Source organism: Pieris brassicae, chromosome 7 (genome assembly GCF_905147105.1).
Source record: "Pieris brassicae chromosome 7, ilPieBrab1.1, whole genome shotgun sequence".
NCBI lineage: Eukaryota > Metazoa > Arthropoda > Insecta > Lepidoptera > Pieridae > Pieris > Pieris brassicae.
The window spans coordinates 19,341,724-19,485,902 of NC_059671.1; the positions used below are offsets into that span (position 1 = coordinate 19,341,724).

The 144,179-nt window shown below is 35.2% G+C and overlaps 8 protein-coding genes and 1 long non-coding RNA gene across 11 annotated transcripts; 4 read left to right on the top strand and 5 right to left on the bottom strand.

Moving 5' to 3' along the window:
• The first annotated feature begins 12,201 nt into the window (after positions 1–12,201).
• LOC123711564 (MAP kinase-interacting serine/threonine-protein kinase 1-like) lies at positions 12,202–29,801 on the top strand. 2 transcript variants are annotated; one of them, XM_045664154.1, is made up of 7 exons: positions 12,202–12,568; positions 23,046–23,231; positions 23,367–23,608; positions 25,145–25,414; positions 26,706–26,927; positions 27,144–27,334; positions 27,829–29,801. In XM_045664154.1, exons 1-7 carry the CDS (start codon positions 12,532–12,534, stop codon positions 28,112–28,114), a joined length of 1,434 nt encoding a protein of 477 aa, XP_045520110.1. In that variant the 5' UTR covers positions 12,202–12,531; the 3' UTR covers positions 28,115–29,801. The 2 variants fall into 2 exon arrangements, with proteins under 2 accessions (XP_045520110.1, XP_045520109.1); XM_045664153.1 differs by lacking the exon at positions 12,202–12,568 and adding an exon at positions 21,254–21,463.
• A 1,877-nt stretch (positions 29,802–31,678) lies between these two features.
• On the top strand, positions 31,679–58,902 carry LOC123711593 (protein transport protein Sec24A). 2 transcript variants are annotated; one of them, XM_045664203.1, is made up of 17 exons: positions 31,679–31,861; positions 32,022–33,039; positions 33,070–33,285; positions 35,601–35,703; positions 38,337–38,463; positions 39,332–39,519; positions 40,196–40,349; positions 41,484–41,641; positions 44,635–44,708; positions 47,027–47,178; positions 49,247–49,400; positions 49,802–49,977; positions 50,872–50,982; positions 52,261–52,445; positions 53,809–54,017; positions 54,740–54,976; positions 55,907–58,902. In XM_045664203.1, exons 2-17 carry the CDS (start codon positions 32,033–32,035, stop codon positions 56,016–56,018), a joined length of 3,363 nt encoding a protein of 1,120 aa, XP_045520159.1. In that variant the 5' UTR covers positions 31,679–31,861; positions 32,022–32,032; the 3' UTR covers positions 56,019–58,902. The 2 variants fall into 2 exon arrangements, with proteins under 2 accessions (XP_045520159.1, XP_045520158.1); XM_045664202.1 differs by having other exon boundaries at positions 32,022–33,285.
• A 1,598-nt stretch (positions 58,903–60,500) lies between these two features.
• LOC123712015 lies at positions 60,501–62,179 on the bottom strand. Its single transcript, XR_006754031.1, has 3 exons — positions 62,092–62,179; positions 61,148–61,305; positions 60,501–60,637 (listed from the first exon to the last, which is right to left on the bottom strand). It is a non-coding gene; the product is annotated as an uncharacterized LOC123712015 (long non-coding RNA).
• Positions 62,180–63,404: 1,225 nt separating this feature from the next.
• On the bottom strand, positions 63,405–65,399 carry LOC123711782 (cytochrome P450 6a2-like). Its single transcript, XM_045664573.1, has 2 exons — positions 63,994–65,399; positions 63,405–63,874 (listed from the first exon to the last, which is right to left on the bottom strand). Exons 1-2 carry the CDS (start codon positions 65,348–65,350, stop codon positions 63,702–63,704), a joined length of 1,530 nt encoding a protein of 509 aa, XP_045520529.1. The 5' UTR covers positions 65,351–65,399; the 3' UTR covers positions 63,405–63,701.
• A 682-nt stretch (positions 65,400–66,081) lies between these two features.
• On the bottom strand, positions 66,082–72,283 carry LOC123712128 (cytochrome P450 6a2-like). Its single transcript, XM_045665097.1, has 2 exons — positions 70,879–72,283; positions 66,082–66,497 (listed from the first exon to the last, which is right to left on the bottom strand). Exons 1-2 carry the CDS (start codon positions 72,230–72,232, stop codon positions 66,328–66,330), a joined length of 1,524 nt encoding a protein of 507 aa, XP_045521053.1. The 5' UTR covers positions 72,233–72,283; the 3' UTR covers positions 66,082–66,327.
• Positions 72,284–81,075: 8,792 nt separating this feature from the next.
• LOC123712276 lies at positions 81,076–81,681 on the top strand. Its single transcript, XM_045665286.1, has one exon. It carries the CDS (start codon positions 81,076–81,078, stop codon positions 81,679–81,681), a length of 606 nt encoding a protein of 201 aa, XP_045521242.1.
• Positions 81,682–85,334: 3,653 nt separating this feature from the next.
• LOC123712161 (cytochrome P450 6a2-like) lies at positions 85,335–88,359 on the bottom strand. The gene is made up of 3 exons (XM_045665138.1): positions 86,965–88,359; positions 85,564–85,736; positions 85,335–85,510 (listed from the first exon to the last, which is right to left on the bottom strand). Exons 1-2 carry the CDS (start codon positions 88,316–88,318, stop codon positions 85,567–85,569), a joined length of 1,524 nt encoding a protein of 507 aa, XP_045521094.1. The 5' UTR covers positions 88,319–88,359; the 3' UTR covers positions 85,335–85,510; positions 85,564–85,566.
• Positions 88,360–100,654: 12,295 nt separating this feature from the next.
• Positions 100,655–102,818, bottom strand: LOC123711823 (cytochrome P450 6B2-like). The gene is made up of 2 exons (XM_045664645.1): positions 101,448–102,818; positions 100,655–100,837 (listed from the first exon to the last, which is right to left on the bottom strand). The coding sequence occupies exons 1-2, from the start codon at positions 102,802–102,804 to the stop codon at positions 100,668–100,670; spliced, it is 1,527 nt and encodes a 508-aa protein (XP_045520601.1). The 5' UTR covers positions 102,805–102,818; the 3' UTR covers positions 100,655–100,667.
• A 663-nt stretch (positions 102,819–103,481) lies between these two features.
• Positions 103,482–107,893, top strand: LOC123712453 (dual specificity protein phosphatase 14). Its single transcript, XM_045665550.1, has 4 exons — positions 103,482–103,693; positions 105,380–105,608; positions 106,149–106,285; positions 107,122–107,893. The coding sequence occupies exons 1-4, from the start codon at positions 103,593–103,595 to the stop codon at positions 107,309–107,311; spliced, it is 657 nt and encodes a 218-aa protein (XP_045521506.1). The 5' UTR covers positions 103,482–103,592; the 3' UTR covers positions 107,312–107,893.
• Positions 107,894–144,179: the final 36,286 nt, after the last annotated feature.

Sequence of the window (144,179 nt, forward strand, 5' to 3'; positions counted from 1 at the left end):
GTCGCTTTTACTTTTTCACACCCCTTCATCATACAATACAAGGCAAACCCAACTATTCCAGATTCCTCTGTCTAATAAAAACTATTTACGTAACTCAGCCATGTATCGTATACCTTCAGATTAAAACACAAATTACCAGCAAATAGACATTAAATATGTGACTAAAGAATGCTTAAAAAATATTTTAAAAAAACTCTGGTATCTTTTATTAATAATGGCTTCGTTATTTTTCCTTTATATTAAATATTAATTATAATGATCAATGAATCTTAGAACTTATAATCTAGAATTTAGTATGCATTTGTACTTTGCTATATTTTTTGTATAAATAGGTAAAACTGTGCTTTATGTTTATGTTTGAATGTGTATTCCGTTTTTGGCTTTTGTATATAATGTAATTGTTTGAATTTTGTTTAATGAGTAGCTGAAGGAATACTTTAATAAAATATAAAATAAAATACTGTGCGATGATATCAATACTATCACTATATACATAGTGATTTGTACCCCTTCCTCTTTCGGTAATAATAAGTAAGCATAGTCATAGATAGTACTATATATGAGTATACATTTATAAATAAACCTTAACTCAGGAATTAACGATTCTAGAGTCACGGGGGCCAATCAGAGGTTCGTCTAATGTTCATGAGGTGAATGTCCTACCCGTTTGCTCCCTGTTTTTAAAAATAAAGGTAAATTGTAATACCCTGAAAGGTAGGTATTGATTTTCCTACTGTTATTTTCCAAGGTTTTATCCAAGGCAAATGAAGTCAAGACATTATTTTTCGCATTTACATCTAATGGTGGCATTTCAGTGTTCTTGATAGATGGTCAGAATTAAGGAATGCTGTTCAGTGGGTTTGTGCTGTTCATTTGTGAATACTAAATTGACGTACGTCGTTCTACAACTGAGCGTTATTTAAGCAGTTTTTGCCGCGCACCACTATGTGAAAGCAGCTGCCCACTGAAAAATTTCCGTAATTATCCGAATTCAAGAAAAGAGCGTACAAATTCGTAATAGGCTGGCCAGCTTTCTGGCTTCTAAGTGTCCATGGGCGGTGGTATAATAATTTTATATGAGATCAGCCTCCTGTCCGTTTGGACCCTGTTATATAAAAAAAGTACGCGAAGTCTTTGATTCAGATCGTAAGAAACGGGTATTGTAAAAATTTGCGGGAATATGGCAAATTTTTAGGCGACGAAAACCTCAGGTCAATAAATTTTTTTTTTATCGAAAATTTTATTCAATAGCTAATAGCTCTTCTATAACTAGTCTGGCCATAAATACTGTTACATAAAACCTTTTCTTTTTTCAACTTTTTAATTATTTTAAATTTGGAAAAAGTATATTTTTTTAAAAAACTTCTTTAGATTTTCCGCCATTTCTTTCGTGTTTAAAATATGGCATGCAAAAGCTTGGTATCAGCCGCATGTTCGTCTATCATAGTATCAACAGATACAACAACACTTCGTCTGTTGAAGACCAGAGTAGATTGGGGCAGCTGCGTGCTGTTAGAACAACGGCTGTTGTAATACTGTTACAGAATTTGTCGGAACCCCATTAGGAAGCAAAAATTTTATCGCGAGAAATGAAGATTCACGCTAGGACTCTGTCGCTTATTATAAAACAAGGCTTGAATCTCGGTGCTCATCGTCGTTCAGGACTAAATAATACTTACAATTAAACGTCTTCTATCACGACACGCAGGTGAAAAGCACAGAAAGAGGATATTTACCGATGAAAAACTTTTTACGATTGAAGAACAACACAATAAATAAAATGATAAATTGTGAAACCTCTCAGCAATGCACTTTTTAAATATTTACCGTGGACTTTACAGCAAGATTGGCTTGCTTGCCAACGTTCCCAGCTTTGTAAGAGATGAAGACAGGCCATGATCTAGCCCAGACCTCAAGCCTTTAGTTTTAGAGGGCCCTGCCCTAAACGACACGGCGAAATTTCCCTTGGAATCAGTGCGTAAATCCATAGATTCAAAATTCATTCTGTGGCCAAACAGATAAAAGGCCTGTATAAAAACAAAAGGTGGCGATTTCGATTTAATATTATATGTATTGTATAAACGTTAATAATATTACATAAATTCATTTTAAAAAAAAAACATTTTCATCTGAAACAGAACTTACGGCTGGACTAAGTATTTATAAATAAATTGTCGTTCGTTTATCTCGCTAAAACTTGAGTATGGCTAATTATGTAAATATGTTGAAATATTTGTGGAAGATCAGGGAAGATTTAAATGGTGGGAGATATAATTAATAAGTAAAGAAAAATACTTTATAGACAGTGTCTTTTCTCTTTTTAATAATAAAAACTTATCATTTGGTTGTCATATATCTATAGCTTTTTTTTTTTAAATGGAATCTCGCTGTTGGCCTTAAGGGCCTTTACACCTCAGCTCGGGCTGTTTTGGCGAGCGTAGCTCGGCCAGAATGGCGTTTTATCCCGTGGCTAGCGCAAGGGCGTCTCCTGTGAGACTCGAACCTCGGCTTGGGTCGTCGCGGGGTGGTCAATCGCCTGAAGGGCAGGACGGAAGCTCACTGGAGTGAGCGAAGTGCGAAGTAAAGGTCCTCGCCTTCCCCGGTGAAGGCGGTTTTTTACCCTAATCTGTGATTATATCTATAGCCTTCCGAAATTTGTGTTAAATAGCTGTAGTATGATGTCCGATCTCTTTGGTCATTGTCAAAAACGAATTAAACCTTTTCTTTTAAACAGACGTTTGTCAAGTTTTGACACAACCATATGTAGGTGATTCGACGTTCATCCCGAGTTATATAAATTCATACGGCAAAATTTATTATTGTTTTGAATGCTCTTGTTATGGGTTTGTTTTCAATGAAATAAAAAGCTTTATTTAGATTAAAGAAATTTTTGCTTTTACAGTCATTACTGCCATGGAAATGGCATGCCTTTTAAAATGTAAGAGGACTTCGTGTTGCGTGTCTATGGTTGGACTAGAGATGGGCACCAATAACTGTCAAACGTAACGCGCCGTCGTAACGTCAACGTAAAATTTAATACAAACAATATGTGTATTAGTTAATGTAAAGTTAATTTTTTAAAATAAAATCGTGAGCAGCGTGCCTTGGGCGTGTTTGGCATTGTACGAAATTCGAACGTTCGAACTGTCAAACTGACATCGAAACTTCAAACTACCAAAAAGTTTGTGCTAGGTACAAACTTTTTTATGAAGCTACACACTTAATTAGAAAAAAACATGTTTGACGAAAACTGAATCTTCGTTTAACTATTTGTGGTGAGACGGCTTTACCTTAAAGACATTTAGATGTTTGCATGTGAGGTTGTCGGCACGAACGGATCCATTTTATGTATAAAACATTATGTTGGATCGGGCAAAAAGTTCAAATCAGCATTGCAAATAAACGTTTAACCTTGAATCGTGAATGTGACCGAACGGCCAACAATAGGTACCTTTCACAAGTTTTACACAGAAGAAACTAGATATCTAACGGGAAATATATTCGGAAATTTAATCTTTGATAAGTTTTTTCCAAAATTTATAATACAAATAGGCAGATACACGAGGCTGTTCTTAGGGTTCTTAGAGTTTGTTAGAACCTTTCATAGGTCTTGAAGACATAGACTTTATATATATTTTATATCTAGTACTCAATTAATACTAATTAATCATTATGTACCTTGATACATAGTGAAAAGGTTAATAACGTGATTTGATAACTTACATCAATTTAATTAAAGGTTTAAGGTATATGATTATGTAATCACAGGCTATATAGAAAATAATCATAAGAAAATCCTGGAACTAATTAAAAATTCTGAAAAGATTTGCTATGCAATTTTAATCTGTACTTATGTTACTGTTACGTCAAAATTGTTTTTTGATGACAAAAAAGTCTGGTCACTCTTTCTACATCTGTGTCAATAATTTGTCAATCTAATGGGCAAGTAGGTGTCTGACACACGCCGTCGTGTTTTTGGGTCACAGGCAAGCCGGTTTCATCAGGATGTTTTTCTTCACCATTCGAGCGAATGTTAAGAGCGCAAAAAATGTCTATTGGTGCACAGCTGGGGATCGAACCTACGACCTCAGTGATGAGAGTCGCACGCTTAAGCCACTAGGCCAACACTGCTCTTCTGACGACAACACTAGTTCTTATTTATAGTGACATATTTGATGAGTGTCAACTGTCAATTATGTACACAGAACATCTACGGAACTATTTTGATACAATATTAATTTTTAGTATAAATTTTATTAAGGAAAATGATTTGGCTGAATTGTAATGAATAAACTCAAAAGGAAGACCAATTTCAGCCTCCCTGGATTCTGAGTAAAATAGGGTATAATTATTGTAAAAAAACTTTACCTAGCTCTCTCGACATAAGGGTTTTTAAATAATAATGAATCACAAATTATGTCGCTAATGAAAACTCGAAAACACCTGGACCAATTCGAGTCATTTTTATTTATTCCTTGAAGTATGAGGACAGTTTTTATGGAGAGAAAATAATAACTTTTATTTAGTACTATATTCAGTAATTTATTCCGGAAAAGCAAACAGTCTATTGGGTAGTATAGAAAAATATTCCATACATTGGCACTTATCTTAAAAGGTAGGCTATGTAAGGGGAAATATAATTTGGGGAAATAAAGTTAACAATGACCACACCCATTTAAAATTAAACGTTAAACAGTACATAAATTCAGTATATTAATTAGTAAGTCAATGTTTAAAGGTGTGTCCAATTGTTGGAATTATGCGTAACAAAATGCTAATGTAAATTCCACAATTGGTTTTGCGTTCCTCAACTCATGTTTGATAAAAATATATTGCTTTAATGCATTATTTAAATAGTAATGACTCACTACGTGGCTTAGTCACGCGCTCTATTTGATCTTTATTCCGAAAAGGTTCCAATCGAGCCTGCAGGACGCTCAAAAAGTATAGTCATCACCAGCCCATGGTCATCCATTTTAATGGGTGCGTTGCCTGCCTTTGGGCCGGTGCCAAGTTTTTTTATTATTATAGTATAGGGGTACCAAACAAACCTACGGGACGTCCATGAAGGACAGTTGCCTGTGGACTTAGTGGTCTCGGCCTTTGGGGGAGAAGTATACTCTTTAAACAATTGGAAGTATCTCCCAGGGCACACCCCCACCGGGAGTCAATTCCACAGTTAGCTAGATCGCAGTGTCTTGTGAAGCGGTCCGTGGAAGTATTCTAGCCGTCAAGGTGATGCTGATATTTTTTTAATAAATAGAGCTCATACGGTGTTGAAATCACGTAGGGCAGATCTGAACAACTGTTCAGAAAACTCTCCATAGTACACTTTGTAGAATTCGCATAAAGAAGCAATGTCTTACGTTGAGTGAATGAATCGAGTCAGTATAACGTTGGAGATTGATAATTCAACAAGCACTCGCTGAATTTGGTCAAAAGGTAAAGAATTAATTACAAAAAGTAAAAAATAGGAGTCTAGACTCTAGAGGTCTATTAGGAGAGTATGATTTTGTCCCATTCGGTGTCGAAAAATGGTCGTGGGGTCCTAGCGCAATAAGGCTTTTTAAGTAAATAGCAAAAATGTTAGTCGACATCACAGGATACCGAAGAGCTGGCTACCTCAGACAAAGAATTAGTCTAGCTATTGAAACGCTACCAGTATATTCGGAACCTTGCCTATACCTTTTAATAATATATTTTAAGGTTTGTTATATTAATTTATGTTAGCAGTATTATGTTATTTTTATCTCAAAGATTAATGTGATTATCAGTCAATTTTCATATAATCAAAAGTGACAAAATAGTTCTTAACCTACATAATAATAATAATGAATAAAAAAGACAAAACTATATTTATCGTGTGAAGTCTTGTAACGATAATGCGTTTCAATGTGCGTTTGTTTAATGATAATTTAAGGCGTGTAGGTCCTAAAACGAAATATTGCCTTTTATCATACGCTATGTGAGACTAGAAAGAATCATATGTAACAATACAATAGAAAACAGTAGTGCATGTGAATTAAGAACATATTCATTACATAATGAAACCTTCACATAAAACTTAAAATAAAAATAAATATATACGTTCCACAACGTTTTTTAACGGCATTAATGCCGCGCACCTGATCTATGTGGAACCAGTTACACATTGAAGTATTTCCGAAGGGTCCGTATAGAAAAAAGCGTTCCGATTATTAAAAGGCTGACAACGCATTTGCAACTCTGGCAATGTGCAACATCAGGTGAGGTTGGCCTACAGTTCAATAAAAAAAGTAATTACTTTCGGCGCATGAGTTAAAGGCGTTGTTTCGAAATATTGTTATTAAGATTCTAAAAATAAAGTGAAGTTAAAGTTAGTTTAATTTAATCTTTATATAAATCTTCTGGATGTTTGTAAGTAAAATCCTCTTAAACGTATGGACCGATATTGATTGTATTATATAAGTGGATTCGAGGATGGTTTAAATGATTTTTGTGGTGGGTGGGTTTGGAAAAAATAAAAGTTGATGATAGTATTGTCTTTTATTAAAATAACTTTTACACATTTAAAGAAAACACTTTTTAACCCTTCATCTTTTAGTCGATTTCAACTCCGGGGAAATAAATACAGATAATATAACTTTCTCTACAGCTGTGATACTTTTTGACATTCAACACCTTTTGTCTTCAGTCACCGTGACCACGCACGCTGTAAAGCATTAACTAAATTACTTAAAATACTATTGAAACGTTACAAATATTTAGTGAAAGTCATATATAATAAAGTTGAAACAAAAAACTTAAACAAACATAAATGTTATCAAAAAATTATTTATTTTAATACAAAAAATCCCGCAAACTATCGAATGTCGGGATAACTTTCCTTGAAGCAAGTTTTGCGTGAATCATGCCCTCCCTTGTTTTTATATCATTGCAGCTTCTGTATCTGTATACAGTATAAAAAATAACCACTTCTGCGCATCTAATGACGCCGAATTGTCTTGCTCTTTAGTCTATACATTGAACTATGTACAAAATCTTAGACAATAGATAGTTCTCAGCCAACCAATTACTTCCGAATTATGTAAAAAGTGAACTAGTATATGACACCTACAATAGCGTCGTCCTTTTTCACAATTTTGAGTTCTAATTACAATGCAAATAGGACTAAAGTTGTATAGAACATGCTTTGACCGCATTGTAAACAATACCTGGAAAGGATTCGGTTTTTAGGTAAATCTTTTATGTACAGTCAAACGGCAAACCTTAGTAAGAGACGACTGCGTAAGCGAGACAACTCTATTAATGACAGTATTTACCAGGTCCTGTTATTTTGCCCCCTTAAACCTCTATAAGTTAGTTAAGCGACAGGTTAAACACATTTAACGTTTCCTATTTATGACTCATTCTTAAATTTCGATTTTCGTCTGTTTTTGGTTTGTTAATATAGTTCCTTCGTCAAGGTTGTAGAGCATACGCTTACCTGCTAGGAAGAAAATATTAGCCATGAGATGAATGTACTCCATGCCGTGGCCATGAAATTTGCAACGAATGTATGCTATGCAATGATTGAAGTAACTGTCAGAAACTGCTTCAAGAAAGCTGGGTTCAGTATCTGTACAGCTATATTTGGTGTATTTTTATAGACCTCTATTAGGGAGACAGACTCCTTCTGTGTGTAACTCTGTAAGCAAGAAACTCGCGGTTCCTTGATCCAGATTTGACTGTATATTGTTATGTATACGCCCTTTTATGCCTACAATCCCTAAGTCATATATGAAATGCCTATAAAAGTATTAAAACAGACCGAAACACATTTACCATGGAGGGTGTTCAGATGAACCTATAATACAGAAACCGGGTTTCATCATCGGACTTCAAGGCGAACCAACCGTATCACCTCGACGTCCGTCGTTCCACCACTATGTGGAACCAGCTGCCCACTGTAGTATTTCCGATTGGTCCCTCAAGAAACGCTCTTTTCTTAAGCCAGCAGCGCACTTGCGAGCCTTCTGGCAATGTCGATGGGCGGTAACACATCAGGTAAACCTCCAGCCCGTTTGCCTGCTGTGGCATCAAGTTTATCGACTCATTAACATAGTATAGCGAATTCATATTATTTGGTAAAACATGACACTATACACAAAAATATTTTTCGACAGTTGTATATTATCGTGCCAAATACTCTGAAAAAAATATGTGTTTAATAGAAAATTGCATAAGACTAAGCACGCACACGTAGACATGCGTAGACGTTGAATAAATTAATCACTCCAATACACAGCTTGCATAATAATTTCACTTTTCCCATCGTAAATACTAGGTAAAGTGGAAAAATTTAAAAACGACTTTGTTCCATATGATATTGAGTTTAAATTTGTTTGTAATAAGTAATATTGCATCAGGATAATCCCGGGATACTTTTTGTCCACGGCCCTCTTTAATGGGTCACGTACGCCACACACCTGTGAGTTGTGACAAATATTTTTGCTCGACGATTATTTGCTATAATTATTACTTAAAACAGTGATTTCCGACCTTTTTTGTGCTCACCTTACATAATTTTTCATATAAAGAAATTGAATTGTTAACTTACGAAACTGAAATGATAGATTTGAGGAAGAATTGTTACAATAACAAAGTAAATAGATTTTCAAAATATCATGAAAAAACTGAAATTGTAATTATAACTATGTTTTTAAATAGCTGCCTGTAACGTAAAGGCCCTTATGGACGTCAAAAGAGAAATAAATATATATGCAACGCTTCTAATTTTACATTTACTGCCAGTTCTCAAATCAAGGGCGTAGAACGGAAGAGAAGAACTGGCAATAAACTCTCCGCCACTCTTTTTAATAGCACATTTTTTTGTTTTACACAATGTTTGTAAGGAGCTGCAACCACACTAAATAATATAAAACAAATATTTGTACTCTATCAGCAGGAGGCATGGTAAAAAAGATATATATACAGGGATATCATTAAGAAATTTCTATAAAATGTTAAATATTTATTAGTTTTCTGGAATAGAAGAAAGTTTTTATTATATTTCAGTACCTGATTTTTCTTTGTATAGGTTTTAAAACACAGTAAGTAATCAACATAATTGTATATCAAATTTCAAATATATTTATACTTACATAAAAAAGTCAGAAGAAAGCTATTCACGATAAAATTTTGCGACCTCGTAAATTGTTCGTAGGAAGTGCTTTTGTTTAGTGCTTGGAAACAAAGCGCCATATCTACAATTTTTGTATATGTAAAATGAATGTTCTGCTCAAGGGATACCTATACAAAACAAATTAGTATTAACATTATTGAAGCAACTTCGAAAATAAAAGAGAGTGAAAATCACTCAAAAAGATTTAAGTAGGAAGGGGCCGGTTACAACGCCCGCGTTAGTGATGAGTAAAAAACGTCTATGGAAAGGCCCAAAGAGAAGAAAAAGTAGAGGACGCCCACTAGAAACCTGGGAAGATGAAATCTAAGAGATAGCGGGGATATATTGGAAGATAGAAGATGAGACACATGGAAGAATTTAGGGAGGACCTTAACGAGGTCGTGTATAAGTAGTAAATATAAGGCAAATTGTAATACTCGTATAAAGACAACAGTTTTTTCCTTTCTTGGCCTGTCTTCGTGCAGGTTTACGTTGTTATTTTTTATATATTGACTTTAATATTTACTCTAATGAAGAGAATAATCGATTTTAGTTAACTAAATAAATAATATAATAAATAAATAACAATTATTTTCAATAGGTACCTGCAACTCGCAGTTTATTTGCGCCAATTTGTTAATTCCATATATATCTGCATAGGCTATTGTAAATTAGGCCAGGCTAAAAAGTATCTGTAGAATGTATTGAAGGGAACTTCTCTAATCTTTGTCTCTAAATCCTGTATGTTACTGAGACCTTACACTATATGTCTACCAAAAGCAATAATAGAGAATTTAAGGTACATATTATATTTGACATTATTAATGTAACATTAATAAAAGAGAGATAAAAAAACCATGGATTTGATAAAGAAAAGTGTCTCTTTCGCAGAAATATCTCTTGTGACTTGTCAACGATGCTTCATTCTTTTGATCGCGGATACAAGTCCTTTAGTCAAAATATAAGACTAACGTAAAAATAGATTGAACGGACCTATCTTAAACTTGACATCATAGAGAATGACTCTACTTATTAGTCTATGGAGTTTATAGATTTTTTGAAATTGAGCAGTGTTGGGCTAATGGCTTCAGCTTGCAACTCTCATCCCTGAGATCTTATCTTATTGGGCATCAATGGATTCTCTTTCTGTGTAGGCATATATTATTTGCTCGAACGGTGAAGAAAAACATCGTGAGGAAACCGGCTTCCCTTAGACCCAAAAAGTAGAGAGCGTGTGTCAGGCACAGCTGATCACCTACTTGCTTATTAGACTGACAAATGATCCTGAAACATACAGAAATCTAAGGCCCAGACCTAAAATGGTTGTAGTGCCACTGATTGTTTTTTTTATTATTCTATGGATAACAACATATTAGTTCACAAAAAATTACCCAAAATGAGCTTTCATCATCAATTATTTTTATAGTTAAGAATACTGGCACATAATATTGCATCCGATTGCATACTTATATCGTACAGAAAATGTATGTTCCTACTAGATATTACCTATGTGATTTCAACCAAACAGTATCTAGAATAAAGACATCTTATCACTCCTAATTTCTTATCATAGATTACGCTATAAGCCGTCTTAGGAGCAACGTTTGTGTACATTTAAATATTAAATTCAATTTAAAAATCAGTAATTTATACGATACTAAATCTTATTGGACATAGACTAAGGTTCAGTCTTTCAAACTCATAAACTATGTATATCTGTTTATGTACATATTTATAACGGTTTATTATTTATTTACCTAATACATTATTTTATTGTCTATCACACAAATCATTCTATCTCTATGTATGTATGTATATATATACATACATACATAACATATCCGTAACATGTAACTTATAACTATATCGACTCGAAGGTTGTTCATCAAGATTAGTTTGACAGCTTCGTTACTCATAATAACATCACCTGATTTTTGTGTATTTGGCCAGATTAGACCAAAGCAAAGGCCAATATATGACCGATAAATTAATAATAACATTAAGTTATTGTTCGTTATTGAAATACATACTTAATAATAGAAAAAGGGATAGTCCTTTGTTTAGTTAAAATTATATAATAGGAATTTCATTACGACGGGTTAACATGGTCACGTAGGCCCAAGAGCGAGATGCACAGCTGAGATTACTAAGGAGTAAATAGATTATGTTAGAAGAGTGTATGCTAGAAAGGGACAGAAGGGTGGCGTGACAACAAAAATGGCGCCGCCGGTTGCCGAATGCCGGCCCAACCGGCTTGATCGTATTCGGACCACGTGCGTGCTACGTCGTAATAATCTTCCGAACGTTGTTGACAAACAAATGCTCCAATATGAAGGTCATGCTATGCTATTTTTTATGGTTCTAGGAAGACAAAAGATTTTCTTTTGAAAGCCTATTAGGTGATTAAAAATATATGGGTAGATTTAATATAAATTTATTTACCAATCCAACAAACTTTTTTGACAATGTATTTTGTTCATGTTCATGTTTGTACTTACTTGTGTACAGTATAAAATATATACCTATATGATTACAAAAAAAGTTTTAACAATGAAGCTAAATAATAATTTAGAATATTTAATCTACATACTGTAATTTTTTTTTTGAGAAATGACACGATGCTTATGACAATAATAATACCTACATATCTTGATTTTAAGGTGTCTACGTGTCTCGAGAAGTCAAATTGGCGCTTACGTGTACCTCGTTAGTCGTCCATCAACAAAGATGATGCAATGCTTACCTATACATATCTATGCAGATATATATGTCATTAATTTTGTATAATAATATATAATGTGTATACAGGATCATCAATATGTGAAACATTTGTTATGATCCCAGTGCTGGATATATTATAACTTATCCACTGGTAACAGAATAAAAAACTTAACAATAAAAAATGTAAACACGTCAGCGCTCGAAGTGAGCGAGTAGGCATGCGCAAAGGGGCTAGTCAGAGGGGCAAGGGGAGGCCACAACAACGCACTCGTTGCGGGGAAGGGCCGCGGGGGCGAGAGGGTAATGCGATGCGATGTACGCCGCAACCAGTCGAACCCGACCGGTAATTTCTTCAGTTGGATTTTAGAACATCGAACGGGCGGGCGTGTGTAGGATGGATCGTTAAGACTCAAAAATAATTTTTTCATTCCGCCTTCTAGCAGTGTTTGTTTTTACCTTTGACACGTTTTCCGTAAATCCTTCTCGACCGTGGTGCTTTATTTCTTTTAAATTTGGCGTTTATTTTCTATTATACCCTTTATCAAAGCGCCGTTCCGATTTCTCGTCGAGAAGGCGGCCGCACAAGTTCGAAAGCGGCTTTTTAAGAGTAGTCCCACCTACTCGATAATTTTATTATCATTGCATCAACGATTCAAGCAAATATCAAGATGGTGAAGAAGATCTCAGAAGAAAGTGTAGATAGCGGTAAGCACTATTATTAATTGTTATTTTTTTTTACTTCCGATAGGATTCCAATAGGCTGCAAGTTAGTTTATGGCAACATCGTTCAAATTATATATAAATCTCTTTTTTTAAATGAGTGTTTTTTTAGGATATACAGTCAAAACCGTTTACGACGACATCCTTTAAAACAACATACCGGTTATATTGACAAAACATCAAAGGTCCCGGTTGAATTCTATTGTACGAGTATTTCTTAATAACAACGTCCATTGGCTGTTACGATTATCGGTTTTTACGACCAAATATGAGTAGTCCCTTCTATGTCGATGTAACAGATTTTGACTGTACTTTATTTGTTATTGTCTTAAAATATTGAACGCTGCAAATATTCTTGAGTTGAATATTTATTTTTTATAATATATTTTATGTACTGAACTTGTCAGTACAAGTTCCACTTCGGTTTTGGTCGGAAATCAGTTACATCAATTATGTATAACTTTAAATATTTTGCTGCAAATATACAATAAGTACTACATTAAACGGTATAAATTCTGTATAGGTATATGACCTGAATAATGAGAAAAGATAACAGTTTTTTAATATCATTATTATTAATTACTGTAATGTACATTGCAGGACTAAAAGTTGCTTTTAATTCTAGGTGAAGCAGATTGAGTACCTTAATTCGTTAATATCATTATATAAACATGTTATCTAATTATTATTAGACCACCTTGTAATGTTAGTTGCTTGTCTCTGATTAATGCAGCTTTTATTTGTTAATCTCAACTCTCAAGGTTCTTCTAACTATTAAGGTGGCGTACACGAAACTATCTAAAGGTATAAAGAAAGCGCGAAATCCAATAGATTATAGATGTACATTTCTGAATCTTACCCCTATAAAATTAAAACCCGTTGCTACCATAAATAATAAAAACGACGCTACTTTCCAAGTGCTAAATAAAACTTATGTGGCTGGACTCAAATTTTAGTTTTTTCTGATATCGCACAATGTATTGTAGAATCCAGTTAAAACTTAATCATATTACACGAATATTAACAAGTAAAGTTAAGAACAATATTCTTGTAACTTGTAAGCCAAGTGGCATTTTAGTAACAGATTACGTTATAAATGGTTAAATTTAACACTTACTTAACATTAAAATGAAGCTGAAATCTTGATATAAAGAGCAAAAATAGAACGGAAACTAAATTGTCTATAAAAACATACCTAGTTTAACTTTGATACCTCAACAGAAACTGAAAGTGTTTTGCAGCAAATCGTGTTTCACCTAAATTTGCTAAATCATTTGTAACAGAAAATATATTTCAATACCTCGGCCATTTTTTGGTTTGTCTAAAAATATGACCAAAATAATCTATTATTCTATATTATAGTCTATAAGCTAGGAATTTAAACATTGTCTGTGTCTAAATTAGTACCTTGTGTGAGAAAAGAAGTTTTTTATCACATCCTTATTGTTTCCTGTTTAAATAGTAAATAGCTTTTTTGTTTTTATTTTAAAGCGACAGAGTGCATTTCATTATTTTCATCGACATCAACATGGCCGCTGGAGCGCGTCGCCCCTCGTTCATTGCCAAGGTCACCTCATAACACCAAACTGCGCACTAAGCTTTGATAAACACTATACTAAGTATCTGTTGCTATTTGCTAGGAGCTATAAAAACCAATGACGATTCAAAACAAACTTAATACTATCTCTTAATACTATGAACTGTCCGCTTAATATAGCATACTAGTTGTTTCTGGTACTTATATTGTCCGTTGAATTATTAGGAAAGAAATTCTCTATTGTTTTTTAAATAATATTTCTGGATATCTATAGGATTACGATACGTTTTAAACTGAATAAAAAATTAAAATTGAGCTTTAGAAATATAATTTATTTACGCTTGTATCGGTCGTGTTACATGTTTATATTTTATTGAAAATACAGTAGCAATGAGCACTCAGGTTGAACGTTCGCGTTATCAGTGCCAATTTAATATTTATTACTATCAGCTCGCAAGAGCACATGTTCCAGTAACATCTAAATCTCAAGAGTACAATCTACAGAAATAGGTTCCATAATGACCTTGACAGTTACAAACCTGGCTAAAGCAATGTCTACCCCTTTGAAATCGATTTTTTGAACGCACACATTGATGTGCACCATAGACAAGTACCATGAGTTATAGACAACGCAATTCTAGAATGTTAATCAAAGAGTTTTGAAGATTACTGATAATAGACTACAATCATTTTATGTCGTCTTTTAAAATTAGAAAGTTTTCAACTATGATGATTTTATCAGTCGTAGTCAATGAGAATATTAGATAAATGTGTTTTCTGTCAATCATTTTGGTTTAAGGACGACCTACTTGGCAATTTGTTTGACAACGGTCATTACGGATTGGTGACAAACGTCATGCTGGTTATGCAAGCTCATGCAAGTCATTAGCATGATTTAGATCTTTCATCAGCATTTCATATTAGAATGTAATATATATGTGTAGAAGTTTGTTAGTTCAGGGTTTTCCTAACGTCTAAATAATTCATTTTGCTCCACCACTATGTGGAACTAGTTACAATTTTTTTAAAGGCTGGCAAAGTGTGTACCCTCTGGCAATGCGAGTGTCAATGGACGTTGGTAACGGTTCACATCAGATGAACCTCCGGTCCGTTTGTCCCCTGTTCTATAACTTCTAAATTTAATGTTAAATATCTATATTCAAATCGACGCAGGCAAAATACTAAAATACCAGTATTTTGTCTGTCATTTGGACGGATCAGGCATGCGTCGCACAACTCAAATATATTTAAGAGACATAAAATTAAATAAAGCCGGTATGAAGTCTAATCAGGTCGAGAGCACTTTTATATAATATTGTTATATATGTATTTCGTTATGGAAGTTTACCAACGCAGAACGATATAGCATTAGAAAGTAGAAATGACTTAGCCTAGGGCGACATCTACTGGACAGTTTGTTTACTTTAACAAAGTGTTATTGTGACTTTTAAATTTGTGAATAAATACAGCGGTGCTACGACCCTTAATAGAGTATCTAATTAATCAACCGTAAGACAAAGTCAAATTATTTATTTAAACTAGGCCTATTATAAAGGCAGTTTTGCCCCTTCCGAAAGTTAGTTTCATACGGAGAACAATGGGCAAGAAACTCCATACTTACTATATATACATTGATATGGGATTGAAGGCTTTAAGCCAAGAAAGAACTAGGGCCTGGCTATGAAAACACTGAGTCATATTCACGTACATTTATAGGTCTACTCTAAATCTTACCCCCATAGTTTTTTTTTATAAAATAGGGTGCAAACGGGCAGGAGGCTCACCTGATGTTAAGTGATACCGCCGCCCATGGACACTCAATGCCAAAGGGCTCGCGAGTTCGTTGCCGGCCTTTTAAGAATTTGTACGCTCTTTTCTTGAAGGACCCTAAGTCGAATTGGTTCGGAAATACTTTTTTTTTATAAAACGGGGCAAACGGGCAGGTGGCTACCTGATGTTAAGTGATACCGCCGCCCATGGACACTCAACCAACCAACCCATGGAAATACTTCAGTGGGCAGCTGGTTCCACATAGCAGTGGTGCGCGGCAAAAATTGCCTTGAAAAACGCTCAGTCGTGGAACGGCGGACAAGGTGATACGGGTGGAATTTTGTATTCTGCCTCGACGTCCGATGATGAAACTCAGCTGCAGGTATTTATCCGAACAACCTGAACACTCTCCATGGTAAATGCGGTAGAAGATGCAGAGTGACCCCACATCTCTACGCAACGCCAAAGGATCGAGCCGCTCGGAGAGGGATTGGTCATCGACGATTCGAATTCTTACTACTTTAAAATAGCATTTTACTTCGTTAAAATAGCACAGTAAAATACTAGGTTAATAATCACTAAAATTATACTTATATTACTATATGAACAAATGTAAGGTATGCGTTACTGATCAAAGGCCTGTCTAGGTTTTATTCAACGTTTTAGACATAGTTTTCTATTTTACGTAACACCACGTGGTGCCACATACGAACTATCACGCATGGAACATGTGACATTTAAAAGGCTTTAATGACATAACGATTCAGATTTTAACGATACGAAATTAATGATATAATGATAATCTCGCAAATCACTATCGGTGATTTTTACGAATGATTTCGTTGTGTTCAAGGTGAAGCGTTAGCGGAATTCTTAATGACAAAGAAGTAGGTTTCTGTATCACGTTGTTGTTTTTAGATTTTGTATTCATTCGTTTCCTAGTCTGTAAACTTGTCTTCGCTGGCAAAGATTGTTCAATTTGGATTCTACTAATATTTATTTACGCTTACGGAATTATGCATTGTGACACTTAACATCATTTACAATACAACAGCGACAACACTTCCTATGGTCCAGTCTTAGCAACATAATATACGGTAGTAGTTTTGCAATTATTACTTTTAATTAGTTAAATATTATCACGGTTAATAATAAATGGAATCGATTCATGTATTGGTATTAGGGGTTAGTAAAGTGTTTCCCAACCTTTCTTGTGCCATGCTCTCAGCCTATCCCTATTATATTTTAATATACAATTGCCTTTATAAGCTTTGCAGTATAAGCCTACTGTTTAGGTGAGGAAACCCCGAATGTTCAAAAGACGATTTATCGTACGTTATTAACTCTCAGTACATGTAGGAAAACATAGTGTGGAAACTGACATGTGGTAGACACAAAAAGCTTTGACGCTGGTCAGGCATAGATGGCTGATCATACAGTTGTATTATTTGTTTTGCTCAAAGCTACGTTCTAATGAGACTACTCTCGCATTAATATTTGCGTATTTGTTATATTAACATAATTCATTTGAATGGATATTGGACCCTATTAACACAGAACATGTTATACAATAATTATGAACCATAAAATTATGACAATTCGCGTTCACAGGATATGTCAAAGTTAATGCGCAATAAATTCGCGATTGTTACAATCAGGAACATGGCGCGCCCACTTCGTTTCCTGTTTACAAAGCTTCACTTATAAACCTTAGAACTAAACTGGCATTTTATCTAGAATATTGTCTTTTAATGACTTAATCTGTAGCTTTTATTGTCTTTAAATTACTACAGATTGTCACCCTTATTCATAAGAACTAAACTTATCGGATTACACTCTTTAATTCTCTCGTACAGAAGATAATAATGTTAAAAAAGTACTGTTAAACTTAGTATAGCTGTCTTATGTAATAAGCTACATACATATAAGCTTGATTAATATATATACGAAGGTTTTAATAGAAAATAACTAATATATTAAGTACTAGAACTGAATTAAATGAAGTCACGCGACGACCTTAACAGGCAATAAAACGATTTTATTAAAGACTAGTATTATAGTAAAAACGTAACCTAGTTACAATCATCCATACCTTCTGGAAATACACGATGTGATCCAAGGGCGTTGCCAGTTGATTATCAAGATTGCCAATTGAAGTAGAAACAGACTAGCTTTGTAATACTTGTAAACTAGTATGTGATAATAATTAATAAAAAGTTTTTTCTCAGCCTACTTTTTTAGAAGTTACATACCATATGGCACTTTTGTTATAGTGGCCGATCGAAAATGTTCTCTTTTCTGGAATAATTAAATGAATACCTAAATACTTAATAAAATATATTTTTATAGATATCTGATTTAAAAAAACAAATAAAAAAAAAAACTAGTCCAGCCGTCTTCCAGTTTTGCGCAACATTTTTATTGTAATTTAAAGGCAACTTTTACATAACAATAGATAAACATTCATATAACGAACACTATGATATCTACTAAGGATATAAATATGTTGAGATATCTAGAGGCCTATGTGTCTCAGGAAATAGTAGAACAAATATTTTGTATTATTGTCATAAAACGCGGATATAACACGTTTTAAATGAAATATGTTTCTAAATACGAAACGTTTCTGCTATCGACTTGTATTAGTCTCTGTGTACCCTTAGTTTTAGACAACTAATCGTTAATGTTATCAATAGACAGTAATTGAAGAGGTTTATACAATATCGTTCAATCTATTTAAATACGCAATCTGTTAGGTACTCGTGTGGGAATAAGCTTTTATATAAACCCACCATGATTTAGATTTTTGATATATTCTAATCGTATGAATAAGTTCTCATTAAAATCAGTAATAGAAACTTTTTGATTAAAACTATTTCTATAAAATAAAATAAAAATAATGACGTAAGCTTTGTGAACACTGAACAGCTTTGTTTGAGGCGAACAAATAATTAATTGGTATTCAAGTCTGTTGTAACAAAGGACTAGGAAGATAACGCTGCTGTTACTAGGCTCACTTCCGAAGGCAATAATTATTTATTATATATGTAAAAATCGGATAAGTCTTACCGAAAAAATTAATCAATGGCGCTACAACCTTTTTATCTGTATTCTGTATTTCGTGATCATTTGTTAATGTAATAGGCAAGCCAGTCAGCTTCCTGTACCTGACACACGCCGTCGACTTTTTGTGTTAAAGCAAGCCGATTTCCTCACGATGGCTCCCTTCCCCGTTCCAGCGAATATTAAAAAAAAACTTTGTTGCAACAGCCGGGAATCGAACCTACGATCTCAGGGATGGGAGTCGCACGCTGAATAAGGCACGGCCAATACAAGTATTAACAAAGCGCTGTTAAAATCCATTTTAAGCTTCCCCAGCATTCAAAATACAAGTATAAATGAGTGATCCAGAATAAAACATAACCAGTTTAATAGTTTGGGTAATTCTCTTATTCTCTATGAATGCGCCTATTCCAAATCAGAACCTTATTCCCTTCAGTTAAATACAACGTGATATAGCTGCGCATACGCAGTGGGCGCGCCACGGGTCGTTGAACTTGCTTTGTTTGCCAACTCAGCTGCAGTCACGTATCAAAATAATAATATTCTATCAGCTGATACCACTGGCTTGACTAATACATCCTTTGGTTGTCTGTGGAAACTCTTGTAATAAAGCTCACATCTGCTGAAACATATGGTACATGTCAACATGTTGAAATCTTTCGTAAAATATTACGTTCATCACCAAATAGGTACATAACACAATTAAATTCAAACAAACATGTGTTCGATGTTTGCTAGTTTATTGTAGCCTGAAAACCAAATTTGGTAAATCGAAACGGTTGAAAATATTTACTTATTTCACTCCGAAGCATAAATTATTACGTAAGTAACACATTAATTATAGTTACATAAGTTCACTGAAATATAGAACCTATTCCACTTAAAGAAGTAAGTACTAATTCTTAAAAAACTGGCGAGCCCTCTGCCGTGTGATGCTCTTTTTCCATGGCGTTTTAACTTAACACCAGGCTGAGGAGCTCATGCCTGTTTGCCCTCTGTTCTATAAAAAAAAGCGATAATTACATTAGTGTACTCTACTCTAGGTTCCACAGAGTACAAATGATACTATAGAGAAGATTTAGTGCAAACACATTGTCCCACGTAATACTAAAAGATTTAAGTTATATGAGTAATATATAAATTATCATCTTAACATATATATTTATTTATAATCTTGAAATATACATGCTATATAAATAAAACACTTAGACAATATACAAAGCCAAAACAGAAATATTATTAAAAAAAATATACGATATAGAAAGTGAATTAAGTAGATTGATCTATAAAAAATAATACTTAATATTATAAAGAAAAAAGAAACTGTTACTACTGCTAAATATGTCTTTCCACTTCCTAAAATATTTCCTCAAAGAGGGTTTGGTAACGTGGAAATATATAAATTCGTACTACAACATAACAATGGTCTCTGAAAGCGGAGAGAGCTATTGACACGACATTGTTTTTGATGCACGTAACTCGTAAATCGGAAGACAATATGGGTACATATATCATTATGCTTTCACACTGTTGCTACTGCCAAAGGAATTGGATGCGTCATGATGAGAAACGTTTTTGTTATAAGGCATTAATCGTCTTCGTTTTTATAATACAGGTTACCTTTTTTAGGTGAAATTTTTATTAGAAGATAAACTTTTTGTAGTGATGTTTTCAGATATAATTTGTTTGCACCGACTTAGCAGAACAAAAATAATGATAAAATTACAAAGAATAACAATGAACTATATTATATAAATTATACTCATTTTATCAGGTATAGTGTTATCACAAAAACATTTTTTATCTACAACGGACGCAAATATTGTTCCTAGTGTTGAATTAATTACTAAAATTTTAGTTAGCTTTTTTTATAAACTTTTACCCCATAAAATTAATTATATTTTTACACATTATATATATTCAGTTTTTTTTCGGTTCCTAGGACGACATTCAGAAACGAAACTGTCATATGTCAAAATACAATAATTGTTGTTGGGACTTGGCGCTAAGTCTGACCCTATATCTAATGTATGACAGGGATTGTTCTATAGAAACATATTTTGAATATAGAAACTGGTGTACAACCAACAAAAAAAAAAAAAAAACAATTAAATCGAATCGCCTTCATAATTGACTCACTCGCTGTCATTGACAACTAACTGAGAACTGTCAAAGTGATTTCTATTCACATCTCGGAAGAAGTCCACGATGAAACAAAATTACAAAATGTATAAAACTGTTTTAAAATTAAATAAACTGGTTCTTTCAAGCTTATTTCTAAAAGTAAATTGTGCAACACGTGAGAAGAAATACGTCTTCGCTACCAATTGGATTAAGATTGTGGCGTGATTGCATAGAAATGCACATTTGTCTACGAAGAAAAGTAGATACCATAAAAGTCTATTTGCAGACAGCTTTATTTGCTTAATTGAGTTTGTACTGAGTATTTATTAATGTTTACATGGCTTGCACACAAGTTTGGATCCCCATGGGACGGAAGAGATTGGCCAGTACGTATGTTTTGAGTAGTTAACCATGTTTATTTAAACCTTCGCTGTTGAGGCCAAAACAACGCTTTCAACGGGCAAACATTTTCATTCAACATAATAATCCTTTATTTGCCAAGATAGTGGTACAGTGGTTAGATCGATCAATTAGAAATATCAGCACAATCAGCCATATATAATTAGGCATGCAAATGTCTTATTAGAATATAAAATAATGGCAAGGTTAAATTATTTACAATCGTCAAATCTATGGTACAAATATTCGCCAACGCTATAAAGGCACTTTGCTTTTAAAAAAATTTAAAATTTTTACACTTTCCCCTTGAAAGAATTACATGGCAGTGGACTGCATATGGATAACTTCTAGGAAGGTGATTAAACAGTTTTATAGCCATTGCGTAAAAATTCTTCTGTATTCATCGTGGTGGAGTATGCAAGGCCCTGTTGGATCCCTCGGTATATAAAGGCAATGAAGTATATTCGAACCAATTCGACTTTAAGAAAAGAGCTTACCAATTCTTAACGCACTCGCGAGTCCTCTGGCATTCTGGTGAGCCTCTTGCCCGTTTGCCCTCTTTTCCATAAAAATTGGCTTCAAGATGGAAGTTTATCGGTAATTTTCGTGTGACTTCTAAAAGGGTAGACAGTAGTTTCAGTTTTCATTTATGGCCAAGTAGGTGATCAGCATTCTGACATTGATTTTCGATTCGTTTCGAATAGCGTTGACCTGAACCGTACAAACGAGAAACATCTGTTGTAGAGCCGAAGTTAGAACTCACATACTGTCGGTATGTTCACACGCTTAAGCTTCCTTTGGAGCCTCTTAGAGGTATCATCATCATCCATGGCTATACAGCCCCTTGTGGGCCTTAGCCTCCTCAAGTACACTTCGCCGTCGCAACCTATTCAGAGCTTCCCGTTGCCAATTGCGTACCCCTATTGTTTCGAGGTCCTTCACAACTCCATCCCATCAACGTAGCCTCGGTCTGCCGGGTTTTCTCTTGCCACCGGGTTGTGAGTTCAGTAAGGACCTTGGGGTTCTGTCGTTCGCCATTCGGTGCACATGTCCCAGCCACTTGAGCCTGTTGTATTTTATGATATCCAATTTGTAGAGGTATCTAAATATTCTAATACAGACTTTAAAAAAATACATCACCATTATGTCAGATTTACATACGAATCCCAATAGAAACTTAACAACAACTTCGAAAGTTATTCTTAGTCCAACCATTTTAGAATCATGAAACAATTTTAGCGGTTATTCTGATACGAGCCCACTTGATCACGTTTCCGCCTGTTTTTAAAATACCTAAATATTTATCAGCTGTAAATTTTCTTCGACCTCGTAACAATTTTTAATGTGATTATTAAAAGGTACTCTATCTACTGTGCCGTGGTTTCCTTTATGAACGAAAATAATTGGCTTCGTTTACATCTGCAGCTCCTACTGAGCAGGAGTTCGATTTATTTTTCTTATCTTCTCTTTGTGAAAGTCTTACATGAATGCACGACAGTGTTATTACTTAATCTTGTTACACATTTCATATTTCATGCAGGCATATTAATAATATTTCTCTATTTCCAGGCGTCGGTCGCGGCAGCAGTCAGTCAGGGAGCGAACGGGAGATAGAAGTACCCCGTGGTTCGGAAGCGTCAGCACCTGTGGCGATCCCTGACAGCGAGGACCTCCAGCGCCGCAAGGAAGAGGCCCGCAGGAAACGCCGCAGGAAGAAGCGTTCTGGCAGCTCCGTGGTTACATCATGTTTCCAAGGTATGGATGAAGATTTCTAATATCTAATCCAATTCATATAGTTTCCGATATAATCTTGAAAAATGTAGAGCAGTGTGGAATAAAACTAAATCTATAAACGCTTTTGGAGTGAGCCTTACTGATGTATGTTTTCAGACCTGTACAAGTTGACGGGCGAGGTTCTCGGTGAGGGAGCATACGCTTCGGTACAAACATGTGTGAACATATACACGGGGCAAGAGTTCGCTGTGAAGATCATCGACAAAGTGCCGGGGCACGCCCGCGCCCGGGTCTTCAGGGAAGTGGAGACCTTCCACTATTGTCAGGGCCATCCCAACATAATCCAGCTCATTGAATTCTTTGAGGACACCGACAAGTTTTACCTTGTCTTCGAAAAGGTTTGTTCTCTATAATTGTTTATTAAAAATATCATTTGCGCAATTGTCACAATCGTGTCTGGGTCACGTGGGTCAAGTTTTTAATAGGCTTCAGGTTAAAGTACTTTGTGAAGGATAAATATTTTTTTCCTCATTCTACGTAAGTTTTTGCAATTATTGGACTGTTACCAACTCTTAAAAGGCCAGCAACGCACTTGCGAGTCCTCTCGGAGTGTGAGTGTGGGCGGCACTTACCACCAGGTGAGCCTCCTGCCCGTTTGCCCCGTTACATAAAAAAGATACCATTTACAGTACACATAATCCCACTGCATAGAAGAATTTCATCATACTAATGTACTACTGAACATGTATACATGATATGTAGACAATACAAAACTGCTTTACGACACCACAAACAAAGATTGTTTAGCATTCTTGACATCGACAATTTCCAATCCAATTTTCAAAATATCCATATTTAAAAGTGATATTTCATGAATATTTCGAATTATTTAGAGTATTTGTCATGCAACGTGAGGTTTAATTCCAGCTTAGTATAGAAATACATAAAAAACTGCATCGTCAGTCCGCAGTTGTAACTAATATGGCCTCTTATGAGCTTTGTTTTAATGCTGACTCATATTATTACTTTGTATACAATTTTATTTGCTTACAAAAATATAACGAAACAGCTACGAAGATATTCTCGTGACAAATTTTGCAAAACCAATAATATGACTGTCAGCTGTATTAAAATTAAAATATAGTTTTTAATACAGTCAATACTACAATGACTTCTAGATTTTTTTGTTTGTTTATTAAAGTACATTACATCATATATAATGAATTACCTACATATGTCAATCTATTATAAAATACGTCATGTAGTTTATGGTGAACATAAATTTTACAAATAATAATATAACACTTCCAATTTTAGTTTTTATTAGAATTTTTTTAACAAAACAATAAGGATACCAGATAAGCTTTTTTTTAAATTGATCGGCTTATTACCGTATATATGATAAGTAGTACTTATTTTCAATTCAAAAAAGAGGTGCCTGAACTCCTAGGTTGGTTTAAAAAAAAGGAAAATATTAAAAATAAGCAGCGCTGGTGAAAAAAATATCTCACCTTATCAATGTTTATACATGAAAGGTTATTTGCGTAGTTACGGGGTTAAGTGATTGATTTTGTTCCAAATGTAAATACTATAGAAGATTCTCGTTTTGTATTTATACACTCCTAACGTCTGATTGAGACTAGATTGTATGTTTTTGTTTCTACACATAATTTGTTCTGAAATTCACACATCTTTGTTAACGATCGTCAAATAAATCATCATTTTTACTTGCGACCGGGCAAGGCAAGGTCGGCAACGCACTTGCGAGCCTTCTGGCATCGTGAGTGTCCATGGGCGACGGTATCACTTAACATCAAGTGAGCCGGTTGTTATATTTTATATATGATTTTTTAAGACAATTTGACAGAAACAGGAGAAATATGCCTTGGTTAAAATAATATAATTCAGTAGTAAATATATATTTATCCTTTCAGATCAACGGCGGTCAGTTGCTCGGGCGCATACAAGAGCACCATTACTTCTCTGAACCGCAAGCTGCAGAAATTGTACGCGAAATTGCCAATGCGCTGCATTTCCTTCACGGCAAGGGCGTGGCCCACCGCGACCTGAAGCCGGAGAACATTCTATGCGTCTACCGAGATAGGCTCTGCCCAGTGAAGATATGCGACTTTGATCTCGGTAGCGGCATCAGCTTCACCTCAAGCCTGGCCAGTCCACTGGCAACGCCGCAACTAATGACGCCGGTGAGTGTTAATTGTCAAACTCAATAACAACTGTCAAACGTAGATCATAGATAGAATTTTTTTATTTTTTTTTTAATTACTAGATGACACTGAACTACGTATCACCTACATATATTCATGTCAAACGTTAATACAAACTTTTTAAAACAGACCAAAGAGATTGTACCTCATACTACAGCTATGAAACACAAATTTCTGAAGGCTATAAATATATGATAGTGAATATCCAGTTTGGAATAGAAATGCAATTGTCGTTTTCAGTATTTTCGTTTACATATTAGGTTTCCCACCGTTTCAACCTTCCCTGAACCTCCGCAAATATTTCAAGATCATAATTAGCCAAATATATATTTAAATATGTAAAATGTATTGGGTAAATAAATAAATTCGCAAAAAATGCTGGAAAAAATAATTAGGTACCGTTAAAGTGTGTAATATGTGCGTGTTGTGGTTGTAACTGACCCTGGCTCAGCATTATGCTGTGAAGCAGACGTGTTCTACAGCGCAGGCCATTCTGCTAGAGACCACAACAGTTAGTTTGTGCTTCATATGCAAAAAAAGTAAAAATAATGTAATGTAATAATAATAGCAGAAAAAAAATAGTGAAAAATCACAGTAACAGTTAATAATAATTTTATTTTTAAATGGGCTGATAGTTAACTCCTTAAGTGTTACAATCGGTCACCAAGGTCGTTTTAAAAGGTCAAATTGATCCAGTCATTTAACAATAGATCTATGAATTATTTAACATAACCCAGAATGTGTGTTAATTATTTATTAATTAATTTGAGGATGACTATCGGAACACAAGGTTAATTAACGAATGCTTCTATTGACATTTTTTACAGCGTAAGGTCAAAGATGTGTCAAAATTTATATACTTAACATGTTCATGACTATTTTTTAAACAAATATTATCAATAGATAATAAATTGTAAAATTCAATCTATTATTTTGATAAGCAGCTGAGAATATTGTGTCATGAATACAGAGGCGTCCACTAAAACTAAATAACACACTATCTATACCAATTGTTTTTTTTTATTGAGTTGAATATGTTGTTAAATCTTTGAAAGTATAAGCTTGTGGCTATTAATAGGTTGGCTATATGTAATTGTAACATCTCAATAGGACACAATACTTACTGCTTAAAACAACTTACTCCTCCGTCTAAGGCCGACAACGCACCCACTTAAATGGGTGCCACTGGCTAAGGTGACCTTGACTTTTATAACTGTCCCATAGGCTCGTTCGTCTCGTCGTATAAAAACTAATTAATTGACATTTTCAGGTTGGCAGTGCCGAATTTATGGCGCCTGAGGTGGTATCTCTATTCGCTGGGTCGGCTGCAACGCATTACGACAAGCGATGTGATCTGTGGTCTTTGGGGGTGATCGCATATATTTTGCTCTGCGGTTACCCTCCGTTTCGGGCAAATTGCGGTGCTGATTGTGGGTGGGAAAGGGGGGAGAATTGCCGTGCGTGCCAGGATTTGCTCTTCACTTCTATACAGGTAAATTTTCCTATATAATATGAGATTTCTTAAGACTGAGTGAGACGATGAGTGCATGTAAGAGCAGTCTTCAAACGGGCCACTTTGGGCCAATTTGTGAATATTAGTATAAAAAGCTCAATTGTTTGGTGTCTTTTACTATCCAATTAAACATTACTAGAACCTACTTAAAAATATCATGGTATCTAAGTCTGAAAGTACTATTTTGTTTTATAGGAGGGCAGATATACATTCCCCGAAGAGGAATGGTCGGAGATATCGCATGATGCCAAGGACCTCATCCGGCAACTGTTGGTCCGAGAGGCATCTCATCGGCTCAGTGCTGAGAGAGTTTTGAAGCATCCGTGGCTTCGTCGAGCTGATTCCGCTCACTACCCACCGCTGCAGACACCTATTAATATCAAGCGGTTAGTGTTTTATTTTCTTGTATATTACACAAATTGTTAGGAATATACTGTAATCATATATTTCAATTAAATTATAAAAAAAATATAAATTAGTGGTGCTACAACCTTTTTAGGTCTGGGCCTCAGCCCTATTTCTATATCCGTGTCAATCATTTGCCAATCTAATAGGCAAGTAGGCTCAACACCTCGTGTGCCTGACACATGCCGTCGACTTTGTGTGTAAGGCAAGCGCCAAAATGCTCTAAATAGATAAAGGCATTATCAACAATACTTACACAATTATTATATTTAAATCACCAATATGAAGTATTAGTAAAAATAGTTTTCTTTAGATTATTTATTTTCATATATTGTCCATACATTACGTCATAATAGTTTGAAGTAATCATCTTGATACTTGATTTAAAAAAAAATTGTGAATAAATATAATGACGCCTCATTAATAGAACTAGGCAATCTGGCAGATGTTATAACAAATTTCTTACCCCTTACAGCAACCTATCAGCGCGCAATCTGTCAAACTTCGCGGAGTCAGCAATGGCGGTGAACCGTGTGATTCAACAGCACTTCTCTATGAACTACTCTTACATGGAGCGCCCTACACTTCGCGGTACCAAGTCTTGCCACCCTGCCGCCAACCAGATAATCGAGGAGCTGCAGAACATGACGGTGGCCGATAGATGCGGGGACTACTGTGCCCCCTTCGGCCTGTCTCCTCCCACCGAGTCGCAGTTGCTGCGCCGTCGGCTTCAGGCCGATAAACCTCTTCCTGTGCATTAGCCGCACTTTATGGGCGTATACTCCGGTGAAATCACCATTCAATTTTGGTAAATTCATGTCTCAATATCTCTCAACTAATTCCGAAATAAAGTCATGAATCAAACGGGCAGAAGTTGGGTTTATAAGGGGTATACGCCCATGCCGGTATCATCACCTCATCGCTACGTTGTTTGAGAAAATCTTAACTGTAGGACATCTACCGTCTCAAGATTACTCGGGGTCGGCCATTCGAAGTGATGTCACCGGTGACTACCGCCGATTTGCCAGACAATATTGTGCGGCAGTTCTGGATGAGACACGAAATTTGCTTCAAATTTAAAACAATGAATTTTGAAGAATAAATTTATGACGATATCGGAGAATTGAAGCAAATTCCGGGTTGTATTGGAATTGTTAGTCCACCTTTTTCAAAATTAAAGCCGAGTGTGCGCAGATGTTCGGCATAATCGGGGCTCGACGCGGCTGTGCCCGTCACATTCCTAGCACAGGTCCAACTCCCTGTGATAGCCCAAAGCCGAGTCGCGACCGGTCGGCCTACTGATCGTGCGACCGGTCGGGCGACAAATCGTGCGACCGGTCGGGCGACTAATCGTGCGACCGGTCGGGCGACTAGTCGTGCGACCGTTGCACGTTGCGGTTTCGACGTGAGACTGTGCCAATGGATATTCCACCAGTGATAGATCCGATCGCAATTACTGTGAACGGTACTTAGGACTGTAACAGTTTTATTTGAGCCTTTTAAAGATATATTTTTATGAATAAATAAAAACGACTGAATAGTTTTTATCGATGTAGAGTATTTTGTGAGTTTATGTTGAGGCGGCCCCCGCCGAGACCGTCCCCGGTCGATAAAATCGTATTATATGGAGATAGTTGTGCTGATACATACTTTATTACTGCTACAGATAAAAATAATTTTTTTTTTGTTGGATTTATAAAATCCTCTATAATAATTTGAGCTTGTGTGATTGCCTTTGTTCGTGGCTTATCCTTGCAATAAATTTTTTGTTATGTAATATTTTCAATACTAGTCTGTATATTATGTGATGCATTTTTACCAACAACGGAAAACGTTTCTCACTATGTAAGATTCAATCGAGTTAGGTTTTTATACGAGTGTTAAGGGCAATAAATGACATTCCAGCATTTGGCGGATAAATTATGACGGTTCTTATTAATTACAGACTTATCAGACAAGTCTATGGGAAAGTAGTGTATGAGGATCTGCCTCATAGTGTGTCCGACGAAGGCCTAGTGTGGAGTTCAGTGTAATTGTGCAAAGATCTATAAAAGTACACGAACATCATAATTTATTAATAATTGTATGAAATGTCATGAATTATTGACTTAAACTGTTGGTTGAGAGTCGCATGGGATTCCATGGGCTGCCATAATATTTTGATCAGTTTGAATACTTTTATATTGCTGAAAGATTGTACCTAATGTTGAGGTAATGTTAAGTGTAGACTTGCTAGATATACCTGCGTACACTGATTGGAGAAAGTAACACGTAGCGATACATTCGATGATATTGATTTAAATGAATTAAATGTGTTAAATTTATTTATCCTGCCCGGTGGCTTTATCCAATCAATTCTAATACTTACGCAGATCTTGTTAATTTTTTTTGTTTACGACTAAATTTTTGATTTTAAACTTTATTGAAATACAAAATGTTTGAATTTCATCTGGATTTTTATTTATGCCCGCTACATAGAGATTGCACTTGCGTGATGTAGACTTTTAGGGCCATACCTCACTGAGATGCCTTGGAGACGTAGCCAGCAGCATTACCTGCGTCGCATTCATTGCATGCATGCCTGCATTCAGTTCTGTCTCGACACAAAAGTAAAAAAAAACAATAACATTATTATTTTATTAAATCATTTGAAATTTTTATGTAATATAATAATTTATTTCAGGATAATTAAGTAAAAAAACATAATTAAGAGACTATGGAAAAGCAAAAAAATGCTAAGGTGTGCTTATTCGGCAACTGGCGAATGTGAGTGAGTGATGAAGCATACAAACACGTGCAAAGACCTGGCAACGTCGCCAGTCTGTTGCCAAGTGAGTTAGCCGGCATACATAAGAACTTGTCTGCGACTTCGCTGGCCACGTCGCCATGGCATCTTGGTGAAGTGTGGCCCTTAAGCTTTTGCTTAAAATCTGATGTCACGCGAATAGATATAATTGTGTCAACGAAATATACTATACGGTCTGCTCAGTAACGCAATTATTCTATAACAGCGCAATACTCGATCCACTTATACGTTACCTTAACCTAAATAAAGCTGCGTGTGACTCTCATCCTTGAGGTCATAGGTTCGATCCCAAGCTGTGCGCCAATGGACTTTATGTGTGCATCTAACATTCGCTCGAATGGTGAACGAAAACATGACCGGCTTGCCTTCGACCCAAAAAGTCGACGTGTATGTCAGGCTAATCACCTACTTTCCTATAAGATTGACAAATCATGAAACATATAGAAGTCGGAAGCCGATACCTTAATGGCTTGAAAGGTTGTTGGTTGAGCTACTGATGTTTTTGTTTTTAAATAAGAAAATAAAGACTAGCTGGATTTCACGAGCCTGTCACGAAAGTCTCTCGTTCTATAGTGAAATTGAGTAATTTATCGTTTTATGGTAAAGGACACTGGACAGTTATCGAGTTATCCTAGTAGTTGGTGTCATAATGTATATAAGGATTTAAAACATTTGTAGAGGGTTAGAACTAGAACATGACTTCAGAGGCTTATAAGAAAGTATTTTTTGAAGTGAAACTTCTCTATCGGCGTTGGAAAAAAAATACCGTCACATTTTTTCATCACGCATCTTTTTCTTGTGCGAAACAGATGATGATGATTTTGATTCGAAGCCATTAATAACAAAAATATATAATAACGATAACAATTATAGTGATAATTCTATTAAAATTAATGAAATTCTGTAATAATTGTGGTACTAAGGTAAGATGAAATAATTGTATTATTTGTATTTATGTCTTGTAAAAGCCTTTTGTTAAACTTTATTTTACCAATTTCTGTAAAGTTGCATATTATAGTAGATTATTTTTCCAAAAATATGGTCATAAAGAAGTTTCACTTCTTACGTGTATACACTAGTACACGCACACATTTTTTATATACAATACAGTTAGTTTTTTTTACTTCTGCATTAATATCTATAGAAACATTAACATTGTACGTATACTTATTTTTTTTAATATACTATAAATGTGCCATCTATACAAATATTTAAGAAATATTGTGATTGTGTATCTTTATTTTAATTGTATTCTTTGTAGTGCCATCTACAAAAACAGAATAAAAAAACTGTGAGGTTGTTTTACTTACGATTATCGTTTCTCTAATGATTTAATTAATAAACACACATTAAATGTACAAACTCGCCACACCATATATGTTTAAAAAATAGGTATATTTGTTTGATTATAATATTACAGATTGTTGCGTTGGACGCTCAGTTAGCGAAACATCGGAGGGGTTCGATTTCAACTATGCCGACAAGGAATGACAGCTGACATTTTAAGAACAATCAGTTAATCAATTTCAACCTCCGCTAGAGGGCGTGTTCTCTGGCACGGCCACGTAAGTCAGGGTCGAAATTTTCTTCGTTTTACAATTTAATCGCTTTTATTTTACGTGTTGTGCTAATATGTGAGAATGGTATAAGTGCAGAAATAGTGAACCAAGTTTTTGTGTTTCTTCACGTCACCCAAGCAACGGTAAGTAAAAAACTAACTTACACTTCTGTCAATTCTAATGAATAAGCGTTAATTAAACATCCTTTTTAATATCACGTTCATTATCTAAATACAAATAAAATTATTGTTATAAGGGATTAATATATCTTTCAGGTTTGACTAAATTTTTTTACACTTTCAGATTATCAAGTTATGGCTAACATACCACCTTACAATAGCAGCTCTGGGCAATCTAATACGGCTTTAGGGCCATATCAGTTCAATCAAGTGCCACCGAACCACTTTACGGGATCTGTTAAACATGATGCTAACTCGAATATGCCTCCACCTGCATTTAATAATCAGGCCAACCATTACAGCCAAAGTGCAAGTAGCTCACCAGCTTTTAACAATCCAATGATGATGCCACCTCAGAACATGCAATCATCACCTATAAGGCCCTCCATCAAACCATCAACAAATCAAAGTCCAATACCAAACCTCCAGAACATTCCATCTAGTTCAGCCAGTCCTCATCCAATGTATAACACTAATAATCCTTCTCCATACCCTCCTAATCACCATTCACAGCAAATCAATGATAATGCTCCACCCCTTATACCTTCTAGTCAATATAATCAACCAACAAATGGCCCAAATCCTACAAGGCTGCCGGTTAGTCAATATCCACCATCTTCAGCATCATTCCCACCTCCGATAAATCAAAGACCACCATTTCCTCCATTAAGCCAGCCAGTTCCTTTCGGTAATCAAATGGTGGGGCCTCCAAGGAGCAATCTTATGATGCCAGGTAGTTCCACATTGGGTCCCAACATGATGGCACCACCATTAGGGCCTTCAAGAAATAATGCAATGAATGGCCCAGCAACAGGTCCACCTCTTACATCATTACCTGGCCCAAATGATCTGCCCAGAAATCAAACAAGTGGACCCCCGTCGCTGCCATCGGGTCCAATGCCTCCCATTAGGCCACCAACAAACCAGTCTATGGCTATGGGACCACCAACTCAAGCTATGGGACCACCAACTCAAGCTATGGGCTATTCCAATAATTTAAGTGGGCCTCAAAGCTTACCACTATTGTCATCACAACAACCAATTCCAGGACAACCTCCTATGCCTGGAGCTATGCCAGGTCTACCAAAGCCAAATATACAAAGCAGATATCCTCAGATGCCTCCAAGTAACTACCAGCAAGGACCCCCAAGCCAGGGAATGCCGCCCCAAATACCCCAACAAGCCATGTACCAACAAATGAATAAAATGCCAGGGTTGACTCAGCAAATGGGGCAATTAAATGTTACTCAGCAGGGCTTTGACCAACTATGGGGTCATCAAATGGTGGATCTAATGCAGTGTAAGCATATTCTTTCTGAATATCCTGAAGATCCACCAGAAATCAGACTAGGTCCTAACTTTGCCGAAGCTCCTAATTGTAGTCCTGAGTAAGTATTATCTGTTTCTATATTGCATGATAATAAATCAATAGCTATAAATAAATTTTATTCATATGACAGTTATAAACTTTCCACTATGTAGAAATTATAAGTAGACCATAGCACATAACAATACACATTTATTAATTTTATGTCCTGGTAAATGAGACCTTTAAGTCTTGACTTAAGACTTGTCTTATATGGTTATTCTATTATTCCACTTGTTTTCTTAAATCTTCCTCACTGTATTTTTTATGTATAATGCAACATGCATCAATTAATTTTAAATATATAATTGAGTTTAATTATTTTAGATAATATGCAGCACTGACAGATAAATTTTAATTAATATTTTGTAAATAATTATCTTTTGCATACATGTGTTGAAAGATAAGTGGAATGTCTTGTTTGCTTTCCATAATAGAACTCTTATGTGAATAGTTGTAAATTTAAAAAAAAAACAGAGTAAAATAAAACTACAATAGCTTTGGGTACATCTATAGATTACTAGGATGTGCCATTAGCAGTGAATTCATTTTTTGTATGGAAGACTGAATTTAACATGATAATAATAATGCGATAACTTCCTAAAACATAAATTATGCTTACTTAAAACATTTAAAAAGAAAATATGAAAAGAATTATAAATTGGTGTACATATTTTTCTTCATTTGTTGCTTTTGTAATCCATTTTCAAGATCACACATAGCTTATGGTGATCACATTAACTTAATGCATATTTTGCATTTAATGAAGATTGTCCATACATATGTATACATAATAACCAAATTACAATATTTTAACAATAGTGTTCAATTAAAATATTTTCTAGATAACGGGACCAGAGTGTAAAACTAAAATATGCTAGTCATATTCCATTACACAATAGAACTGTTATCTTAACTCTGTGATAAAAATCACCTACTTTAGTAAGCAAAGGCTATCTCTGAATCGATACAAAATTATAGTGTTTTATCACACAATATTCTTTTCATTTGAGGACATATTGAATATATTGTAAGATTACATGGTATTATTATTAAAGATATCATTAGAAGGGATAGATAAAGTTTGTGAAACCATCTCTAAGCGTTACTTGCTAGGATTTTTTTTAGGTTTTAGGTTCAATTACCTTGTGTTCAATCGTTGAAGATTTGTTGTTGATAATACACTGACCATATAAAAATTATGAAACAAGCTTCAAACATTTATGTTCCTTGCTTAAAGTCACATTTATAAATTTAATATTTACTATGCATGCCTCGGTATACACTTATGTTTTTGAATAGAAGTCATCCCAACCACTTTTTTGAATTTTGTACAAGATATAATATTTCTTGATTTGCGAACTGGTAGTAAATGTAAATTTTGAATTATTTTAACTTATTTTCTGACATTCATAAGTGTACTTGTCTACCTATATGAATAAAGTTATTTTGAGTTTGTCAGCAGGCGATTTCAAAATAAAATTCCTTTGACATTGAGCATTCAAGGCATTTATATTACTTTCCTTTATGTTTTATCCTTAACACACATACAATACTATAAATAGTAATTGAAACCTAATACACGGATTCACTCTTATAAGGCCACAAACATGATTAGATTACATGGGAAATAAATAAATATAAGCACCATAATATGGCTGTATTTTTCTAAAATTTTTTTAACCATAATTATTATTTAACAAAGAACAGAGTGTCTCCCATTTATTAGAGACTGTAAGTTGTGTTTTTGGACAATCTTTAGTGTAAGGATATCCTTATTACTAAATTAGATTAGTAATAAATTACTTATTAGCCTTAAGTTAGTCTACATCGTAATTTTCCAGGATGTCTTGATAAAGACACATGTATTAAAAAAATATATTTTACAACCAGTTATAAATAAATACTTTTTACTTTCCAAGGATTTTGTATCTGTGACTTATGTGCTTTTTTTATTTTCTTTTTTTTCAGTTTTTGTATAATATACACTTCAATATGTTAAATATATTATAAATTTAAAACAATCATCAGCATAAAGTTTCAATTAGCTTCATTAGTTAATTTTACAATTAATCGGCAAGGAATTTCTAAATTAAAAACTTATTACAGAGCCTACCATAGACTATACATATTTTTTAATTTAACAACATTCCTTAATTGTATTCTGAGTTTCATAGATTCATTTGTCTGTTGTACGTAAACAAAAGACTGTTGTTCCTTTATTAAAAAAAAGATAAATAAAGCATGAGTCATATACTCGTATAATGTATATATATAAATGTTATCTCTTTCTAATATTAGTATAGAAAGATAAACAGTTATTTATTAATGTTACAGAATATTCCGGTGTACAATTAACAAGATACCTGACACGAATTCTTTACTACAGAAGTCTAGATTGCCTTTGGGTATTTTAATACACCCTTTCAAGGATTTGAATGTAAGTAAATATTTTGATTAAAAGGCTGGTAACGTACTCGCAGCGTCACTTGTCATTGTGGGTATGTTATTTAATAGACGAATGTTGTTGTCCTTTGTTTTCAAATGACAGAATTAGAAGCTCAAAGTGATGAATTAGTTTCTAAATTTATTTAGCTAAAGTCCGATTTCCGGAATTAAATGTGGGAGGGCACGGACTTAAAAATGTGTCAGTGGAAGTTGCAATATTTCTGCATATATTTGGGGAATAAATATTAAAATTTATAGATTTTTTTTGTCTTGTTTATTTATTTATTGTGCCACAATTGCGATAAAGACAAATCATTTTTCACATCCGTTTTTTATTGATTTTTGAATTTTGCATAAAAGTTCTTTTCCTGCAATAATTTAGATTTAGTAAGCGGTTTAAAATGCATCATCAAACATCGCATTTAATTATTTCATTAAAAATAATTCGGTTTTAACTAGGTCCTTTAGTTCTAGTGTTCGTTCACAGGCAAAAAACTATTTAAAAATCTATTGTGTTTCTTTCTGTGAAATAAAGAGACTTTTGTAAATAAAAATGTCTAACTTCATCGTATAGAATTAGAATTTGTACTACGAATAATATCTTGTCCGAGTACAACAACAATACTTCGCTATTAACAAATATCGTGTTCCGGTTGTTAAACATTTCTTATCATGACGTGCATTGACGCAAAAAGATTATTACTGACTCTAAAGTAATTTACTCTTTCGGCTGGCAAATTTACAAAAAGCGTCTACACGTGGCCCTCAGTCATATAGGGACAGTCCTGGTGGGGATGAAGTCGCTTGTAGTTCGCAGAAGCATGCGAAATTAGGGTCCCCACCACATCCACAATATTACCTCTGATTTTAGAGCGGACATATCGCTTTCTGTATCTGTACGTTCGGCAAATAATGACTAGTAGAAAGTGAGCACGTTAGTTTACGCATACAGTAATATTTCTCTAAGGTCATAAAACTTCTCTCTAAGTACCAAATGTATCAAATGAACACTGGACTGGCCCTTCCAATCGTCCTTTTGGGTCTGGGCCTCTGATGTTTGCATCTGTTTCATGATTGTTTTTTTCTGATAAGCAAGTAGGTGATCAGTTCTGAGTTGTCACGCCGTCGGCTTTGTGTCCATCACCGAGAGTCCATTGCTTACATAGAAAGTCCATTAGAATTTCCGTCCTTAGGGATGAGTGTCGCACGCTGAAGTCAAAAGCCAACGCTGTTAGTTGAGGCATGTTGTCCTTGAAGGGAATTACGTATCGAGGCTTGTAATGTGTTTATTTAATTGCTAAGACGGAAGCTTTCTCGTTTTTTCTCACACATTAGAAAGAGACAAAGTATATCACTATCGTATGTATTATTTTATTAAAAAATAATAGCCATGGGTATTTATAAATTCTGATTAAATATTATAAAGCATTTTATATAGTGAGGGTTCGACAAGAATTGTGTTCTGTAAATGAAAATGAAACAGTTTTAAATGACAAATCAAATTACTTTATTGAAGAAAAAACCGTTGGGCGGTTGTAAATAAAAATTGTATCTGATAAGTCCACCACAATTGCAGTTACAGGTGCGTTTTCGCGGATCATACAGCCATCTTTATCTCACACCTGGAGCTACCTTTATTTTAAAGTAAAGCTATTTCTGCTTGCGTCCAATTTGCTGACAATACACACAATTAAAAAAAACATGACTCCAAACAACAAAAAATATGTTTACTCCTGGCAACCCAAACGTTAGGGCTGACAGAGAGCTGGCAACTATTGTTTATAAATAGTTTTTTTTATTAAAAAAAAATACCATGCATAATCGAGTAGTGTGCTTCTGCACTATAAGTTGTCTAAATATAATCTGTGTTTTTGTGTCGTATGTCTATGGTTTTAATGGCTGGTAACGTTTATTACATTATCAAGTATATTTAACAAAAATATTGGAATGCGGTTTTTCTATAAATCAATAAAACTGTACCTATATGAAGTTCGGTTTGCCAATATTAATAATAAATCTTTTATTTGCAAAACGTGATTGAAAAATTACAGTGATTAATTATAAAAATAGGCATGCAAATGTTATATAAATATCACGGTACGGTTAAATTATATGTAATTGTAGTAAATGGTTGCTTATGGTCTACCCACCCCTTGAATAATGAATTCAAGGGGTGGGTAACACAGTGGTGACACGGCAGTGATCTGGAAAATTATCCTGATTTATGTGTCTTTTTACTTTTTACTTTCTATTTATAATGTAGCATCTTTTTAGTTTAGCTTGTTTTTTTTTTTCCTGTTTAGTTTTGTCTTAATAACTGTGTATAACATGTATTTTTGCACTACTTGCCTATATTATGTAATTTAATAAAAAAAAAATTTCTTTACTCACAGCGGTTGCCTGAAAGAGATCGCTCGAAAGCGATAAGGCCGCCAATTGCCCTCCTTTTGATTTAATTATGTTCATTTTTTTATATTTTTTTTATATTGTAGTGTAAATAAATAAAAGTGATTACATAGTTTGAGCCCTGCCGAAACAGCTTAATAAATACATTGTCATGTATTAGGCACCTACAGCCGTAGATAACCTATAAATGTTTATGTTCAGTAATAATTTTTTTTACAGTATTTACCAGTCATACAATGTACTACGATAGTGCGTTGCCGGGCGTGTCGCACGTATATCAATCCGTTTGTATATTTCGTCGATGGAAAGCGGTGGAAATGCAATCTCTGTTATCGGGTCAATGATTGTGAGTATGCTATACGGGATAAATATATAGCAATATGAAGTTTCTTAAGCTTAACGAAAAATATCTGAAAGTGAGAACATTTGGCATAAAGTTATAACTATTGCCACAATATTAAAAAAAAAACATTGGGCATTTTTGATGCAGATTTTTTAACGCTTTTTAATGTGACATAGGATATAGAAGGCAGTCCATGTACATTGATTTACAACATTTAATGTTTTTTTTTTATAAGTAGCTGTCAATCAGGTTGCCTTAGTGTTGCCGAGTTTTGTCTTTGGATTTCGTAGGATTTTTTTAAATAGGTTCCCGTGTCTAAAATGGTTCTTTTTTAAAGAGCATTGTTAGCGTTTTGGCTTCAGTGTGCGACTCTCATCCCTGAGGTCATAGGTTCGATCCCCGGCTGTGCACCAATGGACTTTCTTTCTATCGATTTAAAATTCGCTCGAACGGCGAAGGAAGACATCGTGAGGAAATCGTCTTGCCTTAGATCCAAAATGGCGTGTATCACCGGAGGCTGATCACCTACTTGCCTATTAGATTGACAAATGATCATAAAACAAATACAGACATAGTATTGTCTTTTGTTAACATAGCTTTTACACATTAAGAAAACACTTTTTAAACGGATTGAAGCTATGTATTATTATTATAACTTTATAATTGTTTACATAATTTTAATTTTTTTCCGACGTTTCGCGTGCTTTCACGGTGACTAGGCGGTGGTATACGGTGGTAATTATAAGTTTATAATAATAATGCATAGCTTCAATCCGTTTGAAAAGTGTTTTCTTAATGAGATACAAAAATCTGAGGCCCAGACCTAAAAAGGTTGTGGCGGCAGTGATTTATTTTATTTTTATTTTAACAGTGCCGGAGGAGTTTCAGTACGACCCAGTGAGCAAGTCGTATGGAGATCCAACTCGTCGGCCCGAAATCAAATCTGCAACGATTGAGTTCATTGCGCCCAGCGAATACATGCTGCGTCCCCCGCAGCCAGCAGTTTATTTGTTCCTGCTTGACGTCTCCCAGATCGCCAGGGAGTCTGGATATTTAGATGTGAGTTTTTTTTTGTTTTTCGATTTCAGGTAATATTCGGATATGTTAGCGCGTATCCTGTATGTCAAATTTAATACATTTTTGACGTACGCGAATCAGGATTAGTGACATGTCTCGTTATTAATCACCCTTAACGAAGTGTAAATAAATATAGACACCCTCCTGGGCGTCTTGGTTCTCCCGATATTTGGGGAAAACTCCCAAGTCGCCATCGCTACCTTAACACGCTTGTATGGTGAAGGTAAACATCTTGAGATATGACATGGTTGGACCCAAAAAGAAGATGTGTGTCAGGCACAAAGGGCTGATCGCCTATAAAAAAATGAAACAAATAACTGAACATACACTTTTGTTAAAGATTTATAAATATCATTCTCGTATATAATTCCTCAAACTAAAGTTATAGTTTTGTCTTTTGTTAACATAGCTTTTACACATTAAGAAAAACGCTTTTTGAACGGATTGAAGCTATGTATTATTATTAGAAACTTATAATTATTTACATGATTTAAAAAATTTTCCGACGTTACGCGTGCTTTTCAGCGTGCGTGGTCACTGTGACCGAAGTTTTTAATAATAATACATGGCTTCAATCCGTTCAAAAAGTGTTTTTCTTTAAGTTATAGTTTCTTTTAATTGGACTTATTTGATTTAATATAATATTTTACGTTTGCAGCTGGTCTGTGGAATAATTAAAGAGCATCTGGAACAGTTGCCCGGCGATGCGCGTACGCAGATCGGCTTCATATGCTACGACGCGCACATCCACTATTACGTGATCAGCGACGGACTCACTAGACCCCAAGAGTTGACCGTTTTGGATATTGATGGTGAACTATATCAATTATATAATTAGGACCCAATCCACTCTTTATTGTATTTTCACCAAACGTAAAATTACTTTGAAAAGTCATAAATATTTTTTTTAATGATTTATTATCAGGACGAGATCTTGATTCATTAAAAGGTCAATAGAAAATGCGTCTTACAAACCTCTGAACGGATTTATAGTGTTGGGCAGCATCTCCAAGCCATGAGAATCACGGAATGTGATGCTTGCTCGACCAGGCCGAGGCCTAATCATGATACCCCCCTCCATTTAGGGAGCGTTGAAGTTATACGTGACGCAATTTAAGGGGATTTTTGGGAACAGTACCCAATCTACCCCCCCCCCCCCCAGTTAAACGATACGTGACCTAAGTCACATTAATATCGTAAAGCATCTTTTATTATTATTTAAATTAACGTGATTTATGTATTCTTTTTATTTTTAATGTATCATCTTTTTAGTTTTGTTTGATTTTTTTTTGTTCCTGTTTAGCTTCGTCTTAATAACTGTGTATATATGTGTGTTATAACATGTATTTTTGCACTTCTTGACAATCTTATGTAATTTAATGCATTTTTTTCTTAACTCACAGTGGTTGCCTGGAGATCGCTCGAAAGCGATAAGGCCGCCATTTGCCCTCCTTTTGATTTAATTATGTTCCATTTTTATATTGTAATGTAACGAAGTGTTAATAAAATAAAATTAATTGAGTTAATATTTTTACAACGAATGCGAGTTCTAACAACCACCCCCCCTTCCCCTCGCCTTTAATGCATCATAGCATTTTATAACACCCCTGTCTCCCCCAAATTCGTTACGTAATACATAAACGCTCCCTACGCAATTGGTTTCAGTTAGAATTATTCTTTTTTTTGCTCATTTTTCTTCTGCCTCGTAATTAGCTACTTATATATATTAATTGTGAGTCAATTAACCTTTGGCAGAGTTATTACATGCCTGTTTACACATATTATTTATTCTCCCATATTAGGGTTGCCTGGAAGAAATCGCTTGTTAGCGATACGGCCGCCTGTTGCCTAATAACTTATGTAACCTACTTACTTTTTGTTTTTTTTATTTGTATATTTATGTATATTATGGTAGCAAAGTTTAAATAAATAAATTAATGTTACAGAGGTGTTCCTCCCATCACCCGAGTCGTTGTTGGTGAACGTGGGCGAACAGCGGGATATGGTGCGGGAGCTGCTCACCCAGATACCCAGGAGACACTCCGGACCCGGGTCACCTGCTTCGGCACTCGGTGCTGCATTGCAGGCTGCTTATAAACTTATGGTGAGTGATTTCCATAGCCTAACTGTTTTTTTACAATATTATTTTACAATCTCGTACGTAATATTTTAAATTAAAAAACAAAACATGTACTCTATAATACTGCAAATGTCTTTATGTAAAAAAGTTATGTTTAATAATAAAAAAAATATAATAAAGCATCTCGTAATTAGTAGACGTTGGCCCATTATCAGAGATTCAGAAGATTTTCATCATCAGACGTCGAGTAATACAAAATTCCATATCACCTCGACGTCTGTAGTTCCAGAACTGACGGGTATTGTATTGTATTTTGCCACCGCCATGTGGAACCAGCTGTCCACTGAAGTATTTCTGAACCAATTCGACTTTTGGTCCTTCCAACAGCGTACTGATTCATAAAAGGCTGGCATTTGTGAATCCACAATCCAAATCCTCTGATTTGAGTGTCCATGGGCGATGGTATCGCTTATCATCAGGTGAGCCTCCTGCCCGTTTGCCCCAGCTAAATTAAAAAAAATATCTTGGGGAATTCTTCTCCAATATACATGAATTTTAAAAGCATTTTAGACGTATATTTTCTAGTACTGACTTGATAAGATAGAGATTTTTTTTATTTTTTTTATTAAAGTATTTCCACAGCTACTCATTAGACAATATTCAAACATTGTCTTTGGTTATCACAGCTTTTACACATTGAAAGAAAACATTTTTTTTAACCGGATTAAAGCTATTTGTATTATTATAAGCGTATATATAGTCACCGTGAACACGCACGCTGTAATACACGCGAAACGTCGGAAAAAATTAAATTTAAAATTATGCAAATAATTATAAGTTTATAATAATACAAATAGCTTTAATCCGGTTAAAAAAAATATTTTCTTTCAATATTCAAATAATTGCATAATACACAAAAACAAAAAAACGGAATACACATTCAAACATAAACATAAAGCACAGTTTTACCTATTTATACAAAAAAAAATATAACAAAGTATAAATTCATACCAAATTATAAATTATAAATTCTAAGATACAATGATCAGTGTAATAAATATCTAATATTAAGGAAGAATAACGAAGCGAACGAACATTGTTAATAAAAGCTACTAGAGTTTTTTTTTAATATTTTTTTAAAGCATTTTTAGTCTCATTTTTGAATTCATCAATTCAACAATCAATGCTTCTTTAGGGCAGACTTAGAGGTTTTTTTACGTAATACAAAAAATAATTCTTAAAAAAACAAACACACATTTCGATCAAAATCAGAGGTCTTCGTATGTCCAATACACGAATTAATTAAATTATTCGCCAATGTTTCGGGTTTTATCTAACTATGACACCAATTGTGGCGATATTGATAATTTCCACCTCACCAAAGAGGATGTGAGGTAGTATTTGAAGAGGAGGGATGACTGATTTGTCTAGCAGTAACGATTTAGTTTGTTTAAATAAAAAAAAAGGTCAAACTGCTTAAGCTAGGCGACGCAAATTGTCTTTCCACCGACTTTGAACCCAAGATAATCGGCAAAACAAGGAAAGATCGAGGCGAAGTTTTAGTTCCAAAACATCAACAGCAACTACGTCAAAGCCTAAACTCGTGAATTGTCGTGGGGCGCGGTGTTGGCAACAGATACTTAATAAAGATTCATCAACTTTGAAATTGTGAAAATTCAAAAAAAATATATATAATTTTCTTTAACGAAATTAGTAATTTATATTTTATTAATGTATATTTATTATTATTAAAAACTTATAATTATTTACATAATTTTTTTTTCCGACGTTTCGCGTGCTTTTCAGCGGTTAATTATAATTCAATCCGTCAAATTTTGTTTTTAACTATTATAATCGTACATAAATTATTATTCAAAAAAATATAAAATACATAAAAATACTCTCTAGAGTGAGGGCCTGGGTGTGAAGAACAACTGTATCCATTTTTCAGTTGCTATGTTTTCTTGTCACTTTGTATAAACAGAAGGACCAATCTGATCAAGTCTAGCCACGATCGTGACTCTGCTGCCACGAGCGCTGATGACTCACATGGCTTAGGACTTATAATATTGTTACGAGCTAGGGGATCGGATAGAAAATGCCGTAAATTTATTCAAGGGTTTATTTCTTGAAAAATCAATGAGGAATTTATGGGCACAAATTAATTGCAGAGATGCACTTATAACACGCACAAAAACAGTCACTAATTACTTCACTTATGCACTTTTCACACAGTACTTTATCACTTGTATTCACTTTATTCGCACTTTATCGCTTCGGTGTTTCCCTCTTGTTATCGCATTCAAAACTAAAGGTGACTAGTCGCGTTTCGGCTCGCTTATATTTCCCTGGGAATAATTCTAAACAATATTCGAGAACTTTCTAGGCGGGCTTGCTACTGAGTAGCGATTGCACAATTCTAGAACGTCCGCACTCTTTGTCTCTTTCGCACGTTGCTCCGTCCTGTCGTACGGGGTTCTAGAGTGCTCAGTCTAGTTTCGTGAAAGTTCTGATTTTCTCTCTCTCTCTCTCGTATCATTTCGTCCTTGTCTCACACCTAGAAAGTTTGGTCTAGAATATTCCTTCATCAAAGGGGTATACCTAGGCCTGAAAACGCCTGAAAACGGGTCTCCTGAAATCTGCACCACTCTACTACACATGTTCTGAAACCGACTGAAAAGAGGTTTCAGCTTCCTGAAAACTATTATGGAAATTACAATTTTCTAATATGTGATTGACCCTCTCCTGAAACGGTCAGAAATCATATTACAGCCTGCTGAAAAGTTCTCTAACTAGTGGAAAAATCTAGAAACATTGAAGTCGACCTGTCTTCGTAACAATATACAAAAAAAAAATCTATTCATTTTTTTAAATTCAATTTGAATCAACGGAGATTTATGAATTAAATGTTTTAATAATTTTGCTAACACAGTTATAAGTATTACTCTACCAACAATATATGGACTTATAATGGTCTGAATTAAATGATTTTTATTTTATTTAAAAATATATTCCAGTCACCGACCGGAGGCAGAATCACAGTGTTCCAGACATGTTTACCAAATATCGGACCTGGAGCCTTACAATCCCGGTAAGATTTGCATTTTTTTTTTAAAACGTAGTAGCAGAGTCCTTTTCAGCCTAATTTTTCAGAAGACCAATGGCCAAGAGGCCTTATGTGAAGTGATACCGCCGCCCATGCACACTCACATCGCCAGGTGACAGACTTTTAAGAATCACTACGTTCTTTGAAGGGCCCTAAGTCAAATTGGTTCGGAAATACTTTTTTTTATAAAACGGGGCAAACGAGCAGGTGGCTATCTGATGTTAAGTGATACCGCCGCCCATGGACACTCAATGCCAGAGGGCTCGCGAGTGCGTTGCCGGCCTTTTATGAATTGGTACGCCCTTTTCTTGAAGGGGGCCCTAAGTCAAATTGGTTCGGAAATACTTTTTTTATAAAACGGGGCAAACGAGCAGGTGGCTATCTGATGTTAAGTGATACCGCCGCCCATGGACACTAAATGCCAGAGGGCTCGCGAGTGCGTTGCCGGCCTTTTATGAATTGGTACGCCCTTTTCTTGAAGGGGGCCCTAAGTCAAATTGGTTCGGAAATACTTTTTTTATAAAACGGGGCAAACGAGCAGGTGGCTATCTGATGTTAAGTGATACCGCCGCCCATGGACACTCAATGCCAGAGGGCTCGCGAGTGCGTTGCCGGCCTTTTATGAATTCGTACGCCCTTTTCTTGAAGGGGGCCCTAAGTCAAATTGGTTCGGAAATACTTTTTTTATAAAACGGGGCAAACGAGCAGGTGGCTATCTGATGTTAAGTGATACCGAGATCAAAGTCGCATATCTTCACTGGGCAGAGCCTATCTCGGTAGACGCATAGAATGTTCTCCGGCTTCAGGTCGCGGTGGGCCACGCCCTTGCCGTGAAGGAAATGCAGCGCATTGGCAATTTCGCGTACAATTTCTGCAGCTTGCGGTTCAGAGAAGTAATGGTGCTCTTGTATGCGCCCGAGCAACTGACCGCCGTTGATCTGAAAGGATAAATATATATTTACTACTGAATTATATTATTTTAACCAAGGCATATTTCTCCTGTTTCTGTCAAATTGTCTTATTTCTCTTAAAAAATAAAATATAACAAACGGCTCACTTGATGTTAAGTGATACCGCCGCCCATGGACACTAAATGCCAGAGGGCTCGCGAGTGCGTTGCCGGCTTTTAAGAATTGGAACGCTCTTTTCTTGAAGGACCCTAAGTCGAAGTGGTTCGGAAGTACCTCACTTGGCAGCCTCACTTTTCGACGTCTGATGATGAAACTCAAATGCAGTCAATGTTATGTAAATTATAATTTTCCGTCATATTTGATATGATGTCAAAAGTTGAGCTACAGGCGTCAGTTTTAGAGATTTAGATAGTACTTATAAACAATGCTTAATACTAACTACTTAATAATGATATACTATGAAGAATTTTGACGTTTAGGAAATTTGACTTGTTCCTTCGGAGTGTTTATTTCCAAAACTTAATTAAGAACATTGAAGCGTCATTTATAGTTATATAAGTTTTAGGCAACAATGTATCATTTATGAACCATCATATGCTTACATTGTCGGGTTTTGGTTTGTCCATTGTTGGACATAGGCCTCCACCATGAGGTTCCAATCGTCTCTAGCTATCGGCCGCGCCCGTCCCACAGCAGCTTTAGTCTCCACATGGTCCCATAAGAATCAAATTACCCCCTGTAGGGCGTGTGGCATTGGGAAACACTGCTCTAGACTGTAGAGTCAGCGAATAGTGAATGTCCCATGTCAGGAGTATCTGTATTGTATATGTAATGTATGTCTGAGCAAGGTGCACTAGATAACTTAATATATGAGAGGGTGAGACGTAAGAACCGAACAACCCTAAACACATAAATAGTGAATATATAAATAAGTACGGGATGTCTGCACCAAGAGGCCTAAGGTAACAGACGGAGCCCTACGGGTAGGATCAAAGGTTCGAGGTGGTGGGATTCTCTCAAACCTATCGGGCAGGCTTAGGACGATAATTAAGGGCTTGAAGTAGTCTTCGCCACTATGAGAGGAAGCGAGAAATGAATACGACAGAGCAATATTCAAATCTGATTTATTGTTCAAAGACAATATCTTAAATATTACTTACATCTATGCACACATACATAATGTTATTTATGTGAGCTGTCGGTGTATTGCGCACCTTCAGCTATTAACATTTTGGAACACAGCAAAGTGTCAGCAGTTGGCCAATGTTCAATTGAAATCGGAACACTTTGAAGTGCTAAATTACCTTTTTTATGTTGACGTCATTATAGTACGACAATAATCTTGATACTTTATGTGAAAATATTTAATAATGATTATTTATTAATCATCAGAGAGGACCCCAACGCCCGGTCATCAAAGGAAGTTGCACATTTGAATCCGGCCACAGACTTCTACAAGCGGCTCGCGTTGGATTGCAGCGGGGCGCAGATTGCAGTGGATCTGTTCCTTCTGAGTTCGCAGTATTGTGATTTGGCAACACTCAGTAAGTATTTATATACACGGGGAGAAGACGCGATGCATTTTAATAGAGTACAGTGGATCATTCCTTGAAATAGTCTTGAAACATAACAAAAAAAATGTGTGCGTGTGTGTGTGTGTACACTATTACACACGTAAGAAGTGAAACTTCTTTATGACCTTATTTTTGGAAAAATGATCTACTATAATATGCAACTTTACAGAAATTGGTTAGTTAAGATTAACAAAAGGCTTTTATTATCATAGACATGAATACAAATAATACAATTATTTAATTTTACCTTATTACTACTAAGATTATTAAAGAATTTAATTAATTGTAATAGAATTATTACTATCATTGTTATCGTTATTATATATTTTTGTATAATGGCTTCGAATCTCTTCGAATCAACCGTGATAGGGACAAGATAAAGGTGACGCGTAACGGTAAAATGTGACACGTAACCGAAAAATGTGACGTGGTACAAAAAAAGGTGACGCGTAACGGTAAAATGTGACGCGTAACCGAAAAATGTGACACGTAACCGAAAAATGTGATGTGGTACCAAAAAAGGTGACGCGTAACGGTAAAATGTGACGCGTAACGGTAAAATGTGACACGTAACCGAAAAATGTGATGTGGTACCAAAAAAGGTGACGCGTAACGGTAAAATGTGACACGTAACCGAAAAATGTGACGGTACATTTTTTCCAACGCCGATAAAGAAGTTTCACTTCAATAAACTTAATTTTGACGTTTCCTGAGTTCGGTAGCGATTCTTGGAGGGCTGTTCATGAAACTCTTTGTTTGAAGCCAAGTGTCAACTGTCTTCGGTTAAAACATGAGCGTTTAACTAATAAAGTTTGGGGTTGCTGGATTAAGAAAAAACAGTAACTTGACTTATTTTTGGGTTTTCAAAAAATGGACCCATCAGACGTTGTCCTGTCTTTAGTATGAATATTGATTTCGAATTGCTATAATTAACTAAAAATGCTCTATGATATACATCATTCTTTGTTTGTTTTTCTGGCGCGTATATAAATAGCTTTGTTGGTATTGCGACACGGGAATAGGCAACATAACTGGCAATGTGAAAACATGGTTTTCAAGATTAATGCCACCAACAATTAGCGACTGTAATTATTTTATATGTATTTTATCAATATAATAACTCAAATCGAAGCATAATGTTTTAAATGATATTCATTTTTTCTTACTTCCCTATTGACGACGTTTGCAGCACACATTCTGTCAATGTCATGTCAAACGCCATAAGGTTACATCAAAAAAGTTTGAATTGTAAAGGCGCTATTAACTGGAAAAAAAATAACAAAAGTGTTACGATAGCAATTTTTAAATTTTTGATTTTTCTGCGCAATTTTCTTATTTTTTTAAGATCTTTCAGATCTCCTTCTCCTGATAATAACAAATACAACGAAAAAAGAATTAGCGAAATCGGTCCAGCCGTTCACGCGTGATGCTGTGACCAAAGGAAATAGAGATTCATTTATATATATACTAGTTGACAAACGTTTTGCTATGTATATTATTTATAGGAAACATTTTTTTTGTTAAATAAAAATAACTATCTACTATAATAAAAAATAGGGGTTGACCGTAGAGGAGTGACTATTAAGGGTTGTATGTATTTTTGTATTTTGTATAAAAACATGTCAATTTTTTTTTTAACACCCTTATGACTTAGGGGTTTGAAATATAGATAGTAGCCGATTCTCAGACTTACTGTATATGCATAAAATATTTCATAAAAATCGGTGGAACCGTTTCGGAGAGGTATGGGAACGAACATTGTGACAGGAGAATTTTATATATATATAAATAGAGTGATAGATTGTTTAACATACATACTGATTATATAGCTTAACGTATATTTTTTCATCGGCCTAAATTGTGAATTTTCAGATAACAAGATGGTGTTTCGTTTTCGATCAGAAACCTTTCAGATCTGGATCTGTATCTGCTTTGTGATCGTTTTTTTCTTATAGGCAAGTAGGTGATCAGCCTTCCGTCTCCGTCATAGGTTCTGAGCTGCCCCGTACGTATACGTGAACACGAAATAAATTTCCAGGTGGTATGAGCAAATTCAGTGGAGGCTCAGTGTACCACATCCCGGTGTTCAACGCGGCCAGGCCAAGACAGGCTACGCATCTTAGGAATATGTTCACGAGATATCTGACGAGGAAGATTGGCTTCGAAGCTGTTATGAGAGTACGGTGTTCCAGGTGAGTGAATCAGAAGTGGCCATGGGGCATGTCGAGATTTTTTTGTTTCTCCATAAATGTTGTAGGGCAGTTCCGCTGATAAGTTATCTTTAACTATAAAAAACTTAACAACTAATAGTGGCCGATCCTTGAAGCAAGGAACGTTAAAATAAAAACTACATTTTTATTTGAGGGGCTGTCCATCAATCATGTGATGCTTCCTCCCCCCCCCCCCCCATGGTGATACGTGGTGAGGTTTTTAGTACGTGAAATTTGCCAAACCCTCCCCCCCCCCCTTTCGAACCTCACGTAATTGATGGACAGCCGCTAGATTTTTTTTTAATTTCTTAAATATTTGTTTATTTCCAAAACTTATAATGCTAGAAAAAACCGTTTATAATAATAAACAATAATCGCTTCAGGGGTATAACAATACACACATTCCACGGAAACTTCTTCGTGCGTTCGACGGATCTGCTCTCGTTGCCCAACGTGTCCCCGGATGCCGGTTTCGGGATGCAGCTGACCATCGAGGAGTCCTTGTCCGACCTACAGCAGGTCTGCTTCCAGGCTGCCTTGCTATATACCAGCAGTAAAGGTGTGATATTTTAAATTATAACTAACTTTTATTTTTTTGTGACAAGTGTATTTAAATGAATGTATAAACCACCTGATTAAAACATGTTTTATAATATGCATGTAGGAGAAATATTGAAAATAACGATGGCATCGTTATTCGTTGTCGAAGTCAAGATTTCGCCTCGAGGCATTTGCTCGGCTCTGATTAGTCGTAACAATAATTCTAAATTATGAAACAGTTAAATAATAACAAGACAAATCGTATCAAATTCAATTATGATCTTTAAAAGAAAAAAAAGGCATCTCAACTATTAACCAAAGAAACCATAAAAATCCTGACATATAAAAAAACCTTAAAATTTCTAGGCACATTTCAAGACAAGGTGTTTTTAAGTGCATAAGCACAAAGGCGGCTCTTTTGAATGTAATTTTGCGGTTCTTAGTCGTCAATCTGGCTCGAAGGACCAAAATAGTTTTTGGGTCAGGAGTGCATTCAAATATAGAGAATATATAGTCTTATACGTGTTAGTAGTTAGATCGATTGTATGTAAATACCACGATTTATATTCACGCCATGCGGCGTTTTTTATCCGATTTTCGATCAAATTTATTCTTGATAAATTTCTTTTACTTGTAACAGACATTTAAGTGGGCAAGTGGGTCATGAAAATACTGACCATCGCTCAGCACAGTTCTGACGAGACCTGCTTTTATCCAATGTCAATAGATAAATATTTGTATATGTCTTTTTAGTGTATGATTTAGATTCTGAGTTTTGACAACAATTGTAAATCTGTTCTTATTATTATGATACAATAAATATGACATTGTCATGCCTATTTTTATGACTGATTGTGCGTTTTTTTACAATATCTTTGCAAATATACGAAATATTATAATTATGAATTTCCAGGTGAAAGGAGGATACGGGTTCACACGATGGCTCTACCAATAGCGACCACACTCACTGACGTACTCCATGCTGCCGACCAGACCTGTATTGTTGGGCTTCTGAGCAAAATGGGTGAGACATGCAAAAATTAATTTCTGTAGGAAATGGAGATAATATATAGAAGCTATGTTAATTAGGTTTTTTGATATTCTTGCGTTTGATCATTTTTTACTTATTAAAAAAAAAACACTTTTTGAACGGATTGATATTTATAGTTGATATTGACAATTACGGGGAAATAAATACAGATAACACAACATTCTCTGCAGCTGTGATACTTTTGACATTTAACACCTTTTGTCTTCGGTCACCGTGACCACGCACACTGAAAAGCACGCGAAACGTCGGTAAAACATTTAAAATTTAGAATTATGTAAATAATTTATAAGTTTTTAATAATAATACATAGCTTCAATCCGTTTAAAAAGTGTTTTCTTAATGTGTAAAAGCTATGTTAACAAAAGACAATACCAATTTTTACTTGATATCAATAAATAATAAACATAACTTTATTTGACTAAAAAAAACCATTACATATTGTACTTACATTCAAAAGGTTGTAAACATACAATAGCCAACGAAACGTTGAGATACAATATTCTTCAATTTTAGTTAACCTTATACATAATATACTTCTATGAGCGTTAAAACTAGGCCTAGCCTGTATCTTAAACCTAGGTCCTTCCAGTGTCAATAAGAAATTGGTTAAGTTGTTTGTCATTAGATGTTTATTAATTTTATTGTTTATTAAACTAAATGAGGGTAGAATCTATTTAAGTTGTTGCAATGGGTTAGACCGTAGTGTGAACTTCGATTAAGATTTTTAAGTCTTGTGGATGAGAAATTTGAATACGAGATTTGAATTTAGTGTTTATATAGGTAAGTATGGAAACTAATATTTATTGTTAAGATTTTCTATTTAAATTAAATTTTAAACAATATAACAGACTGAAGTTAGAAATTTGAAATAGCCAAGTTTATAAGACAATAAACATGTATTTTTTGTAGTAATTTGTTCAGTTTAACGCTTTATTACTGTTTACATTATATTAAGTGCCATAGAGCATAGACCTTCTAGCAAAAATATTGAAAATTATTCAGACATAAATCAAAATACGTTTATACAGTTCAGAGAAAGTTCGTTAAAGAGCTACGCCATGTCATGTGTCACATGAAATGTCAGACTGACATATATCTGGTTTAAAGTGCTGTCAAACATTTTTCGATATGAACACTTAGAGATACAAATTAGAATATGGACCTCTGAAAATATTTTTATTTATTCATTCTCTATTAATTCACAGAGATTACAAAGAATATCGAAAATTATTTTTATATTAAATATTTCAGCCGTGGATCGTTGCGTGACAGCCTCGATGTCTGAAGCGAAGGAGGCGCTCATAAACGTGGCGATCGATGTGTTGTCGGCTCATAAGCTTTCTCAGAACCTTCCGGCGGGACCCGCTTCCAGCGCACTGATGGCGCCTATAGCGTTGCGGTTGCTGCCCATGTTTTTATTGGCCTTGATGAAAACGGTAAAGGGTTTTTTTACGGAAACTAATCCTCTCAGGCGTAATGTTTTGTTGACATCGCAGGGACATATTTGGTCGTAAAAACCGATAATCGTAACAGCCAATGGACGTTGTTATTAAGAAATATTTTTGTCAATATAACCTGTATGTTGTCAAATGGGTGTTAGTTGTTCGGCGTTCAAGTACTACGTAACGAACTTTTGTCCTCTTGTAAAACGTTACTATGCGGGGCGGAGATTGAATTACGCCTTATTGTTAATATTATTTTCCACTTTCCAGTAATGGTCACGAAACGTTGAAACGCTATATAAGACGGTAGACGCGAACGTTACGGCGCGTTTCATGTGGGGGGGGGGGGGGGGGAATTCAAGAATTTCCAAAAATTGCGTGATGTAATACTTGAACGCTCCCTTTCCGTCTGTTGTTAGCTTTTATAATGGTTTCATTCGTTTATTTAACTTTTGACAAGTCACGCACATGAAGTTTCACAATAATATTCTGTAGAATGTACTACAGAGAATACCGTACTTCATGGACGGTCACCGCCCACTTAGTGAAGTGCCATTCGTAAGGAATGACCATAGACTATAAAAATCGTTCGAAATAATTCGATTTCATAAATTATTTTGTTTATGCAATGAAATAATTACGTTGTAATAAGTTTTTTGTGAGAAAAAAATAATTAAATAAGTTATCAATCAATATCCAAAATCAATATTTTTGCGAAACGTCAAAGACTGACGATGAGTAGGTATTATGTTTTCTATGATTCACTGAATGTTTACCAAAGATGGCGACAGCGGTTTGTTTGTGTTTGTCTTGTCAGTGCCACAGGTCAGGGAATTTAACGAAATTCTCCATAATTCGAATTTTGCGGATATATGTTGTCGACTCAAAATCAATATTTTTTGTTATTCATATAAGGTTTCAATCGAGTCTACCGTACCCCTGGACGAAATTGTTAATATAGAATCCACATCATACATAATAAATAAAAGCGCCCAAAAATAAATCGATAAAATCGATTTCAAAAATAATCGAATCAGTAAAACTATAGGGTATAACTATTTTCACTAGTACTCGAACTGTCAAAAGTTAAATAATCGAATGGAATCATGATAGTTAGTATTTCTAGTGTTACATGTATTTTATTATTATTAATTATGCATTTCTTGTAGTTTACCCTCAGTTGGTGTTTCTATATTTGTTATTTCCCGTTTTCTGATAATTTATGTAAGCTGATTTTATATGTGGAAAGCGACGAAAGTGCAAATAAAAAGAGTGCCTCGTACTATTAATGGCCTTTACTATAAGAGACATAATTATTTTTAACCCTTTTATTAATTTTGTATATTTCACATTCCAGAAAGCATTACGTACGGGCACGTCTACGCGGTTAGACGAGCGCGTTGCAGCCATGTGCGATCTAAAATGTCAGCCACTCCCCCAGTTGTTACGTACGGTTTACCCGGATTTATATCCGATACATACATTGGAACAGCACACGCATAAAGATGAGTCGGAGGAAGAGGAAGTCAATCCGGACCCTCCAAGATTGCAGCTTACTTCGGAGAGGTTAGTACAAAAATATTATTTTATATATTATACTATTTACCCAAATAGTAATGTCGAGGAATGATGATGTACTGCTTCTCCGACCTAAAGGGAGGATTCTCGGACATTATAAGCACTGACTGGCTCGAAGGTCCCAGTAGCTGAGATGTATAGGGTATGACGTCTTCGCAGTGTTTTGTTTTATTGTAGGTTCAAAGTAAAATTTAATGCCATATGATAAGAAAATAGGAGATCATATCACAAGAAATAGTTCGTAAACACACCAAATATAGTTAATCTATCTATATATAAATTTTCATAAACATTTGTCAGGTCGTTTCGGAGGAGTTTGGTTATATACATTGATACAATATAATTATAGTGCGTAATAAATATAGTATTATAGTGCGGGCCTACTAGTTTCAGCGTGCGACTCTCATCCCTGAGGTCGTGGGTTCAAACCTGGACTGCATCAATGGACTCTTTCTATATCATGTAACATTTGCTGGAAAAGAAAACATTGTGAGCAAACCGACTCTCCTTAGACCCAAAAAGTCGACTGCCTTTGTCAGTCACAGGTGGCTGATCACCTACTCGCCAATTAGATTGACAAATGATCACGTTAATACAATTCTGAGGCCCAGACCTCAAACGGTAGTGCCACTAATTTATTTTAGATAATAATATGGACAACAATATATATTTAATAAAATAGACCGATAACATACACTTTTACCTTCCAGAATCAACTTAAACGGCGCATATCTCCTAGACGACGGAGAGACGATGGTGATCTATGTCTGCAACGCGGTCAGCCCCGCCTTCCTCTCTGAGATCTTCGGAGTGGCGGCATTCTCTCAACTTCCGGATGAAGCCACCGCTTTGCCTCACTTAGACAATAAAAGTAGTTCTATCTTACACGCCTTCATAGACAAACTCAACGATGACAGACCTTACCCATCCAATTTAATTGTACTGAGGTGAGTCATTCAAAGGAATTGCTGAAGAATTGTAATTCATTTAGAGATTTATAACAATAAAAGTTATGTACACCAATGGCGATGCAACCTATTTAGGTCTGGGCCTCAGTTTTCTGAATGTGTTTTAAGATCATTCGTTAATCTAATCGGCAAGTAGGTCGACATGATGGGTTCATGGTAAGGCGGTTTCTTCACGTTGTCTCCCTTCACCGTTCGAGTGGAAAGGCCATTGGTACACAGACAGGAGTCGAACTTACGACATCCGGGATGGGAGTCACACGCTGATGCCACTAGGCTAACACCGCTGTTATTATTTATGTGTTTGTTAGGTAACGAAGTGTAAATAAATAAATATAGATACATGAACAACAGGTGACAACAAACGTCTGGCATGATCGGTATAAGATTATTTTTTTTAAAGTTGGTGAAATACTCGATTTTAATGAATGGATGGAATTTTACACAAAGAATACTGTATCTTTTATATATTAAACAAAAGTTTAAACAATTTTTGTGAAATCCGATCAATTATAATTTTTATTGAAAATCAAAATATAAAAATCTGATATACATTGAATGTTTCATCATGGACTCTGGTCCTTAAAAAGTATTTAGTTAATCTTAAACTATATTTATGATTTATCCAAAAAGCAGTTTTGACCTAGTGGCTTCAAGGATTTTCATCCCTGAAGGTCGTAGGTTGGAACCTGACTGCATCAATGGACTTTCTGTCTAATGTACGATGAGGGGAAACGTTGGGAAACCGGCATGTCCATGTCATCGGCATCCATTAAAATAACATATGTCGGACGCAAAGCTGATTTGTCTATGAAATAAAAATGATCTAAGAAACGGTTACTATCTGTGGCCAAGAACCATATAAGGATACGCAAATTGGTTCAATTTAAGTGATAAACCATTTTTTTACAGAGATAACTCGCCATCTCGGACGAAATTCACCGAGCGTCTGATAGAAGACAGAGTGGAGTCAGCCTTCTCATACTACGAGTTCTTGCAACATGTCAAAAGCCAAGTGAAGTGAAGAAACTAAAGTGTATAGTGTAGTGTAAAGTGACAAAGTGTGAAAGTGTGAACGGTGTAAGGGCAGAACGAAAAGCAATGGTAATTACATTAAGTATTCATTTTAATCCTTTCTATGAACAAGTTTCACTTCGCGGATTTTGTTAGTAACAAAAACTCATTATTAATACTCAAAATTAATTCATTTTAATTAATGGAATAAAGCACTCTGTGTCTGTGTCACGCAGTGTAAACACAAAATGTAATTTAGTATAACACTTAAATCAGTAATTAAATTTATTAAAATCACTTAAACGAGAAACCTTTTGAAATTAGGCCTGTCAATGTCATTAAATTCTATTAAATTGGTATTTATATATCAAATGCATATTCAAAGACAAAACAAAATTTTACAACACGTTGTTAGTACTTTAAATGGGTTTAATGCTCACAAATCACAGTTTTACAAATAAAAAAATTGAAAAATAGAAAATTTTATCTTCTAAATTCTTTAAGACACACTACAATCAAAATCATGTAATATTTCACAATTAAATGTTATTAATGTTATATGCAATAATTATGAATTAATAATCTGATAAATTCTTTTAATTGCTGGGCAACTTGCTCTTGCTAAAGAATTTGATTACATAAGAACAATGCAGCTTAGAAACTCGGACAACTTGAATCTCCCGTTCCTGTAAAACACTTGAGATCCATAAGGAATGTAGTAAAGTTTATAAATAAAATCCCTTGAAATTTAAGAGTTTTTGTTACTACACAGGCTTTTCGAAATCATTTTCCTATACATTTTTAAATGAGTCTTAGCAATCAAATTGTGTAAAGCAATCTACCTAAAAATCTAGGCGAGCTTTGTGACACTGCCCTCTGTTGGTCTTGATAAGACTTAGTACCTTTGGTGGATTTATGTATTTTGGAACTTTTTTATAAAAGTTGTCCCATCTTTATGTAACAAGATTTGTATAAATTTTTTGAATTAATCATTAATTTATTTCAATATTTCAAAATAATTTTCGCAAGGCCAGAGACATTCTCTACCAAAAATTGATTTATGAAACATTTTTCTTTATTAGACCGGAGGCTGACCCTTATTTTAGTTTCCATTTTGTATAATGAATCTTGATCAAGTATTTAAAAAAATCATAAAAACTCAATTTAAGATGATTTAAAAAAAATGTGTTACAACAAGGAGGCATTTTAAGACCATTTTTCTAGCGAGACCCAAACATGTATGCGGTATACCTAATACCAGTCTTCTAAGCCTGGGACAACCTTAAAATCCTGTTTAATATTTATTTATTTTAAATTAGTTAATAAACATTGGCTAGGAACATGTTAAAGAGGGTAGATATGAAATTGTATGTGCGTTTTCTTTGTATATAATATCTAATGTGAATTATGTGGGCGCCTAATGTATGTGAATTCTACTAACCCATAAAAGATGTATGGCAAAAAATTGAATGGGAAATTAGGTGATTTTGTTCTGTTTAAACTTGTCAATTATTTGTGATCCTGCTTAAAAAATTAAAGCGTTGCTGTGGTAACTGATAAATAGGAGTAGACTTGAGATTTTTCCTAACTGATGTTAGTGAATTGACAATAAAGTAGGATATACCAAGAAATCTTATTATTCAGCTTCTAAACTATCTAAGAAGAAAACAACTCCTATTTATTTGTATTCAAAAATTCTCAATTGATTAATTGAACAATATTACTATAGTAGTCGCATTATAAACTGAGGCTTCGGGTTAATCATATTAATCTGTCCGTCTCACACTTACAGGAGAGATGTAGAGGTGCATACTGATAGTATATGTTCGATTGATATGATAAATTATGTTAAGTATTAATAGGAATAATTTTTCGCTATCCGAAAATAAAAGTTTTTAATTTATAACATTAACAACATCTTCGAAACAACTTTAGAAAATAGATTCTTAATTGTGCGTATTGCGTAATGGAGCCTTATTAATGTAATGAGTCATAACAAAAAATCTTATATATAAATATTTTAAGGTTGTCAATTCTTTATTGTGATAACCTGTAACAACCTTTACTCGTAACGACCAATCAGGAGTCAGTGTGCGTGCGCAGGTAGTTAAGTATTGATAACGGGCTTGCATCGCGTGCGCATTTTTACTGTCAGTATCATTTTTTTTGACCGACGACTCAGTTTAAATGCGTCTTTAGCTTTTTGCAGTTCTCTTTTTTGTAATACAAGTAGTTTACACTTCTAGAATAAAATAAGAATTTGCATTTTAATATCAACCCTTTTAGTGCTTTCGCTATATGTGAAAAACGTTAGCGTTGCTATAGCGCTCGTTTTGACAGTAAATATATAGAATTAAATTTGTGTTTTTTTTTATTACCACAGTATAAATCTCTTGAAGAGAATGTTGTATTTTTTTAAATATGTGTAACGGGTATGGTGAATATTTGTCTTGTTCATATAAATTGTCTATAAAATGCATTGACATTTTTAACATTATATTAGTAAAACTTGTATGGCACTAAAAGGGTCAAATTTGGCTTCAGCACTAGTACTGTGTAAAACTGATATAAATTTCCAATGACTCAACAATTATAACATTGAATCTAATGGCAAAATTTAATGAGAAAAATATTGAATTTCAAATTGTTGTCATTACAGTGTTAGCCTAGTGATGCATATTCCAATACAAATTTTGAACTAGTCTCGTGTAGTGTAAAAAAATTGTGAGTGAGGCTTTTAGCTTTTGAATTGATTTACGTTTATAAAACGCTAAATTTCTCTATGATTGGGCGCCTATGACTGTACGAATATTATAAATGTGACTTTTGTTGTAATATCTAGAGGCAATATATTGTACAGACTAAATGATCGAATAAATGGTCTATTTATATTATTTTGACTTTTACTCCCTATTTACGCGGATAGACGGTAGTCAGAAAAATTGTTTTTGGAGGGTAGGTGAAACCTGTCTACGGGGGCATATACCCAAAATCCCAAAAATCCGAATCCATTTTTTCATATAGCTACTTATTATACACTTATGAATGTCAGTAAAAATTAATATTAATCTACATTTATACTTACTGTCAGCTCAAGGGCATACGTAGAATAGACGAGAAAAACTCCGTCACTCGTTTAAATCCCCAAGTTTTTTTTGGTTATTACAAAATATCACTAACACTGTGGTACCGTCCACAGTGTTTGGTTAGTTAAAATAATTGGTGTCTATTGTAAATTATTTAATTATTCCAACTTATACACCGACCCACCAACAAACACAAACACACAAATAGTCCAGCTTTTCAAACAAAAAACAAACCTATTTTAGCGTAAAATAGAACAGCTATCAATGTACAAATAGTGTTTGTTGTTGATAATGTTATTATTAATGAGCTCAGGCGCAACTTGTACTTTTAACTACTGTTTCACTATCACTATTTGACAGACGTTGACAAACGAAGAATTATTTATTTTATTACTCGTGTAAGTTAATAAGTATATCCAAGACGTCATAATTAAAGACATAGGAAACCAGGCCGTTGTCTTCCGAGTGGAATAAACCAAGCGTTAACATATATTAAAAGAAAAACCACGTTTTGCAATCTGTTACGAATTTACTTAGTAACTATTGGATACAGATTATATTTAAAGTGGTATATCGTACTACCAAAGGCACATATGCATGTCGACTACTCCAGGGATTTTATTGTCTATTCCGACTAAAGCAAACAGGGCTCCGAATCTCCCTAAGTCGCAGTGGCAGGAGGTTCATTACTACTGTTAAATAAAAGATATCGCTTGTTCCGAGGAACAAAGTCGTAAAGCACTACTTATAACGTTTTGTCATTTATATTATAAAAAACACGAGGTTGTATTTATTATACGAATTTTAGCAATTATTTTATTTTATTTTCCTGAAATAGATAGCAACAACCATAAATATTAAGTTTAAAGTGCAATTATATCAAATAATGATAAAAGTTAATTCGACAGTTGAAAAACAGTGGTAATATGTAACAAACAGTGTAGGTAACAAAATGTAGCGTAATTATTATATTTAAACAGTGAAACATTATGTGAAACGCTATTGCTCTTCAATTTGATTAGAAAAATTACTATGAAATTAGGAAATTAGCTTTCATATTATATACTAATATAATCTGATATAAACATATTTGTATATATACTTATACGTAGTATCCTTGTACTAATAGCTTTCAATTATTTTTCTTAAAACAAAAACAAAAAAGATTTTGTTTTTACGACTTTGTTCTCCGGGGCAAACAAAATACCTTAGTAATCCTTGAACACTGGCTAGTATGAAAAACTAAAACGAAATGGGTTTTGGAAAAACAGAGAATTCTCAAGGTCAGCCAGGTTATATATTATTTAGACAACTGTTTGGTTACATTCAAGTTGTCGTCAAGTCCAAAAGGCCAGTGGTCTTTGGGCGCGAAGTCGCTTCTTCGGAATATTTGGTCTTCTATTAGCGTCCAGAACCATCGCTGGCTTCGTGCTCTGAGAAACTTTTCAGAGGATTCCACAACTGCGTTAATCGCTCTACGGCAGACTGGGTCTCGCTCATAGTTTGTATTTATAGCAAGATTCTTTATGTTACAGCGGAACACCTGGAATTTTTTATTTATAAAATATTATTAAGATCTCACGTTGACATTTGGAAATCAGACTTAATTATTCCATGGTTATTACATGGCTGAATAGGAAGCAATCTACTTGACAATATCTACTGTTTGCATTCATAAAAGGTTCAGGTTAGATATGTTTAAGGTAATTTAGGTTCAAACTCCTCCCACCGCGGAACACGTAGTTCCACGGGGACCAGCCTTGTCGTAGCGAGAGAGCTCAGTACTGGGTGAATGCCTGAATGTTGCTGGATAGCAAATGGGACCATCGCAACGTTATTAGCCGCTTCCGATAGGTTGTCATCAGAAGAACCACGCAAGGTGTGGCCGGGTTGAAGGCGCTTTAGGCTTTCGGCGGTTTGAGTATTTTTCCTGTTCGTGTCTCAATCAGCTACTCAAGATGCTAGTTTGGGTCAGCGCTGTGTGCGTGATCGTTATTGGTATTTTCCGCTTCCCTTCATACGGAAGCGTTGTCTACTTGTGGTGGTGTTGTACCCGTTATACTGTGCGTCGTGGTCCTTAAACGCGCAGGCGGTGGACAGGGCTTTTGTATTGGTATTACAAGGAAGAGGCGGAAAGGGCCAGGGAGTCTCGAAGCGAATGCTTTGTCCGCGACGGCGAAGAAACCGCAGTCCCGTCCTTTAAATGCGGTTCTAAAAAGTGCCCAAGCGGGTAATCAGGTGTCCATGCGTTCAAAAGAAGGTATAGTGTAAAGGAAATTTGCTGTGTCAAGTATTCGTATCTTCGCAATCTAACCATGGGTGCGGACGCAACCGACGTATCGCATGTCAGGACCGCTTCTTGGCTCTGATGTGAATACATCCCGCCTAAGGAGATTGTTGGTGGCATAACCCTTCCACTGTAAGCAGTCGCGCCGCGGTAGTATACGCGCATTTAACCAAGTAAAAAAAAAGTGTTTTGTATCAAACAAGTTCACATTTTAGGTCTATGACTGACTAGGGATGCTGCAATCTGAATTTGTTGTTGCTTTATATAAATTACAGTTTTTAAAGGTGAACTTATCTTTATTGAAAACTTGGCCTAAAACACTAATATCAATTGTTTATTTGTGATGGGTTGAATAAACCTTATTATCAATTTAATATATTCAGTATAAGTATTTAAATTACCAATGCGATTTTGCATGTAATATTTATGCACTTGCAATGACAAACTTTATTTTGTACTCTATAGAGATTATTGAAAATATTAACAGTCCTCTTGACTTGATTAAAACCGTATCGTTTTTCAAATCTGTTGCAGGGTTTTTAAGATCTTCGACTACAGTTAGGGCGAAAGTCTTTAAACTGTTTAGAATGCATGTTATTGTTATATTAAAATAAGAGTTTTATTCAATAATAAACTGTGCTAAATGATATCCAGCTACAAATTATAGTATTCAACATTTTGAATGTATTAAGTACAGCTCTCTTACGCACCTCATGTCCACACATCTCCAGCACGCAATAGTTGACAAAATCAACTGGTATCAGATCCACGCGGAAGCCGAGTGTTTGGAGATGATCTAGTTCATTTAAAGTTCAATAAGTTTTAAAACTAAGTGTTCTAAATTTATTACAAACGTTGGCTACAAGCAAATGTAACGATGTCATATAAATCTTTAAAGAAAACGTTTACCCGTGTATATGCTTAGTACAGATGTCTTTGTGTTTACGTTAAACTATGCTAAAATTGCATTACGGAGAATTTCTCCGTTATGCAATTTAAATTTTGTTTATTTTTTATTTACGTATATGTATGACCCCATACCAAAAACTAAGGCACATGAACACACAGGACTGGACAACTAATTTTCCTTATAAAAATATAAATTACCTCTCAGACCTCTTAGTTTTTGAGGTTTATGTGATAGTGTGTAAAACGAATCACACGGTCCATAATAAATTCTTACAAATTGCATTGCATGTATAAATATTAAAAAAACATTAGGAAAAATAAAGATTATCAAACATCTATTTACATATTTAAATGACAGGAAATGTCTTGACTTTAAGCAAATAAGGTTTTTATCCATCCAAACATTCATTTCATTGTCTGCGGCGTATAAAAACTAAATAGAAAACTGTTGAATTTAAGACAGGGAAAATTTAATATAAGGATGAAGTTGCTTTTTCTTCAGCATCTTGCAATAACAATTTTGTGTCGCTCGAGATTGTGATGTTTTAATAATAGAGATGAATAATTTGAGTTTACAAATTGGTTTACAAATACCTACCGTTGAATTTATTGTAATAGTGAAAGAATATTTAAATTGGTAGTTTTGAAGCCACAAAAACAATTATAAGATTTAAGTCTTTATATTTAATAAACATCTAATGACATACAACTTAACCAATGTTTTTATTGACACTAGAAGGAACTAGCGTTTAAGATACAGGCTAGGCCTAGTTTTAGTTTAGTTTAGACCTTTTACAACCTTTAGAATGAATGTAAGTACAAAATGTAATGTTTTTTAGTCAAATAAATATTAGTTTAGATTCGTGTTGTTCGCACAAGTCACGACATATTATTTCTACCATTAATTAAGAAATTTCTCATAGAAGTTTTAGATATTTAAAATGTTATATACAAGCCAGTACTTTTAAATTGTAAAAAAGTAAAGTAAAAATAAATAAATACTCCTTCCATAAATTATGAATATCGGTTATATTCCTAATTCACAAAACTTAAAATCATTTACATCGTATTGGCGACAATATTAATGGAATTATATATAAAATATTAAAATGGAAATTGACAAGATACAATGTGAGAGAAAATAAAGACAAAGACAAAGAAAGTGACGGAATGGCTTCCTCGCTATGACAAAAGAAAACGAGGAAGATAAATAAAAAGATGGGAAGATGATGTGCGAAGAGTAGCTGGATCTATGTGGATGCGTAAAGATAGAATCAGAGGAGAGGGGAAGCACTTAGAGGAGGCCTATGTCCAAGGATAAGCTGTATAACAAAAATCAATTTTCACATTTTGTATGTACTAGTAGAAAAATGACAATAATATAGGCTTTTATTATTATTATATCCATATTTTACTTTTCACGTAACTTAAGTTTTAAAGGAATGCCACCTTCCACGATTTGAACAACATTGGACCAAGGGTTAATTTGTAGATCCAGCCGTGTTTTTATTGAAGGTTCCACTGAAAAATGTTTCAATACTGCAGCCAAACCAGCTAGGGACTGCATCTGACCGAGACGTGCCCCTGTAAATTATAAATAATGTACTCTTCTGTGAACTGAATCAAGAAATGTTCGTAATAATTAGCCACTATATAAGGAAGCTTAGTGATTCTAAAAAGATAAGAACATGTAAACTACTTACCGATACAAGCCCTTGGCCCTTTTCCAAACGGTAAATAAGCGTAATTATGTAAATTTTTCACATCTTCTGAGGAGAACCTGTCGGGCTTGAATTGTTTGGCGTCTTTAAAAATTTTTTCGTCAGTATGGATTGCCTGTATTGGTATTATTACTTTCACACCAGGATCGATCGTTATCCCCAATTGTGGTATCGTATATTTTCTTGCACACTGTCTTTGTAAAAATCCTAAAGATGAGAACAATCTCATGGCTTCTTTAAGGGCCATATCCAAAAGAGTCATCGCTGATATTGCATCGTAGCACAGTTTGTTGTCATATTTTGTTAGCACTTCGTCAATCTCACTTTGGACCTTAAGCTGTATTTCCGGATTTAATGCAAGTTGATGTAATGTCATACTTGTTGCTGACGATGACGTTTCGAATCCAGCTGCAAAGAAGACAAACACTTGTGCTACCAAATCCATTGTTTGAAGCTCTAATTCCGCTAGATGCGGAGTTCCGTTTCTTATATTCTCGATAGATTCCCCTACAATTTTTCCCTTATCTATTAATTCTAACAATAGATCAATGAAATCATTCCTACCAGATGGCTTGTAATTTCTCTGTTTAAATATTTCGACAACAATATTATACAATTCCCTTTCCACATCGTTGTTAGAAACGCAAATGTAGTTTCTCACTTCTGGAAAAAGGTCCCAAACAGCCAAAAGAATGGCATTACGTAAAGGTACAGTGAATACTTTTTTCCCCAACTCTCTGAACGCGGATTGATCATTATTCATAGTATTCATTTCGATACCAAATCCACAGGCACCGATGAAGTCTGTAGTGAATCTAGCCATCAACTCTCGAGCATCAAATTCTCCTCCATTCTTAACAATGTCCTCTCCCACAGTGTGTAACTTTTCTGCACAATTTATAATCAGAGGAAACATAGTCTTTAATTTCGCTGTGGTGAAGGCTGGGGTCATTTGCTGCCGTAGGAGTTTCCATTTATCACCATCCACGTGAAATAAGTTTCTTAACAGTGGTTCCATTTCAATGTTTCTACCCATTGCTCGTGGGTAGAAGTGCATGAAATCTATATTCAGTATATTCCTGACGATATCGAGGTCTCTAATTATTAATTCTGGTGTTGGGCCTCGAAAGTATCCAACTACTTTTTCTTCTGGATATTTATTATATAAATGCATAGCTATTTGTGTATAAGCTTTGATTCCGAATAGATTCTTGAAATGAGTTCCAAACACTGGCAGCGGAATCTCATGTTTCACGTTTCTTTTACTCCAATACAGAAAATTTCGTGACGTATACAAAATTAAAAAAATAGACGCGATCAATAATAAAAATAAAAACATTTTATTCACGAAACAAATACTTTAGCTGTTAAAACATTACTGACTATTATAGAACAGAATATAACTGTGACAATACAACCTATATTTGTCTTATACGCCTAACAATGTTGAGTAATAAGTTTTGTAATGAATTCATTTGTGCAAATAAATTCTCTATATAAATTGAAACAAAGACTTGATTAAACAAAATTATATTTTTTTCTGTGAATTTTTAATCATTAATGGTTACATGTCCTATTTGTTATACTCTTATTTTTCCAATACCTACTTCATCTAGCCCCTTGCTTTTCCTTCATTCTGTCAGTCACACAGTACTTGGCCTAACCTAGCCTTATACCTCATGAAATAAGTGAAACGTTTTCCCCTAACTTAATATTTTTAAATAGTGTAGTGTGTTTACATTTTAAACGAAAAAGCTGACTGATATGAACTTGCTTATTGTTCCTTTATTTTTATGACAATAAGATGGTTTATTGTTAAGCTATAGCTATTTTTATATTGTGAATCTGCGTTGGAAACGGTCACACTTATTTAAGATATAGTTTAAAAATAATAGTAGTATCAGCTAAAACTATTGCACAGTGGACGATATAGCTAGAGAGGAACTGGGGGAACTTGTTTCGCGCAGACCTTTACCTTCAAGTGGAAGGTGTGCTTCATAAAGCACGTAAGAAATAAAACGGTTTTAACTTAATTTTATAATTTATTTAAAGTGAATGTCTGGAGATAGTAAAAATACATTATACACAATATGATTTATTCATTTATAAGTGTTATTATACACAGATGTAACTGTTTTCTTATATTATCATAAATAAACTTTATACTTTTCTGTCAGAATCAGTTCATTTATCTATTAAATATTTAAATAACCAACCCAATGGAAGGTTTTACAAGAGATAAGTTCCGCATAGAGTAGTAAAATTGCCGAAATCCAAATTATATCTCATTTAATAATTAAAATAAAATACAGTACATTACTTCCGTCGCTTCAATTTCAAAGGTATGCCTCCTTTCACTGCCTGTACAGTGTTGCTCCATGGATTGAGAGGTAGTTCTATGGGGGTTTTGTCTGAAAGCTCTACGGTGAACTTCTGCAGAATAGCAGCTAGTCCCGCCAGAGACTGCATCTGACCGAGTCGAGCGCCTGTGAATTATGATGTATGAAATTTCACGTGATAAATAAAACCTTTTACGTAAAAATATCTAGCTTGGATTCAAGACTAACAAAAATATATTAACTCCAACAGCTTAAATTCTAAAACGGCGTACACTTATTTTATTTATGTATATATGTATGTATGTACATACGTTTGAAAAAAATCATGAACACCCCAGCTGTTTTGATAAGTATACAGTTGTATAAATACAATTTATATACGTCATATAGCACAAGCGATAATGTTATAAGAGTTGACGGTTAAACTGTGTTTAGTTTCATTAATTATTTTACGTAAAAATACGCGTCAAAGTTTCAGGACAATCTCTTGATTGTAATTCACAAGTTCACATTACGAGTCCTATTGTCTTATACATCCACGTTATCTATAGCGATGACTCAATTTTTTGGCTTTTTATTAAATGATAATGCAGTGTAAACTCCATGTAACGTCCCTCGATTTAACGACGAACTCCCTAAAGCGTCGAAATGAATTGGCTTTGGTTGGTTTAGCTGGTTTTCCATACAATGATGGAATAAGTAACTTTACAGAAATTATCTCAAAACAATTAAAACTCCCTATGTCTATTCAACATGTAGAAAATAAAAAAAACAATTTCTGTTACCCAAATACAATAATTAATATGAAAAAAAACCAGACTACATTATTCCAAGTCTAATAAACTCGCTACCAGCTACACTGCTTACTAATATCACAAGAAACAATATTAAATTTATATTAAAAAAATGTTACACAGATCAAACAATTATAAATTATGCATAACAAAAATTATGCTAATCAGACATCATCGTCACTTAATACATATTCGAATATAAGAACACATCCTGTATTCGAATAAGAATTCTCGTCACGAACAGGTTTCTTACATCGGCTATCTATGGAGCGTCAATGTTTCTTTTATTTACGAATTGACTAATAAGAAGAGGGGCCTTACCCATTGCGAGGCCCTTTGTCCTTCGTGAAAACTACGTGATACGAAAGTATGTCTTATAATAATAATCTTGCATAATAATCTAATGAATAGGCTACATCATTCTCGATTGAAATAATAGGCTAAAACCCGATCTTGTGTCATGGAATTCCTCAGATATGTTTTAATAATTTTAAGCCTCGAAAATCTCTTTTCGGCAGACGCAACTGTAACGGGTGTGGTAGCAATAATTCTCTTACAATTGTGGGGTAAACTTCAGTTAATTTTTTTTCTATTATGTATTTTAGCACCGAGATAATGTCCTTGTTTCGTTCATACACACGGATGAGCATATTCAGTTCTTCGTACAATTTATGTCCATCAATATCGCATGATTTTCCTACTGTCATAGATATCTGCAAGTCGCTGCATTGCTTCAAAAGTTAACTATCACATATTTCCTTTAATTTTTTTATATTATACATGAAACTTAATATGATGGTTAAGAGCCTCAAACCTAGGATGGTAACTTGTGCTAACATTGTCGACAATGACATAAAATTTAGTTTATTTTGAAAATTTGTTCCGCATTTAATTCATGAGCTTCATCTTCCCCTTCATAATCAAAATGCCTTTTTTTACATCGAATTCTGACGTCTTTGAACTGTCTGTCAATTTTCCTCGGTAATTTGTCTCGCTGTTATGAAATATGACTGAAAACCATTTTCTTGGTAATTATCGAGCCAATTTGTGAAAGCGTCTAGGTGTCGCTACATCTAAGTGCATGGTTTCGCTTTGCCACATTTTACTTATAACATTTATCTTTATAAGAATGTTGATAAAGTTTATAGCTCAGGTTAATAAAGTATTAATTAAGTATCTCAAAGCTTATTAAAATGAGATATAAAATCTCAATTTAGTAAAATTTATATATCAATTTAATAAAGTTTATATCTCAAGTGAATAAAATTTATATCTCAATTTAATAAAGTTTATTGCTCAAGTTTATAAAGTTTATATCGCAATTTAATAAAGTTTATATCTCAAGTTCTTAAAGTTTATTTCTCAATTCGAAATGAATACAATGAATAATATTCATGTTTAAGACAGGACCACGTCTGGTCCGCTAGTATTCGATAAAATTGAAAGATATTCGTACGGTGCAGTAATTTGTTACTCATACTGCAAGCAAAATAATTTCAAAGTGACAAGAGTTAACGAATTAAATAAAACACGGGGATACCCCGTGGGATAGAGGAGCAAAACATTATGCCCCGACTCCCGAGTGCTATGCGGTACAAAAATCGATCTTCAAGTGTTTCGAGGCGCGATATTCAAGTACTACAAGATGAATTTTTCAATTATGTTTTGAGTGAATGAATTAGTCAACTAACATTATTTTAATCTACCGTATGTAATTAACGATCAATCTCTAAAGATTTTAATTACAAGAAATAGTTTAAAAAATTGATATTTTTCGCTGCTGCTAATTAGTAGGATTCGAGTATTATCTATACGTTTTTCTTCCCACCATTTAACGACAACTCTCTATAATTAGTGTCGTTATATAAAGTCTCTATGTCATGTTTACAAATTTACCTGTGTGAAAGTGACTCAGTGAAGTGTGAGGCGTTGAATTTATATGACGTAAACGTTATGTCATTGTTTTCCGGGATCGAAATAATAACAGATTCACATTAATAGGATACGATTGTTTATTTTAGATGTTCAGAAGTGTCGTATGAATATCGTAATTTTTTATCGTAAACCTATGGGTCATAAATAGAATCACAAAACATGTCTTCAGCGAGAAAGCTGCTCCGAGGTGCTTTTGGAGTTTCTGAAATTGTGTCGCACAAATCCTAGCACCTAACTCAGATAAATTTAGTTATTTTGTAATAAATTTCATAAGTTTAAGGTTTAGATTAATTTAGGTTTCCCCACGGTATTAAACTTAATGTAATAACCATACGTAGCATCATATGATATTGTGATCTTAAATTCATAGAGGCAAAGGGCAAATCTCGAAACAGTGCACGGCAACTAGCTTAGAATTATTTCTTAGTTCTAGAACTCTAGAGCTGTCGGCGACAAATAAGAATTTTGTGCATTGCTCAAATTTGTTATAATAGTATAACCTATCATAACAAATGCGTTGATATATGTCGACCTATCGTATCTATCAAAATTAATGTTGCATGTACTACGATTATTTTGTGTATGTAAATTATTATTTTATGACGTACGACTTGTAGAATGAAACGTACCAATCGTGTTTGGAATAAAATCACTCATGGAACAAATAGAATATTAAGATTTCAGTTATCAATTATTGGCGGCAGTTAAACAGTTTAAGTGATTCCTAAGAAAAGTATATATGATGATATTTTATATTAAGAGTTACCAAACATTTATTCACATTTATTTGTAACCTACAGTTTATATGATACTATAACTATTATTACATCATTTATTTATTCATATTGGGTTGTTACAAATCACAATTTCTTTATTTCAACGACTTACGGTTAATACCTGCGCGTGGGCAAATTATATAATCAAAAATACATCGTAAAAAATTGTCAACGGGACTTTTAATTATATTTTTACCTACAATACCTATGTTGTTTGTTATAGAAACGAATAAACAGTATTGTGAACGGCTTAAAAGATTTCACTCAAATTTTGCAAATCGTTTAAGATCGTTGACCCTAAATAATTATCATAACGGCATTAACTACGCAACAGGTTGTATATGTTTACGCTTTATACGTCTCTTTAGTTCGTACCCAAACACATAGAAAATCATACAGAACCTATGGTTTATAGATGAAATTTATACTCTTTATTAAGCCAGTTAATACTTTTAGTTCATATAACTAATTACAACATTTAAAATATTCGTTATCTGACCCAAATGACCGATTATATTTATCAATATATAATATCAGATATAGATTATTAAGCGATAGACGGACAATGAGAAAAAAAATGTGTGATATTAATGTTATTATTTAATAAGTGGGTATTCTGATAAGATTATTGATATCGCAACACAAGCAAGTCGAATATTCTTACGTATATATGTATAATGAGGTTATTCAAGGGTATACAATTAACCGGTATTAAGCTACTACTCTGGTCCTTGACTAGTTTCTAACGGATTCCATCTCTGTGTACATACAATAGAATCGAACAATATATTTCTTAGTATTGCAATATCAAAATTTTGGGCAACAAACTAAGTTCGCCGAGTTCGCGCTAAGACAAGCTATTGAATGTTTCATAGTCTATGTTTGTCAGTTTTTCAAAAGAATTTGTTAGTACAAATTTGTAAATTCAAATAACGATCTATTTCCATTATTTCGAATAAATGATAATTTTAAATTGTCAGATAGTATAACGCAAACACTATGCTATTGTTATTTTCAACTCACCTATACAAGCTCTAGGTCCTTCACCGAAAGGTAAATATGAATATTTATTTATGTTTTTACCGTCAGCAAACCTCTCTGGCCTGAACTCTTTAGCATTGTTAAAATATTTTTCATCGGTTTGTATTGCTTGAATAGGTATTATTATGTTTACGCCAGGATCTATCGTAATACCTAATTGGGGTATAGTGTATCGTCTTGCACACTTTCTATGCAGAAATCCTAAAGATGGAAACAGCCTCATAGCTTCTTTAAACGCCATGTCAAGATGAATGAACTCCGAAATTGCGTCGTAGCAGAGTTTATTATCATATTTTGCCAGAACTTCATCTATTTCCTTTTGAATCTTACTCTGTATATCAGGGTTTAATGCGAGTTGATACAATGTAAAGCTAGTGGCTGATGACGAAGTTTCAAAACCAGCAGCGAAAAAAATAAAAACTTGAGCGATCAAATCAATCGTTTTTAATTCCATTTCTATATGTTTGGATACTCCATTGCTATCAATATGTTCAATAGATTCACCTTCAAGTTTTCCTTTCTCAGATAACTCTAACAAGAGATCTATAAAATCATTTCTTCCTGAGGGCTTATAGTTTCGTTGCTCAAATATTGATAAAACAATTTTAGATATTGCATCATCTATATCATTGTTTCTGACACGTATTAAATTTCTAATTTCGGGAAATAATTCCCAGATCCCCATTAAAATAATATCATAAAAATATCTGTTAAACATATGTCGACCGAGTTCTCTAAATGCTGAGTGTTCGTTATTAATACTGTTCATTTCAATGCCAAATCCACAAGCACCGATAAAGTCTGTTGTAAATCTAGCCATCAACTCCCGAGCATCGAAATCTCCACCGTTCTCGTCTATTTGTTCTCCTACAATATGTAGCTTCTCAGCACAATTTATAATTAAAGGAAACATAGCTTTTAGTTTGGCGGTAGTAAATGCTGGTGTCAAGCGTTGTCGGAGTAGTTTCCATTTATCACCGTCTAAATGAAAAATATTTCCAAGCAATGGCTCTAATTCAGGATTTCTGCCGAGTGCTCTAGGATAGAAGTGAATAAAGTCGACACTGAGAATATGTCTTGCAATATCAAGGTCACGTATGACTAGGTCCGGTGTAGTGCCTCTAAAATATCCAACCACTTTTTCCTCTGGATACTTGTAATACAATTCCGTTGATAGTTGTGTAAGACTTTTGATACCAAACAGATTTCTGAAATGATTACCAAGAAGTGGCACTGGAAAATCATGTTTCACATTTCTCTTGCTCCAATATCGAAAGTTTCGCGTCGTATATAGAAATAACAACGCAATTATCACGAGCATCAACACAAACAACATATCGCCGGTCTGTTTCGTTTGCAAGCAACTATTTAACTGAATTAGGGAGCTAGCTGTGTGCCAGGCGTTTATGAAATGATAAGAAGTATCACGATAATGAGTTATTAGTGAACAAAACATGAATTAATATAAATCATTGAGCTTTGATGTTGCCATTCAAAGTACAATATTGTTGAAGGTAATATACGGTGTAATTTGCAGCATCTTTTGATAGGAGTAAAGTTAAGTGCTAAGTTTGTTTGTAGTGTCCTCGAATTTTGATTAAAGATTACACCAAAACTCAAATATTATCTATAATATTTTGTTAGGTAACTGACTCGCTTTCTGGGCAATGATTACTAAAGATGTACTAGTTGACCTTCCTTAAAAATGTGCATAATATTTTTTTATATTATATTATAAAGTTGTAACCGCGCGTCTAAATGAATGCAAAGAATGTGTCAGAGGCTCGTGCAAAAATGAAGCTGTAGTAATAATACAAGTGTTGTTAACCTTTGACCTGTTAAGTTGACATGTATATTTATCATAATATGTAAATTATCGCTGTTTGAAAAAAAACTCGAATTTAAAAGTTTTTGGAAACTGGAACATGAACAAGCCCTATAAGTTGATAATAAATTTAGGGACATGTAAGGCTTACACATACTTAAGTCATGTATTATAAATATTATAATAAAGCATTCAGGATACGTTTGTACTAGACAAATGGATTCATAATTCGGAATTCGATTCATTCGATATATTTATATTTTTACTTGAAATATTCTTAAACTCTTACGAATACATATATATTATTGGTATTATAAATAATTTGCGTATAAACGGGGTATGAAAATTATTACGATGTGGTTGGGCGGTGATATCGAAATGTCTGAAAGTCATAATACTTTATTTTATGGCCATCAAGATTGATTAAGGTGTGGGGACGCTAGCTACCGTCAAGTTAACAACAAGTCCGTAAATAAATAGAAATTAAAAAGTTACTACTAGAGAACGTCTCAAAACAGTAAATGCGGACTTATTTTGCAAATAGATTCAATTCGGGTAATGTTATCAATTTAAGCAGAAGCACAAAAAGAGAATTTATAACACTTGAGAAAACAAGCATATGTGATTAAAGGAACGGATTTGTAGTGAAAGTTATTTATCTCTAAAAGAATCCTAACATCTAATCGACATAAATTATAAAAAGTGGCCTTATCAGAAATAATACAAGTATCGCCATCTCTTGGAGAATAGCAACAACTATAAAAAATAATTTCAATATCATCTGCAATCAACTTTAGTTTTTTTACTTGAAACTGGCATAAAGTTAAATATTATAATATATAACTATTGCCATAATATTAAAAAAAACTTTAGTTTACAATATCAGTTACTAGAGGGCGTTATTAGTAATAATAAGTCTGAATCGATTAGCAAATAGCAATTTTTCCATACACCACCGTCAATTACCAATCATACTCAATACCATACCGTCAATTATACTCCATATGAAACGTTAAAATTTACCCCAAAATAATTATTCAACTATTTTCGCATGAACGAAGAAACAATTCATATACAGTACAACTGTTGCCGGGCTGGTGCTGGTGTCAGACCGCTAAGTGATAAAAGGCCAATCCCCTATTCCCTTGATTTATTGCCTATTACAATTAAAGTAATAGACTAGTAATGTTCATATTCAAATAATTCTTGTGATAGCGTCTAAGCAAAGTTTTGCTTTATAACGTTAGTCTTTATAAGGTAATTAATTTCGTGTAAATTAGGTTTTGTTTATTTCGTTTAAACGCATAAAACAAACCGTGCATCAATTACACACGCACAGCTACTTGTAACTAGTTGGCGCTATACTTAAATCTTTAGCAACAAATAATTCAAGCTTCAAGCCATACAGGTAATGCGGATGAAGTATGGAGTTAATACAGCTCGTACGTTAATGAAACAAGGCAGATAACCATTAAACAATTCTTCAGAACACTCTCCATAGTAAGAGAGAATTTAGCCGATCAGTATACTGTTGGTATACGGTTGTATAACATTAGAGTTTGACAATTTGACAAGCCATTCACTCTTGGTTAAAAAGAAGAAGCTGGTATTTGGTATAGCACCTGTCCAGAGACGTTAGCAGTATTCTGACTGAGTGTTTTTATGCAGATTTTGCCGCGCACCACCACAATGTGAAAGTTGCCCACTGAAGTATTTCCGACCTAATTCGACTTAGTATCCCATGTACCATTTCTTAATAAGCCCGGCAACGCACTCGAGATCCCTCTGGCATTGAGAGTGTCCATGGTTATCACTTTACATCAGATAATCTGAACAATTCATCTCAACAATTTCCATAGTAAACGCGGTAGAATATGCCGAGAGACCCCAAATCTTACGCAACGCCAAAGGATTAAGCAGCTCAGAAAGAGACTGGTCGAGCATTCTTATCCCATCGAATACGGTCAAGTGTAAGGAGCTGGTATTGAAAAAAATCATTTATTATCAATACAAGCTTAAAAACTGTCTAAAGGGGTATGCTCAGGCTTTCTTAAGAAGGAAGTATCATTTATTCATATAGGTAACTTAATTTACACTGATAAAGGTCAGTAAACATCTTTATTACAACAGTAACAACTTTATTCCATTCTCTGCGGTGCCGATCGGTGGCAAGTCACAGCCCTGGTTTAAGCGTCCTTGCAAGGCGGCATCGCGTCGAAAGCGAGAATGCTTTAATGCATGGGCGGAAGCGGCGATATCTCGTGATGCCAATACCAGCGAACATAAAAAAAAGCATATAACTCAGCCTCCAGATCCTTCAAACGGGAAATCGCTAAGGCAAAGTCGGAGCACATCGCCAGATTTGGCGAGAGATTGGCCCAACTCCCTTCGGGGACTCGAGCCTTTTGGTCTCTCGCCAAAGCTGTACAAGGGAATTTTGTCAGCCATCGATACCACCGCTGCACAGAGAGGATGACTCGCTCGCCCACTGCGAAGGAGAAGGCCGACCTCTTGGGCTGTCTCTTCGCATCCCACTCGACTTTGGATGACCGGGGGAGATCACCACCGGCGATTTCGCGGTGTGACAACTCAATGCCGGAAATCACATTCCGGCAACGTGCTGTTCGCAGAGCACTATCTTCCTTGGACATTCATAAGTCGAACGGGCCGGATGGTATCCCTCCAATTGTGCTGCGTACTTGTGCTCCTGAGTTGGCTCCGGTCCTGACGCGCCTTTTCCGGTACCTGTACTCGCTCGGCACTGTCCCGAAGTGCTGGAAGACCGCTTCGATACATCCGATCCCTAAAAAAGGCGATCGCTCTGATCCGTCCAACTATCGCCCAATAGCTATAACCTCTTTGTTCTCCAAAATAATGGAATCCATTATTAATGGCCAGCTCTTGAGGTATCTAGAGGACCACCAGCTGATTAGCGATTATCAGTACGGCTTTCGTCGTGGTCGTTCGGCTGGTGACCTTCTAGTATACCTTACTCATAGATGGGCAGAGGCAATTGAGTCCAAGGGGGAGGCACTAGCGGTTAGTTTGGACATAGCGAAAGTCTTAGATCGGGTGTGGAACAAAGCACTGCTCTCGAAGCTTCCAGCCTACGGGCTTCCTGTGAAATTATGCGACTGGATCTCCAGCTTTCTGGCCGATCGGAGCATCAAGGTCGTCGTCGACGGAGCATGTGCTCAAACCCGTGAATGCTGGGGTCCCACAAGGCTGTGTTCTGTCCCCGACCCTGTTTCTTCTGCATATCAATGACATGTTGCAACTTAGCAACATTCATTGCTATGCGGACGACAGCACTGGGGATACTCTTTACACTGGCCGGGCAGGTATTTCTCGGGCAGTTGTCGATGAGTACCGGAACAAACTTGTGTCTGAAGTCGAAACTCTACTACGTGGAGTCTCGGACTGGGGTAGACAAAACCTAGTCCAATTTAACCCCAAGAAGACACAAGTTTGCGCGTTTTCCGCGAAAAAAATACCCTTTGTCGCTACTCCTCTTTTCGAAAACACTCTTCTTGAAGCCACAGCCAGCATCGAAATACTTGGCGTTGACATATCGAACGACGTTCAGTTTCGCGGTCATTTGGAGGGAAAGGCTAAATTAGCCTCCAAAAAGCTTGGTGTGCTCAGCAAGGCGAGACGGTACTTCACTCCGGGCCACCGCTTGCAACTCTATAAAGCGCAAATACGGCCCCACGGATTACTGTTCTCACCTCTGGGCCACCACCTCTTTCCACTTGACCGTATCCAACGAAGAGCGGTTCGAATCGTCGATGACCAATCCCTCTCCGAGCGGCTCGATCCTTTGGCGTTGCGTAGAGATGTGGGGTCACTCTGCATCTTCTACCGCATTTACCATGGAGAGTGTTCAGAGGAGTTGTTCGGATTAATACCTGCAGCTGAGTTTCAGCATCGGACGTCGAGGCAAAATACAAAATTCCACCCGTATCACCTCGACGTCCGACGTTCCACGACTGAGCGTTTTTCAAGGCAATTTTTGCCGCGCACCACTGCTATGTGGAACCAGCTGCCCACTGAAGTATTTCCGAACCAATTCGACTTAGGGTCCTTCAAGAAAAGAGCGTACAAATTCTTAAAAGGCCGGCAACGCACTCGCGAGCCCTCTGGCATTGAGAGTGTCCATGGACGGCGGTATCACTTAACATCAGGTGAGCCTCCTGCCCGTTTGCCCCCTATTTTATAAAAAAAAATCTTATTACTTCTATATTTAGGTTTACTGCCAGTTATAAAATCAACGGAGGGATCGTACGAAAAATAACTCTTATTAAAAATATTTCTAATTTTCATGGCTTTTTAATTAAAACTATACGCTACGCTATATACGAAATCTTAATACCTTCACAGTTGGGTATTATTTCCATGGGTGTTATTACAAAAAAAATTGGTGTCGACTACTGTATTGAATTAATTTAATTTAATTTAATTAATGTAACTGTTACGCCTATATTCAAATAACTACAAATGATCCAGCTGTTGAAACAACGGTTTTGTTACATTCAAGTCGTCGTCAAGTTCAAAACTCGCTTCTTCAGAATTTTTGGTCTTCGATTAGCGCACAGAACCTTCGCGTAAACGAGGCTTCGATCAAAATATCTATTAAAACAAATATTCTTTATGTTATGGCGGTAAATGGCCTTTTTATTTCGCGTTACCAATGATAGAATTTCTAACTTTTTATATGTTTTAGACACTTTTATTACACTTACACTAGCTGACCTGGCGAACTTCGTTTCTCCTTAATGTGATTTTATTTAGCCGACATCGGTCATATAACATAAATCGGTCGAGCCCTTTCGGAGGTGCTTAATCACAAACACTGTGACACGAGAATTTAATATGAAAATACGTATTTTATTAACGCAACAATTTTAATTTTGCACTTTAAAGTAGGTAACATTTTCTTTTAGATTATTTACAGTTTTTAACGATAAACACTTATCTTTATTGACAACATAAACATTGTTTATTTATGATTGGAATGGGTTGAATAAATATTTTTTCACTAAGATTTAATTACCCACGTAATTGAATTACATGAAAAATATTGCTTGCATTTGCATAAGCTATTGTTATTAAGCTATATAATATTAACAGTCCTCTTGAGATGATGAAAACCGCATCGCTTTTCAAATATTTGCATTTAAGATTTTCACGTTCAGTAGGGGTGAAAGCCTTTAAACTATGTTTATAAAGCTTTGATTATATAATATGCTGTTTTAAATGATAATCAGAAATCTTATCACTAAACAATCACGATTGTTTATTACGTATTCTTAGGTGTCAGTCTTCTTACTTAATATTTGTTTTCTTTTCAATGTAGTCTCTCACTGGGTCCTGAGTAAAAGCCTAAGGCGGAAGTCTTAAACTTTTGGATGTACCACGCGCCCATTTCAACTTGGTTAGTGAAGCGCCACTCACGCGAGGAATACAAATATTGAACTTAATTTCTATTGAGGTAGACCTATTTGTTTGTACACTGGCTGAGTTCACAAGAGTTGCTTGCTATACTGTTAGTTAAAATATTTAGGTATATAACTATATTTTTTAATGTTTTTTATATATGTTGCATTAATAGTAACTGTTAAGATAGAATAATGATGTGGAAACAATAAATAAACTTTATCACTTTTTTATTTGACCCGGCGAACTTTGTTCCGCCTTAGAAGCACTAAATGAGCTGATTTTGTATTTTGTTAAATTATTTTTTTTTCAGATATGTTGGACGATATTTTTTTTGTTTTATTATCAGGCTCAGGAACAGATGGTCTTCCCACAATAATTCACAATGGGAAAAATAAGGATTTTCTAGATTTAGACTACAAACGTTCTAAAATTGGCCTTGTGATTTGTTAATGATCATAGCCAATGCAAGACGGTTCGGAAAATCGTTTAAAGTCCAACGGCAAATCGGTTGGGATCTTCGGAACGAGTACTTCATTTTCATTTGAGTAGCGTCGCGTGAAATACCTTGTTCATCAATTTTCTTACCACCAAACGCGTTTCATAGCACAGTTTCGGTTGGTTTCGATTGATGATTACCGAGTCAACAATTAGTATGAAATTGTGCCAGTCATATCCAAGGAGTTTATAACTACAATTGGATAGTTACTCGCTTCAAATTGGTCTGTTACACTGTCAATGCATGTATTACCTGATGATTTAATTCTGAAATATGCAGTTTAAGACATTATTTTTGTAGTTAATTGGAAATAATATGTTAATAAGTTCATCTTTCGATAAGACAAAGCTACAAAAATTCCGAAGAAAATGTAATCAATCCACTCGTCGTCGACAGGTACTCCATTATCGACAATAAGCAATTGTTCAGAGAAATCTTAAGCAAATGTATTGTTCAGCAATGAAACTCTCATGTTTATTGTCAGCTGAAGTCTTGTGAACTGTCAAAGGCCTTTGAATGTATTCATCCTGATATACTGGTTGGAAAGCTTTAACACTATGGCGTTGATGGCAAAGATTGATTTGCTCCAGTTCAAACAATTTGTATGTCTCAAAACTTAGCAATTAAAAAGAGTGGCGGAAAGTTTCTTGCCAGTTCTTTTTGCCCGCCCAACACCCTTGACTTGCGAACTGATAGTAAATGTAAATATACAATTAATCTAACTTATTTTCTGACGTTCATACGTCTACTTGTTTACCTATATGAATGAAGTTATTTTGAGTTTGAAGTTTCTTCATATAGCGCCATGGATTTGATGATTTGAGGGAAACCTTTATTTCGAAGGCAGCATTTCAGTTGATCTTGGAATTACTGGAACAGTAATATCATTGTGACCCCAACAATCTCGAGGCATTGCGTAGATCAATGTTCGGTTAAGTGGTTCCAATGCACCTTTATGTATCATTGTGTGTTCGTCCAAGATGATATCCAGAGGAAATGCGAATATACGCCTAATCATTTCATTGTATTTCACATACAGATTATTTAATAGCGCGCAATTTCATAGTTGGTATTAAAGGATTAGATGCCTAAAACAGTCGTAGCCTTTCGTGAGATTTTTGCTAATATATTTTATGGTCTTTACTCAATTGCAATACTCAACTTTGCAATGTGTGAAATAAGCGGCGAATATGGATATTATAACCGTTATTATTAAGTGATCGCCGCCAATGGATGACCATCGTTGCCAGTGATGGTCTCCACTGTCAATTTTTGTGTATAACGTGTTAACTTGATATCGGTAGGATTGGAATTACTTCAGTTGGGCACTTTTGTTTACACTTTTCTTCACTGATTCAATATTCACTTTAAAATTTTAGTAATAATCCGGGTGTGCCAGTGCAGCTTGTTTTTATATATTTTTCCCTACTTCGACACGATCCCCTCCGGGCTGACTATGTCGTCAGTTCCGTAAAAGCACAGAGTAAGTAATCTGAACAACTGTGACACATGCGCTCTTACCTTAATAGCATGATTATATTTCTTTAACTAAAATTAACAGGGTTTGTATGATTAAAAAGCTAACAAACGTTTGACACTCTTGCCGTCTGTCATGCGAAGTGGTCCAGGAATTATATTAGTAATTATCGGTTTTGTGATCGGTAATCTCGGCACTTATGATAGCATTTAACAAATTTAATTCATACATACAAACTTCACGTGTGTATAAGTGAGTTACTACTCCGGAAAACTCGTAGTATGTGAGGAAAATAAGCATGATTAAATAAATTTAATAATCAGTTTTTAAATAAATTCACAAGAAAGAAAGCATATATTTATTTGGCCTAATCTTTGTTTCAACGTAATGTATTCATTTTATATTATACGAAATTATAAGAGTTGTAGGTGATTAGTACGTGTCGTCATGAAACAATAATTTGTTCTGAAAAGAACAGTTAATTGCGTTACCGTTAGGACAACTTTTTGCCGCGCCTCGATTTTATTGTCTACGCACCCTTCGCATCTTGGTACCACATGTTACCACTAGTGGCCAGGTAGGATAATTTTTGTATATAAATCTACAGTTTTTAAAATTAAACACATTCCACATTCCATCTTCACCTCTTCTCAACGAATTATTAGGAAGTTTTATTTTAACCAAATAAGGACCAATCAACCTAAAGAAAAACACCCTAAAGTGGTGACCCCGAGAAGAACACCAAGAAAATTGAAGATGACGAACACAGAAAATTCCGGTGCAGCGCGTCAAGTTTCATCACATCCGTCGAGCCAAGAAGTCTCCGGTATCTCACTGTCGCTCCGTGTGCCACCATTCTGGCGCGACCAGCCGCTCCTCTGGTTCTGCAGTTTCGAAGCAGCAACCGCCGATCTAAAACGAAGCCAGGCCCAGCTCGCCCAGATGGTCATCGCACAGCTTAAAAAGCAAGATATCCAAAACATCGCTGATCTCATTTGCTCGCCGCCGGAAGCAGATTACTACAACACCATTAAAGACCGTTTAATATCGCTATACGAAGAATCTAACAGCGCACAAACGAAGAAGCTACTGTCGCAAGTTGAGCTTGGAGACCAGAAACCCAGCCAGCTGATGAGGCAAATGAAGCAGCTTAACAAGGACAAATTTCCCGAGAGCACCATCAAAATGATGTGGCTCGAGCATCTGCCGCCACACATTCGTTCCGTGCTAGCCGTCAGCGAAGCGTTTAAAATCAAAACGACGCTTGACGACCTGACCTTGCTCGCGGACAAGATGATGGAAGTCCACACGCCGTCGCAACACATCGCTGCCGTCGCAACGCCTTTCACACCTGTAGCATCGCCACCAATTCCAGAACAACCAACCATCGACACCCTTATCGGGGAAATAAGAAGGTTGTCTTTGGAAGTTGCCGAGCTACGAGTACAACCGCGCGACAACTACCGCAACAGTCGTTCTCGCTACCATTTACAATCACGCTCGCGGAACGCATCAACAAAGCGCAACGAAAACCGACGAGAGTCGTAGATGGAAGATCGAAGCCGGAAAAAATCTCCAATGCCGTACTGCTATTACCATCATCGCTACGGTATGGACGCGAAGAAATGCGCACCACCATGCAGTTTCAAGCCCATAAATCAGTCGGAAAACTAAAAGTAACGCTGGCCGCGGCGGGAACCGGCGTTACCGAATCATCACACCGCCTTTTCGTTACCGACAGGGTAACGAAACTTACCTTTTTGGTCGACACAGGAGCCAATATCTCCGTGCTACCAAAGGCAAAAGGCTCACGCGAAAAACCACTGCCGTTTCAACTCTACGCCGCCAACAACACGGTCATTCCAACATACGGAGAGAAGTCACTCCAACTTGATCTTAACCTCCGAAGACCATACACATGGAAATTCGTCGTAGCAGATGTGTCTAAGGCAATCCTGGGAGCAGATTTCTTGCAGCACCACCACCTCATTGTCGATGTCAAAAACCGAAGATTGTTCGACGGGAAAACAAAGCTGGTAACAAACGCTCAACTCAGTACTGCAGACATACCTACAGTTCGTAGTATTGACATTGAGCAAAATTACCACAGCATTCTAGCAGATTTCCCGGGCACAACCAGAATCACTTCAATGAAGCTTAGTCCCAAAACATTCCGTTGAACACTTCATTGAAACAAATGGACCGCCCCTTCACTGCAAGCCACGCCCCATTGCACCGCATCGTTACGAAATGGTCAGGAAGGAATTCCAAAACATGATCGATCAAGGGTTATGCAGACCAAGCAAAAGCCCTTGGGCATCACCTCTTCACGTCGTGCCAAAGAAGAATGGAGACCTACGCGTGTGTGGCGATTACCGAAGGCTCAACGCCATAACCAAGCCCGATCGGTATCCCATACCACGCATACGTGACTTCACATACCAACTCGCAGGGAAGAAAATTTTCTCCACACTCGACCTCAATCGCGCGTACCAACAACTGCCAGTCAGCGAGCAAGATGTGGAGAAAACCGCCAACATCACACCTTTTGGTCTTTTCGAGTTTCCGCGCATGTGTCCTGGTCTAAAGAACGCCGGACAGACTTTCCAACGCTTTATTCATGAAGTACTGCGCGAACTCGACTTCGTATTTCCTTTCGTTGATGATCTACTCATAGCGTCAATCGACGAGGAAGAGCACCGAAAACATCTACGCATCGTATTACAGCGACTAGAAGAATACGGCATCACCATCAACCCATCAAAATGTGTTTTCGGCCAGCCAACTGTGAAATTCCTCGGTCACCAAGTCACAGCGGAAGGAATACAGCCACCCCAAGAGAAGGTACAAGCTATTACAGACTTTCCAAAACCACAAACCGTAGAAGAACTACGACGTTTTCTCGGTATGATAAACTTTTACCGTGAAAATATCAAAGATGCCGCCACCATTCAAGCGCCGTTAAATACCTACCTGCACAACGTCAAGAAGCGTGACAAAACTAAGATCGACTGGACCACTGAATCAACACAAGCTTATGAAGCATGTAAAGAGAGCATAAAAAACGCCGCTTTACTTGCTCATCCGTCTCACCAGGCGACACTTGCTATATTCAGCGACGCTAGCGACAAAACAGCTGGTGCCGCACTCAACCAATTTATCAACAACTCATGGCAACCACTCGGCTATTTCTCGAAGAAATTCACCGATGCACAGACTCGCTACAGTACCTACGATCGAGAGCTACTCGCTATCTACATGGCTGTTAAACATTTCCGCAAAATGTTCGAGGGACGAGAAATAATTATATTTACCGACCACAAGCCGCTAACTTTCGCTTACACAAAAACAAATACAAACAGCGAATCACCGAGACGCACCCGACAGCTACTTTATATCAGCGAATTTACCACTGATATACGACACGTCAGTGGATCTCAAAATGCAGCCGCAGATGCATTATCACGTGTCGAAGCAATCACCTGTCCATCGCCGATTGACTACAATCTACTTGCAGAAGCTCAAGAACGCGATAGCGATACCATTAAAGCACTCAGTCTACAGAGCAACTTATGTTTCAAGAAAGTCAACCTGCCCGTCTCAAATATCAAATTACACTGCGAAACTTCAACCTCACAGTTACGTCCGTACCTACCAGAAGAATACCGACGTACCGCATTCAACGCAGTACATAACGTTAGCCACCCTGGAATCAAGACTACGAGAAAATTAATTCATCAACGTTACTTTTGGCCCTCAATGAACGCAGACGTCGGCAAGTGGGCAAAAGTATGCCTACAGTGTCAGCGCGCCAAAATACAACGCCACACATCAAGTCAATTATCAATTTTTTCACCAACCGAACGATTCGAACACGTTCACATCGATATCGTTGGTCCGCTACCTACCGCGGCCAGCGGTCATCGATACCTCGTGACAATGATCGACAGAGCAACAAGATGGCCCGAAGCATACCCATTATGCGAAATATCAGCTGAAGACGTCGCCAAAGCGGTATACGAAGGTTGGATTTCCCGTTTCGGTTGTCCTGTAACAATAACAACGGACCAAGGACGCCAATTTGAAAGCAGAGTATTTGCATCTCTTTCTCGCTTACTAGGAATCGAAAAAACGCGTACAACTTCATACCACGCACAGTGTAACGGTATCATCGAACGATGGCACCGTGTCCTTAAAGCCGCATTAAAAGCAAGACTACAGACCGCAAGAAGCTGGGATCAACGAGCTCCCAACCGTCCTACTCGGATTACGCGCCGCTATGCGAAGTGACACCGGCGTAAGCGCCGCTCAGCTTACCTACGGTTGCAACATACGCTTACCCGGTGATTTCTTATCAACGACCCGCAATGACGTCATCATGGACTCTGGCTACATCGATCAGCTGCGCGACGCAATACGTAACTTGCAACCAATGCCGAGTCAACCACACAGCAACACAAAACCCATATTTGTACACCGCGACCTGCAAACATGTGAATACGTATTCGTACGCATAGACGCCGTAAAGAAGCCATTACAAGCACCTTACGACGGACCCTATCGCGTGCTGAAACGAGACAGTAAGATATTCACGCTGCAGTTACCTAACCGTGAAATGAATATCTCTATCGACAGACTCAAACCTGCCTACACTATCACCGAGCAAGATGTGCCTACTGATACAACAACGAGTACCTGCAACAAGCAAAACACATCAAGTGCGAGCGAACTACATGAACCATCAAATAGCCTGAAACATCAAAATGACAACACCCTGAAACATCAAGATGACAACAACCTCAAACAACAAGACACTGGGAACACCTCAATACCTACAAGAACAACTCGCCGAGGCCGCGTTATACGCCTGCCGGTACGCTTCGCTAGAGGGGGAATCCTGTAGGTGATTAGTACGTGTCGTCATGAAACAATAATTTGTTCTGAAAAGAACAGTTAATTGCGTTACCGTTAGGACAACTTTTTGCCGCGCCTCAATTTTATTGTCTACGCACCCTTCGCATCTTGGTACCACATGTTTACCACTAGTGGCCAGGTAGGATAATTTTTGTATATAAATCTACAGTTTTTAAAAATTAAACACATTCCACATTCCATCTTCACCTCTTCTCAACGAATTATTAGGAAGTTTTATTTTAACCAAATAAGGACCAATCAACATAAACCAAAACTACCTAAAGAGTCAAATGTTTCCTATAATTTTATAAATCAATAAAGTTTAAGACATACGAAAGTTCCAAATTGCCCAACAACTGTACTCAGAGTCTTTCATTAATGTACTCAGTAATTAGTAAATATTTAAATAAGTTTACTAACCGGAACCTAATATCAGAGAGGAAGTCATCATTATAATGTAGTAAAACTACCGAAATTAAAGTAAAATCTATAATATTTATTAAAATTTATTACAGTTCATTACTTCCGACACTTTAATTTCAATGGTATGCCTCCTTTCACTGCCTGTGCATTATTGCTCCATGGGTTAACAGGCAGTTCTACGGGGGTTTTATCTGAAGGCTCTACGGTGAACTTCTGCAGAATAGCAGCCAGTCCCGCCAGAGACTGCATCTGACCGAGTCGAGTGCCTGTGAATTATGATAAATTAAATCCTTTTTCATGTGCTAAACAAACCTTTTAGCGTAGAAAAAAAATCTCGAAATGAGTGTTTTGTCGTTGGATGATTTTCAGGATATTAACTAAATATATCTTATAATAACTAAAACTCGCGCCTTGTGGCTACTTATAAGTCAATAGATTATTAACCTGTATGATATGAAACTTTAGATTCAAGAATAATGTCAGATATAGCAAAATGATATAGAGGATTAGGTACTTCTCAAAAATATATAAATGTAGCTCTTATCGGCTTAAATAGTTCATTATACCTCTCTTATAGGAAAAAGTACCTACACTAATTTAATTGCATATATGTTTGCATATTATATATACAAGGTTTATGAACAGCTGAGCTATTTTTTGTCTTAGATGAAAACGTGTTTAGTAGTGAAAAAGACATGTGTGACAGTCCTTACAAAATCCTCATTTATGAACTGTCAAAGTACGTTTTTTAGCTCTAGCGATAAACGACTGTTTCATAAATGTAATTGAACATTTCAATAGCTTGTCCCTGTCGGTTAAACAGTACATTTTTGATTATTTTATTTATATAAAATTATTCAGTAAAATGTCGTGAAGATGTGGACTATTGTTTTTTTGAAACAGAAGAAAACAGCAGAGCACAATAGCTTGGTTGTAACCTTTGTTGCATGTCATCGCGTCTACATCGATGTAGGCATATATAATAATTGGTAAAAGAGCAGGTTTACGAACCTACCTATATAACATTGACTACAGAATGTTTGATATCGCAACACAAACAAGTCGGATAACAATTCTTATATATAAGGTAATTCAAGTGTATGCAATCAAGAGGTATAAACATGTAAAGGACCAAAGTCCATTGTACAACAGATAATGTTGCTAACCTCTGAAACTGACTCTGCATCAGAGATATCTGTTAATGATTAGGTAAACTAATGGTGGATTCCATCGCTGTTTACATATAATAGAATCGTACAAATGACTTGTTAGTATTGCAATATGAAATTTTGTGGAAGCATACTAATTTTCCGGATGCCTTGAGGCAAATTATTGATGAATGTTTCGTAGTCTATTCTAAATTCAAATAAATCGATCTATTTTCATTTTTATGACTAATTGTTACAATTAATCTGTCTGATAATATAATGCGAACACAATACTATCGTTATTTTCTACTATTATACTTCTACATTCGCTTAAGTGTCAACTCACCTATACAAGCTCTGGGTCCATCTCCGAAAGGTAAATATGCATATTTATTTATGTTTTTACCGTCAGCAAACCTCTCTGGCCTGAACTCTTTAGCATTTTCAAAATACTTTTCATCGGTTTGTATTGCTTGAATTGGTATTATTATGTATACGCCAGGATCTATCGTAATACCTAATTGGGGTATAGTGTATCGTCTTGCACACTTTCTATGCAGAAATCCTAAAGATGGAAACAGTCTCATAGCTTCTTTAAACGCCATGTCAAGATGAATGAACTCCGAAATTGCGTCGTAGCAGAGTTTATTATCATATTTTGCCAGAACTTCATCTATTTCCTTTTGAATCTTACTCTGTATATCGGGGTTTAATGCGAGTTGATACAATGTAAAGCTAGTGGCTGATGACGAAGTTTCAAAACCAGCAGCGAAAAAAATAAAAACTTGAGCGATCAAATCAATCGTTTTTAATTCCATTTCTATATGTTTGGATACTCCATTGCTATCAATATGTTCAATAGATTCACCTTCAAGTTTTCCTTTCTCAGATAACTCTAACAAGAGATCGATAAAATCATTTCTTCCTGATGGCTTATAGTTTCGTTGCTCAAATATTGATAAAACAATTTTAGATATTGCATCGTCTAAATCCGTTTTTCGGACACGTATTAAATTTCTAATTTCGGGGAATAATTCCCAGATCCCCATTAAAAGAATATCATGAAAATATCTGCTAAACATATATCGACCGAGTTCTCTGAATTCTGAGTGTTCGTTATTAATACTATTCATTTCAATGCCAAACCCACAAGCACCGATAAAGTCTGTTGTAAATCTAGCCATCAACTCCCGGGCATCGAAGTCTCCACCGTTCTCGTCTATTTTTTCTCCTACAATATGTAGCTTCTCAGCACAATTTATAATTAAAGGAAACATAGCTTTTAGTTTGGCGGTAGTAAATGCTGATGTCAAGTGTTGTCGGAGTAGTTTCCATTTATCACCGTCTAAATGAAAAATATTTCCAAGCAATGGCTCTATTTCAGGATTTCGGCCGAGTGCTCTCGGATAGAAGTGAATAAAGTCGACACTAAGAACATGTCTAGCAATGTCAAGGTCACGTATTACCAGGGCCGGTGTAGTGCCTTTAAAATATCCAACCACTTTCTCCTCTGGATACTTGTAATACAACTCCGAAGTCAATTGTGTAAGGCTTTTGATACCAAACAGATTTCTGAAATGATTACCAAGAAGTGGCACTGGAAAATCATGTTTCACATTTCTCTTGCTCCAATATCGAAAGTTTCGCGTCGTATATAGAAATAACAACGCAATTATCACGAGCATCAACACAAACAACATATCGCCGGTCTGTTTCGTTTGCAAGCAACTATTTAACTGAATTAGGGAGCTAGAGTCTACCAGGAGTTTATCGAAAGATAAGAAGTACCACGATAATGAGTTTCAGTGATCAAAATATTATGTTTGATATAAACCCTTAAACGAAGTTGCCATTTAAAAGAACAGTATTGTAAAAATATGTACCTACATTAGGTAATTTATGCTGCAATTTGCAGCATCTTTGGTAAACTATTTTTAGAAAAATTAAGTGCTAAGTGTATTTGTAGTATCGTCCAATCTTGATTTAAAACGAAACTAAAACTCGTATTAACTGTAATATTTTGTTTGGTAAATGAAGGGCTTCCTCGGAAATAAATCCTGAAGATCTATATGTTCCTAGATGTATCTACTTTGGTAGATATCACCGATGACCCCTGAGCTGGTGCTTTTCTCGCTTAATGAATAAGTATCGCAATACAGTGAGGAAATGCTGGCAGTGTTGAAGGTACACTGCCACAGTAAATTTCATTAAATAAACTTTTATTATATTTGAAGTCTTAATATATTTATTATTATTTCAACGCCAATTATTAATAATTTAATAAATAAATAAAAATCTTGAACTGACTTGGTATTTCCTAAAAAGTATTACATAACAATATCTATTATTTGTATTGATTGGTCTTATTATAGAGAACTAAACGTATTAAATGATAAATAACTTATTTATAAGCGGGGTATAATTGTTATTGGAAGTCGGTGTAGTCGATATTTTTGCAAGAACTTCATTTAATGGTCATACAGACTGTTGAGGTGAAGACCCTAGCTACCGTCACGTTCGACGACAACAAGTCCGCGTAAACAAAGATAAATTAAATAGTTCCTATTCGGAGCAGAGTTACTTTGCAAACAACTTAGATAATGTTATCTGTCACACCAAAAGAAGTTGGTACACATGGTGTTCTCTTTGAATACCATTTTTATAACGTAATTATTCTTTGAAAAATTGGTGTTTACTGTAAAAAGTATCTAGTAAGTGCGTGAAATTGAGAAAATAAGCTTATGTGAATAAAAGGTACGGATCTGTAGTGATCTAGTAGTGCAGTAAAAGTTATACTTTGTCGTCAAAAAATTACTTAACTGTCTAGCGAGAAATGGCAAAACTCCGTTAACATCTAGTCGACATAAATTATAAAATCTGGCCTAACACAAAGAATACAAGTATCGCCATCTATTAACGAATAGTAACAGCTTTAAACAACGATTTCAATATCGTTTTCTCCCAGATGACTGCGGAATGGGCCTTGGTTACCATAGGCTGTGTGAAATACTAAGGAAACTGTATTCGAATTGAGGAGACATTACAAAAGGATCTTATTGGCTGAAAACGATTGAATCTGAGTCTTTGTAGGCTTAAGCTAAACAAAAGAAAAACTTTTTACCGAGCAAGTGACTCATCTGATGTTAAGTGATAGCCATGGACACTCTCATTACCAAAGGGCTTGCAAGTGCGTTGCCGACCTATTAAGAAATGGTACGTTCATTTTTTCAATGACCCTAAGTCGAATTTGGTCGGAAATACTTCAGTGGGCAACTTTCCATACAACATAGAGGCAATACCTGAATGACAAAACGCTCAGTTTTGGAAGAACGGATGTCTAGTTTAAGCGGGTGGTATTTCGTATTCTGGCCTCGTATGGCCTTCGGGTGCTGGTATTAATCCCAACAATTCATCTGAACACTTTAAATTTTAAATGTGGTAGCATATGCAGAGAGACACCAAATCTTTACGCAACTTCCAAAGGATCAAGCAGCTTGGAAAGTGGAAGTCGTCAACGATTCGTCGTCAAACTCTTCATCAAAAACGGTCAAGTGTATGGAGCTGGTAATGAAAAAATGCATTTATTATAAATAAAAGTTACAAAGCATGTATCAATACAAGGTAAGCTAAAAAACTGTCTAAAGTGACATAGAGCGCCCTCTTTAAGGAGGGAAATATAATTTATTCATATAGGTAACTTAATTTACACTTAAACGTTAGTAAACATAATATTAGTTCTAAATTTTCGTTTACTGCCAGTAATTAAATCAACGAAGGGGACGGACGAAAAAGACCTGACAATATATTCATCGTCGCTCGTTTAATTCGCCAAGGTTTTTTTACAAAAAAAAAATTGTGCCGGCAACTATTATATCATGCTCCTTATCCTTATATATTAATTATTGTAATTAAATAAATACTGGGGAAATACACACGTTTATTTAATTAAAAATATATCATAATTGCAAAAATTAACTGAGGGGATAATGTGTTTTGTAGTGGTTTTCAATTAAAACTTTGTATAGGTTTTACCAAAACGTTCGCTTTGTGTTCAAAGTATTTCCTTCCTTAAGAATGGTTATTTATTTTATTACATGGGTGTTATTATAAACAAAATTGGTGTCGAATGCTGCATTGCTGTGACGGATTAAAAATAAATTAATTAATCCAACAAAAAACAAACTCATTTTATCCTAATATGGAACTGGGGGCCTACCATGAGCTCTTATTGTGAGCCTATTGTCAACCTACAACGAATAAACGATACAGTTTAGGTTTCCACGTGACTTTAGCGGTAATCAAATTTCGTTCGTTCAATTTGTATGAAGATTCATATCATGATCGCTTGGATGAACCAAAACTTGACAGTTGCGCCTTCCAACTATGACAGAATATGCGATTCTAAAAAGGTTACTTTTTGTTCAACTTTTTTGTGTCGAACGTGTCCAAATAATAATTTAGAACATATTAAATTCTATATTTTAATAAAACTTGTTAATAAAGTTAAAATAATAAGATGTACCTACTGTCTAATTTAGGAAAAAAATATAATTTGTATATTTCTCATATTTTGAGTTTAGAAAGGGTGCTTATAAATAAATTATTAAAATATCGACGGAAATGAGGAACAAGACGGCAATTCCCCTTGCAATTGCTATCGACTTCGTAGATGTCGAGTTTAGAATTTGCTATAGATCAACGACTTTGATTCTTTGAAGATTCAGTGTAACTACAAATAGTTGCACAAACTATGTTCAAGAATATTTAATTAATTAATATTATATATATTTATTATATATTTTATTTAAACCAGCTCCCGCCCGCGTTGGTTTCGTGTATTTTACCAAAATCTCTTGCAACTTCTTCAACGATTATTCCGTGTATAAAATATAGCATAATTATTGACACACCTTCATATGGATTCTGTGTTATAGGTAAATACTGCAAAAATAGCCGCCGCCTGGTTCTTCATTTTACAATAAATAAGACTGTTATCCCGAGTATTTGTTATAATTACAATTTTCCTCATTATCTTCATGAATTGTATTGTTCTACTCTGCTTTTTTTGTTTAAATAAACATAGGTATTTTAAAAATTTTTAATAGGTAAAGCCATGTGAACACTAATAATAACAGTATTTATTTGGCTAGGATGACGCCATAAAGATGTCTTCAAGCAATGTTCAGTTGGATATAAACATATATTCATATTGTCTCTCAATTCAGCGAGTTTGTCAGATTAAGCTGTAAAGAAAAAATAATTATTTATTTTATATGAATTCGTTAACGTATAAACTAATTTTCTACAATTTGAAGGAATTCATTTTAATTATAGTTGATTACAGTACTTATGATTTTCGAGTTATAAGATGACTTGTAATGCAAAGGCTATCCCTTACAACAAAAAGGTAACAGAAACTCAGGATATCAGAAATACCTTCCATATAGGTATTTATATTTAGAAAATAAACTTGTGAACAATACCGGATCATATTTATAACAATTTGTAGCACTATATTAATAAAACTTTTTATAAAAAAATTGTAAACACCAAGCTGTTGAAATGTCCTATCAAAATTTGACGGAAACGTTTAAAAAAATAATAAGTGTCAACTGTCAAAACACCAGAAAACTCTACGTTTTAAATATATCGAATTAATAGTTTTAAATTAAATAAATATATAATTATAAAGACATAAGAGCTTATTGTGATCGATGAATTATTTAAAATAATTTTATATTATAACAGTTTTATAGAAACGTCTGGCAAGTTTTTGACAGTTAAGTTTAAAAACTTACCTAGAAACCTCAAACAAAATTATCGTTCTTTCATTCGGTCTTGCGATGCAAATCGATTCAGCTTATACAAAAAAATGCTATTGACTTTAGGTACCTAAACTCAACTGCATCGCAACTGCCTAAACAACACACATCAATAAACGAATAGTGTTTGTTGTTGATAAAATTATAATGATTGGTTTTTGGGGTCAGTTAATCCTTGTACTTTGTACTTAACTACTGTTTGACTAACACTATTCGACAGACGTCGAGTAAAAGATAAAAAAAAAATGGTGGCCCTGTCACTGGCAAAGCTTAGCATATCTAGACGAAGAATATTCTTGTTTATTTTATTACATAAGTTAATATTATCGGTCATATTGAATATTCAAATATCGAAGACATGGTTACAAAAGAGATATATAGGAAAGCTTTGCCTTCCGAGTGAAAGAAACCAATGGTCAAGATACATTTAAAAAAAATCGTGTCGAAATCTCTTTGGAAGTTACTTAGTAATTATTTGATAAAGGTTTGTAGTATTAAATAAGCACATTGTGCATGTCGATCCCTACAGAGTTTTTGTAATAAAGAGGGCTCGAGGCCGATTTCGATTTCTCCCTAAGTCTCAGTGGTGAGAGGTTAGACTATGATATATAACTAAGGTGACCATTCATTATTTGACTCAAAATAATTGGTTTAATTTAGGTCAAATGATAAGTTATTTATTTAGAAATAGTTACCGTTTGGACTTCCGACATCCAACTGGCGTGGACCAAAACTGGTGGGCTCAGGGCGTGCCCCCGGTTCAATGTTTGAATCGGTTACGACCGGTGTTGAGTGTATTTTAATTTTTATTATATATTTTTTATACATTTGTAATGCTCTGCATAGTGTGGATGACCTTCTAGATCTGTGGCGCGACGGATCTGGTGGCTGCGATAAGCAGTTTCCGGGTGGGTTTCGACTCTCCGTCGGGCAACCTGTTACCTCCTGCGTGTGTCGTTGTCTAATCTAGCGGCATGCTTGTGGCCAGGGGGGCTTGCCTTAATTGGCCGGCCTTGAGAGAAAGGAAAATCTCAATAAAAAAACCCTTAAATTCTCGACATTGGGGCGCCTTGTAGGTTTTGCGCGGTGTCGGTTACCTGTGTTTACAGGTGGCTGGTGAGTAAAATCAGTCGCTAGCGGCCATTCCTTCGGATACCTCCCATCCTCCGAGTGGTATAAGGGTTACCTAGGTGCAGGGGGCACCACCTGGGTGGACTATGTTTTTCCCCCATGAAAAATAATTTATGAAATGACAACAAGAAATAATTAAAAAAACAAAAAAAACAAATCAAAAGAAGATGTTAGTGTGGAGATGCCGTGTGATGCGGCTGAGCAGGAAGCTGGAGTGGCAATGGCGGGCGATCATTTTGTTTTGCCAGCGCCCCCCCATGATATTATGTTGGAGTGCCCTGAGATGTCGGATTCTTCCACATACTCAGGTGTTGTAGCAAGGGAGTCTTTGACAGGTTCATCGCGGTTTTGGAGCTCCCGGAAGCGTTTTAGAGAAGTCGCTGACACCGATTCAGATATCGCAAGAGAGGCGTCTTTAAAGATAACGCGGCGTAAAGGCAGAGGTCGGCCATCCACTAAGGGCGAGAATGTGGATTCGGTTGCTACTAACAAGTCTGCCAAGTTAAAAGACTCAAGAGCTGAGAAAAGGCTCGAGAGGAAGAAGAGCTTTTAGTATTGGAAATTCAAGCTCGAGAAACATGATGCACTTTATCTTCTGTCTTGGTGTCGGAACAGGGCGAGGATATGTCATTGGATTTAGTAAAGAGGGTTGAGGCTAGCCTGGGAGTTGTTGAAAAGGTTGCCACAAAATCGTCCAATATCAAAGGACAATGGGTCCATATGGCAAAAAATGCCATTGCGGACATGCGGAAGGATATTGGGGTACTTGCTCAACGTTCAGTTTCTGAGGAAACTCGATCTCTGCGTGAAGACAACGAGCGCCTTAAAAAGCAAATTGAGATACTCCAGCAGGATATGACGGATCTTCGGAAACATATTGGAGTTAATTCAAAGGAGCCATTGCTTACTCCTTCTCTCCTCGAGGAATTTGAGGCGAATCTGATGCGCCGTATCGGGGATAGATTGAATGCGCGGATTGAGAGTCTTGAGCCTAGGCTTAATCCTGCACCTGTATTAAGGCCTTCTCTAGCTGCGGACCGATGCAAGATCGTTAGGCCGCCTAGATTTGAGCCAGACCAATCCCAGAATAATAGGCAGGTGAATAGCAGAGGCTTGGTGCAAGCAGCATCTACTGATTTGCCCCAAGTACCATCCTCTATTTCAAAAAAGAAGAAAAATAAAAGAATTGCAGGAGATGAAATAATGGCCATTGAAAAGGTATCTGCTATTGCTCAGCCCTCGCCTCTGCAATTGGCTTCCAACCTTTCTAAAGAGCATTGGTTGATTGTTGGGAAAGGAAAGAAAAGAAAAAAGAAGAAAAGGGAAAGGTCGGGTGCTGTGTTAGCTCAACCAATAGTAACAGGTTTTCAGGCACCAGTGAAAAGCCAAGACTGCGTACGCCCCGTACAGATGCTGTTGTTGTAACTGTTCCGGCGGAAATTCTGAAAAAAGGCGTAACATATGCGGAGGCTATTAAAGAAGCGAAAGGACAGATTAGGCTAGAGGAGTTGGGAATTGAAGCAGTTAGGTTTAGACGTGCCGCAACTGGTGCTGCCATTATACAAGTCACTGGTGAAGGTGGAGGAGAGAAAGCAGATGTTCTGTCTAAAAAATTAAGGGAGTGCTATGGTACGAAGGGTATCCATGTGTCGACACCTGTTAAATCTGTTGAAGTAAGAGTATCAAGCTTAGACGATTCTGTTACTGCTGACGAAGTAAAATACGCTGTGTGTAAGAAAGGGGAGTGCTCATCCGATCATGTTAGAGTTGGTGAAGTTCGTCAAGATAAGACGGGTCTCTTTGCGGTGTGGGTGAAATGCCCGGTGGAAGCTGCAAAGAAACTGTCTGAAGGTCGTCTGCTTGTAGGCTAGTCTTCAGCTAGGGTGACGGTGCTGCAACAACGAGAACTAAGGTGCTTCCGCTGTTTGCAAGCTGGTCATGTTGCAGCTCGTTGTACGGTGGAAATAGACCGTAGTAAGTCTTGTTACCGGTGTGGCCAGCCAGGTCATCGTGCGTCTGTTTGTTCATCCAAACCGCAATGTCCTCTGTGTATTGCGGCAGGTAAAACAGCGGATCATCGACTGGGGGGAAAAGCTTGTACTGCTCCCAGTCAAAAGTTGCCGAGAAGATTCAACACGAAGGTTTCAGTAGAACCATCTTTGTGCAGTGACATAATGGAGACCCAAGAAATTGTAATTAGTTAGTATGGATCTACCTTTTATTCAATCTAAGATGAACCACTGTGCAAGTGCTCAAGACCTTTTAATTCAGAGTTTGACACAGTGGATCGTTAATATAGGGATTGTTTCAGAACCATACATGGTTCCAGATAAAAACAACTGGGTCGGTGACCGAGATGGTCTTGTTGCGATTTTTATAAATGATGTCAACTTGCTGTCAGTTGCTTCAACAATGCAGGGTAGAGGTTGTGTTGCTTTAAAAATTGGAAGAATTGCAGTTGTCGGTGCTTATTTTTCTTGCTGAATTTGAAACGTTTTTGTCCGAACTGGGCTGTCTTATTTCATGGTGTCGACCGCTCGATATTATTGTCGCTGGAGACTTCAATGCTAAATCTACAGTCCACTGTTGAACGTGGTGACGCTTTGTTGGATTGGCTAGCTGCTCAAAATTTGGTGTCTCTGAATCGGGGTAATGTTCAGACTTGCGTACGTGTGAATGGTGGCTCTATTGTGGACGTTACTTTTTCAAGTCCTGCACTTGCAAGTTATGTTTATAGATGGAGGGTGTTGTCAGATGTTGAAACTTTATCAGACCACAAGTACATTCGCTTTGACATCAATGATTCTTCTGTAAGTATTCCGGGTTCTGCTCCATCTGAGATAGGTCCTAGATGGTCCCGAAAAAATCTAGACAAAGATGCGCTTTTCGAGGTATCGTTAGTAGAAGCTTGGAATCCCAAACCTTCAAATATTACAGTTGATTCTGAGGTGAAATGGTTTAGGAACTCACTCACTCGTATCAGTGACGTTGCTATGCACCGGATCGGTCCCATCTCACCTAAGCAAAGCGTCTATTGGTGGTCATCCGAACTAGCCCAACTACGAGCGGAGTGTGTTAAGGCACGTCGCCGGTACACGCGTTTTAGAAGAAGGCATCACAGTTACCGTGATCAGGACGAAGAGGCAAGTTTATATTCTTCTTATCAAGCAGCAAAAAGGGCTCTTCGGATGGAAATAGCTGAAGCAAAGGATAGGGCATGGAAGGAGCTGCTGAACTCCTTGGATCGTGATATGTGGGGGCGACCATATAATATTGTCATGAGTAAACTCCGTCCCTGGAAGCCGCCGCTAACATAAACAATGGAGCCAACGTTTCTTGAGATGGTTGTTACATGGCTGTTTCCTTGTGATTCTATTCCTTTTATTAATGTCGACTTTGATCGTTCAGAGGATATTCCTGAGGTGTCAGAGGGTGAGTTAGGGGCAGGTATTTTTAAAATTCAAAACAAAAGAACCGCTCCTGGTCCTGATGGATTGCATGGAACGGTTTTAGCGCAATCTCTTAATAATGGTTTATCTAACAGATTTCGAGATCTCCTTTCTGATCTTTTGAGGAACGGCATATTCCCTAGTAGCTGGAAAGTCGGTCAATTGCTTCTTCTTAGGAAGTTCGGGAAACCGGTAGATTCACCTTCGGCGTATCGACCTATTGTTTTACTTCCTGAGGTGGGAAAACTGTTTGAGCGAATAATTGTCTCGCGTCTCTAGAAGCATCTTCTGATCGTTGGTCCAAATCTATCTGATTCTCAATTCGGTTTTCGGCGTGCTCGCTCTACAATTAACGCCTTAGGGACTTGTGCGAAGAAACTGTCTCTGGTGGTGGGGTTGTGTTGGCGGTTTCGCTAGATATTGCGAATGCATTCAATACTATTCCCTGGAGAGCGATTATGGACGGTCTCTTTTATCATGGTGTGCCTGTTTACTTACGACATGTAGTAGGAGCTTATCTCTCTGAACGATCGATCATATATCCAAGTCGGGAAGGTTGGAGATGTTATCAGGTTCGATGTGGAGTTCCCCAAGGGTCGGTTATTGGGCCCCTTTTGTGGAAAATTGGATTTGATGCAGTCCTTCGAGGTAGACTGATGCCAGGAGTAGGCTTAATATGTTATGCTGACGATACCCTTGTGACGGCCAAGGGATGTAATTATCAAGAGGCGAGTTTGTTAGCTGCTGCTGGAGTAGAACAAGTAGTGACTCGTATAAGGCGACTTGGTCTTCGAGTGGCTTTACAAAAATCTGAAGTCATTTGTTTTGCTAGGAGGTCTCCACCTAGAGGCGCTGAAATAATTGTAGATGGCGTTCATATGGCAGTAAAGTCGACTTTGAAATACCTCGGGTTGGTTCTCGATGCCCGTTGGACTTTCAAAGCTCATTTTGCAGCCCTGGCACCCAAGCTGCCAACTGCAATGGCTTTGGGTCGTATAATGCCAAATATCGGTGGGCCAGGCGAGGGCTGTAGGCTTCGTTATGCTGGTGTAGTACGTACGAAAGCTCTTTATGGTTGTCCGATATGGGCGGATAAGTTGACATTTTACAACAAAGGTATACTGAGGCGGTCATAGCGTAAAGTTGCCATTAGAATTGCGAGGGCATACCGTACAGTATCCTGTGATGCAGCATGTGTCATAGCCGCCACTCCACCGTGGCACTTGGAAGCTCTGGCTTTGGGAGACATTTTTTGGAGAAGAGCCAGGAGTGGTGGTTTTGACCCACCTCTGGAGGTAGTCAAGGTGTGGAAGGAGGAGTATCGCCGCTTAATTTTGCAAGAATGGAGGGAAGAGTTAAGTGAATGTCGGTTTGGTTTACATACCGTTGATCTTATTCGTCCCTTTTTGAAACACTGGGTGGACCGAAGGTGGGGATCGCTTTCCTATCGGCTCGTGCAGGTTCTCTCTGGCCATGGATGCTTCGGAAGTTATCTGCATCGAATCGTTGGAAGAGAGGCGACACCCGCTTGTCATCATTGTGACTGTATAGATGATACGGTGAGGCATACAGTGGAGGAGTGTCCGGCTTGGGACTACTTTCGCTCGGTGCTTGCTGATAGCATTGATGGCAATCTGTCGCTTCCACTAATTATTCAAAGAATGGTGGAAGCTGACAATGACGGTCCTTGGAATTACTACTAAGATTATTACAGAATATCAATAATTGTAATATAATTATAACCGTTATTGTTGGCGACTCGTAAATATAAATAGAGATAGATTATACGTTAATTTTGGCGACTCTATAATTATAAGATAAATAAGAATATATTTGGCAGGGCATAAGTAGAAATTCAGTATGAGTTATAAGTTCGATGAGAATATTGTTGATAGCTTATAAGTAGAAATTAAGTATGTGTTATAAGTTCTATAATTAAAATATGTAAATAATTTAAGTATGAAAAATGGTTAATAAATAAATGAACAAATGCTTCGCCGAACAAAAGGGTCGCATAGCTCTCGTCGCGGTATACCGGCGCAGATGTTTGTAAGCGCAGCTCTCGTCGCGGTATACTGTTCGAGTACTTAAGCTCGGCGAGATCTACGCAAAATTCTCTTTCCTCTCTCCTCTGACTACGAACTGGGACCCACGAATAATAGGCGAAGCAAGAAACAAGATCAAGGCGCAGTTTCATTTCAAGACAACGTCAAACAATTACGCACTAGCAGGGGTGCGTGGGTTAAGGCGGTGCCAGCACTACGTCAAACCGTCTTGACAAAACGTACGAAGTCAATCCCCACCGGTATACAAAACCGCGCCGAGGAACTTTGGTTACTGCACGGGCGTATTCAAACGACATAAACGTAACGACGACTTAAACGTAATATCCCGTGCAGGCCCGAGTACCTGAGGTGTCGTAGGGATTGGCAAGAATAGCGGTACGTACGAAGTCAATCCCCACCGGTATTCAAAGCCGCGCCGAGGAACTTTGGTTACTGCACGGGTGTTTTCAAACGAACACATAAACGTATTATCCCGTGCAGGCTTGAGTCTCTGAGGCGTCGTGGAGGTTGGCATTCAACAGTTATAAAGTGTAACGGAAAAATGATAAGCGTAACCGAAAAATGTGACGGTAAATTTTTACCAACGCCGATAAAGAAGTTTCACTTCAAAAACATACTTTTTTAACTCTAATTTTGTACCTTAAAGTATTAATGTAAAATTTCACTTAAGAATATTTACACTTTTTAAAGACATACTTGCTTATCTTTATTAAAAACATAATAACTGTTTATTTATGATTGGGATTGCTTAAATAAATACTTTGTCAGTATAAATAAAAAAAGAAAAATTCGTGCACCTGCAATGATAAACTTCATTTTATACTCTGTAGAGATTATTAATATTAACTGTTTTCTTGACTTGATAAAAACCGCATCATTTTTCAAATATTTGCATTTAAGATCTTCACGTACAGTGTGGGGTGAAAGCCTTTAAACTATTTTTATAAGGCATTTGATTATATAATATACTATTTTTAATGATATGCAGCAATCTTATCACTAAACGATCACGATTTTTTATTACGTATTCTGAGTGTCAGTTTTATTCTTTAATAAATTTATTATTTTATTGACGAAAGATACGTTTTACTAAAAATATGTTATTTAGTTTAATATAATTGTATTTCTTTGGTTATACGAGTACTGATATTAAAATAATGTTTGAGAATATTTTTAAGAGAAATTCTGCCGCGTCAAAAAACTCAGACTATATTTACGAGGATGACTTCGTATATGAAAAATACTATTGGTCAGAAAAGTATTTTGTTATGTGATGTGGTTGAATAACTGTTTTTATTTCTTTCATGTACTTTTTAATATACATAAGAATATATGTTAAAGTATTTTGTCAGTCAATATAGTAGTGATGTAGTAAAATTACATAAATAAAATAGGTTTTATAATGTTATAAGTTATAAACAATATTACTATTTTATTATGTGTCAACTTCATTGTTTGAATTCCAGTACATTATACTCAGTTGTTCATTGATGTATTAAGTCTTAAGTAAGTATCTATTTAAGTTATATAGGGTACTTTGCTGCAGAAATCAAAATTAAACTATAATAATAATACAGTTAATTAATTCCGAAGCTTTAATTTCAATGGTATTTCTCCTTTCACTGCCTGTACAATGTTGCTCCATGGGTTAACAGGCAGTTCTACGGGGGTTTTGTCTGAAGGCTCTACGGTGAACTTCTGCAGAATAGCAGCCAGTCCCGCTAGAGACTGCATCTGACCGAGTCGAGCACCTGCGAATGATGTTATATGAAATGATTATGCGGTCAATAAACTTGGGTATGAAAAAAAATTTAATTAAAAATGTCATAAATGTGGCTTTTGTCGTCAGGTTGATTTTTAAAATATCAACGATAGGACGCACTTCGTAATTGGCTACTTATAAGGCGTTGGTACAGTAACTTAAGTAAGTAATAATAAAGTTATAATACAGTTTAAGATTCAATATTAACGTTACCCTATTGTTTACAGTTACCGTCAAATAGAGGATTATCTCACAAATTTCAACCACCGTCATTGGCCCAAATGGCTCATAAATTCTTAACTGTTATAGGTTATTAAACGATAATTAATTAATTTATATACGGGGTATACAATATGTTATTAGAAGTTTATCCTAGGTTGATAAATCATCAACAAGACGACGCAATGGCGGGACATCAAGATTTTTCATTAGACATTGTAGTATTCTAGAAATTATTATTCTGATTATAAAACCCTATGGGACAAATTCGCTGTGTGTTAAAATCTCGATATTTGAAGACTTGTAAAGAAGTATACTTCAAATTATTAATCATAGGTTCTCTTGAAGGCGAATCAATTTCATCATGAAATATTACTTACCAATACATCCTCTTGGCCCTTCGCCGAATGGCATAAAAGAATATTTATGGTGATAAGTGGATTCAGGAGAAAATCTTTCAGGGCAGAACTCGCTAGGGTTTTCAAAATATTTTCCATCGATTTGTATCGCTTGTGACGGGATGAAGACAATCACACCGGGATCTATAGTTATATCAAGCGAAGGAAAGGTGTATCTCTGGCAACAGACTCTTTGCAAAAAGCCGAAAGACGAGAACATTCTCATGGATTCCTTGAATACCATTTCTAAGTATGTCATCTTACTCACTGCTTCGAAGCACAATTTACCATCATAACTCACAAGGATTTCATCAATTTCTTCTTGCGCCCTAGCTTGTATTTGTGGATGAAATGCTAGTTTATGCAGCGTGACACTAGTTGCAAAAGAAGATGTCTCAAATCCTGCCGCGTAAAAAACAAACACTTGAGCAACCAACAGCTCATCATCTAATGTGAGTTCTATGGTTGCTGGTGTTCCATCTGGATTTTGTTTCTCTATTGATTCTCCAGTTATCTTTCCTTCTTGAGATAAATGTAACAAAACATCGATAAAATCATTTCGACCCGAGGGCTTGTAGTTGCGCCATTTAAAAGCCGTTATCACTATATCAGCGATCAAGTTGTACAAAGTATCATCAGCAAGTTGTATATATTTTCTTGTTTGTGGAAATAAATCCATTAAACCAAGTAGGATGACGTCTTTTCCGGTTCTTTGAAACACAAGTCTTCCTAGATGTAGGAATGCAGAATTTTCATTGCAAATTGTATCCATATCGATGCCAAATCCACAGGCTCCAATAAACTCTATTGTAAAGCGTGACATAAGATTACGTACATCACAATCTTCTCCACGCTTAGCCTTATCTTCTATAAGCGCTTGCAACTTTTCTGCACATTGACTAATTAAGGGAAACATGTTCTTTAATCTTGTACCCGTAAAGGCGGGCGTGAGTCGTTTACGAAGCAATTTCCAAATATCTCCATCGACGTGGAACAAATTTTTCAAGAGCGGTTCAGTTTCGGGGTTCAATGCTGCGCCTCGAGCGTGAAAATGGGTAAAATCTACGTTGAGAATGTCTCGTATGATGTCTAAATCGCGAACGATGAGTGCAGGTTGACTTCCTTTGAAGTAGCCAACAATTTTTTCATCAGGATACTTGTAATACACTTCGGTCAGAACGCTTGTCAAACTTTTCAATCCAGCAGCATTTTGAAAATGATTTCCAAATATGGGTAGCGGCCTATCATGTACAACGTTTCTCTTTTTCCAGTAATTATAATTTCTTGTGAAGATGAAGTAAAAAAATATAATTAACAAAGCGACAATTATTGGAATCATTATATCTACGCGGTGACACATGCAAAACTGTGTTAAAATCGTGACTCTGAAAGGTATTAAAATTGCTTTAATACTCGTTATAAATCGTTTTTATTGCCAAATACATTTAATCGCAGGCGTGCGTGAAAACTATATTTAATGTTTCCTAATGAAATATTGCTTGTAAATTATTTCCAGGCGCTTTGTTTTATACACTACTAACGACAACCTTATGCTATCTTAAAACGTATCGAACTTCGACAAATCACAAAAAATATATGCTATTCGTGGAAATTACAATTTAATTTCAATATTTAAAAACGACCCAACTGTGTTTCTTCTAGTTTAGTTTCTATTTTTGCAAAATTTATCCTTTCGAATTAAATAAATATTCGCGAGGTAGGGCCGGTGCTACCCATTAGCAAAAGTTCACTCATTTTATAAGTATATTATATAGGCATAAAAGGACTTGCAAAGAAATAAAAACTACGATTTTTATTTATATAAAACACTATCAAATTTATCCTCATATCAATAATCATACAAATCACAAATTACCCTCTCGCCAAAGACAACACGAAGTAAACAAATTATGAGTCTCCATGGTTTAAAAATAGACGTGGAATGCCGGATATTGCAGGCATCCGAGATACAGGTGTTCATACTTCAGCCCAGTGAATTTTCAGTAGCCAGTACGCATTCTGACTGGGCCGCGTGCGCACGTCTAAAAAATCTCGATATAAAACACGATTTGTGAAAATAAATGGTGAAAGTGTCAGTCTGTTTCTGAATATAAATATAATCTCGAAATGAAAGTTCTTCCGGTCGAAGATAAGGTCGCGAGGGTTGCTAATGAGAGGCCTTCTGTGGTCACCGATGTTTCTAAAGAGATAAGGGATGAATTGAACAGGTATTTTATTACTGAGTCTCACACCTTTTTAAAATTTGATATAAAGTTTAACTTTATAACAGTCGTACTGAAGGCTTTCAATTTTCTCTATATTTTTAACTTAATACTACATTGTTTATTTATTAAATGGTTTAAGATAACTCATTACTTTTAGTATTGGTTCCATAATATATTTTTATTTTAGTTTTATATACTATCGTAATATAATTTTAAATCAAGTTCTGGCTTAAATGTGCCAACAGTTTCTTAATTTTATAAACATATTACGAATATATATTATATGACGATTTTGTTTATATATATATACAATTTTTTACATTTGCACATATAAAGCTTGTTAAAGCAATATACGTAGCAGGCCACAATTATTTAAAATGATTTAATAAGTTGTCAAACATGTTTTTTTAATAGATGACAGTGACAATTTAAAAAGTTATATTTAAGAAATCAAGGTATACTAAAGTGAAAAATAATATTTGTATAAGACGTTGGTCAAGACAAGTATCAAAGATAGTTTAAACAAAATTTAAACGGGCAGTCGTGCCCAATTGTTTAATTATTTTAATTTAAATTGTCCAAAACTATGCATAATATTTAGTAGTAAAATGAAGTGACCACAGATTAGAGGCTAGCAAATTATCGCGCGTTTAGTAATGAGAGTCACAGATTACATAGAATAAAATAATATAAAAACTTTTTCTCTTTACTTTGTCATAGATGAAAAACAAAACCAAATGCGTAGTTTTATGATTAGAGCAAGTTCGTTAGGGTCAGACGTGGTTGGCTCGTATCCAAAATGACACAACCTCGTGGAATGTGGACTGTTTACGCTTTGTTGATGTTTTTATAAGTGCCAAAACTACTTAGTAAATATATAGATAATTAAACATAAAATAAATATGTCGTATTTAATTTACAAAATAAATATATACTAAAAAGTATTTCCAAAGCTTTCAAAGTTATTTAAAATATCGCATATAATGTATATATGAATTAAAAATTAGCTTGAGCCATAGGACGTCGTCGTCACGTTCTATATAATATAAAGTTGACCGTCATTAGCTATTAGGTCTTCCAAGTTAATTACATTAATAAACGATGCCACGCTCCTCTAGAAAATTGACGATAATTGCTCAGCATTTTATGAACTGGGTCAATGTGTAATTACAAAATAATGGGATTTGCTATGAATGCAATGAGTCGATCGAAACAGCTTGATTGATGCTGTGTGTGATTTGAGTGTTTATAAACAATTTGTAGGACGATTCTATTTCTGTTACTTGAAATTGATTTACATTATACCTATATTGCCAACATCATTTCCCTTTTGGTCTATTAAGTATATATCGCGACGTATAAGTTCGCCAGGGTGATTAGATATTCAGACACTTATTAAATTACGTAAGATACCGGCAAACATCTTAAACAGATGTCTTGCCTGTGCCTGTGATTTTTAGGTAACACTTTGGTGACGTGTCGATCGCGTGATTGGTAATTCAGTTGACGTTTGTGTCCCGCGCTGTGTACGATGCTCACATTTTCCCCCACTCCCATTTTAATGCTCAAGAAGTTTGCCGGTATCTGTATTTGTTTAAAACTTATTGACCAATTACAGATATTTCATTTCACAGTGTTAATTCTTATTAACTCTTTAGCTCGATTATTAAATGCATATATTATCTACAGAGGCTGTCCCCTAGGCGTATCACGAGTTATTGACTTCGTATATATATGTGGAGCCCACGCTTTGCCCGGTGCTGTTAAGGCCCTGCGACCAAGTCTGGTGGTAAATGCCGCCCCAGAACTGCCACCACCGCCAGAAGACTATGTACCGCGACATTATGTACCACTGTTGGACACACCGAATTCCGACATGCACCCTTATATGGAAAGCGTCGCTGACTTAATAAATGAAGTAAGTACCCATTATTTATTAACATCAAATTTACGGGAAATTTGGTCCTTCCTGGAGACCTCAACAGAACGAATGAATTTTTTATTGCCAGTTCTTCTCTTCCGTTCTTCGCCCTTGATTTGAAAACTGGCAGTAAATGCAAAATTAGAATTTTATGTATATTTCCTTTTTTTTGACGTTCATAAGTGTATATTGTGTTACTTATATGAATAAATTTTTAACTTTTGGCTTTTTGAATGGCTGGATAGAATTTTTTTGCTGCTATATCACCGAGACTGCATCCTATCTTGAGGCTGAAGACAAATTGTACTATAAAAATGGTATCGAAAAATTTTATTACCGCTATAATCGTTGTAATCGACTACATTGAATAATCAAATCAAATTCTATTAAAAAGAGATTGTTTCTATGTTAGCCTACGAACTTTCAGCCCACATAATATAGGCTGGGTCGGATGGAACCCGGCGCAATAATACATTCAAAGTATAGTAAACAATACTACTGTTATTTTGTTTATGTAAAAAAAAATGTTTGTTATAGGTCGTCACAAGAGATGAAGCTGTATTGGTTCATTGTGTCGCTGGTGTATCAAGATCCGTCACGTTATGCTTAGCATACCTCATTAAATGGCACAAAATGACACTTAGAGACGCGTATCACCATATGAAAAGGCGAAGGTAAACACAGTTCTCATACTTAGGCAAGAGAAGATTGAAGAGTCATGTTGTATGAGTCATGAGTCTACATGACAAGTAGACAAGCAATAGTAAAGGTCAATATAGCGCGATTCTATCAACCTTTCTATAAAACGTGGACTGAATTCTTGTTTTACCATGGTTACCGGCTTTTTTTTTAAAAAAATGAATGAAATGAATAATTATTAATATTTATTTCAAAAACATATGATATTAATAATAGAAAATTGATAAATTGAAAGTTTAAATTTGGTTCCTGTGTACCGTTAATTCTGGCAGCAATTCCTCGCTTCATTACGGTACTTAATCGTTAAGCGAGGAAAACTCTGGGGTCATGAGTATATTATAAGTAATTAGCGCCTGTGCAGTGGAACCCCAAGACTTCTGGCCGAGCTACGCTTGCCAAAACAGCTCGAGCTGGTCTGTAAAAACCAACAGCGAGATTACTTACTTTAAAAAAAAGAACTCCACGGCCCAAGAATCTCTACTCCAAAGGGAAAAATCAAAGTTGGAGAAAATACTCTTCAATTTGAGCCGTTTATTATTTTCCGCCTGCTTTTTGGTTGCAGCAGCTTTGTGCTAGAGAGACGGGGCGAACGTGTCCATACAAATACCATACCAAAGCCCGTCTCATCATCCACGCGATCAAAGACATCCATACCATCCGGCTGCTCGCCATCGTCTCTAGCGATACAACTATGTTACTATGTGTATATTTAGTACTAATGTCCCTTCCTACTAGTATCCCTTCCTAATCCTTACCAGCTTTGAAATATTTTGGTACTTTGGTCACAAAAACTTACTGAGGTTATTTACAGGCCGCAAATACGACCGAACACTGGATTCTTTAAGCAGCTAATAAAATATGAAGACAGATTATTTGGCGAAGCCTCCGTGAAAATGGTGTATTGTGAAGCGATCGACAAAGAAATCCCGGATGTGTATGAGCCAGATTATAGGGGAATGACTTGGTTCAGACAACGGTATGGGCCTATTGAGAATTGTTAAAAAAATCTTTTATTCATATAATCTGAGCACAATTTCCTATATGTCATTTGACGGATGGAAGAGTTGGTTCGCGTTAATGATTAGAAGTTAATAAAATATATGAAGTACGGTGCAAATGAGCTTTGAAATTGAATAATTGATTTGTTTAATTGTAAGCCTAGTGTACCAGTATTTTTACCTTTTGATTAGATCTATTATACAATTATTTATTTCTTTAATCGATAAATAATAATTGACAAACGACAAGTCTGCCGAAGAATATCGCGCTACAGTTTCAGCATATTTAATATTATTTAACGATTTCTGTATACAGGTATACACTATTGTATGTATAATTAGGCTAGGATCAAAAAAGTCATAAGGGATATGTTAACGAAGATTCGTAGTTATCCATGTGACAGCAAAAATAGTCCAAAAATCATAACATTGTGTGTTTAAGTCATTAGTGAAACATTTCCACTATCCCTTCGTTAATCAATTTCAGTTTAGTCTACAAAGATTTTTAAATGTGTATAACATCGGATATACAGCAAAGTATAATTTGGGAGATATGTTCTTTCGTTCATACGTTTTGAATTAATTATGTATAAATTTGATTTGGTAAATTTTCAAACTATCGGTTTATATATTTGTTAACATCATTTAAAATTAAGATTGCTTGCTGATATTATAAAAACTACTTAGTTATTATTTTAAGGAATAGATTAGGTACTTATAAGACTGAAAATGTGTGCAAAATGTATGTGTTGAATATACAATTGTGATATGTATATTCTATTTTGAAGAGGGACCAAATAAATGAATTTTATGTAATATTTGTTTTTATTGTTCAATATTTGTCAAATCACCTGCTGAAAGACGTTTTTTTTTATGTAACAGGATGCAAACGGGCAGTAGGTAGTTATCTGATGGTAAGTGATACCGCCACCCATAGGCATGACGTTGCCGTGCTTTAACATTAAAATCATGTTCAACGAAAGACGAAGCCTTTGGCTTTATTGTCAGAATCGAGAAGTTATTTCAACTACTGTTTTTTTTTAATAATACAGTTTTTTTCCCTCTTTACAATATTGCATTTTACACGTATACTGCAAATATTGACCATCTTTATGAGATGGCTACACAGTGTGCGTGGTCATCAGCCTTTCAAGACGGATAAAAAATACACAAAGATAACTTTATAACATGACTAAAGTAACAAACAAAATAAAACTAAAGTATATGTAGTTGTGTGTGAATTAGACCTGTGTGAAAGAGTTTTAAAATTTATTTTAAAGTCTACCCTCAATCCCCCCCTCCCCAGTAACCCCCAAAACCCTCAGGGATACAATAAATGGTGTTGGAACTGCTAAAATGCGTAAGGAACAATGTCGGATTAGCCATATAGCAAGAGTAGCAAATGCTACGGGCCCCGCGAATTTGGGGCCCTGCACTGAAACGTTACCGTAACCGTAATAAAAAAAAATACATTGGAGCGAAATATATCTTGCTTCACTTTCACTTAAAAATCTAAAACTCAATTTCGTAAAATAAAAATAAATAAATAATCGTAAAAATAAGTAGGTATTTTACAAACTTTTTACCGTAATGTTCTAATGTTTGATTATAATCGATATATTTAGACTATCATCTATACCACATCTACTTTTCAAGTGGCCAGATTTTTATAATAACGTCTCAATCATCTCACTTTGTTGAATATAGTGCATAATTTGCTTAAAGAAGTCCATATTGAATGTGTACGGTTTTGTTTTATTCAATATCCTAAACTTGAGAACATAAAGCAAACCAAAGGCCTGTTGATAGAGTTTGCTACAGGCCCGTGCTGGTTTAATCCGGCACTGGTAAGGAAACCAATGATGCTGTAATGATGCAAAGTAGGTGATCTGCTTAACCTGTTTGGATCTAAGTCATGCCGGTTTCCTCACAGTTTATCTTCACAGTAACATAAGAATTTGTATTGACCCTGTCTTCCAATTCTGCATCTGTTTCGTTCTCGTAAACTGATTAATAATTTAAGCCTTGATCTAAAAACAGTTGCAATTACCCAATACCAATGGAAGTAATGACTAATTTCATTGAAGCAACGGCCTCGTGGCATTGAGAGTACAAAAATATAGCATCGGTGCCAATTGAAAACTTATTGAAACGTCTACATTACTACACTCACAACATTGTTAGAACATTGGTCCAAACAAATAAAGCAATGGAGCCGCTGGTTAGTTTTAGATTCGCGCTTTTGTTTTGCAGAAACTGACAATACCCACTTCCTGATTGTGATGTAAGCGAAAGAATAAAACTCTTAACGACTCACGTTTAAATTTGTCTATTTTATCGACGTTTATAAATGAAAAACGTGTAGTTAAAAAATATGTTTACAATATTCTAGTAATCGATTTCTTGACGAAGACTAGTTAGCAGCTTGACTTCTAGAACTTTACTTTTTTAATATTTTGGAAATAAATTTCGCCTCACGTTACTAGTAGTTATTTCATCACGTGAAGTGAATAAGGTATATTATTATTATAAAGCTAATGGGAACGCGTTATTTACTATATTTAAGTAGAATTTCCTTATGTAATAGTAGGTATAATTAGTATAGTATATATGGTATAATAGTAGGTAATCTGATATTGTAAAAAAAATCCTGCTGGCTTGTGACCCCGTAGGACCTGTCTTTGGTAGCTTCGGTTGTTAGCAAGAGAATAGAATAGAAGAAAGTACAGATTAGAATCAAGAGCAACAGAAACAATTGAAACCGTTTTATTTGGTCGGAAACATTAATTTTACTCAAAATGTAAGAAAACCGTTGTTTTATATAAAAATCATAAAGTAGACGTTAACATAATACTTATGTTAATAAGCAATACAATTTAAGAAGATAGAAATTCTAAAATAAACATTTGCTAAGAGCAGTTAGTTAAAAAAACAATGCGTAATTGTTTCAAAAAAAGTGTGACAATTGACACGTGACTTGGCAGAAAGAATCAAGTTCAATGTTTTGCTAATTAGCATCGGCTTGGCCATAAATAGACATTGGCGAGGAATTTCGAGACGTTTTATTCAGACACTGACTGACGAGAGATGTCTGTATTTTTAAAGACACAGAGTGCCTTAAACTAAAGTACACATCATTAATTCAGACATTTCCGCCAAAAATACCTACTGGAATATAAGAGATGAACAGAGTACAATTAAAGAATTTGCAGATGTAATCTGTGGATATAACGGGATATAGCTGCATTAGTTAATATCAGCCCGAATTCAAAGGCAAGGCAATAGGTTGGGAAAAGCGTTTTTCTCTTGGGCACCTATATTAATGTTCTGCAATGCGATGTCGAAACAATCGATTACTATCACAAATTGATGACAAAAATGTTCAATTCAATTTTCCTAAAGAAGAAAGCGTTTTCTTTAGTCGCTCTTTTCATTTCTGAAGGTTGAATTGGTGGCACCGCACAATTTTTTTCTTGCTTCCGTATCTTTGGCAATCCGTAGTCTGGTTTTTGGTGAGACCTATAAGGGCCTTATCGGTCCGATTAGGGGATTAGCCTTGAGGTCTGGTGCATAGGTCGAGGTGTTCTCTACGCGTCTTCCTCACCTCTCTCGCTTCTTTTTAACTAATCTATTTTGTAATTCTTTTCACACTTTCATATTGATAGCATCGACCTTGTTATCACATTTCCGTATACATTCGTTTTGGCATACAACTGTCACCTTCATAAAGGTATGTCTTTTGGATTGGTCCCAAACCATGGTTGAAGGGAATATGTGGTTTGTTCGACTTTCTTAACGCTATTTTGTCTCATTATTGGCTATGGTTATAAGAGGTAAATAATCCAGTACTGACAAAGGAACAACTATGAACTTATATACTTATAACTTATAGCTTTAAAAAAATATAAGTCTAATAAATACAGGTTGTCAATTTTTAAAAGTTTTCTCTCTGTTTTTCTTTTTAACAAAGGAGAACCGTTTAGAGAAACACATGACCATAGAGGTTTGATATGTTTACCCGATAACACTGCTGGATTCGATAGTCTCGTTGTCCTGTATTAATATTTTAGGTCTTTCTATTATCATGAATTAGTTATGGCTTTAATTCGATATATTTTTCTTGAGAATTTATTTATATTGTTGGTAACTTGAAATTTTGTGAATCAGACTTACAGAACAAGATAATTCAATTATGATTCATTAAAGCGATGTAGCTAAATACATTAGCGCCTCAGTCTTTGTTAGTAAAAAGAGAAATTAGGACAATTGTGTAAGTAAAATATTTGTTTAATATTATTTGAATACAATGTGGTTGTTTTAATGAGAAAATAATACCCATAATGAACTACACTATAACTACACTTTTACAATATTTTTAACATACAAAGTAATATTTCATGTAATATATTTTAATAATTACTATAATAATAAAAAAAAGATAAATAGAAAACTAAAATAAATTTAAAAGTTTTGTTCCTGTGGCAGTGACGCAATAGTTAACTTACATAAATAACTTGAAAGTCGACTATTTACTGGAGCTATACGAAAAATAATATTTTTATATTTATCAATACTTACACCGCCATGGAAACATTACGCAAACGAACGCTACTTAGAACATTATTCTAACACTTATTGCTTTATATATAAATTTACCTTCACCAACCTATGTCTATATGTAAACTTTCACCAACCTATGTCTATAGATCTTCGTTATTAATTTAAAAAAAAATTGCCACACAATTATGTATTGCTTTGGTAATATTTTTTTTCATTAATAGATAATTAGGTAATCAGTCTTCGTGCTTAACACACCATCGGATCTAGAGTGGGTTTCCTCGCGATGTTTTTCTTTAAGCGATTTTTAAATGCGCCGTTACGCTCAAGCCACTTTTTGAAGATTGTGATTTGGTGGAATGACACTTACCACACTGACGTGTTCTTATCTCCTAGAGTCGACAAGCATACGCACAAACTGCCTAACATTTGCGTCTCCAGTCAGACTACTCCTGCTGCTCCCATTCCACGTAAAAGTGATGCCGCATCACCAAGAAGTCAGAGCCTGACCAAAAACGCCCGAGCCATTGCAAAAGCGTGACAGTCCCAAAAGATTCTTAAAGGCATTATTATATTGCAATTGAAATTAAGCAACAGCTAACAACGCTGTATCGATAAACTTTTGTTATGTTTACCTATATGTATTGATATATGTTTATATTATTTATGTTTGAGTTGACTGAAAGAATCTGCTGAAACAGAAAGACCGTATTTGTCTTCATTTATTTAAATAAATTTTGTTCCTGTTTTGTATTATTGTGATGTATAGTGTATGTTATATAAATTGTTTACTTTAACTCAGAATCGATTCATTATATACACGGACCTAATTCAAGTGAACACAGTTTTTTATGGGTTATTATCGTAGCGAATTATTCTTGCTCAATTTAATATTAGGCATTGCTTTATGAATGATCGTATAAATGGATTTCGAGTTAAACTAAGTTGAAATTCGTGTAACTGTTTTGGAATAATTCCGTTTGTTAATAAAATTATAGTGACTTAATTAAGGGTCCACATAATTTTTGAGCTGCGATTTTATGATCTATTATTAATTATTATTGTATAATTGTCTAATTAACGATTTAATATGTAAACAATTAAATTCGACGTTTCTGCTATCGAAAAATGAGACCACGATAACCATAGTCAAAATAAAGCTACACGACTACGTGGCCGAAATACCTTTGCATACCATCTTATTTATACTCAGCACTTAAATCGGCTGCTCAGCGACATTCCTGAATATTTTTAAATCGTCATGACTACCGCTTGTATTATGACATAACGCGACCGAAGAATGTGCTCGGCCATATGTGAGTCTCGCGTCGTTATTCGCAAGAAACCTCGACGTTTTTGTTGACGTTACACGTCAGAATTGTCGTCAATCATGCGCACGAGCTTATTGATATAAGCTTATGGGACTGTGATATAAATTTTGCTCTCGTATGCAAGCCTTTGTATTGTATCGTGTTTTGAATGTCGTTAATCATGCGCACTATGCAAGTATATGCCTTTGTAATGTAGCGTATTTTGAAGAAGGTCGCAAAGATATAGACATATGTCGGTTAACTCGTGACATCGATTTAAGGTTTTAGAACCGCTACTACTTCTTCTTTCTTGATTTTTACCATAAAAGAAATTGTCTATTGCAAACAATCTATCCAGAAACAATACATCGCTATTTTCAAAGCAAGCAATAATTAATCAATCTAACTATTATATTATATGATATATTAATCATTCAGATTGATTCATTATAAAAAAAAACCGCATAATCAGCCATATAAAAATAGGCATGCAAATGTCAAATTAATTATCACAATGTCATAATAATAATAATAAAATGTTAATACATTGTAGTTATTCATTCATAATGATTGTCTGAACTTAACCAAATTCTCTTCCACGCTATAAAGGCAAACCTTAACTAATTATATTTAATATTTTAAGTATTACAAGATTTATGATTTGTTTTTAACATTGTCTCAAAGCTTGCTTGAATAGGGCTATTGTTGCAGACGGAATTTTAATTACTATCCGTACAGTGGTGAAGACTTCAAATACAAACGAGAAATGGTTTAGGCGGGAAGATTGATTTGAGTATTTGGCGTGTGTTTTTATCCAAATCGCTACAGAACATTTTCAGTATAATTCGATGAAGTCATAACTCATTATTAACGAAAACTTAATAGTCTCCATCGTTTATAGGCTTTAGACTTTCTTACATTGATAACACAATATACTTAATTAATAATTAACATGTATGTTAAGAATAAATATCAATTAATCGTAAACAGATCAACTTAACCTCTAATGTCGTTGATATTTCCTAATCCTTTTCTTCTTATTAATTCCTAAATAATCTACGAAGACGAAGCCGTCTTCGTTTGACAATTTACATACTCGAAACATTTTAAATAATCAATTAAACATTAATAATATTAATAAAAAGAAAATTAAAACAAATTTAAAAAGTTTGGTCCCTGTTGCAGTGTACCTTCAACGCTGGCAGCATTTCCTCGCGGTGTTGTAATACTTATTCGTTTCGTGAGGCAAGCACCAGCTCTGGTGTCAACGGTACTACCTATCTACTGGGCACCAACTTGAATCTTTAATTAGTGCCTTTGCACTTGAACCCTACGGCCCAAGAGTCTCTACTCCAACGGAAACAAAATCGAAGTTGGAAATAATAACTTATATTTGAGCCGTATATTATTTTATCCGCCTGCGGCCGCCACAACTTTTTTGCTTGTCTGACGGAGGTTTGACAGGGCTAACACGTCCTCACAAATAGCATCTCATACCAAAGCACATCTTCCAATTTTTATGAATAGTAATTTTGTATGTATAGTATAGTGAGAAACTAAATTCATCAACAGGTTTTTCATTGCTTACTTTGCTACATACCTGTCACACAGTCAGCCCTACATTGGTATGTTGGCAGACTTCCAGAATGACACTAGCTGAAGGAATGCGTTATGATATCAGTATAATGATGGATCTATCTCGCTTAGGAAATTACTTTTGTCTGAATAAATGAAGTCACACAAGGAAGACTCTTGATCAAATATTATTTGTTTTCTGGATTTGTTTTAATGTGGTCTGGTTGATAAAATTATATTATCCTAGTTTAGTTTACTTTCACATTAAAGTTAATTAAAACAGTTTTTTAGTTTATATATTTTTAGATCCGTTTCTAACCAGAATACAAACACGTAGAATTAAGCAATCTTTTTTTTAATATAATAATTGCTTTTTTTCTCTAGAATAAAGTTTACAAAAGAGAACAATGAAATACAATCTAGGCTATACAATAATAAGTAATATTATATGGTCTTAAGTTTCTACAATACTAGTATATAGCTTAAACTACGATCATGTTCATTAACAGTCAACAAACATAGTCTCCGAGTTACCCCACTTGCACTTATACTCACTACACTAGGTTTAGTTCTATTTAGGTCTTGTTCCTATTGTATCAAGAAGTTGGATTGCCTCAGCAATAATTGCTTGATGCCAGACCCGGCCTGACCTAAAGCTCCGATAACCCTAGGTGTAAAAAGTAGTACAATATTTTTAAATTAATTATAAACTTTTTAAAGTAAAACTAATTAAATATTTTGCGTGTGTGATTCTAGTCACTTAAATTACAAAATATTCTAACACTTATGGCATATTGATTATCACTCAACAAACAAAGAGCAGTGTTGATCCTTACGACTCTCAACACGAAGGTCGTATTAATCACTCCCTCATACAATAAAGGAAAATATCGTGTGGAAAAACCCAAGACCCAAAAATTCAAACAACACCTACTAGAAAAATTGTATGTTCACGAAAGAGATTCATTAATAAGGTTGTAGTACTGTTTTTTTTATCAGTTACATAATCTCGTCTTCATCTGTTTTAATGGTATTTTTCCTTTTCGTATAAATAGTATTAAAATAAATCCACGTATTTTACGTCAAAATACGGCAAGTGTTTATTTGTAACTGTTACAAATGAAATTGCCCAGATGTAGCCCTGATTCAAAATCCTTTGGTATTTATAAACAAACCACGCGAATTTCTGAATTAACCGGGGTCATTCACCTGAAACAATTGTGTGATTTAAAAAAACTGCCAAGAAGTATAAATCTTTTGGCTAGACTTCGTATAGTGGGAAAGTTATATGTTTAATGTATGCAAAATTACTACTAAATTTTTAGTATAATTTAAGGAATTTTAATTAAATAAGTCTCTTCTCCTCTGCCATTGTGTCCAGGTACTTTTTATATCTCTCAAGTTTTGAGTCTCTCTAAATTTTATTTTAGAAGATACAATATATATTATTACAATGAAGTAGTTCCCGAATGCTGTGTTAAGCGATTGGCGAGATACGCCCAGACTACATCGGTAATATTTTTTTGTTTACAATATTCATGGGCGAAAATTTGAGGATTAAAAATATTAGATTGATATTTTCCATAAAGTAAGGAAGTGCAACTTGATTTTGACAGCTTCGGAAATTTAAATTTATTACATTACTATCTGGCCCGTGAAAACTTCGTACCGCCTAACAGTCAATTAATGTCGTGTTAGCATTAACATAATACATTTTTAAACGCACGCATAAATATGTTTGTATGACAGCAATTTATATTTTTTTAATCCGAATAACGTGAATATATCTTGTCGATTCGAATCCTGTATCATCTTTAATTTGAGGGGAGTATTTACCGCATCGACTATACATTAAATGTTTGACAGTTGACGTTCAGGATTTCTTTTCGTAAACTTCCCAATGTTTTAATTAGTTTTTCCAGTTAGAAAACTGTTAGGCTCATTACGATTAATTATTTCTAAAAAGCTGTGTGTTTTCCGAAAATCAGAAATTAACTATTACGATTTTGATCTATTGATGTGTCTCACACACATCTATTGCCGTGAAGTTGATATTTTCAATATTTCTGGATTTTCAAAACTGACAAATTCTATCCTTCATCAGTTACCTTACCTATTGTTAAACAATATTTCCTTAACGATTGATTAACTAATTATAAAAAACTAGTAACAATATTACAGAAGTCCATTTTCGGGTTACAATTTAGCTGAATTTCGCTAAATAAATGTCGAATGAAAAGGTTGACCACTTTCAACGGATGTCGAGTTATATAAATATCACGCTCATGAGTATGAGTATGAGCCCTCACGACATAATCAGGGCAACTATGATGTGATGCAGGTTGGGAATGTGTCGCATACCTGGACATCATAATATTATCTGGGTCACCAGTCGCCTTTAGCAATACACTGCCATCAATGTTTTATTTGAATAATTCTAATTTATCTCTTTTCATCTTTTTTACATTCGATACAATTTTTCAGATACCGTCTTAATTTAGAATCGTTATTAATTTGCTGGCGCCACGTTTCGTAAACACATTGTTTATAATGTGTGTGTGTGTGTTCTTTTATAATCCTGTCTCTGTATGTTAACAACAATAAAATTACGAAATGGAGCACAGGGCAGAAAAATGTTTGTGTCTGATTCGTTGATAATATTTTGTAAGCTGATAATATTGATATTATAAATACGTATTATCATAATGATAAAACTCAAACAATACTTGATTGATTACAAAACTTTTATTAATCAATAGCTCTGAATAACATAGGTTTAACAAAAAGATAATAATAATTCCAACGGAATTACGCCGCTAGCATATGACACATGTTGGAAATAAAATTTGTAAAAATCTCTTGGGCACTGCAATTACAGGTGACAATAATTTAGCAATCAAGCTGAAGCATTTAAAAAAGAAAATAGCTGTTCTAAATTTCTAAGAAGTTTTGATTACGATGCAGAAAATATGGTATACATAGTCATTTGAGGTATACTTCAAATTTAATTGAATTCTTTCACACACATTTAATTCACACACCCTTACATAGGCACTCACAACCATTTATGCTTTGCTAAGATATGCTCCTATTATAAGCGCCAGCCTCTCACAAAGATGGCCTGCAGTATATAAAACTGTTAAATGATTATTACATAAGAACTTAAGAAGGCGCAGCGCTAACTGATGGATCTGCCATGCAACCATCTTACAATCGATTAGCCGGCAATATCGCAGCACACATCTGACGAGAGCACTCAAGAGCGTAAGAAGCGTTCAAGAATGTTTAGTGTAAATACATAATTATGTAGGAATAAAGAAAAGAATAATAATGGTCGCTAAGACAAGCTGAAAACTAGACAAATATTCTTAAATTCATTCCCTCAAGGGTTTTCTGTGGGAGCTCTTTAACTAGTACATGTATATTCATCGCTTTCACACAAGACAATTTACATCTACTTAGAACCTATTTCTTTCGCGACTTTGCAGTCGTTTGCCTATTTTAAATTTAAAGAAATGTCGCAGTAACTGTCGTAGAAAATGGAACGGTTCTAGAATCAAAAACAAAATGTATCTTTTGACCCAATTGTATGAAATTTATTTCTTGAAATAATTGACCTCGTTTATTATGAAGACGTTCGCGAAATATTCACTTTACGACTTAAAAAAATGTCTTGTCAAGGTTTTTGGTTTTCAAATGTATTTTCTTTTTTAATGATATGGTTATGTGTTCGCGTCCGCGCTACCTGAGCTTAATGGAAATTCAGTAATGATACGTAGCGCTATGTCTGAGTTCTGTAAGATAATGGTGTAGAATTAATGACATACGGGAAGGTATACCATAGTTCGCGCTCGTTTCTCGTTTCTGAATCTGTGAAGTCCTACGCAGTCCGCAATTACGACTACCATCGACCTTAATGCATAGGACGTCACCACAATAATCAAGAAGATTGCTGGAGACGAGGAAGTAAGCTTCGCCTTTCATTGAACATGATTTTAATGTTACAGCTCGGCGACGCACTTGTGAGCCCTCTAGCAATGTAAGTGTCCATGTGATGCGGTATCACATAACACCTGGTGAGCCTTTTACCCGTTTGCTCCCTGTTCTATAATATGATATATAAATAATTGTTCGATAACCGACTTCAAAACGCACTAAAATGTCAAAATAAATAACAATTTATTCTCAATCACATAATGTATTTAGTATTTTAGTACAATAGCAAGCATAACGTCTAAACAGGATTAACTGAATTCGGTAAAATTACAGCTCCGTTGCTCTCCAAAAATAAATCGCCAAATACACTTGTTATTTTAAATTATGAACCTGACTCACTGAAATGACATTCGAATATTCACTTATTATCCTGATAATTTACGGTTATTTAGTTTAAACTGTAAATTATCAGTTATTTTAATTATTTATCTATATATATGGATTATCTTTATAAAGGTACATATGTAAAAATAACTAAATAATAAAGTATTTAAGAATCATCAAAAATCGTTTAAAGAATTGGTTTGTACAAAATATTTTTTTTCATGATAAGGGGACAAATGAGCCTAGGGATCAGCAATAAAAGGCAGTCCCTGCACACATAGACACCCAGGTTAGTGGGTTCGTTGAAGTTAAAGAGGACTATATCCTTTTTTAGACAATTGTAGCTCGTATCTCAACCTAGTTCACAAAAGGAAGATGCTTTTGTTGACTAGAGAAGTGAACTCATAGTCATAACCATATAATATATGATGAATAAACATGACACATTAATATGTACTTTCTATAATATACTTACTGACACTTACATGATGTGTTCCATGAATACGCCGTTCCTTATGTATATATACATAATATGTGATACAACTTATAAAATAGATATTATAACCAGACAAAACTGGATTAATTATTGACAAGTATTACCTATAGAAATCAACAATAATTATACTTGTGGACTTCCATTTATTTGAAGAAATATGCGGTTTGATTTATAGTTACTATTTAAAATAATAAAATAAGTATATAGAAATAGATGGAAATTGTTCCATGGGCCGAAATGGTGCAGATCCGTAAATTTCAGCGCAAATGAATTTTGTCTAATTATGACGGAAGCTTCAGTTATGATAAATAGAATAATTAACATAATTGATGATTAACTGGCTAACGCCGCAGTCGATGAGTTTGAACCTCTTTGATGAGCAAATTTGTCGTTATTCCCGAATTCATATGTAATTAATAAAATTATCTGTTATTTACGGATTAGAAAAAGTGGCGCTACAATATTTTTAGGTCTGTTTAGATTTCTGTTTTATGGTCATTTGTCAATCTAATAGGCAAGTAGGTGATGAGCCACCTGTGACACACGCCGCGCCGTTGATTTTTTTCCTACGACCTTCACTGTTCGAGCAAATGTTAAATGACAGACAAAAGTCCATTGGTGTACAGCTGGGAATCGAACCTACTACCTTAAGGATAAGAGTCGCACGCTGAAGCCAATAGACCAACACTGCTTACATTGCTGTATATGTTGTTATAGATGGAGGAGTTTTTGTACTGGAGCCTATAATTTTATTTCGTATGCATCACCCACTATTGTTAAGGTACCAACACGTTTTATATGTCGCCTTTATACACGCTTCATATTAGACACAATTTCACTTCAAATAAAAATTGTCATCGTGTACAAAACAAAGATGTGATCACTTATCTAAACACGAGTCTGAACTTCTGAATGCCGGCTATTTCGGACCGTGAATCACAATGCAAGCGCGTTGCATTTCTTCATATAGAACGCTTGCGCAGGTGGATTTTCTCACAATATCTAGGTTTATTAAACAATTTGGACATAGGTACTTAATAGTTTCGTATAAATAAATAAGAAACTATTTATTACACAAAACTAGTAGACTGATCAGAGCTAAGTGTGTTTTTTTTCATTTCATATTTCATATCATATTATTTTTTTTCGTTTTGTTTGGTAATGCTTTTTGTTTGTTCAAATATGATTTGTTATTATGATTAATTTAGTATTTGGTTCGTTTAATATTCTTGTTTGTGAGTTTAAATATTATTATGTTAAAAATAAGTTATTATTTATTTTGTTGTAATGTTTAGAATTCTACAATAATTATTATTGATAAAAAATCTGAAGTGAAAGAAACTTATTAAACACTTTTTATTAATAGTAGTGTACATTATAAATACTTAAAATAAACATATTTAAAAAACTAACCACTATTAACTTAAACTTTTGAAATATAAGTTCATTATATTAAATTATATTATTTAAGTTAATTATATTAATATATGTATATTAATATGTACATATATTAATATAAATCGAAAGACTATAACGTACTTTGCGAGATATATTAACTAAGCATTCGAATGTGCTGAACGAATGAACCGGTAATTAAAATGTATTTAATTTTATTGATGCTAATTAAACAGAGAATGATCGTGTTTTGTTTAGTCAGTCGGTCGAAGCAAGGGTATTCCGGCCATTTGTATAAGAAATAGAAAACAAACTACGTTTGCGTGGATTGAAGAAATGTTTTAGCGCCAAGGATTATGCTACAATGTCGCAAAGAGATTTATTTTATTTTTGATCTCAAACGTCACACATTAAATGTGATGTCAATCAGATACTTATGAAAATTGGTTATAGCAAGGATATGCATGTGTGAAAATAACATGACTTAAGAAGGCGCAGCGCTAGCCGAATTCCTTCAACTTCCTCACAATTCAGTATCCCGCAATATCTAACTCACGAGGGCTCTTTGTATTGAAGAAGTCACCGAGCATCCACGAACATACTATGTAAATACATTTATAGAAAACACATTTTTAACGGATTGAAGTACGTATTATTATAAACTTATAATTATTTTACAAAATTTTAAAATTTTCCCGACGTTAAAATTATGTAATATAATAAGTATATAATAATGCATAGCTTCAATCCGTTAAAAAAGTGTTTATTGAACATTTCAAGAAAAAGTAAAAGTTATGTTAATAAAAGACAATACTATATGTAAATACATGATTATGTAGGAATAAAGAAAAAATAACATTAGCCAATAACACAATAACACAGCAACTTTTCTATAACGACACTGTGAAAAAGTCTACATGTAGTTGCTGAAAATGTCCGCCGTGTCATATTTACCTCAGTTCATTGTAAATCCGTCACAATCTATTAAACAATAAGTATAAACGTGAAACAGGCGTGTTAACGGGATATTTGTCTCTAGGCAGATGTCTATAGACGTCTTTAGTAATTTGTTATTTATTTACTGGCTTTTGTAACTAAGTAATGGATACTTTATTTGTTATACGTATTAGGAGTATATAACGTAATACGCTACGATACGAGCAGTGTTGGCCTAGTGGCTTTAGCGTGCGACTCTCATCCCTGAGGTCGTAAGTTCGAACCCCGGCTGTGCACCAATGGAATTTTATTTCTACGTGCGCATTTAACATTTGTTCGAACAGTGAAGGAAAACATCGTGACGAAACCGGAAACGTCAGGCACAGAAGGCTAATCACCTCTACTTGCCTATTAGATTAACAAATTATCATGAAACAGATACAGGAATCGGAGGCCCAGACCTAAAAAAGTTGTAGTGCCATTTCTTTATTTATTTTTACGCCATATACTTGTCGGATTTCCCACGATTAGATTTACAGTAATCCCTTGGAACTAGGTATGCCATACACTCTGAAGAAATTGGAATCATATCCCCAAGCAGGCTCTTCAGTGGACCCCTCAGGAAATGCAGAAGCTTGGCCGTTCCGAGCAAACCTGGCGAGCTACAGTTGTAGATGAGACAAGGGCCTCTTCGAAAGGCTTAGGGTCAGGTAAAAAGCGAACCAAAGGTGATGAAGGCTCACGCTGGATGTAATCTGGAACAGATCGGGGTCCAGGGGTCACAGGACTAATATAAGGATAAGCTATGTAATCTCTTATCCAATTGGAAAGAAATCGGTACAGCCGTATTTCGTAAAGCATGTTCAATTAAACAAATATATTTTCATTCAATAACATTTTTATATGTATAGATAAGAAACTTTAAACAAAATTTTGGCGGCATAACGTTCGAAGTAGACGGGTATCGGGTCTGAGGAAGAGTTGCTGTATCTGTCACTGAACAAGATGCTTCATGAATGGCCAGAGATGGAGAGACACCAGAAGATAGCTAAAACACCTCCGGAGTGAAGGCCTTCTCCGTATTCTTCCACTTGTCTCTCATCATAGCGACTATTTTCGAATCCTTTCCCACTATTGCTTTTATTACTTTATTAAAAAACATATACACATACATTTATAACAATCTGTTTAATAAAAATAAGGTGAATAATGAAAATAATTTGTTATTTTCACCGCCACTAAATATTTTACGATTCAAGTGTCCATTAAACATGACGTGTAAAAATATTCTTAACATTTGATTCTAAATATAAGATCAGATATTCTTAAAGCATATCAAAAATCTACTAGCAAAGGTGTGAGGTATTTGGCATCAACGCAAGGACGCACAAATTGGACAACTGTGACAATTGATATGATATTTTTTGTTCTATAATCTGTTGTGCTGTTATTTATGGTCGCATTTCTTTAATGCGACAACAACAGGCGTGGTATGCAGATCTTTTGTACCGTATTTAACAAAGAGCTGTTCGAATCGTCAACGATCAATTCCTTTCCGAGCAGCTTGATCCCTTGCGTGATGAGGGGTCTATCTGCATCTTCTACCGCAATTACCACGGAGAGTGCTCAGCGGAGTTGATCGTATCAGCAGTTGAGTTTCATCATCGAAGCAGAATACCCACCACCCGTATCACCCTCCGTCGTTCCACAACTGAGGGTTTATGAGGCAGTTTTTGCCGGCAGCTGCCCACTGAAATATTTTCGAACACATTCGACTTAGGGTCCTACAACAAAAGAGTGTACCAATTCAGCCCTCTGTCGGTACCACTTAACATCAGGTAAGCCTGCCCGTTTTCCTGCTGTTCTGTAAAAAAGAATGACCGTTCCTCTATCAGAAAACGATGAAGAAGCAGTTGCTCTTTGAAGTTTGTACCACTGGATTATTATTTACAGTATAATATAGTAACGTTGCCAACCGCACTAAAGCGTATTCTGCCTTGGTGGACTTGTTGAACCTGAGGTACCGAGTTTGATTCCTAGAAAACAAGTTTAGATATTGTGTCTTTACGGTGTCATAAAGACAAATGAGTATTTTAGTTTGTGTTTTCTTTATGAATAAATATGGTATGTATATAGGGAACATTGTATTCAAATATATTTAGAGTGCTAATAAAAAACAAAGCTTGCTGCCAAATTTTAAAATCCCTTACTCAAATCGTAAAAGTTTTATGTCTTGCTAAATCAGTGAGGATTATTGTTTTTTAAAGCGGACAGAGGGCGGACGGGTCACACTGTCATCCATGGACAGTCGTACTTCTATGCGTTTACACATAATATATTTCACCCTAAATTCTTGAAAGGAGAACTTAACTGTGCAAAGAAACTCCTTACCTCTAGATATACGACGAGCTCAGTCTTTAAATTTATATAAGGATTACATTTTTAGCATTTCTTTACTCGTAATTTTTTAGATTTAGGATTAGTTTACTTTACTTCTAGTGTTCCATGTAACTTTTTCTTTTTTATATATCTAATCGTTAAATTGTTTGCCTCAAAATTGGAATCGAATATCGCTTGTTAGTGATTAGGCTGGCTATTGCCTAATGGATTAGGTAACCTGTTTTTATATGTATGTTTAAGGTTAACTAAATAATAGGTAGGTATGGTGGACTCATTTTCCGCACTTAGACGCTTAGTTGGACCGTTGTGTGTTAACTAAATAATAGTACTCCTAATATTATTTAACTGATCCTGAATTCCTTCAGGCACCTTATTCGACTATAACGGATTAAACAGTAGTTTTCCGTTTTGGATATATTCGGTAGTGGGCTGATAAATTTTAAAGAAAGCATTGTCACGTGCTTATCTCATAACTGTATATGCGCTGCATTTAATTTTATTAGTTAAATAAAGTTAAACTAGATAAAGTTTAACAAAGGTCATTTATTATTACATGAATACAAATATAATACAATTATTTCATTTTACCTTATTACTACTAAGATTGTTACAGAATTTCCTTCCTAAAATATATTATTGTGATTAATAGCTTCGAAGCTCGAATAAACCGTGGTAGGGACAAGAAAAAGATGGCGCGTAACCGAAAAATGTGACGTTATTTTTTTTCCAACGCCAATAAAGAAGTTTCACTTCAAAAATGAAACAGATCCATAAATCTGAGGACATTATTGGTCAAATTATACAAAGTCCCCAAAGACTGAACTGAACCATCTACGATATAAACCTTGTACAATGAGCGATGGGATTGTAATGGTGGAAGTGTGTGCATCCTAAATGCAGCACCCAGTCACTGTCACAATTTCTCTTCCCCTGGGGGCAGCACGTGTGGTGCGGGAAATCAGATTTTTTTGTTTTATCAACATGGCATAGAAAAGTTACCAAAGAAATGCAGACAAACGAGGACTTTGCGCTAAGACTCGCCACTGAATTTTATTCTCCAGTCTTCCACAACTGAGCGTTTATCAAGGCAGTTTTTGCCAACCATCACTAGCTGCACACTGAAGTATTTCCGAACCCTTGTGACTTAGGGTAGTTCAAGAAAAGAGCATACCAATTTTTAAAACGCCGGTAACGCACTCGCGAGCCCCCTGGCATAGAGCATATCCATGGGCGGTGGTATCGCTTAACATCAGGTGAGCCTCGTGCCCTATTGAACCCTGTATTAAAATATTATCAAAGCCTGACGCCTAAATAATGCTGGCGTTTGTGAGATAAACTTTAACTATATGATACACATCAAACACAAACGTTAATTATAACAACGATTTCACCTCCGCCTATAAATACCTTTGGAATGCATTCAAACCTCGAATAAATTCTGGAGTTGTTATCGGATTTGTGATGAGTCAGCAATTGGCACTTGTTGGTGAATATTTGCGCATCTGTGTAAGAGGGACTTTGGGGACGGTAATAAATTTGTGCAAAAATAAATCTTTGTTGGAAATATATACTTATGAAGTTCACTTTTCTGACCTTTATTAATATTTTTTTTTTAATTTGGAACTGGAACCCACTGCTGATAGTCTGTAAATTTCATTTACGATTATGACAATGTCCTTATAGTATTTAAGATGTCTCAATGTCCGTAGCGTCATTGGGATTTCTATTGGGAGTACTGATCCTCGTCAGAGTTATACCTTTCGACATATCTTGTATAATCTTTTGGGGTATAACGCAGCAAGGCAATCTGATTGTTCTTATAGGTTTCTTCTCCGACAGAGAAATATGATTTATAGCTACTAATTATATCCAAGAATTGATAGCGTGTCACGTTCTTTACTAGAGTCGTCAATTCTTTAAAGACCTGCAACGAACCCCCTAGCATTGAGTGTCTATGGGTGGCGGTACCACTTCACAGCAGGCGAGTTGTGTTTTAAAATCGACTAATGTATGTGGGGGGGGGGGGGGGGGGGCGTAAAAAAGGTCGCAGAAACATGCTGCTCCTTGCGCATTGGGAGATTACGTTTATAATACAATATGAGATTGTATTGTTTTCCTTTTAATAAAAAGAACAAAAGACGTTTCAATAGAAGAAAATAAATATTTTTCAGTCATATTGTGACGCAGTAAACAGTGGTGATACGTAAACAGTTATAAATCTTTTACTGAGACACCCACTTCGTCACATGATTGAAGATAAATATTAAGGTTTGTTCTCACTCAATAAAATAATTAAAAATAAGTTTAGTCGGTGAATTACAACAATGACATACAATAATCCAACCGAGATATGGAGAATTTTTTATAATTTTCAAACTAATTATAAAAAGGTCGCGGTCACGATAGGATACAGTATTTATTAAATATATTTTGCATATAATTATAGTCACAAATGTTCTTCTTATAACTCACTAAGCACTTTGAACACTAAAGGTTATCTGCGGAAGGAACGCAAAACAGTAAAAACATCTAAGTAATTGTTAATTTTAGCAAATTAATAGATAATAAATATGTAATAAATCTGAGGATATTGGCTCAAATATTCAACTCTGTTTCCAGTAATTTTCTATGTATGCAAATTCATTTGCGTTAAAAGGCAACAGTTTAACGAAATTTGGCACAAACGTGGCCATTACTGACTGTATTTCAGCCCAATACGTTTTTGAAATACAACACTAATGTCAAAGTCTCGTCTCCCAATCTGAAGCAACCTCTCTCATTCATGTTGCACTAACTGCTAGTGAGTTATTGCCTATAGCTGTGAGGTTTAAACACAGATAAACAACAGTTTGATAGTTCGTAATAAATATTCCTCACTGTATGTAAAGAAACGCAAATATTTACGCTACACGTTGTATTCATTCATTCCTACGATGTAACGTCTCACTTACGTGACGCTCACTGATCTGGCAGAATTATCTTTACAAACAGAAATAGCTAGTTTTTGTAAGAAAAACAGGTGTTTGCGCACTACTGATAAACGGATGCGTAGATCTGTTTTCATAGTATCACGATATTACGTGTAACGTTGCTTAGGTATTATGGTGGCCAAACTTTTAATGGTTAGACAATAATAATAATTGGACATGTAGACGTTTACGAAACATACACCGACCACACCACATCACACACAACCAAAACGTACATAATCAAACCAAAAATGATCTTTCTTCGCCCAACGCTTTTTCTTTCCAGAGGTCCTTTCATTTATAACCACTTTTTTAAACAAAATTTTCACAAACGCATATTACATATTATATACTATAATTCTTCATAAATGTGTTATGTAGGAATTATTATAGCTGGCCACGACACAGGGACTAAGGGAAAACATTTTCTTTCTTTCATAATAAATGATATTTATATTTATTGTATAAAAAAAAAACAATTATATACAAGAAATATTTTATTATAAAATTTCATTTCAAACGGTTTTAACGAGTTGCAGCTCCATCCACAGCCACACTATAGATTAAGTTCGTGAAATTACATAGGTACTAACATAATGTACTCTAATTTGCTGTTTTATTTTCGTACCTATTATTGTAGTTTTATTTTAGTTATGTTAGTCACACTTTGATAAAAAAAAACTTTGAAACAATTTAAAGAAACTTCCACAATTATAACTTGTATATATTTTTATACATATCTTGTATTTGTGATGTCATCCTCATTGATAAATAAATAGGCTTTTTTGTAAAAAAATATACAGTCGTTTGACCGCACGGTTTTACGTGAAATACAGCTTATTGGAGAGCACGGCTGTCATTTATTTTCTGTTCAGAAGAGGTTTCAAATTGAGTTTATATAACCTGAACCCTGAAGAACAGTCTTCGCCCAGTTGCTTCAGCGTGAGACTCTTAGCCATGAGGTCGCAGGTTCGATCCCCTGCTGTGCTCTAATGGATTTTCTATGTGCGTATTTAACATTTGCTCAAACGGTGAAGTAAAACTTCATTTGGAAACCGACTTCCCTTAGACCCAAAAATATGCGTGTCAGGTTAAGGAGGCTCATCATCTACTTATTATTGAAACGTTAATCTGAGGCCTAGACCTAAAAAGGTTGAAATGCCACTGTTTTATTTTTATGTTTTTTATAGCCTAAACTAGTTATTCCCACAAATATCGATACACTATATTTGTAACTACTAAATCTAGAAATATTATCCATTAGGTTATAATATGTTGTATATTATGACTATATGGTAAATTACGTCCGTTGTTTCTTTAGCATCTATACAATGGAGATGTAATCTTCTTGCGTCTATTGATGCTCTGACGCGCAAAATTTAAAAATGTTTTTAAATGGCGATAAACATTGTATGAATGGAATTTACATCATTACGTAACGTCATGTCTATCAAAAATGTTATTCCAGTGTTTGATAATCCCGGAACTATTAGTCACGGAGGAGAATTCAATAATTTTATTAGGCATACAGCCACTTAAATGCTGAAACCTAATAGAATGTTTCATAATTCTAGAACAGGGTGCAAACTGGCAGGAGGCTCACCTGCTGTTCAGGGCCTATACGTCGCACAACTCCAAAAAAGTACATTGCTTCTTTCAATTCTTTTTTCATCGTTTCTTGAAGTATGGCGAATGGAAAAAATATATGGCGGAGTTGAGTAATTTATGTATCCATTTTGAAAGGTCGATACACGATTTAAATAACTTCGCTGGATAGAAAAAAAAAACTAAACATTGCCAATTTTTGACACGTTGAATTCATTTTGTGACGAAAATAGGACATGATTTTGAAGTTTAGACGATATATTTTATCGCAAGCCAAGTAATCCATTTCAGTATTTTTTTAAATAAAATTACATTAATTTAAAGTTTAACATAATTAAGTGTTATTACGGGCCGGCGCGCCTCAGTGCTCCAGCTCTCCAGCATCTCAGGGATCGCCAGTGCGTTGCCTTTTGAGAATTGGTACGCTCTTTTCTTGAAGGACTCTAAGCCTCTAAGAATTGGTTCAGAAACACTTCGTTGGGCAGCCGGTTCCACAATAGTATCCTCGACATGTCAAAGTTATCATTACTGACTTGCTGGTCCTAATACCCTGGTGAGAAGACGATGCCCGATCCGGCGATTGTACAATGCAAGGAATTAAACATACCAACTATAACTACAACTACTTAATTATTAAGTATTGTCTTTTGTTAACAAAGCTTTTACACATTAAGAAAAACACTTTTTGAACGGATTGAAGCTATGTATTATTATTAAAAACTTTTAATTATTTACAAATTTCTCGAAACGTCGGAAAAATTTAAAATTTAGAATTATGTAAATAATTATAAGATTTTAATAACAATACATAGCTTCAATCCGTTCAAAAAGTGTTTTTCTTAACTTAATTATTTTTTTATGAGTCTTGACGTATAGGTTGCTATAAAGAAAGTAATTAAACACTATTTTAATCTAACGATCGGCGCCTTGCTTTGATTTATTAGCCAGCTTTCCATTCGTTTACTGCTACGACTTCCTTTGTTATCTAGACAAGTTTATTGACAGTTTAGTCACCTAACAGATCTGTGTAGACTTATTTAGTTATCTCCAATGGTAGGTTAAATTATTATTTATTTATAAGTAATTCTACCGCTGTACATATTATAAAAGATCGCTTATATACAAAACCAAAACATTGTTATACAAAATATACGGAAATGAAAACATAACTCAAATAAGAATAGAATATAAAATAAGAAAAATAAATTAAACATTAGAAAAACGATATTGTTACGACTGCTAAATAATGTCAAAGTTCCCGTTTTCTAAAATATGTTTCCTATTCCTAAGTTGTATTTTAGTAAACCCCGTTACATTGGCGAATTAAACAGATTTATTCACATACAGAAATAAAATAGAAGTTACCGACTAAAGTTAACACACAGGTTAACGCACAACATACCAAATGTGTTAGTGCGGAGATAACACTGTATATATCCTTCCAAATTTTACGGTTAATATAGCGTTTTTTTAAATAGCTATAAAGAAATCAAAAATATAATTTATTTGTGTTGAAATCTGTGTGCTTTGTCTTTTTATTTATATTCAAGTGTTTGTTTTGAATATAAATAAATAATACTACCATAGTTAGTTATAATACATACCTACATTTAAATATGGGTAACTAAAATATCGTCACGAGTGGAAAGAGAAAAGTATAATTTCAATGATCAAGGCGTATACTTTATGGACTATTATAATTAAAATAATAAAGATTTGTTTCAAATCTAAGCGACTTTTATTGTATAAGAAAAACGATGCACTTCAATACATAATTTTGTATTTAAATAAGTTTAAGTAATTAACTATATGCAGAATAAATATTTTGATAGTTGTTAATTTACTTTATACGCCCAGAATGTTTGTTATTGTCTGAATGGATATTTAGCCTTAAAATCGTATGAATTCGGTTAAAATAATGTTTCTGTTAAATATTTTGAGATATATGCCATCTGTGGGTACAATGCGCCAACAAAATAAAGATGTTGCTGACCGTCAATTAGAATGGAATTTCTTGTTGAACTTGTTGAAAAGTTTCGATTTGTTTTCCATAGATGGCGTTTTACCAAAAATCTGTCGTACGCGTTAATTTTATTTAATTTACAAAATTGTTACTTACTAACTTGTGTTTTAAAAGTGTTTTAAATTTTTTATACACGTCGATTTATACCAATCAATGCTTGAGCACACTTAGGAAGAATTACTAGAAGTTAATGAAGTCTATTTCTACTATCAAAAGAAAACAATTTCTATTAGGTTACTAACTCAGGATCTCCGCTTCAAATATAACCTCTAACCATTATGTTGATATAATGATTAGATAACCCATGAATGTAAATAAATACAAAAAGTATTCACTATATTATTCAAAGAAGATTTGTATAAAATTATTCAAAATCGGATAGGGAATTCATTAGGTTTTCTTAAAACCTTAAACAAAATCCGTGCCAACAAAACCTCTATATTATTTATGTCTTTCCGTTTCATTCATTTTTCATGCAAATCCTTTTGTCCGCTTTTGTACAATTTCTGTGTAGATAATGCTTACATTTCGTTTTTGTGGTTTGCTTTAATAAATACCTTAAAATATATTTTTGTTTTTAAAAGCTAATTTATGTCTTGCATCAAAAATTTAATTATCTATTAGTACTCTTCGTATCGTGTATGGTGCTCATGATTGACATCTTTGCTGTCATTTTATACGATTATTCATTAAGGTAAAAAAGGTTTGAAAGTACTTCTAGTAGCTAGCTTTTACTAAGTAGCTGGATTTACACAATAATACAAAAGATATACCGACGTAATTGTATGAACATAAGGTGTAAACTTATTAAATGAATCAGTGACGCTTCATCCTTTGATTTGGGCCTCAGATTTCCGTATCTGATTCACGATCAGTTGTCTATCTAATAGGCAAGTAGGTAATCAGTGTCCTTAGTCACACACGCCGGCGACTTTTTGTGTCTTAAGCAAGCGGGCTTCCTCACGATGTTTTCCGTTCGAGCGAATGTTAGATACGCACATAGAAAGATAGTGCACGGGTATCAGCCTAAACCGTCGCTGAAGCCACTAGGCGAACACTGCTGTGCTATATATGTTGTTATAAATAGGAAGCGATTGACGAGTTTTTATTCTGGCGCTACTTGCCTCCTTATAATTTAATTTCATATGCAATTAACATAGTACTCTTAATATCTGAAGTGCTGATGGCGCATCCTTATATCGCGCGGAATCATTATAGAGATCGGAATCGCTGTCTGTATTTTCTTTTGGAAGTTGCAGAGTACGAGCTCAGTTTTTAAGTCCCATGTAAGTTGGACTAACTTTAACTAGTATTGTCTTTGATTAACATAGCTTTTACACATTGAAAGTTAAAAGAAAACAATTTTTTAACGGGATTAAAGCTATTTGTATTATTATAAACTTATAATTATTTACATCCGGTTAAAAAATTGTTTTCTTTTTAACTTTAACTAATGATTTGCTATCTACATTGACTTGCCTACACTAAACATTTACACGCAATCCCCTTTAGTACGAAATAACCCTCAAATCCTCTAGGGCTGCGTGGATTTTTTTTATAAATCTCAAAATTCACCTGTTCCCAAGTTACACGTTAATTCGAGGGTCCAGAGTAAACACTGTAGAGCTAAGAAAGTTTAGACGCGAGTGATATCACGAGTGATCATAATATACTGATATTTATGTCAAATTGTTGATTCAAGAATAACAGCGAAACTGTCACTGTTATTGTTTTATTTGTTATGATTACTAAAAATACAAATGATAGATATATATGTAGGCAAAGTACATCATAAAAGATTATACCTCATTAAACATAAAATATGTGTATTAAATAATTCATATAAACAATATTAATAATAAATATTTAAATCTAACTGGCTCTTAGAACTCGCCTTTAAATGATTTTTAACTTTTCCCTTTTTTAGGAGCTACATACTAACGTGGAACATTAGTTGCCTGGAATTTGCGTTGTCAATTACAGAAGCGGAAATGTTTTCGTGCAATTTCCCTCAGAGTTTAAAGAATATATAAAAAAATACTTAATAATAATATATAAAATAATACGAGTTTTGCTTAGCAACATATTTTGCGACTCGTGTTTATTTATACACATTGTAACATCTTTTTCAAGTTTCGTTTGGTTGTACCATGGAACTGATATTAACGCTTGTAGCTTAGTTCATAGCCTTGGCCCCTTTAATATGAATCCATTCTTTGTCATGCTTCTGGTTGACTTACATTAACTCGTGAGATTCAACATCCTAGTATTGTCTTTTGTTAACATGGCTTTTACACATTGAGAAAAGACTTTTTGGAGTTTACTCCTTAAGAAACGATTTGAGTTATAAGGCCCGGTACGGAAATTTTATGAGGAGTAAAATCAAGTGTAACACGAAAAGTTGAGGCGTTACGTAGAAAGAGACAAACATATATATCTGTAGGATTGAACGTGTAAAAGAATGATTCCATCTCATTCTCTCTCTAAAATTGGATTTGTATAAATTGAACACAATTATCATTGTTATTATTTATATTGTTTTGTAACATACTTTATGTAATACGCTTTATTGAAGTGATATAAATAATCCGAATAATAACAGATATATGTTTGTTTCTCTTATCATTTTAGCAGATGCGTTCATTTACCCTTTTTTTTCTATTCGATATATATCATAATTATCGTTCGTAAGGAGTAAACTCCAATCTTGCGTCGTAGCTGACATACACACACATTTTTAAATGGATTGAATTGATTGAAAAAATTAAATTAAAAATTATGTAAATAATTATACTTCGATTCCCAGAATTGGATCCATGTAGCTGGTCTAGTCCTTGGGATATGCAGAATCTGACTATATACTATACTCAATTTACATTTGTAATATTGTTAGTATTTACTTATAGCTATATGTTAGTAGTCATATGTTAGTTGCTTGTGGATATGGACCCCTGTTTGGTGAAGGCTTCCTCCAACCCTTTCCAGATCTCTGCAATAGTCTGCCAGTCTTTTCATGCTATTTCAATCAAGTCCTACCTTTTTTAGCCTAGCCACTCCTCTTTTCCCGGGTGGTCCAATTCCACTGTGTTGTCTTTAATGTCCATCTCTTGTCTAGCTATCGTGTTACATGACCAGCCAATTTCCGTATTAATTAAAATTGTATATTAATTAAGTATTACAAGATTTGTTTTATCTTCTTTTTTACTTTTTTCTATAGCTTTTTGTGTTGATCTAATCTTTATCATAACCTTTGATGTGAACACCCAAGTTTAGCACTTGGATTTATGTATAAACTTTGAATTATTAAAAATAAAAGTCTAGTCTAAATAATGTCAATGTCTACACAATGTTTTCGTAGCTATTTGTCTCAGCGTAGATCACCGTTAAGTGTTCATGCGTGCACACCTGGTCCCGCATGTAGGAAGGGTTTGGAAAGATTTTATCCCAGCTCTCAAATGGGGGAGCAATTTTATTTATTTATTGCTATGTCAAATGCCATACCGACTAGTTTTTTACGTCTCAAATTGTAATGCATGTTTTTAATAGGCTGATATTTTTAGTTTAGGTTTTTCAGGAGGATATTAGTGGTAAATTAGATGTGTCGGACCAATGGCGCTGGTATCAGCTGCCATTGTCATTATAATTTAATAATATCAAAGTTAGGGTTCTTCAAGAAAATAGCGTACCAATTCTTAAAAGGCCGGCAACGCACTTGCAAGCCTTCTGGCAATGTGAGTGACCATGGGCGGCGGTATCGCTTAACATCAGGTTAGCCTCTTGCCCGTTTGCCTACTATTACATAAAAATAAGAAATAGAAAAAAGTTAAAAACGTCAAAACCGTTGTATTTGATTTAATAAATCAATGTTGCTAGATCTATAAATTAAGACTATAAAATGGTCGATAATAATAATGATAGTCATTATTATTATTATTAAAAGTAATTTAACTTCAAAAACAATGACTTTAAAGCATACAGAGATTGCTTGCACAGATTCGCAATCGGAACGAGTATAAGCACACTCACAAAACTTTTAATCACATATTCGGATTGTGACAACATAGGCACTGTTTGGTGCGGCGTTCTGTTAAATCAGGCAGAAGCCTTTGCAAAGTAGGCTATAAACGGCTGATGCCGGCTGATACTATGTCGACGAGCAATGCTGGCGTCATTATCTTCATTAATTTATATGCAGATGAATTTGAGAAAATTTAAGGTTGTTCTTTCTAGTAATTGTACAGATTCACGTTTGTTATCAAAAATCGGACCCTGTGTCTTTGCCTACCTGTAGTATGACGACTTATATTCAGTTACTATCACTGACTTTTTACCTTTCTTCCTCCATGCATAATACTTTACGGAAGGCACTATTATTGAGGTGATGCCCTCATTTCTTTAATCTATTCCACCCCTGACTCCGTCATATATATTATTATTTAAGTTACAAATCTGAAAATGAAAAAATACAAATTTAACATAAGAACAGAGTGTCTTCCCTTTAATAAAGACTGTTATTAGTGTTATTGGACACTTCCTTATGATAAAAATCCTTTTTAGCAAATTAGGTTAGACTTAAATTACTTATTAGTCTTAAGTTTGGCTAGATCGTAATGTCCCATGATGTCTCAGTAAAGACACATGTATATTAATATTAAAAAAATAAGTTTCAAATGTTAACATATGCTGTAAATAAATACTAATAATTATAAGTATAGAAATAAAACAATAAAATATAACAAGTTTTCGGGAGAAGAATTTCCACAGGGATGTCGCAGTAAAATTTTAATGCAACCAGTGTACAGCTTGCTAGCTAGTGGACTGTGAAATGTGTGTTTAATCTTTATATGAATTGAATGTCAGGAGTATCTGTATTGTATATGTAATGTATGTATGAGCAAGCTGCACTAGATAACTAAATATATGAGAGGATGAGACGTAAGAACCGAACAACCCTAAACACATAAATAGTGAATATATAAATAAGTACGGGATGTCTGCAGCAAGAGACCTAAGGTAACAGACGGAGCCCTACGGGTAGGATCAAAGGTTCGAGGTGGTGGGATTACCTCAAAGCTATCGGGCAGGCTCACCACGATAATTAAGGGCTTGAAGTAGTCTTCGACACTTTGAGAGGAAGCGATAAATGAATACGACAGAGCAATATTCATATCTGATTTATTTTTCAAAGACAATATCTTAAATATTACTTACATCTATGCACACATACATAATGTTATTTATGTGAGCTGTCGGTGTATTGCGCACCTTCAGCTATTAACATTTTGGAACACACGTGAATCGTGTCAGCAATTGATCAATATTCGAATAAAATATAATTCAAAATTACTCTTCAGCTAATAATATTTGGAACACACGTAAGCCGTATCAGCAGTTGGTCAATGTTCAAATGAAATCTTTATTTATATAAATCACAAGCCTCCCCCGCGAACTTAGCCAACCTGTTTAGTAGCTACATACCAACATATTAAATAATGTTTTCATCTCTTCTTCGTCGTACTTCGTATCTTCATTACTGAAGGTCGTGCCAGTCTTGAAAAGCCCTAAGCGACATGTCCAATTTCTGTCTCCACACCACTCTATCCTCAGCTTGTCTTAGTCCTGTTCTTGAGACCCAAAATTGTCTTTATTGGTGTGATGGGTGGGCGACGACCTTGACCGTTACTTCCGTTACTTATCTTTACCACCATTACCAGCTTATCGAGACTATTTGGTTCATTGCTTGTTATCATATCTCTTTATATAGAAATGAATCACTATTTCCCTTAGTCATGGCAACGGCTAGACTGATTTCGCTAATACTTTTTTTGTTGTGTTTGTTATTGACAGGAGAAGGTTGATATGGAAGAAAAATTAAGAACATTGCGCGGAAAATTAGGAAATTTAAGAATAGTATTGTCTTTTGTTAACATAGCTTTTACACATTTAAAGAAAACACTTTTTTACCGAATTGAAGCTATGTATTATAATAAAAATAAAATAATTATAAGTTTATATACATAGCTTCGATTCCGGTAAATGTGTTTTCTTTAAATTTAAGAATACTTAACCACCATATTAAGTAATCATGACTTGACTATGGCGAATTTGTTTTTTACAATTAAAACTTTTTTCATGTAACCTTATGGCGTTTGACATGACATTGACAGAATGTGTGCTGCAAACATCGTCAATAGGGAAGTAAGAAAAAAGAATATCGTTTAAAAGAAATGCTTCGATCGGAGTATTGATAAAATACATATAAAATAGTAACAGTCGCTAATTGTATGTGGCATTAATCTTGAAATCCATGGCCATCATTTCACATGGCCAGTTATATGTCGCCTGTTCCCGTGTTGAAATACCAACATAACTATTTATATACGCGCCAAAAAAACAAACAAAGAATGTTGTATATCATAAAGCATAAGAACAATAAACACTTCAGTGTTGTCTAGTATTATCGTTGTTACACCTAAATAGGTATCTCTATCTAAGTATGTAATTTAAATGTCGTAAAAGATTCTTCCGTTTCAAATGATATAGGTAAATGCAAGGAATTTACATTAACGTATATTTCGGAGCGACTGGAAGCAAAGTGCACATTCAATATATCAGTTTTATTAAAATGCAATCATTCGGAAATCGGTAGCGAGTTGAAGATTGTGGCGTGTAACAACTTTCATACATAGAATAATTTTACCATACATATATAAGGCAAATATTGATTTCTCAGTTAAATTCGAAAGAAATAAAAATTCAAAATCAGTCCTGCTCTTTAGAGATACTGCTTTTTCATGATTTCGTTTGCGTGTTGTTCCCACGAGAATGTAAGTGCTCCTATTTCACCATGCCTCCTGCTGATGTCATGTGGAACATGGTGTGATGGTTGCAGCTATGTTGTGTAATACAATAAAAAACTTGGCGATTAAAAAGAGTGGCGGAGAGTTTATTGCCAGTTCCAATCTTCCGTTCTACGCCCTTGATTTGAGAACTGGCAGTAAATGTAAAATTAGAATCATTTATTGTAAATTTATTGTTTATTGACGTTCATAAGTGTACATTGTGGTACCTATATGAATAAATGATTTTTGACTTTGTCTTTGACGTTGATCATTTGTCAATCTAATAGCCGAGTAGGTAATTAGCCTCGTGTGCCTGACGTACGCCGTCGGCTGTTTGGGTCTAAGACAAGCCGGTTCGAGCGAATGTTAAATGCGCATATAAAAAGAAAGACAGTCTCACGATAAAGCCTCTTTAAAAAGTTAAAAGAATTAAAAGTGAATTAAGTATTAGCCAACTAGCGCCTTTTTTATGTAAGAGTTGACTTAAAACTCAAGGTGGGGCAGAAGCAATCTAGAGTATAAAGCTCTTTTAATTCCTCGTTCCAGCGTCATACTCCTCTGCAATAATGCTTCGTTGCCAGGTCTGTTTTAGGCCACGGTTACACGTTCCATTTAGTTTTATTAAATTCTCGACAACGATGAAAAAAGCTTTTATTAAGTGCTGAAAGTTAGTCGTGTTGTTTGAAGACTGACAATTAAAATGACTTCAATCATGTAATGGAAATTAAATTGAATTCAACATATTTATTTTATATAAAATTATTAGTAAGGTTCTTGTACTAGTTTTTGTGATTGGTATATATTAAAACAATATTATACAAATAATTCTTAAAGTGTAGATATAACTGTATTGAGTAGCAGCAGAGTGAGCAGGTTTGGCCTAGTGGCTTGTGACTCTCATCTTCGGTCGGTCGTAGGTTCGACCCGTTTCTAATGTATTTTCTATCTATGCATTGAACATTCGCTCGAAGGATGAAAGTAAACATCGAAAGGAAACCGGCTTGCTTTTGACCCAAAAAGTTAACGGTGTGTGTCAGGCACAGGAGGCTGATCACCTGATACCAAAAGATACAAAAATCTGAGGTCTAGATCTAAAGAGGTTGTATCGCTACTGGTCTTTTTTTTAAACGAGCGTTAATACGATAATACCCAAGATATCACTAAATAATATGTTTTATATTCGTTCATTATTATCATGGTTATAATCAAGTTATAATATTTCGGTTTTTTAATATATATAATATTAAAACGATTACCATAAATTAAATTGTTCTATTTGTTCTAATATTCGCGTTTATATCATTTTACAGATTCAAATTTGTTAATTATTACTGACAAAGTAAAGTTATGGTGAGTTTCGGGGACAAAGAGCGGGTATGTCTTTGAAGTGGTGGAATGTTTAAAGTTATTAGCAACTTAGTAAATGTCCTTTACAAATGTTCAGTGAGACGTAACTCTAGATGATTTATTATTTACATAGGGAATTCATGGTTAGATCACTGAGTTGCTTTGAATATGTTTCTCGCATATAGTGTTGATATAACTGCCAGCGTCCAACGATTTTGAATTTGCCGATACATTTTCTATGTATATCCGACGTGACATTTTTTGTTGCACTCAAGTGAAGCCCACTGTCTTACTAAGAGCACCGTGCACTAGAATCCCCTCAGGTACTTTCAACACAGCCACATTGCAGCGACATCTGGCAGCCGCAGTATCAGTTCGAATTGAGAAAAAAACTTAACTGGATTTGGATTGGGTCATGAGATCGAAAAAAAAAACCAGGACAAAAGACGGCATGGTATCCCAATGATGAGAGAAGGAAAATAGGCAGTAAAAAAAATTGATGAAAAAACGATCTAGCAGAATGATGGATAATATTAGCTTCTAAACAAGAGGAGGCTTATGTTGGAACCTCGCATGACCAAGTGGTGATGACCTCACGTGACCAAAAAATACTTAAAATGAATGTGATAATGATGTAATGCATAAATATATGCTAAGTGGATAAAGGCTTTTATTATTATTATTAATTTTCAATAAATCATCATCAAGACAAGGTCTTATTAGTATTAAAATTAATTTTTAATTTATTTGTCGTTCCTACTAAACGGCTTCGATAAACAAGGATTATATCGCAACGTAAGTGAACAGAAATATGAAGCTACAATTTGAGTAATATTAGTAATTGACGTTACAAGTAGAGCGATTTGAGGCAGCCCTCAAACCTGAGGAAGCCTAGTTGAGCAACCATCAAGTGCACACTGCAACAACCAATCAGCCATGCATTATCAAGGTCAAAGTTGTGCTGTATCTTCGCTTTATATGCTTGGTAGTGTCATATGCTACACAGCCATTTTGGACCGCGAAGTAAGCGGGGGCAGCAAGTATTTGTAGGTCACTCGCGCTGACACTGCTCTTGCAAGTCGTTCAGTAAAGATCTGAGTGTGAAAACTTGCTGGCTGTGATAATGCAGCAATATGGATGGTAGGAGCAGTAAGCGTCGAGGATGATGGGCATAATCCCTTACGCTTTTGTAATAACTTAATCTTAAAGATTGACATAAGCGTAAATGTCTACGGCGTAGTAGAGCATCTACACCGTAGGTGTGTAGTAGTCAAAAAAATTCAAAAATTCTTTATTTGTTCAGATATATGTACAATACAATTCAGATAGAGGCCTCCCTAGTAAGTCAGAGACCTGTGACAGGGAAGCTTCGCTCTTCTTTAAATCAACCAACACATAATATAAACAGAAAATAAATAAATAAAAATAAACAAATATATGAATATATTATGATGACTATGTAATGTGTTTGTGAAAGACGAAACAAATGTGTGCGCGTGTTGCATGAAAAGATGGATTAAGGAAAAAATTATATTAGATGATTTAACAATGCTTCTGTTTTGTTGTAGTTAAGTGTACCGAGCCAATGGTTTAAAGTTGTTTTACATTTATGGTATGTAAGATTATGAAAGCTAAGGGTTTTATTTAAACTATTATAGAGATAAGCTGAGCGATTGTTATATTGATTACGTGCAAAGATAGTCTTGCAAATTGTGTAGCTGATTATATTATGTTGGGTCCTTTTTTGAGGTGTGTCTGTTTTATGTGGAGAGGTTGCGTGTCTCCTAAGGACACAACGGAGAATATAGAGCTGGCGTATGGTCAGTAGTTTGCAAGACTTGTACAACTCTTCAGTTGGAAAACATTTATTTTTTAGTAACATTATTTTTATAATTGCTCTCTGAGCTCTTTCAAGTGCTAGAACTTTGGTTTTCGCACAACCACCCCACACTGTGATACAGTAGGTGATAACAGATTGAACTAATGCTTTATACACGGTATATATGATGTTTGGTTCCGCTACATGACGTAGATTGCAAAAAATCCAGCTTAACCTACGTATCCTTTTTATTACTGCATCAACATGGGCGTGCCAGTTTAGATTTTGGTCAATAATCACACCTAAGTATTTAATCTGTTTCACCCTAAGCAGCGTGTTACAGCCGCAGTCTTCACTCAATTTAGTTTGTGTAATTTTATGTTAAGATTGGAGGGGGGTTGGCTCTTATCACGTATAGCAAAAGTTATGAAATTAGTTTTAGATGGATTAATAGTTAGCTGACTGCTGGTTAAGTGCGCGTTAAGTTTGTGAAGATCCGCTTCAGCGTTTTTATAAGTTTCCTCCCATGTATCCCCATAAAAAGTTAGTGCCATGTCATCAGCATAACAAGTGATGATACCTTTATTGATTTTGGTATTGCACATTTCATTGACATATATCAAGAACAGCGTTGGCCCTAAAACCGAACCCTGAGGGACGCCGAAAGAAATCGGGTTTTCATTTACGTTACTAATTAAGTTACCTAGCTTAACTCTTTGAGTCCTATCTGTCAGATAGCTGGTCAAGAGGTTGAGAAAGACTCCTCTAATGCCAATATTATCCAGGCGCTTAATCAGAGTTGAAACACAAACAGTATCAAATGCCTTTTTGAGGTCGATAAATAGTGTAAGACACTTTTGTTTCCGGTCAAGGCGTTCAACTAGGTAATTTATAACGGCTAGGATAGCATCTTCAGTACTACAATTTGACCGAAAACCAAATTGTGTTGGTGAGAGGAGATTGTATTTATTAAGGTAGGATATTATTCTTGAGTTAATAGTTTTTTCTAGGATTTTGGATATAGCTGTTAAGATAGAGATTGGGCGGTAGTTACTGATGTCTTTTTTATCACCACTTTTGAAGATTGGATGGATAATTGAACTCTTAAGAATGGTAGGGAAGACACCGGTTTTATAACATACATTGCATAATTGAGAGATAATAGGAGAAAGTAATGGTGATGCTAGTTTTAAGAAGCGGTTGGAAATATTATCTATTCCAGTTGCACTTTCTGATTTAAGGTTTTTTATTATAGCAGAGATTTCATTGGGTTCAGTGTCAACAATTCCTATTGATGTTAATTGCGTCTTATTGTTAGACTGGAAGTCGAAGTTTCTTGGGGTGGATGGTAGTTCTTTTGCTAATAGTTGACCTATGTTTGCAAAATAGTTATTTATATGAGCAAGTGATGCTTCTATGGTAGGCTTTATTTGCATAAGTTCTAAATTATTGTTTTTTGATTTGTGTAGATTACTTATTTCTTTAATTGCATTCCAGAGGGTTTTAGTATTATTGCTTGGTTTAGATAATAGGTCACGATAATACTTGCGCTTCAGATTTTTGATTAAATTGTTGCAGTAGTTACGATAACGTCTGTATGTTATCTGGAGTATGTCGTTACTAGAGTCTGCTTTGAGTTGGAATTGGAGTTTATTCCTGTGTCTTATGCATTTCAGAACACCGGGTGTAATCCAGGGCTTTAAACAACGCTTGGTTTTTGGGATAGTTTTTATTTTAGTGTTTGCCTCAAGAATCTGTGTAATGATATCAGTCAGTTTTTGCGTTAAATCATTGGGATTATCGATTGTTAATAGATGAGAGAGGTCGGTTTGCGTCAGGGTGGATAGTGCACTTTCATAGTCGGTTATGGTATTATATTTACTAACTTCGGTCGAAGTCGTGTGTTTGGATATGTATAAGAACACAGCTGAGTGGTCAGTTATTGTAGTTTTTAAAACGGCTACTTTTGCTGAAAAACATTTAGGGTCAAGATTAAGCATAGCATGATCTAGACAGTTTTTGTCTCTGGTTGGTAAGCGGTGTCCTGGAATCAGCCCTAATCCCGAGAGGTGTGTTAGATAGTCAGTACCGTCCAATTCAGTAGATTCATCTAAAATGTTTATATTAATATCGCCTAGTATTATAATATTTTTAGTCAAGGAGTTATCTTCTAGGTATTTAGTCACTGATTCAGTAAATTTCTTTTTGTTGCTGTTTGTATGTGATCGGTAGATTCCGAGTATGGTTAGGTTTTGTATTTTGATAAGCATGCCAGAAGCTCCGTATAAGTCTAGTTCTTGCTCGGAGTGTTCAATGTTATCTTTGAGATAAATAACTACACCATCGTTTTGAGTTTGTTTTTTTGTTGTATGATGGGCCTGATAGCCTTTTTTGATAGGGAGGGGTTTATCGTGGTGAAGTCTACATTCTGTTAGAATAATTATATCCGGGTCTGTAGATAAATCAAGCAGCTCTAAGTTTAAATCTAAGTCATCCGAGTAGTAGACGTAGTTGTACATTTACTCATGTATTAAATAAAACAACTTAAATACTTAGGGTTTTTATTTTGGAAAACCGAACAGTAACCGTAACTTATAATATTACATGTTTTTATGTTGCAAGAGGAAATCAGGTTGGAGGCTCACCTCATGTTAAGTGATACCGTCGCCCATGGACACTCGCACTGCCAAAAGGCTCGCAAGCCTGGCCGGTCTGGCGTCGGGACGTGACGATCCCATCGCCCACTGATGAAATAACCTGTCACAGAGGTTATTTCACCAGTGCAGTCAGTCAACCCTCTTCCTAGTGGGAGTGGCATGCTGTTGCTTTCGGGCTTCAGCCAATCGGGCAGGAACGACCGGGGCAGTACCACTGTCTCACAGAAAACCGGCGTGAAGTGATGCAATAGGTTTATCTTATTGTACTCGCGTTTCGTGCGGTGAGTGAGACTCCCGGAGCCCATCAATTCCCCCCCCCCCAGAATATGAAGATGCAGTTTAAACAGAGATTACCCCAGGGGGGTACCACACGTTTCCGCTGTGGAGAATCCCCCTCTGAGCGTCCATCATCGGAACAATCAGTATTCGGTGGTGGATGCACAGGCTGCCCTTCGTATTCTGGGGTGGGCAAAAACTGCTCAAAAAACTATAAGTTTCGATCTCGGGGCAAACGGAAGAATTTACCGAAGGCATCCCCTTCCACGCTTTCAGTGGACTTTACCAATGTTAGGGGGCTCAACTCTAATCTTAACGCGGTTCACTTTCACCTCGAAACTGCG

Excerpts from the sequence above, each read along its gene's own strand:
- LOC123711564 (XM_045664153.1), top strand. The coding sequence starts at position 21,415 with ATGGCTTGCACACAAGTTTGGATCCCCATGGGACGGAAGAGATTGGCC. Across the intron at positions 23,232-23,366 it reads GGTTACATCATGTTTCCAAG|ACCTGTACAAGTTGACGGGC; the intron begins GTATGGATGAAG and ends GTATGTTTTCAG. Across the intron at positions 25,415-26,705 it reads CGCCGCAACTAATGACGCCG|GTTGGCAGTGCCGAATTTAT; the intron begins GTGAGTGTTAAT and ends TGACATTTTCAG.
- LOC123711593 (XM_045664202.1), top strand. The coding sequence starts at position 32,033 with ATGGCTAACATACCACCTTACAATAGCAGCTCTGGGCAATCTAATACG. Across the intron at positions 33,286-35,600 it reads GCTCCTAATTGTAGTCCTGA|AATATTCCGGTGTACAATTA; the intron begins GTAAGTATTATC and ends TTAATGTTACAG. Across the intron at positions 54,018-54,739 it reads TTGCAGCTTACTTCGGAGAG|AATCAACTTAAACGGCGCAT; the intron begins GTTAGTACAAAA and ends TTTACCTTCCAG.
- LOC123711782 (XM_045664573.1), bottom strand. The coding sequence starts at position 65,350 with ATGTTTTTATTTTTATTATTGATCGCGTCTATTTTTTTAATTTTGTAT. Across the intron at positions 63,875-63,993 it reads AGGGCCAAGGGCTTGTATCG|GGGCACGTCTCGGTCAGATG; the intron begins GTAAGTAGTTTA and ends TATAATTTACAG.
- LOC123712128 (XM_045665097.1), bottom strand. The coding sequence starts at position 72,232 with ATGTTGTTTGTGTTGATGCTCGTGATAATTGCGTTGTTATTTCTATAT. Across the intron at positions 66,498-70,878 it reads AGGACCTAGAGCTTGTATAG|GCGCTCGACTCGGTCAGATG; the intron begins GTGAGTTGAAAA and ends CATAATTCACAG.
- LOC123712276 (XM_045665286.1), top strand. The coding sequence starts at position 81,076 with ATGGTCATCGCACAGCTTAAAAAGCAAGATATCCAAAACATCGCTGAT.
- LOC123712161 (XM_045665138.1), bottom strand. The coding sequence starts at position 88,318 with ATGTTGTTTGTGTTGATGCTCGTGATAATTGCGTTGTTATTTCTATAT. Across the intron at positions 85,737-86,964 it reads TGGACCCAGAGCTTGTATAG|GCACTCGACTCGGTCAGATG; the intron begins GTGAGTTGACAC and ends CATAATTCACAG.
- LOC123711823 (XM_045664645.1), bottom strand. The coding sequence starts at position 102,804 with ATGATTCCAATAATTGTCGCTTTGTTAATTATATTTTTTTACTTCATC. Across the intron at positions 100,838-101,447 it reads AGGGCCAAGAGGATGTATTG|GTGCTCGACTCGGTCAGATG; the intron begins GTAAGTAATATT and ends CATCATTCGCAG.
- LOC123712453 (XM_045665550.1), top strand. The coding sequence starts at position 103,593 with ATGAAAGTTCTTCCGGTCGAAGATAAGGTCGCGAGGGTTGCTAATGAG. Across the intron at positions 105,609-106,148 it reads TCGCTGACTTAATAAATGAA|GTCGTCACAAGAGATGAAGC; the intron begins GTAAGTACCCAT and ends TGTTTGTTATAG. Across the intron at positions 106,286-107,121 it reads CACCATATGAAAAGGCGAAG|GCCGCAAATACGACCGAACA; the intron begins GTAAACACAGTT and ends GGTTATTTACAG.